The 144,179-nt window shown below is 44.3% G+C and overlaps 3 protein-coding genes, 1 non-coding gene and 1 pseudogene across 4 annotated transcripts; 2 read left to right on the plus strand and 3 right to left on the minus strand.

Annotated features, from left to right (window-relative positions):
• Positions 1–11,946: 11,946 nt before the first annotated feature.
• Positions 11,947–31,904, plus strand: GPRC5A (G protein-coupled receptor class C group 5 member A). The gene is made up of 4 exons (XM_027541381.1): positions 11,947–12,176; positions 25,814–26,742; positions 30,595–30,653; positions 30,954–31,904. The coding sequence occupies exons 2-4, from the start codon at positions 25,821–25,823 to the stop codon at positions 31,044–31,046; spliced, it is 1,074 nt and encodes a 357-aa protein (XP_027397182.1). The 5' UTR covers positions 11,947–12,176; positions 25,814–25,820; the 3' UTR covers positions 31,047–31,904.
• Positions 21,921–21,992, minus strand: TRNAD-GUC. Its single transcript has one exon. It is a non-coding gene; the product is annotated as a tRNA-Asp (tRNA).
• Positions 31,905–46,291: 14,387 nt separating the features above from the next.
• LOC113893428 lies at positions 46,292–54,025 on the plus strand (annotated as a pseudogene).
• A 973-nt stretch (positions 54,026–54,998) lies between these two features.
• On the minus strand, positions 54,999–62,671 carry GPRC5D (G protein-coupled receptor class C group 5 member D). Its single transcript, XM_027543538.1, has 4 exons — positions 62,281–62,671; positions 60,615–61,550; positions 56,534–56,588; positions 54,999–55,438 (listed from the first exon to the last, which is right to left on the minus strand). The coding sequence occupies exons 2-4, from the start codon at positions 61,507–61,509 to the stop codon at positions 55,354–55,356; spliced, it is 1,035 nt and encodes a 344-aa protein (XP_027399339.1). The 5' UTR covers positions 61,510–61,550; positions 62,281–62,671; the 3' UTR covers positions 54,999–55,353.
• Positions 62,672–79,415: 16,744 nt separating this feature from the next.
• HEBP1 (heme binding protein 1) lies at positions 79,416–116,896 on the minus strand. The gene is made up of 4 exons (XM_027541382.1): positions 116,705–116,896; positions 95,238–95,376; positions 92,429–92,609; positions 79,416–80,027 (listed from the first exon to the last, which is right to left on the minus strand). Exons 1-4 carry the CDS (start codon positions 116,780–116,782, stop codon positions 79,850–79,852), a joined length of 576 nt encoding a protein of 191 aa, XP_027397183.1. The 5' UTR covers positions 116,783–116,896; the 3' UTR covers positions 79,416–79,849.
• Between the last annotated feature and the right edge of the window lie 27,283 nt (positions 116,897–144,179).

The following is a 144,179-nucleotide window of genomic DNA, read 5'->3' on the forward strand; positions in this document are numbered from 1 at the left end:
AAGTGGAGGTGATGGAATTCCAGCTGAGCTATTTCAAATCCTGAAAGATGATGCTGTGAAAGTGCTGCACTCAATATGTCAGCAGATTTGGAAAACTCAGCAGTGGTCACAGGACTGGAAAAGGTCAATTTTCATTCCAATCCCAAAAGTAAGGCAATGCCAAAGAATGCTCAAACTACCACATAATTGCACTCATCTCACACGCTACTAAAGTAATGCTCAAAATTCTCCAAGCCAGGCTTCAACAGTACTGTGAACTGTGAACTTCCAGATGTTCAACCTGGATTTAGAAAAGGCAGAGGAACCAGAGATTAAATTGCCAACATCTGTTGGATCATCAAAAAAGCAAGAGAGTTCCAGAAAAACATCTACTTCTGCTTTATTGACTATGCCAAAGCCTTTGACTGCATGGATCACAACAAACTGGAAAATTCTTAAAGAGATGGGAATACCACACCACGTGACCTGCCTCCTAGGAAATCTGTATGCAGGTCAGGAAGCAACAGTTAGAACTGGACATGGAACAACAGACTGGTTCCAAATCAGGAAAGAAGTACATCAAGGCTGTATATTGTCACCCTGCTTATTTAATTTATATGCAGGTACATCAATGCACATGCCAGGCTGGATGAAGCACAAGCTAGAATCAAGATTTCTGGGAGAAATATCAATAACCTCAGATATGCAGATGACACCACCCTTATGGCAGAAAGCGAAGAAGAACTAAAAGTGATGAAAGTGAAAGTGGAGAGTGAAAAAGTTGGCTTAAAAGTCAAGATTCAGAAAACTAAGATCATGGCATCTGGTCCCATCACTTTATGGCAAATAGATGGGGAAACAATGGAAACAATCCAAGACTTTATTTTCTTGGGCTCCAAAATCACTGCAGATGGTGACTGCAGCCATGAAATTAAAAGATGCTTGCTCCTAGGAAGAAATGCTATGACCAACCTAGACAGCATATTACAAACCAGAGACATTACTTTGCCAACAAAGGTTTGGCAAGCTATGGTTTTTCCAGTAGTCATGTACAGATGTAAGTGTTGGACTATAAAGAAAGCTGAGTGCCAAAGAATTGATGCTTTTGAATTGTGGTGCTGGAGAAGACTCTTGAGAGTCCCTTGGATTGCAAGGAGACCCAACCAGTCCATCCTAAAGGAAATCAGCCCTGAATATTCACTGGAAGGACTGATGCTGAAGCTAAAACTCCAATACTTTGGCCACCTGATGTCAAGAACTGACTCATTTGAAAAGACCCTAATGCTGGGAAAGATTGAAAGCAGGAGGAGAAGGGGATGACAGAGGATAAATGGTTGGATGGCATCACTGACTCGATGGACATGAGTTTGAGTAAGCTCCGGGAGTTGGTGATGGACAGGGAAGCTTGGTGTGCTGCAGTCCACGGGGTCAGAAAGAGACACGATTGAGCGACTGAGCTGAAATGAACTGAATTAGAATAGGATGCTTGTGAGGCTTATAAGCTGATGGATGAGGAGGGTGCCCTGCCCTGAGAATTTACTGTGTTATAGTTTTATAATCAAAGGAAAAGTGGGGAGGGGGAAAAGAACTTCTTTGTCTTTCTTGAGTAGACATCATGCTTCCATCATCAGCTCCTCCTACAGGTTGGGCAGAGGAGTTTTCTTGTCCCTGGGTGGTCAATCTAGGTCCACAAATTATTGTGTTTTATGTGTTCAGAGAGTGTATCCTAGGGATCATTAATTTACTGAGCTCACTGGGCAGGATGTGGGTCTCATGCACCCATTGTTTTATTGTTTTGGGGGCATGTCTCATGCTTCTGTTGCCTGGTTTTGTTGCTAAGCAAGCCTGCTTTCTTGAGTAATCATTAACTTACAGGGGTCTCCCGTATTTTTCTACTCACAATCCCCTAGTGGGATTAACTATTTAATCACCTACTTTGTCCTTCACTCTGTCCCTATCAATACAGAGTCCAAGCTGGCTCTGACAGTAAGTCTACAGACAAAGTGTTGAGGCAAGGAATAACGACTTTATTTGGAAAGCTGGCAGACAGAGAAGATGGCAGACTAATGTCTGAAAATCACCATCTTGTTGGGGCCTGGATGCTAGGTTCTTTTATAGAACAGAATTGAGGAGGAGGTGAGGAATTAAAATAAAAAGGCCATTAATCTTGCAAATATCTCAGAGCAGGTTTCCTGAGGTGGGTCATTATGCATAGACAGTACCCTTTTCATGAATAAAAGCAATGGGAAATAAAGGTTAAAGTAAAAGAAACCAATTCTTCCCTGTAACAATGCTTGCCAAGGGAACAACCTTGCAAAAGAGGAACAGGTGACCCTGCACCTCATAACATGATTCAACATCTCAAAGGAAGGCACCTCCCATCTATCAAACTAAACCAAACCACGCACTGCCTTCCTTAACTGGCTGACGAATTCTTTTGTATTTACAATGGCAGACTCAGCTTTGGCGGAAGTTCTGTTTCCACTAGAGTGTCCCAGGGCTAAATGACCCATTAAACCGTATCTGTCTGGTATCTCTTGCCAGGAATGTGTTTATCAGCTTCTTCCTGGGAGGGAAAAAGGATCGAAAGAAGGCCTATAAAGCATCTAATGCTGGGCCTGGCATCACATGGTTCTCAACAGATGTCAGCTTAAAACAGAGAACAGAGACTACCTCGGTGGTCCAGTGGCTAAGACCCCGCGCTCCCAATGCAGGGGGCCTGGGTTCGATCCCTTGTTGGGGAATTAGATCCCACATGCTGCAACTAAGAGTTTGAATGCCACAATTAAAGACCCTGCAAAGAAGATCAAAGATCCTGTGTGTTGCAGACCCAGCACAGTCAAATAAATATTAGAAGAAAGAAAACAAACAAAACAGAAAACAAACAAAACAAAGAGTTCAGAACACAGGAAAAACGGGGAAGGATGTGGAATCAGTGGAGAGGGGAGGGGACAGGAAACCCAGGGCCGGGAGCATCCCCTTCTCTGTGTGTTCCAGGAACCCTTAAAGTTACAGGTGAGCTGCAGCTAGGAAATGAGGTCCCTGATGAATACTCAGGTATGCCTCTCAGAATGTATAGAAACACAGCAAGGGCACCGAATCCGAATCATGGAAAACAAGCGGAGAATGGAGGCGTTTGCTAAGAGATGCCAGCCTGGCCCCAGTGAAGTCAATTTGTCAGTTCTTTTCACCTGGGCAAGAGAGAGGAGGGGAGGAGCCACAGCTCCTGCCAAAGCTAAAAAAAGCAAGCTGTTTAAGGCCTCAGGGCAGGACCAGCTGCAAATGAACTTAGCAGGGCGAGGCCGCCAGGGCTCTCAGGGAAAACATGGCGGTGACCCGGCCCTGAGGTCCCTGGAGAGTCAGCCACACATGGGCCGAGGGGACCGAGGCAGGCGATTCCCTGAAAACGGCCTGACTGTGGAGTGCGGAGGGCCTGGGTGTGTGGACATGGCTCCACATTCTGAAGGTTGACCCATGTGCAGGCCACTTGCCTCTCCAAACCTCAGTCTGTTGTTCTCTTCCTACGTCGTGTCTGACTCTCTGCATCCCCGTAGACTACAGGCTTCTCTGTCCTTCACTGTTTCCTGGAGCTTTCTCAAATTCATGTCCATTGAGTCCATGATGCCATCCAACCATCTCATCCTCTGCTGTCCCCTTCTCCTCCTGCACTCTGTTTTTCCCAGCATCAGGGTCTTTTCCAGTGAGTCAGCTTTTTGCATCAGGTGGCCAAAGTATTGGAGCTTCAGCTTCAGCATCAGTCCTTCCAGTGAATAATCAGGGTTGATTTCCCTTGGGATTGACTGGTTTGGTCTCTTCAGTTTCCTCATCCATAAATTGAGGATAATAACATCTGCACTGGAGAGTTTCTGGAAACATAAAACATGAGACAGAAGACACAAGTGCTGCGGAAAGTGGACTCTGGATGCCAGGTGTCACAGTTGTGGAAAAGAAAGTGAACTGGTCGTCCGAGTCCGCTCGGGTTACCTTAACGAAACACGGCTGACGGGGAAGCTTAAATAACAGAGGTTTATTTTCTCATGCTTCTTGAGGCTGGAAGTCTGGATCAAAGTGCTGGCAAGGTCGTTTCATTCTGAGGTCGATCCACCATCTTGCTGTGTGCTCACATGACCTCTTTTTAAATTTTAATATTTATTTTTATTTATTTGACTGTGTTGGGTCTTAGTTGAAGCACATGCGATCTTCGATCTTCCCTGCGGCATGTGAGATCTTTAGTCGTGGCACGCAAACTCTAACTTCTGGTGTGTGGAATCTGGTTCTCTGGCCAGGGATCAAACTTGGGCCCCCTGCATTGGGAGCCCCTTGGCCTTTCTGAACTTCAATCCTCTTATTGATCAAGCTTATTTCCACCTAGAGCTGCTAATCACTGATATTGTATGCATCATGGGCCAGACATACTATGCTGTTTTCCTCAGCCCCAATTATTAACTAATAGTTCAACATTGCAAAGTGTGCATATATATCTAGACAGCATATTAAAAAGCAGAGACATCACTTTGCTTACAAAGGTCCATATGTCAAAGTTTTGGTTTTTCCGGTAGTCATGTATGGATATGAGAGTTGGACCATAAAGAGCGCCGAGTGCCAAAGAATTGAAGCTTTTGAACTGTGGTGCTGGAGAAGACTCTTGAGACCCTTGGACTGCAAAGAGATCAAACCAGTCAATCCTAAAGGAAATCAAGGCTGAGTATTTGTTGGAAGGACTGACGCCAAAGCTGAAGCTCCAATACTTTGGCCACCTGCTGTGAAGAGCCAACTCATTGGAAAAGACCCTGATGTTGGGAAAGATTGGAGGCAAAAAGAGAAGAGGGCAGCAGAGGATGAGATAGATGGATGGCATCGCTGACTCAATGGACGTGAATCTGGGCAAACTCTGGGAGATAATGAAGGATAGGGGAGCCTGGTGTGCTGCATTTTGTGGGGTTGCAAAGAGTCGGACAAGACTTAGTGCTTGAACAACAACAATATCACATACATACAGTATTAAAATGGAGGAGAGCCATATTTCTTTACAATGAGAAAATAAAATTTCCTAAAGTTTCAATCCAGAAATCTTCCTCAAGGGACCCAAGACGAGCCTTGGTTCTGGGAAACCGACTAGTCACCCCAGAAATACCTGGGGCCTTCATCTTTACCAAAATGAGGTCGGCTTGGTCTTCTCCCACTTTCCGTTAACTTCGTCTTCTTTTCTCAACGCTTACCTTTGTCGGTGCCTATTTACACTGTTCCCTCCCAAGGCCACGCCTGTTGTTTTCTTGAAAAGATGTTTCAAGCAGCGGTGGTTTGGGGTAGCACCAGGGAAATAAGGAAGTGGATGGCAGGCAGTGGTAGCCCCACAGCAGTCTTGTTTTGCTCTGTACTCGCCTCGGGCCAGGGCGGTTTAGAGGTGCCACAGGTGTGTGTCCCTGCTGGCGGAGTCCCCTGGGGTGTTGCCCAGTGCCAGCCCAGAGTCTTTCCACAGGAGTTTCGCTCTGCTTTAAGTCTGTGTTTTCCTTGGAATTAGCCACTGATTGAGCAGCATGTGGGAAATATGAGTGTTTGCGTAACTGGACATGAGGGAGAGACCTGACAAGGGCCAGATACCGAAGGACAATTTGGATAGCTTCACGGTTTTGCTTGTCTTTCATGCACAGACTCGGGAAGCTGCCTTCCTGTCTTCAGGGCTGGAAATCCATGAGTGAGTGCGTGCACATTACTGAATTGCCAATGCATCACACTAACTCCATGTGATGCTCCTGACAACACCATGAATTCAGTGAAATCAGCTCCCTTTGTTCAGATGAGGAAACAGATCCTGGAGCTGTTTATAAGATTCAGAGCAGATCTTCCCGACCCCAAGGGTCAAGTCATGGAAATTCATTCTAATGTGAGTCCCTCTGGTCACTGACTCCCTGCCCTGGGTTGAGCACAGCCAGAGAGAGAGACAGAGACAGAGAAAGGAGAGAGGGAGATCAGGGCAGATCCACTGGGCAGGCGTGAGGGAGCTGGAAGAGGAGACTGGCAGCTGTATTAGGTTTCTCGCCGCTGAACCAGTTTGGGCACTTAAGAGGGTTCTCCACTCCAGCTTTGGGGTCACTGGTGACACCTGTCTCATGTGGCAACTTCAGCTCATAACTTACCTTGGAATTAAGACCCTGAATATGAGCCCAATATTAAATCCAGTTCCAGAGAAGGTGGGCAAGTATGAGCTATAACCCCTGCATTTTTAATGGTTTGATCACAAGAGGCAAGGCTGGAGGTTGGCCAGCCCACTGACCACAAGCTCGGGTTCCCCAACAGGCTGCCTCCCGGGACCTTGAGTGTCGTGTCTCCTGAGTCACACGTGTTTACCCTCTGCACTCGCCACTTCTCCGCTTTGACCTCCTGGAGGTGGAAGGATGGAACCAAGGCCAGGTCAAGACAAAGGCCTGGGTCTCCTGCTGCGCCAGGTCGGCTCCTCTCAGCGTTTCACAGAACCTGCTGGATGATACACAGTCACCTTCATTCCAGAGTGTTTTCATTTCCCAGGGCTGCGTAACAAAGGATGCCAGACCAGAGCAACAGAAGTTTGTTCGGGAGGCTGGAAGTCTGAAGCCCAGGTGTGGGTGGGGCTGGTTCCTCCTGGAGCACTGAAGGAGAATCTTCTGGAGGCTCTCGTCCATCCTTGATGCTCCTTGGCAGGTGGCAGAGTAACTCCAGCCTCTGCCTTACCATGGCTCCTCCCTGTCTCTGCCTCGTCTGTACCTGTGTATCTCTCCATGTCCTCTTCCTTTTTTTTTTTTTTTTTTTTGCTCCAGGGCACAAGTGGGATCTTTGCTCCCTGGGCATGTGGGCTAAGTCTCTTCAGTCGTGTCCGACTCTTTGCGACCCCATGGACCACAGCCCGCCAGGCTTCTCTGTCCATGGGGATTCTCCAGGCAAGAATACTGGAGTGGGTTGCCATGCCCTCCTCCAGGGGATCTTCCCAACCCAGGAATCGAACTCATGTCTCTTATGTCTCCTGCATTGGCACGCCAATTCTTTACCACTAGAACCACCTGGGGAGCCCCCTTAGTTCCCCGATCAGCGATCAAACCTATGTCCCCTGCAGTGGAAGCATGGATTCTCAACCTCTGGGCCACCAGGAAAGTCCCCTTGTCCTCTTCTTATAAGGACCCTGGTCACTGCATTGAGGACCCCAGCGGAGGCTGCCCGTCCCTGCCCCCATCAGGTGAGCCGCCTGCTTCCTGCTGCAGCGCCTGTCTGCTTCTGGGATGAGTCTGGCCCTCCACTCGCCCTCTGGCCACTGTCTGCTTGTCTGGCTTCATCGCCTGCTGCCTACACTTGGTGCCCATGCTGCGTTGCTGGGCAGGGCTGTCACAACCTTTGTGCCTTTGCAGATTCTGTCCCTTTGGCCTGAAATATCCTCCCCCTCACTCATCCTCCTCCCTCTCCACCTGAAAAGCTTACTCATCCTTTAAGCCTTTCCCCTCCCCTACCTCCTGGGAGGGCTACTCTGCACGCTGTGGCCTTTTGTGCCCAGCCGTGGCCCTGTGTGTTTCTTCAGTATAGCATGTAACACAATGCACGCTTTGTGTTCCAAAACTGTATTTTTTTTCTCAATTTATTTATTTTTAATTGAAGGATAATTACAATATTGTGTTGGTTTCTGCCACACATCAACACATGACCCCTATGGGGTCAGCCATAGGTAGACCTATGTATGTCCCCTTCCTCTTGAGCCTCCCTCCCCATCCCACCCCTCTAGGTTGTCACAAAGCCTTGGTTTGAGTTCCCTGAGTCATACAGCAAATTCCCACTGGGCTATCTATTTTACATATGTTAGTATATAAGTTTCTACGCTACTCTCTACAATGCATACTTTTGTTTCGTTATATCCATCTCACCTGCAGGTGGAGCTCGTTCAAGGCAGTTTTCTTATGAATCCCCAGCATGTTATACAGATCATCCAGGGTGGCTAAATGGCTAAAAAAAAAAAAAAAAGTGGAGATTCCTTCCAGGGGTAGAGACTGAGTAGCATCTTTCTCAAACTTTTATTACATTCCCTGCGATGCTTGTGTAGTTGGCTCTCAGATGCTCCTTGTATGGTTTAGCAATTGGATGGAAAAGCCATGGTTAGCAGGAAGCTGGCAGGAGCTGAGGTTCAGTGATCTGTGCTGTTCCATGAGTGTAATTGACCCGAGGACACAGAATTCCCCTGGGTTCCCCCGACCCCACCCTGCCCCAACTCAGATACTTCTCCTCCTCCTCCTTCTTCTTTTGACCTTGCTGAGTGGCATGGGGGGATCTTAGTTCCCTGACCAGGATCAGGCCTATGCCCCCTGCAGTGGAAGTGAGGAGTCCTAACCGCTGGGCCTCCAAGGAATTCCTCACATGCTTCTTAAATGGGATTTAATGGAGGTCAGGGGCGGTGGGGTGGGGGGTTGGCAGGTGGCACCTTCCATCTTGCTGGTGAGGAAGGGTGGGCAGAGAAAAGGGCAGCCCCTGGGCTGAGGTTCTACAGCCCTGAACGCTGAGGGGGCCTTGGTGAGAGGGTCCGAGCACCAGGACGCTAGGGAGAGCTGCTTATGTGACCAGTTCTGTCCTGCAGTCAGGGGTGGGGTCCTGGCGGGGATGGTTGGCTGTGGGGGGGTGGTGGTGAGGGAGGGGTCAGACACAGCAGGGACTGTGTCCTTGGGCAAACCCAGGCCAGTTCTCATGGAAAGTGATCCCTGCCGGCCTTGGGGCTGAATGCAGGTCCTCTCCAACCTTGGGAACAAGCGTCCTTATTGTGAGTCTCTCTCTCCTCTCATTTCCAGTCACATGGGCTTCCCTTCTTGTCCCTCAACAATGCCACTGGTCACTCGAAGCTGGATAACACTCAGAGGAGCAGAACTCCATTTAGACTCCCTTTAGGCTTTTTCTCTCACTGATTTCTAAGGGCCTCAACCTTGCTCTCCTGACCATCAGCAAGTAAATTATTTCAGCTACTAGGTCCCTCCTTATCTTCTTTGGGGGCATTGCAAAATTAATCAGCTAGTGACCTCTCCTCAGGCTCCCCCACCTCCCACAGAGCTGGACCCGCAAGGATTCTGGGGCAGGGCAAGGTGCCCAGGGCTCAGCATTTAAGGAGGCGCCCACTCTCAGGGCTGAGTTAGTGCCACCTTAAATTTTGTGCCCTGAGTGCCTCACTGCAGTCCTGGATGGACGCTGGGCTGGCTATTGATAAGAGCTTTCCAGGTGGCACAGTGGTAGAGAATCTGCCTGCCAATGCAGGAGACTCAAGAGATGCATGTGGGTTTGATCCCTGGGTTGGGAAGATCCCCTGGAGGAGGAAATGGCGACCCACCCCAGTATTCTTGCCTGAAGAATCCCATGGACAGAAGAGCCTGGCGGTCTACAGTCCATGGGGCTGCAAAGAGACAAGACTTGAGTGACTGGGTACACATGAGAAGAGAAAAGGAGGCTAGAAGAGAGAGTGTTGTGATTTCCCTGGTGGTCCAGAGGCTAAGACCAGCACTCCCAATGCAGGGGGGCCAGGGTTTGATTTCTGGTCAGGGGACAAGATCCCACATGCTGCAACTAAGATCCAGTGCAGCCAAATAAATGAATAAATATGAAAAAAACAAGATACTGTGCATGTTAGTCGCTCAGTCATGTCCGACTCTTTGTGACCCAATGGACTATAGCCCGACAGGCTCCTCTGTCCATGGGATTTTTCAGGCAAGGATACTGGAGTGGGCTGCCATTTCCTTCTCTAGAGGATCTTCCCAACCCAGGGATTGAACTCGGGTCTCCTGCATTGCAGACAGACTCTTTACTGTCTGAGTCACTAGGGAAGATTCCAGAGAAATAAACACAAGACACTACTAGAAAAAAAAAAAAAAAGGAGAGCACTTAGAGGACTAGGTGGGAAATCTGCTGTAAACAGAAATGTGGAGACTGATGGGCACAGGTGACCAAAGGCAGCGCTTCCAAACAGGCATGTCCACAAGGCTCCCCTGGATGCAGCCCCGGGTCTGCCAGCCAGCCAGCCAGCCAGCCAGGAGCAACAGGAAAAAGAAAATGCACTCATGCTTTTCTCATAAGTTTTCCCAGAATTTCTTGTGGGAGTTGGGGATCGCAGGATGTTGGGGGTAGGGAATCCCCAAAGTTATGACCCACCTCTGCTTTTACCCCCTCTGTCAACTTGATATCTTTTTCTTGGTGTCATGAACCTCATCCTAACCTTGGTGATCCAGACCCCTAAAATGCTGGTGCCCGAAGAGCCCTTAGAGACGACCAGCCCAGGGCTTTTGAGTACTGGAACTGGGTCTGGTTCAATTTGGCCAGGACTGAAAGTATAATACATTGCACTTTTGAGAACATAGTTTGAAACAAGGCTGTAAAGCAGCTCATTAATATATTTTTTAAAAATGTCGATTACATGTTGAAATGACAATGTCTGGGATCTCCTGGGTTAAATGAAATACATCATGAAAATTAATTCCCCTCTTTTTATTTCTTTTAATGTGGCTGGCTGCTAGAAAGTTTAAATTATACCTGTGGCTGACCTTTGTGGCCTGAATGACATACACATGTGACAAGCATGAACCACTTCAACTTCCTCCTTTAACAGATGAGAAAACTGAGGTCCAGAGAGAAGACCTGGTTTAGCAGAGAGCACATGCTAAAAAGCGCTGTCGCTTCCGGTCCCTGACAATCACACACACACACACACACACACACACACACACACACAAGCACGTGTGCAGGGCTAGGAGCCCGGGAGAGGAGCCCGTGGACTTAGACCCTTGAGCTGCAGACCTCAAGGGAAGTCTTCCAAGATGCTGTACGTTGGCTGTGGTTTCTTGAGAGAGAAATAAAAACTTACAAAGCTGGAGTCACTGTCTCCAAAATACCAGCTTTAAAAAGTCTCTGGAGGGACTTCCCTGGGGGTTCAGTGGTTGAGACTTTGCCTTCCAGTGCAGCAGATGTGGGTTCAATTCCTGGCCCAGGAGCTAAGATCCCACATGCCTCCTGGCTGGAGAAAGAAAAAAGCAAAGCAGAAGCAATGTTGTAACAAATTCAATAAAAACTTAAAAACAAAACAAAACTCTGGAAAGTTGGGGTATGAGGAGATGTGAGGAAAAAGTTGGGGAGTCCTAGACCTTCCCTGTTCAGTTCACTTACATGCATAGTACCCCAGGTGTGCTGACCAGGTGTGCTAACTAACCAGCACCTTAAATGCACCCAGCCCTCCCTCTTGCATGGCAGTGGGGTAGAGCCTTGCTGGAGGCTGGCACCCAGGAGGCAGCCACTCAGGGATTGTTTGACAAGTCAATAAAAGCAGGTTTCAGTGGTGGAGGAGTGGGCAGCGGAGGGAGAGGGAACCAGACAGAAAGGCAAATTCTTTTATATCATAATTTTATCTGGCATCCATTCTCTTCCACCTGAGTTGTCAAGGCTCTAAGCGGGGGTTAGTGAGGAAATGAAGACGTAAGGACCTGTCCTCTCCCTCTGTCCGTCATCGGGCAGCACTGGTGGGTCTGGGGACAGTTCTGACCGGGGGAGTTGCCATGCGGGGCTGGATATTTTTCTTGGCCTCCATCCGCCTTGACTGCCACTGCGGAGCACCCAGGCGCTGGCCAGTTCTTCCTTTCCCCGGCCTGGCTTCCCAGGGTACCCAGGAATCACATGGGATGTTGCGAACTGTCCAGCCCGTGTCCTGGGCAGACTGGAGTGCCCAGTGGGAGGGCGGGGGTGGCTCTCTCCTGGAGGTGACAGCTGGCCAAACGGATAGGAAGCATCTGCTCTCTGGCCCCTTCCTTTACCCTATGCCCTGGGACGTCCCGACCAGGTGATGCACCGCACGCGGAGCGGAGTGGGTGCTCTGGCTCTCCCCTCCCACCACCACCACCACCGCCGCCACCACCCATTCCAAGGGTGACTGTGGCGCTGACGTCAGGCGGCTTTTGGCTCATGCTCTGGCCCGGGGACTTTATTTTCATAACAGCGCGCAGTGCCGTGGAACTGGAATAGGCGTGTCCTCTCCCCCTGACCCTCTCCCGCCCCTTGTCCCTCTGCTCACTCCCTCCTCCCTCTGCCGCCTTTATAACTGCTCGGCGCCGCGAGGGCGCGATCCCTGCCCACGGGCTCTCCCAGAACCTATAGGGGCTACAGTTCTCCCTCCGCGCGCGCGAAGCAGCGCCAAGTTCACGCGCCGAAGCCGAGGCATCGGGGTAAGTGAGGCGCACTGAGGCAGAGCGCGCTGGGTTCGGTGATTGAAATCCTCGGGGGTGGGGTTTGCGGAGTAGTGGGGAGGCAGGGGTTAGAAAGCTGAGGATGCAAGAGGAGAGAAACCCCGATAATGAACTGCAGCTGGGTCGGAGGGGGAAAAAAAAATCCCAGGAAAGGAATTCCTGTAGTTTAATTCAACTCAGATTCCCGCCCCCCCTTGAAGTTCCCAGACTAAGAGGCAGAGAGCAAAAAGATAATCAGGATAAATAGTTTCTGCTCAGATACACTGAACAAACTGAGTAGGTGGAATCCTGGCCCGGCAGGTGACAAGTTCTGGGCTCAGTCTAGGGAAAGAGAAAAGAGGGAGGAAGATCTTAGAGGAATGGCAGGGAACTGGCTGGGTGGGCAGGAAGGAGATGGTGACCCCTGCTAGTTTACCCAGATACTGAGAAATGTCCATTTATTTTGTCCTTTCACAAGTGTGCCCTTCTGAATTTTGCGAAGTAGATTCTAGAAGCCACCTCTTCTCGTGACATGAGCGTGGCCATCAACTCTGCAGCATTCTCCCATCTGCTGTCCCTTGAGTTACTCTGGACTCCTGGGTTGAACGTCCATTTGAGTATCCAGTAACAGCCCACCTTCAGGCACCAACCAGATGGGACTCAGCAATGACCCCCCAGCTGTCAGATATGGTCCCTTAAACCTCCCCGGGTGGAAGGAAGTTTTGGAAAGCCAGCTCAGGTTCAAGGAATTTGTAGGACTTTCCATTCCTGAGTTGTTTCCAGGCTGATGTTTGAACACGCCACACCTGCTGAAGGGTTTGATTGAATCAGCCAGGGCTGTGGACTCATTCCTGAAGGGAATACTTGAGTTACTTGTGGCCCCTGGGAGGGGCGAGGATGGGGGGTCACAGCTCTGTCCTCTGGTCTGTGTGCTGGTACTGGGAAGGTCAACAGCGGTGTCATCTGGGAGACAGGCTCCTCGAGGTGTGGAGAGGTAGATTGGTACTTCAAGGGCACATAGGAATGAGTGGAACTCAGAACGAGCTAACATTCTGGGAAGTGCCCCTTAGCCTTGAGCTAGGAAGCCCGACTTCTCATCCCAGCTCTGCCGGCTTGTAGCTGTGAAAAGGCTGAGCTGCACCTCCTAAGGGTTTCCTCCTAAGGGGTCTTAGGGTCCTCAGCTCCCTCCCAGGGCCAGGGCCAAGAGCCCCTCTCTATCTATATACGTCTCTTTGAGCATCCTCTTTGGAGTATCCTTTTTTGTATTCTACTCCTTAGTGAGAATTGAAGGTAACAGGGCATGAAGAAGAATTTTGACTATGGTTTTATTCTCATTCTCATTCTGGGGGTTTGTCTTCAGGTTCATTGTTTTTTTAAAAATCTACAGATTGAGCTGAGGAAATGGGCAGGAAATGACGTGTTGGTATAATAGGGCCCTTAAAAACAAAGAATGGAAGAATTATTTTGCTTGAGGAGTCTTCGAATTTTCTGAGTAGCTTGGTGTGTTAGTTCCTGCTTATATTCCTATGTTGATTGCCTTGTCAAAATATATGGTCTGTGCATTTCTTATTTTAGACTTTATTGTTATTATTATTTTTGTGGTCTAAAATATGCTGTTTTGTAAATGTTTCATGACCACTTCAATAGAAGAAATCATATAGAGAAGTTGGTAAATCAGATTCCTGGCCAAAAACATCCCACAGCCTGTTTTTGTAAATAAAGTTTTATTGGAACTCAGCCATGCTCATTTTGTCTATGTATCACCTATGGCTGCTTTTCGGCTACAAACAAAAGGACTGCAAAGCCTAAACTACTTACTGTTTGGCCCTTTACAGAAAAATATTTGCTGATCACAGATATAGAGGATCTGAATTATATTATTAATCATAGAGATCTAATGAAATATAAAGATAGAGCATGTTTTGATTAAAGTATCCATAGAATACTTAAAAAATTTACCTTATTGCTATTAATTTTTTCTATTTCATTTGCTGAGGAGTGATAAAGAAGTGTTAAAGTCTCCTGTAACTGTAATCAATTTCTTTTGATTTCTTTTTGTATTCCTGGCAGCGTTTGTGTTATATATTTTGGTGGTATATTATTCACTGCATACAAATTTATGATGGTTATATCTTCAATGTGGAACATTCTTAATTATTATAAAAAAGTTTTTAGGTCAGCATAATAGCTTTTTGTCTTAACTAAACTTTGTGTGATAATAATAACTCAATTCTCATTTTTCTTACCTTGAACAAGCTATTAACTTTGTACCTGATACATAATACTTGCTAAATAAACCTATCTGTTGTTGTTGCTTTTTTTGCACTTATTTTTCCTTTCCTTTCCACTTTTCTGAATCTTGTTGTTTTACATGGGTTTCTTATAGGTATAATATGGTTTGATTTAGTCTTTTCAAAATAAAAAACTTTGCATTTACATTTATTGTAATAATAGTTGCTTGCTATTGTCATCTAATTTTGGCCACATAGTCTGCTCTCTCCATCTTCTCCCACATTAGATAATCTATACTGTATTTTTAGATACACTGAGTGTATGGTAGTACCATTCTCAGGGTTTAGAAATACAGGTTTGTAAGGAGAGATAAGTTTCAGACCATAAATATATCACCTTTATATGTGGAAATGAAACAGTTGAAATAAGGTGTCTTTGAGGTGGTATACCAGAAGAGGACTTCATCTTATCCACCTATTTTCTCGATGCTTTTCACATCCTTAAATTCTGGGCATAAGACATTTAGTAGTTTCACTCAAAATCTTAAATCAAAAAAAGTGATTGCCTATATTTTATTTTACATTTCAGTAATTTCTCTAAAGTTCACATGCATTGTTTAGAATAGAAGAATATGATAATACCTCCAAAAAGTGAAGAAATTGGGATGAACACTGTTCTTATTTTGGGTTGGCCAAAAAAGTTCATTCAGGCTTTTCTGTAAGATCTTATGAAAAACCCAAATGAACTTTCTGGCCAACTCAGTGCTTGTTTGACTCTGCCTATGTGGGAATGATGATTTATTTTCTCCTAGTTACTACTCAGAAACTCAACTCAGTGATGTTACTCAGATGTTGTTCACACGCTGTTGCGACGATGCATCACGTTTATGTCATCAGAATCCAGATGGCTTACCGGGAAGAGGGGATCCTGGACATTTTGTTGTAGATACTTTCCATTTACAGCTAATCCTGCACCTGGTACAGAGAAACTTCCCTGGGACTCCACCCTCATCTTAGAACTCAGCCTGGACTAAAACCCACAGATTAGCACCACATATGCAGCTCCCCAAATCTTTCCTTTCCATTACTCACACTTACTAATGAATAACTTGCTTTGAGTTTTATTCACACTCTGCAAATCATTTGCTCAACAACCACTGTGCAGAGTACATAGTGAGGGGAATGCCAACGAATAGAAGATTTGCTCTATTTCCTTAAAAGTTTGCTATCTGATAGGTGAGTTAGCACTGATATTAATGTATACTGTATCAGGGGGCCCCAACCTCTGGCATCTAATGCCTGATCATCTGAGGTAGAACTGATGTAATAGTAATAGAAATAAAGTGTATAATAAATGTAATGAACTTGAATCATCCTGAAACCACCCCCCAACAGCACATTGGTCCATGGAAAAATTGTCTTCTGAGAAACCAGTCCCTGATGCCAAAAAGATTGGAGACCGCTGTAATATATGACATATTTATGGAAAGACTTGAGTGCTGAAAAATAGTTAATAACTACAATGAGATCACAGATTTAGAATGAGATGGGACTGATAACTAAAAAACCCTCAAGGTAGAGGTAAGTTTGGAGGCAAATTTCTAAGAAACATGGTACATGAATTGTGATTAGGGGGAGAAGGGTCCCTCTGGCAAGGAGAATAATGATGTGGTGAGGCAAAGAGCCACTTTGTTAGAGAAGGTCTTAGATGAGCCCCAGTTCCCTTCCAGAGAGAAAATGCTCTTGGAAGTTTTTCATGGATGTGGAGACGGGAGTTAGGAAGGCTGGAAAAAGTAGGTGGGAGGACTAGTTGGAGAAAAGCCTCGAAGCTCAAATTGAGGCTGAATCTGTTTTAATGGACAAAAAGGAAATGATATGCTTTTTTTTTTTTTTTTAAGGTGTTTTTGATGTGGACCATTTTTGAAGTCTTTATTGACTTTATTAAAATATTGCTTCGGTTTTATGTTTCAGTTTTTTGGCCGAGAGGCATGTGGGATCTTAGCTTCCCGACCAGGAGTTGAACCTGCACCCCCTGCATTGGGAGGGGGAATCCTAACCACTGTATCACTAGGGAAGCCCCCTGGCAGATCCTTTTTTGTTTTTAAACTCCTAAATCCAAAAGTCCATTTTCAGGTCTTCTCTTCTTTGCTGTCCATGGAGCATCTTACTCCATCAACCACTCTGAGAAGCTGCTCTTTGGCTCCTGGGAGACCAGCTGGGCTTATTTCTTGTACTAACGCTGGCAATCTCTTTTGAACAACCTCTGCTGATTCCTGCTTGGTTGAGACGGTGTTCCAGGGTTTTGTCCTCGGCCCTCTCGCTGCCATACATGCTCTCTGTATGATCTGGTATCCACAGCCTTCCAGTGCCTGCTGTGACCCCTCCGTGACCCTTCACTTGTGCTCACAGCCCAAACATCTCCTGAGCCTCAGACTCACATGTCTGAGCACAGGGAGGTCAGCAGAACCCGGTGTCGTGGAGCCTGGCTTTTATTTATTTTTTTGGTTGCACTGTATGACTTGTGGGATCTGAATTCCCTAACCAGGGATTGAACCCGGGCCATGGCAGTGAAAACCCAGAATACTAACCACTAGGCCACCAGGGAACTTCTAGGAGCCTGGTTTCTAAAAGTCAGTGATCTTGGGCAAGTTATTTAATGCCTCTGTACCTCTGTTTTCTGCATGTAGAAAGGGGGCATAATCTGGCATGAATACACCCACACTACTATATATGAGTCAGAAGATAACCAACAAAGACCTACTGTAGAGCACAGGGGAACTCTCCTCAGTACTCTGTGTAAACCCATATGAGAAAAGAGTCTAAAAAAGAATGAATACATGTATATGTATAACTGAGTCACTTTGCTGTACACCTGAAGCTAATGCAACACTGTACATCTAGTAGACTCCAATAAAATGAAAAGTGGGGCCATAGTAACAGGGCTGTTGTGAGGATTAAATGATGCCTCCCTGACCAGGGATCGAGGAATGGAATCCGTGCCTTCTGCAGCGGGAGCTGAGTCTTAACCACTGGACCTCCAGGGAAATCCCTCCAATTCATCTTAGATTCAACAGATCTAAACTGGGCATCTCTTCCCACAAGCCTGTATTTCGAAGCTCCATTGATTCTGCCTTCCTAAGAATCTCCTACCATTCCTTGCCCATCTCTCAGGCCTCATCTCCCTGGTTTCCTCTCTAAAGCCTTTTTTTTAAAAAACAAACCCCATTAGGGAGAGTGGGGTTTCACTGTTTTCCGTGTGCCCTCAAGATTCCCCAAACACTCTACAACCCTTATTTGTGTGTCAGTGTGACTCTGTTGGTCGTCCTGGGGCAGCGGTCACACTCTGGGTCTGAGGGTCCGAGTGATTTGTATACTTAACACGGCGCCTGACACAAAGTACACACTTAAGTGTTGATTGACAGGAAGATTGACCAATTACAGAGTTGCTTACTTTGGAGCCTTCTCAGATGTTGTTTAAATAGAGAGAGGCTTAAACAGACTTGTGGTTGCCAAAAGGGAAGTGGGGCTGGGGTAGGGATGAATTGGGAGTTTGGGGTTAGCAGATGCAAATTATTATATAGAGAGTGGATAAACAAGATGGTCCTATTGTGTAGCATAGGGTACTGTATTTAATATCCTGTAATAAACCATAATGGAAAATAATATGAAAAAGAATATAAATATGCATAACTGAATCAGTTTGCTGTACCCCTGAAACTAACACAACGTTAACTACACGTCAATGAAAAAAATAAAAATGAGAAAATAAATAGAGGCTGGAGTCAGGGAGAAAAGCTTCAGGGAGCATAATAGTGATTTAGGGATGAAACAAAAGATTAAATTCTAATTAAGACTATTCATAAAGGGATAATCTTCCTTTGTTACACTGAATATGTAAATTCATCTCTCTAAGAATCAGTCTTATCACCTACAAAATGGGCTGTAGGAATATTAAATGATAAAATAGATGTAAAACCATGTTAATGAGTGAATACACATGGAAACGTATAAACTCTCAGCATCGAGTCTGGCTCTTAAGGGGTCTCCACATGTGACAGTAGTTGTCATTTGTATTATTCATATTTATATTGTGACTATTGTTATTACTACTGATGGACTGTGGCAATTCCAGAATAGAGAGAAAATTAAAATGCTAGAAAATTGCCAATTTGCCAGGCTGGAATGTTGTGAAGACTTGGCTTGACTTAACAAACACCAGGCTGGGATGTTGTGAAGACTTGACTTGACTTAACAAACATTTGAGTTATTTTTTATCATTCCCCAGGCAGTTATCCTAAGAGGTCATTATTATCCTCTTCTTTTTATTGAAAGTTTTTTTTTTTTTTTTTGCTGTTTTTACTGGAGTATAGTTGATTTACAATGTTGTGTTTGTTTCAGGGGTACAGAAAAGGGAATCTGTTATATATATGCGTGCTAAGTTACTTCAGTTGTTACCCCATGGACTGTAGCCCACCAGGCTCCTCTGTCCATGGGATTCTCCAGGCAAGAATACTGGAATGGGTTGCCATTTCCTCCTCCAGGGGATCTTCCTGACCCAGGGACCGTATATATATATACATAGGGGCCTCCCAGATGATCCTGACCCAGGGACTAAACCTGCATCTCTTAAGTTTCCTGCTTTGGCAGGTGAGTTCTTTACCACTAGCAACACCCGGGAAGCCCCTGTATGTGCTGTGCCAAGTCGCTTCAGTCGTGTCCGACTCTTTGTGACCCTGTGGACTGTAGCCTGCCAGGCTCCTCTGTCCATGGAATTCTCCAGGCAAGAATACTGAGGTGGGTTGCCATTTCCTCCTCCAAGGGATCTTCCTAACGCAGGGATCAAACCCGAGTCTCCCGCATTGCAGGCGGAGTCTTCACCACCTGATGTCTTCTTCTTTTTAGATGATAGAATGAGATAAATCTTATATAAGGAGGAATGTAAGATCAGCTCTGGGCAAAATTCAGGGCCATGGATAATTCCTGCTCAGATAATCTGGGGAGGGTCGCATACAGCCAGCTAGGCAACCTACTAAGTCTGGATGTAAGTAACTCCAGACACCCTCCCCACCTCTCTGGGAAGAGAGGAGTCTCAGAGGTTGGAAAGGAGCACCTGAGAGACCCTTCACATGCTGACATTTGACCTTGCATCCCCGTCAACGCCTGTGTCGGTCAGGGCCACTCTAGGGTCAGTCCTGCTCCAGTGACTCTGCAGCTCTGTCTGGCAGGCAAGTGTTCCCCTGGTGTCCTGAGCCGGTACTCAGACCCTTCAACCTCACCTCCAGCCCTGGTCTGGAGTTTCGTTAGTAGTTTGGGGCAGAGATTCTTTTAATGACAGGAGATGGGGCAGGAAGCAGGATGAGGGGATGGGAGAAAGAGACTTGGGAATTGTCTACAAAGCTGGACATGGGCTCAGAATGCCTAGTTCAGCACCCAGCTGCCTTTCATAGAGGAGAGAACGGAGGCTCCAGGAGATGGTGTCCACAGAGAGAGGCAGCTGAAACCCCTCTGTCCTAAAGATCGGAGTCAGAGGCCTTGGAATAGAGCTCAGTGACTCCCTCCCTCCCTGCTTCCCTCTCGTCTCCCCCCCGCAACCCCCGCTTTGGTTCTTTTTCTTTTCCCTTTCTCTTTCCTCCATCTTTCGTTTTTTTAACCTTTCGGTCATGCACTGACTCATCTGAAAAGGGTTTAAGCCAGCACCAAGGGCTGTCGGGGTCTTGGCTGTGGGTGTTGGTGGATTACTAGATGGGCGTGGTTGGCTCAGCTGCTGTAATAAGTGAAGGGGGTCTCACCCTTATGACTCAAGGTCCTTGCTCGTGTCTGGGGCTATGCTGAAACCTCACCATCTCCCTCCATAGTGCAGGGTTTAGTCATCAGAGAATTGGGTGGGAGCGAATGACTGGATTCCAGTAAAACCTCTGCTTAGATCTGCTTACTCAGGATCCAAGCTACCCGGAGGCCCCTGGAATCACTTAGTAGCCCAGCTGTGGCCAGACTCCTACCTCAGACCCACCTAAGGAGGATGGGTGAAAGGGAGTTAGAGCTGGGGATGAACGCAATGGAGGCTTATGAGGAATCCCACCCCACCCCACTGTCTCAAGAGTAGCCCTGCTCCCCATCAGATTCTACTTCTATCCACACACTCACTCATCCATCCTGGTTAGGTGCTTGCCCTTCCCTGGTGGCTCTGCTGGTAAAGAATCCACCTACAATGCTGGAGACCCTGGTTCTATTCCTGGGTTGGGAAGATGCGCTGGAGAAGGAAACGGCTACCCACTCCAGTATTCTTGGGCTTCCCTTGTGGCTCAGCTGGTAAAGATCCACCTGCAATGTGGTTTGAGCCTTGGGTTGGGAAGATCCCCTGGAGAAGGGAAAGGGTACCCACTGCAATATTCTGGCCTGGAGAATTCCATGGACCATATAGTCCCTTGGGTTAAAAAGAGTCAAACACGACTGAGCAACTTTCACCTTCACTGAGTCAGGCGCGAGGCTAGTGGTCAGGGAGAGAATTTTAACAGCTCAATCCCTGCTTTAAGGACGCTTTGAATTTAGAAGATAAAGACTCACCAAGAGGCACTACAGGATTTTGTGATAAATGCAGGCGATGTGGAGGCTCTCTGGGAATTCAGGGGATGTATCTCTCATCAGGGGGCTTCCGCGGTGGCTCAGCTGTAAAGAATCTGCCTGCTAATGCAGGAGACACAATCCCTGGGTCAGCAAGATCCCCAGGAGTAGGAAATGGCAACCCACTCCACTATTCTTGCCTGGAGAATTCCGTGGACAGAGGAGCCTGGCAGGCTACAGTCTATGGGGTTGCAGAGAGTCGGACATGACTTAGTGAGTAAACAACAACAGCAATCTCTCATCAGACTAGGGCATCCAGGGAAACATCCTGGAAGAGGGGACCTCTAAGGTGAGGGATGTCAGGGAGAACGTCCCATGCAGATGGGGCGGCAGATTTGAATCGAGATAGTGGGGCTTGTTGGGAGGACAATGAGAAGCACACATATGGGGATGATGAGGAAGGCATGGTCAGCCATGAGGCTGAAGAGGTAGGCAGGGGCTGAAGATATACAGGCAATGGCTCGTCCCCCAGCCACAAAGAGAGTGACCCTGAGAGCCTAAGCCTGGGACTTCCCTGGTGGGCCAGTGACTAAGACTCCATGCTCGAAAAGCAGGGGGCCCGGGTTCAACCCGGGTCAGCGAACTAGATCCCACATACCACACCTAAAAGATTCTGTGTGCCCCAACTAAGACCTGGCACAGCCAAATAAATAAATAAAAATAAAAGTGATTGCAAGACTTAGACAAGTGAGTTGTATACAACCATGCTTGATCCATTGTGAGAATGAGTTAGGAGACCTTCCCTCCTCTTCAGAGCAGGTCCAAGAGTAAATTGTCTCTTTTTGTCCTCCTTTGGCCTTTGTAGAACACCTACTTTCTTGGTCGGACTCTAGGTCTCTCTGCCCACCCTTCCTTTTTTTTTGACTGTGCTGCAAAGCTTGCAAGACTTCAGTTCCCTGACCAGGGATTGAACCTGGGCCACAGCAGTGACAGCATGGAGTCCTAACCACTGGACCACCAGGGAAGTCCCATAGGTCTCTCTGCCCTTGACTCTGGGTACGAATGATGACTGCATGACCTCTAGTCTCATTTTTCTTTCTGCTCCAGCCCTCAGGTTCTTCTCCGAGGCTGTTGCTTTAGCTCCTGGAGGTTTCTATTCTCAAATGGTGGTACTGCTCTTTTCTTCCTCAAACCCTGCTTTCTAAAGGACGTCAGCTCCTCAGAACCCTGTCCCTTTCCCCAGCCCCGATCCTGGCGGCTCATCTGGGCCATTCCCTGCGTGACCCAGTGCCTTCTCAGTGCAAATCTGCTGTGAGTGAGTTTGTTCAGTTTTATTTCCCTCTGAGAAAATGTAAACTGCTAGGGACATTTCAGACCCGTTGCGCAATCGCTGTCATGTTGGGGAAAGGGTGGCGGAGGAGTGAGAGGTGAAATAGGAAGGATAGTTTCAAAAAATTAGTCACTCAGATAAAAAAAATTACGAAGAAGTTTTCATTTGAAAAGGTTTTCAAATATTCTTAATTTGAGAGAATTGAGAACCATGAACCTTAATTGGATATCCATTTGATATGAAAGAGTCATTGTTAATTTCTAAAGTTCGATTAACTTAAAAAGGAGTTTTGTCCTTTACAAATGTATGCTGAAGCAGCTATGTAGAGAATGATGCTTGAGATCTGGCTAAAAAACCTAGTGGGGCCTTCCCTGATGGTACAGTGGTTAAGACTCCTTGCTCCCAATGCAGGGGGCATGAGTTTGATCCTTGGTTGGGGAGTTAAGATCTCAGATGATGAGAGGTATAGCCAAAAAAAAAAAATCGTTAATTGCTGAGACCTATTCAAGGGCAAGTCTTATGGCCAGGCATAGATCGCAAAATGGTTTAGGTTAAAAATGTTTTCTCTATGTTACGAAAGTCATACCTGGTTCTCTTTCCTCGGGGACCCCCACCTTGCGTGCTCACAGTGTTGGATCCTGGTCTGTGGGTGCCAGGAGGCCCCAGTACACAAACCCTCCCTGTGCAGCTGCACAGAAGTGAGGGGGGCGGGGGGCAGGTGTCTCTGCTTGACCACCCCTCTGTGCAGCACCACAATGTTCCCTTAGTGGAAAACCTCATCAGTCTCTCAAGATTGAGGGTTCAGAGTAAACTGGTTCAGAGTCCTTTACAATTATCAGATAATTATGACAACAATGACTTGTCAGCCAACAGGACTGCCCTGAGGGGTGGGGAAGGAGCAGTGCCAGGGAGGGGCACAGAGGGTGAGAGAAATACCTTTCCAGCTGGCAACCGCCCTTATGATTAATCTGAGAGGAGTGAGGCGAGGAGGTGCTAAGGGAGGAGAAAGTGGAGCCTGGTCCCTTCCCCTGTGGATGCTGCCCTTGAACTAGACCAGGCCCTTCCTCTTCTGCATCCTCAGCATGGACAGGGGGGCCTGTCCCTCTCCCTGTCCTGTACCACCCATATCAGACTTTGGGGGGCCTTGTATTTCAGGGGTTGCCTGTATCTGAAGCTCATCTGCCTTTCTTTGTCCTTTTGCATCTCATTCTGTACTGCCTTGCGGAGGTAGAACATAACCCATTCTTTGCTCTGTGCCCTGCATGCGGTTGGGATGACCAGGGTGTTATATCCCTGGGTTGGAATCCAGGTGACAGACCCCTGGCCAGGGGAGTCCATGGGAAGGCTATGCAGCAGTGGCAGGTTAGATCTGTTTTTTCTACTATAGAAGAAACATGTCTGATGTGTGTTTCCCCTTTACCAGTTGATCATCTGGAAGAATGATGGACACACGGTGGTGCTGGTTGAATGAATGGCCGGGTTACAAAGTGAAGCTTAGAGGGACTTCCCTGGGGCTCAGTGGTTAAGACTCTGTGCTTCTAATGCAGGGGACATGGGGTCCACCCCTAATCAGGGAACTAAGATCTCACATAGCACCCCTGCAACATAGCAAAAAGACAAAAAATAAAATAAAATAAACAGCATACAACAAAACAAAAACTTTCTATTGTGTCATAGGAACGTAAAAACAGTTAAATAATTCAGAAAAAAAAATTATAGATCTGTTGAGAAGCTATTAGGCTCCTCTGTCCATGGGGTTTTCCAGGCAAGAATACTGAAGTGAGTTGCCATTCCCTTTTCCAGGGGAATTCTCCTGACCCAGGGATTGAACCTGGGTCTCCTGCATTGCAGGCAGGGTATTTTTTTTTTTTTTTTTTTTTAACCATCTGAGCCACCAAGGAAGCCCAAAAAGGAGCATTAGCTATTGGTAACATTTTCTGTTGGATCACCTCCTGTTTTCCAGGATGTTATTCTAGGATGTGTCATCCAGGATGTCCCTCCTTACGAGTAGCTTATTAAGAGTTCACTATGGGGACCTTCCTGGTGGTCCAGTGGTTAGAACCCCACACTTTCACTGCTGAGGGCATGGGTTCAATCCCTGGTTGGGGAACTAAGATCCCGCATGGCCATGCAGCATGGCCAACCCTATGACAGGCAAGACTGGTTCCATTTCTTTTGGGATCAGCAGTGCCATCCTTACAAATGTTAATTAGGGAGGGAAAATGATGTGTGGCAGCAGAGCTCAAGATGAGGGCTCAGTGGCTAAGAGGGGAGGGCTGACACTCTGCAGAGAAATCTATGGTTCAGATAACTCAGATAATACCTATGATTCTCTTGTCTGAGAGAGATTCGGAGGCTTACAGATAACATCTGTGGCTGGGCCTGAGGTAGAAAAAAACTGGAGACTGTTAATATGATTCAAAGGCTTGTGGGATTTTAGTTCTCTGACCAGGGATCGAACTCGGGCCCTGCCAGTGAGAGTGCGGAGTCCTAACCACTGAACCGACAAGGAATTCACAAAGTATTAACTTTATGGTTAGATAATTCCATGTTCACCAGTTCCTAAGAAAGCACTAGTCAAAAATATCAGGAACCCCGGCAAGTTCTTTGTGACGTTATTTCTTGAGATGTGGCTCAAATACTCCATTCAAAGTTTTGGGTTTCCTGGCTTCAGGGAAAATATGAATATAGTTAAATTGCGGGGAGGGAGGTACGAGGAGTCCCTTCCCTTCATCAGCCTTTAGAATTTGCCATGAGAGGTGGAGAACAGCTAGTAGCTTGATCTAACGTTGTAAATTCAGGGGTAAAACCCTGACTGCCTGTGCTAAGTAGCTTCAGTCATGTCCAACTCTTTGCCACTCGATGGACTGTAGCCCACCAGGTTCCTCTGTCCATGAGATTCTCCAGGCAAGAATACTGGATTGGGTTGCCATGTCCTTGAGCTTCCCTAATAGCTGATAAAGAATCCACCTGCATTGTGGGACACCTGGGTTCGATCCCTGGATTGGCAAAGGGAAAGGCTACCTCCTCCAGTATTCTGGCCTGGAGAATTCCATGGACTGTATAGTCCATGGGGTTGCAAAGAGTTGGACACAACTGAGCAACTTTCACTTCACCTGCCACTTCCTTCTCCAAAAAAACCTGACTAGAAAAGGCAATGGCACCCCACTCCAGCACTCTTGCCTGGAAAATCCCATGGACGGAGGAGCCTGGTGGGCTACAGTCCATGGGGTCGCTGAAGGTCGGACACGACTGAGCGACTTCACTTTCACTTTTCAGTTTCATGCATTGGAGAAGGAAATGGCAACCCACTCCAGTGTTCTTGCCTGGAGAATCCCAGGGACGGGGGAGCCTGGTGGGCTACCGTTTATGGGGTCGCACAGAGTCGGACACGACTGAAGTGACTTAGCAGCAGCAGCAGCAGATATACAAGATTGTTTCTGAATTGTTTCTGGTCCTCTGTGCCTGAGTTTATGGGAGAGATTCACCCCCAGCCCAACTTTGCTTTCTTGCAGGACCAGAATGTCCACAGTAGCCCCTGCTGGTTGCCGCTCAGACCTGGACTCCAGGTACTACAGACTCTGTGATAAGAAGGCAGCCTGGGGCATCGTCTTAGAGGCATTGGCTGGCGTGGGGGCTGTAGCCTCGGTGGCCTTCATGATCGCCCTGCTGGTCCTCATTTGCAAGGTGCAGGACTCCAATAAGCGAAAACTGCTCCCCACGCAGTTCCTCTTCCTCCTGGGTGTGCTGGGGATCTTCGGCCTCACCTTCGCCTTCATCATCACACTCGACGGCGGCACGGGGCCCACGCGGTTCTTCCTCTTCGGCGTCCTCTTCGCCCTCTGCTTCTCCTGCCTGCTGGTTCATGCCTTCAACCTGACGAAGCTGGTGCGAGGGAGGCAGCCACTGTCCATGCTGGTGATGCTGGGCCTGGCCCTGGGCTTCAGTCTGGTGCAGGACATCATTGCCATCGAGTACGTGGTTCTCACCATGAACAGGACCAACGTCAACATCTTCTCTGAGCTTTCTCCCCCACGGCGCAACGAGGACTTCGTCATGCTGCTCATCTACGTCCTCTTCCTCATGGCGCTGACCTTCCTCACGGCCTCTTTCAGCTTCCAGGGATCCTTTACTGCCTGGAAGAGACACGGGGCCCATATCTACCTCACCACGATCCTCTCCATTGCCATCTGGGTGGCGTGGATCACCCTGCTCTTGGTCCCTACCCTCAGCCCCCAGTGGGACGACACCATCCTCAGTTCAGCCTTGGTGGCCAATGGCTGGGTTTTCCTGTTGGCTTACATTGCACCCGAGTTTCACCTGCTCACGAGGCAACAGAACCCCATGGATTACCCTGTGGAGGACGCTTTCTGTCAGCCTCAGTTCATGAAGCAGAGCTATGGCGTGGTGAACAGAGCTTACTCTCAAGAGGGGATCATTCAAGGTACAGAACCTGGTTGGGTGCAGAATCCTTTGTGGGAAAAATGGGTAAAATAAAATAAAATCGTAAGATATTATTACTGTAGGGAACATGCAGGACATGCTCCTGATAAAACACAAGTTCTCCAAAACTCAGGTCTTGCTTAGAATCATCCAGCTGGTTAGAGACAAATAGAACTAGCAGCTGGCCTCAGGAGTCATTAGTATTTTTTTCTGGTTTTGATGTAGGTCATTTTTAAGTTTCCCTGGTGGCTCAGTGGTAGAGAATCCAGGAAATGTGGGTTCAACCCCTAGGTCAGGAAGATCCCCTAGAGAAGGAAATGGCAACCCACTCCAGTGTTCTTGCCTGGGAAATCCCATGGACAGAGGAGCCTGGCGGGCTACAGTCCCTGGGGTCACAAAGGTTCAGGCATGACTGAGCACACAGGCACAGACCATTTTTACAATCTTTACTGAATTTATTACAATATTGCTTCTGCTTTATGCTTTGGCTTTTTGCCTGCGAGGCATGTGGGATCTTAGCTCACCAACCAGGGATTGAACCCGTGCACCCCCTGCATTGGAAGGTGAAGTCTTAACTACTGGACCACGAGGAAGTCCCTATCTAGTACTTTCTATCCAATACCATGTAGGTTTCTCTGAAACAAGATGGAGCAAAGGAATGGACAAGGAATGTTTAGAGAAATTCCCAGAGACAAGTGGGTGAGATGATGGTGTCCTTTATAAAAGACAACTGGGCAACTTTTGTAGAAATGTGGAGACTTTGTGGATTTTAAAAAATATATATTTATTTAATTTTTGGCTGTGCTGGGTCTTCATTGCTGCGAGGGCATTTTCTCTAGTTTTGGCCAGTGGTGGCTACTCTCCAGTTGAGTGCAAGGCCTTGTCATTGCAGGGGCTTCTTTTGTGGCAGAGAACGGGCTCTAGGGCACTTGGGCTTCAGAAGTTGCAACACGGGGACTCAGCAGTCGTGGCTTCCAGGCTCCCATGCGCATTGACTCAATAGTTGTGGCACACGGGCTTAGTTGCTCCCAGGCATATGGGATCTTCCCAGATCAGGGGTGGAACCCACATCTCCTGCATTGGCAGGCAGATTCTTTACCACTGAGCCACCAGGGAAGCCCCTGCTTTTGTAGATTTGAGTGCACCAAGCCCAGCCATGCAGTGACCACAGAGCACAAAGCGGGGAGAAAACTCTTTTATCATAAACCAGCAGGAATCTCCATAAAGTTACTGAGGATTTTGATGTGGCCTGAAGAGCTACATTTTCTTGTCCATCTCTGGCCTGCAGGAGGGAATTTTGCTCTCGTCTGGAATGGTGAGCAGCCAGACTACACTAATAGCCAGGAATGCCTTCACTCATACGCCTCTGTGGAGAAGGCAATGGCAACCCACTCCAGTACTCTTGCCTGGAGAATCCCATGGACGGAGGGGTCTGGTGGGCTGTAGTCCATGGGGTCGCTAGGAGTCGGATACGACCGAGCGACTTCACTTTCACTTTTCAGTTTCATGCATTGGAGAAGGAAATGGCAACCCACTCCAGTGTTCTTGCCTGGAGAATCCCAGGGAAGGGGGAGCCTGGTAGGCTGCCATCTATGGGGTCACACAGAGTCGGACACGACTGAAGTGATGCAGCAGCATATGCCTCTGTGCATTGGTCTCTTGAGTTTATATCAGTCTCTGGGCCTAATCAGGGAAGGGGTGGGGGTTGGGAATAGGAGGGAGGGTCCTCCAAGGCCAGGTTCGTAGCCCCAGCTAATGAATTTCTCTGCCCTTGGAGCCTATGGTGCACAACCTGCTGGTATTATCTCTGTAGTCCTGGTCCCTCTCCTGTGCCCCGGGAAGTCTGAAGGGAGGGGGAGAGCCAGGGGGCAGGGCAGAGGGGATATTTTCCCACCCATCTCCTCCTGTCCATTCCCGATGCTTCAGTCTATCACCTCATGCCTGAATCCATGTTATGGGTCCTTAACTGGCCTTCCTTCCTTTAATCCTTTCCCTTCACTCCGTGGATCACTGACAGCTCCCTCTCCCTAAAATACTCTTCTGCCCACCCCTTTTCTGGCCTCCATGCCTCACTGGCTCCCCGGTATCCACTGCTTTTACCAAATCCTTGGTGGGCTTCCCAGGAGGCTCAGTGGTAAAGGATCTGCCTGGCAATGCAGGAGACATAAGAGATTCGGGTTCGAGGAGCCTGGCGGGCTACAGTCCCCAGGGTCACAAAGAGTCGGACACGACTGAGCGACTGAGCACACACTGCTGGTGAGGCTGTTTACAGCCAGAACCCCGCAATCCCCAGATCTGTGCTCTCAGCTCAAACAAACCAAGTGCCCTGCACTTTCCTGTCTGCCTGTCTGGGCTCGAAGATTATCTGTCCCTCCTTATTCTCTTTACTCAAAGAGAACATGTCCCTTCTTATTCTCTCCCTTTTCCAGCGTCCCTATTCCCCAGTCCTGCTCTGTCTTTTCTCCACCCATCTAGCTCTAGACCTTTGAGATGCTGTTATCAGAGTCTGTCTCATCTTGGAGTTATTTGCTGTCAGATATTAGCTGTTATTAGCTGTCAGATATTCTGGACTCTCCAGTGTCAGCCTTAGGGCAGGAATCATTCTGATTAATCCTATTTTCCAGAATATCTCACATACTTAGGTATTTGTTGAGTAAATTGAAGAGGTAAATTTGGTGGGAAATAAATGGCTTGCTTTAAATTGCATTGTATTTATGTATCTCTCTGCCCTGTGAAGAGTTGGACATGACTGAGCATGCACTCAAGCATGCATGGACAGTTTGGGGGATCTTAGTTCCCCAACCATGGGTCGAACATGGGCCACGGCAGTGAAAGTGTGGAGCCCTAACCACTGCACTGGAAGGGAATTCTGTAAATAGTTTCTGTGATGAATGTGTGTGTTTACTGGTCTGTTCCTGAGTTTAAATCCCTCTGATTCCGGACTTCCCTGGTCCTCCAGTGGTTGACCTTCACTGTAGGCAGCACAGGTTCAATCCCTGGTTAGATCCTCTATGCCCCTTGTCCATGAAAAAAAAAATCCCTCTGATTTCTCCCAAATAATAGAAAATGATTGCTCATAGACTCTATCCCTTCACAAAGAAAATCATGGAATTTCCACCCTTCCTTGTTGGGCAGATAAAGAAGTGGGTAAATCCTCAGTAAGATTCCCTCTAGACACACCTCTGGTCAGATCTGTGTCTGAAAACGCTAGCTTCAAATGTGCTTTTGAAGTGGCCTAGGACAAAGAGCCTCTGGAGGTTTTTTTTTTTTTTTTTTTAATTTATTTATTTTTAAATTGAAGGATAATTGCTTTACAGAATTTTGTTGTTTTTGGTCAAACATCAACATGAATCAGCCATGGGTGTGCATACGTTCCCCTGGAGGGTGTTTCGGAAGGCATTTCCCTAGTGATTATACGCGGCTAGTTGTTCATTTATTCAACCAATTTTGGGCTGACTCTGTGCCTGGTCCTAGGCTTGAGGACAGTTTCCTCTGGCACAAAATTGACCATTGAGGATTTCCTTGGTGGTCTGATGGTTAAGACTCTGCACCCCCAATGCAGGGGGCCCAGGTTCAATCCCTCATCAGGGAACTAAGATCCCAGGTACTGCAACTAAGACCTGGTGGAGCCAAATGAATAAATCAATATTAAAAGAATTAAAAAGAGAGTAAGAGAGCTCTTTAAAAATAGACGAACAACAAAACAAAGCAAAACCCCTGATCGTCTCCCAGGGAGACAGAGAATTAAATGGATATGCATCATGGTTTATACATGACTCACCTGGGGTGAGCACAGATTGGGGCACGAAGGAGGGGACCCTGACGTTTACCCACTCCTCTCCATCTGTTTCAGGTACTGAAGAGACGGGGAGCACGCTCTATGCGCCATACTCCACCCATTTCCAGCTACAGGTAAAGCAGCCCTTTCCCCTTTCTCGTTGGCAGTGTTAGCACCCCAGGAGCATCTGTCTTTAGGGAATAGATGATATTGCCACTCTGATGGCCTCTGGATGTCACCTAGAAAGGATGACGGGTCTACTTTTCCTGTAATCTGCCTCATGAGGTTAGGACAGGAGACCCGAGCACAGAGCAGGAGGGGGCTGAGAAGAAAGGGGAGGAGTGTTAGAATTCTGCCCGGGTTGGAGCAAGAGGTGCTGTGGAAATGGTCGGGAAGTGCAGTGAGTTGAACAAGATGAAATGCTTCCTTTTCAGAATCGAGATTCCCCAAAGGATTTCTCCATTCCTCGGGTCCAGACTCGGGTTAGCCCTTACAGTGACTACGAAGGAAGGAAAGATGTCAGTTAACATGACCCAATGGGTGAGATGAAGGAAGCACGTCAGCAGAACCAGCAGGGAGTCCACGAGATGAAGGCTGAGTCCTGAGTCTTCCCAGGAGCATCAGAGGAAGACCTCTCCTCCCACATCCTCTGTCCTGGGATTGATGGGGCTGCAGGGACCACAGTTCTCAGCAGCACTGTGGTGGTTCCTTGGTCCCATCCCAAGGCTACTTCTCTTGAGTGGGAGTCTCGGGCAACTCAGGGCAACTCTTACCATCCCTGCCATTTTACACGTGACTGAGGCTCTGGTCATCTGACCCACACGCTGACCTGTTCAACCTCCAAAGCCAGTTCTTCTGACTCTGGGCTGGCTTTGTGCCAATCGCTTGACTCAGAGCAGAATTGCACATCTGAGCAAAAACAGCAAAGGACCATCTCTCAGCCCACCCTACCCACATCTACACTGGAAGCCAACTTACCGGTACCTCCTTTCTTGCCCGGCTGGGACAGGCTTAAAAGTCACCTGAAATTTTCGCACCTCTGTGATGCCGCCTAACCAGGGTCCCCAGCGCCAGCTCTCCCAGACGTGCTGTTGGTTCTCAGACTTACCTCCCTGCTGTGCCTCACCAGGGGCCATCCCTCCAGACTGTGCCGGGGTGTACAAGCCCGAATTCTCTTTGCCAGGAGACCGTGTGCTGTTTTGCTCTGAGTTCCCATCCCCTTGCTCCCCAGCCTCTGTAAATAGACGTACCCTGTGTTCACCCGCTGCATTCTGGAAGTGGGTATTGTCCACACACGGGCAGGGGGTTGTTTCTTGTAAAATAAGTTATTCGCCATTCTTCCCTCCAGATGCAATAAAAGTGTGGCCACAGCCATGTGAGGGGTAGGCGCCTGACATTTGTCTTTATGTGGGATCTGAAGTTCAAAGTTCGGTCCCACTGGGTGTGGACTTGAACTTTCTCCACGTGTCTCTCCTCCTCCTTGTGTCTACAAGTGTGTGTTGCCCAGTTTTAGGGGTGAGTGACAAAGGTAAGGGGGAGCTGTGAAGGGTCAAGAGTCTGAGGTTTTGCTCCAAGTAAACAGAGGAGTGGCAACTTCAGAATGGAGTTTGGCAGCCAGGCTCAGACCGGGAGACCTCAAAGCCAGTGTCACATTTCATTTGAGGTTTAATTGTAGGAGGGGTTAAGTCCAGATCTCTAATTTAATAGAATTAGTTCATAATCTCTCATTTGCTTAATCCCAGAAACAGCTTTGTTGGGTAGGGCAGTATAAAATTGCTTTTGGGTAAAGAAGAAGACAGAAAAACTGAATGACATTTATAAGATTGATTGCTGAGTTAAGGATTTACCACCCAAGAGCCTGATGCTCTGCTGCTCATCACGAAGAAAACCCAGTGTGGGGAGAGGTGTGGTGAGGTTGGAGGGAATTAATGACGCGCTGAATTAGGGAAATGGACATTTCACAGAGATTTAGCTGATTGCTTCTCACATGACTTTGCACTAACGTCAGCCTCGTTTTGTATTGGAAAGGGGAGTTACAGGGACTTCTCTGGTGTTCCCTTGTGGCTCAGCTGGTAAAGAATCCTCCTGCAATGTGGAAGACCTGGGTGCAATCCCTGGATTGGGAAGATGCCCTGGAGAAGGGAAAGCCTACCTATGCCACTGTTCTGACCAGGAGAGTTCAATGCACGTCATAGTCCGTGGGGTCTCAAAGGGTCGGACGTGACTGAGTGACTTTCACTTCACTCTGGCAGTCCAGTCGTTAGGACTCCACACTTACCACTTGCCCCACAGTATGGCCAAATATATATTAATATATATATGTAATATATATAATGTGTGTGTGTGTGTTAGTTGCTTAGTCATGTCTGACTCTTTGTGACCCCATAGACTGTAGCCTGCCAGGCTCCTCTGTCCATGGGATTTCCCAGGCAAGAATACTGGGGTGAGTTGCCATTTCCTTCTCCTGATCTTCCTGACCCAGGGATTGAACCAGCATCTCTTATGTCTCCTGCATTGGCAGGCAGATTCTTTACCACTAGCGCCAGCTTCAATACACACACACACACACACACACATATATAATATATATGTACAACATGTAGGGCTTCCCTGGTGGCTCAGTTGATAAAGATCTGCCTGCAGTGCAGGAGACCTGGGTTCAATCCCTGGATTGGAAAGATCTCCTGGAGAAGGGAATGGCTGCCAACTTCACTATTTTTGCCTGGAGAATCCCATGGACAGAGGAACCTGGCGGGCTACTGCTCTCACTTGCCTCACTGCTGCTGCTGCTAAGTCGCTTCAGTCGTGTGCGACTCTGTGCAACCCCATGGACGGAACCCACCAGGCTCCCCCGTCCCTGGGATTCTCCAGGCAAGAACACTGGAGTGGGTTGCCATTTCCTTCTCCAATGCATGAAAGTGAAAAGGGAAAGTGAAATCGCTCAGTTGTGTCCAACTCCTATCGACCCCATGGACTGCAGCCTACCAGGATCCTCCGTCCATGGGGTTTTCCAGGCAAGAGTACTGGAGTGGGGTGCCATTGCCTTCTCCACTTGCCTCACAGTGTGGCCAAATATATATTAATATATATATATAATATACATATGTATATATATGTAATATCTATCTATCTACAAAATACTCTACCGCAAAACAGCAGAATACACATTCTCCTTAAGTATGCATAGACCATTCTCTGGGATGGATCACATCTTACACCACAAAACTAGTATTAACACGTTTTAGAAAACTGAAATCATAACAGGTATTTTTTCTGATCATAATAGGATGAAATAGCCAACCTCCCCACCCAAAGGAAAACAAAAGAAAAGGGGAATCACAAATGATGGTTTGGACCCTTCTAGATTATTCTAGTCTTCCCAAAGAGGCCATAACGCAGTGAGGTTTGTTGTGAGGAGAAAACAATATAATTTCATGTATATTATCTGTCACAGTGTGGGTACTCAAGAAATATATGTATTTCCTTCCCTCTTTTCAAAAATTTTTACTTATTTAGCTTTTTTCCTTTTTGGCTGTACTTTGAGGCATGTGGGACTTCCCTGACCAGGGTTGGAATCTGTGGCCCCTGCAGTGGGAGCTCGGAGTCTTAACCACTGGACCGACCACCAGGGGAGTCCTCCTCCACTCTTTTCTTTTCTTCTGAGTTTGTGGCCTGTCAATCCAGCAAAGGGAGCTGAGTGAGGGCGAAGCCACCAAACACTCCGGATTTGCTTCCTTTTTAAGGAAAACATGTGCCAGGCCTTTGTAGCCCCTCAGGGGTCATCCTTAAGTCAATCTCTTCAGAAACACAAGAGGACATGAATATGGCACTTGTCGCTAGAGACTGCTCTCTCTTCCAAGGGATAGTTTGGACCAGTAGACCATCCTATCTCTGAGTTCTTTTTCTTGCGGGTGGTGGAAGAATGTTCCCCATTCAGGCAGCAATTGTTGCCACCCCCACCCTCCCTTCCAGAGGCTAATCTGACTTCAGGTCTCTGTGTTCTGCACATAATTAAACTCTTTTATTAATAGGGCCACCCCAGGGGCTGGAGGTTTGGACATGTGAGAATCTGTGTGTGACTGGAGAAGAGGGTTTCAGAGCCCTTCCTCTAGGTCTGCATCGCCACCTGGGCTGAAATAGAATGGGCAAATTGAGCCCAGCCTGGTCCTTGAATGATGCCAATTGATTGATGGCTGGGACCCAAGACGGCATCTCCCAGGAACTAAACGGGTGGTAATGAAATGAAGCTCAGCCACCTTCGCCTCATCTATCACTGTCAGATGAAAAACAGACCGAGTCTCATCTCCGCCTCTCCCTTCAGGCTGAAGCTGTCGACAGCCGCCATACCCTCTGCTCCCACTGGATGGCGCTAAAGCCTCAGGCATCAGCCCTCAGGGACTCCGCAAACATGCACAGCTATTCTTCTACGAAGGGCACCGGGCAGGGCTGCAGCTATTCAGCAGACTTGAGGCAAACGTGCGTTCCATTTTAAAAGGCTTGACCGTGTGAGCTGTTTGCATCCTCCCTCCCACCGTCTTTAAAGAAGCCGCTCTCCATCTTCTTTGCCCGAGCTCCACTGCTCCGCGTCTCATTTTTGTGAAACTCTCCGAGGTATTACCAGCTCATTTGCAGACAACCTGGCATCTTTACAGATATTGGCCTCATGTGTTAGTCTCTCAGACTCTTTGCGACCCTATGGACTGTAGTCCACCAGGCTCTTCTGTCCATGGAATTCTCCAGGCAAGAATACTGGATTGTTTTGCCATTTCCTCCTCCAGGGGATCTTCCCCACCCAGGGATTGAACCTGGGTCTCCTGCATTTCTGGCAGATTCTTTACTGTCTGAGCTATCAGGGAAGCCCTTATTGGTCTCATAGGCTGTTACTAGTGTTGAAGAGTATTTATGCGGTGAGAACACTCGGTTTTGTCGGGAAATGTTTACCAAAACCAGGAGTACAGTCTGGCCCTGAAAATGCAGCAGTGAAACCCCTACCCGGTGCATTCTGGGATTTCCACCGTCATTTCTAGACTTATCATCATCACAGAGAACTGAATTGCACCCCTCTGACCTCCCTCTTCAGCCACTTTCCTCCTGTTGCTACCGGGTTTGCAGGTTTGCCACTGTCCCAGCCCCAGCCGGAAACATGGGGTTGTTTCAGAACTGGAGGCGGCAGCTTCAGACTGCTCTTTCTCAGGTGTTGATGGCTGAGAGCCCGAATCTGGGAACTCAGCCTCCAGTGTGTAGCCTGACACTTCTGGAAATTCGCTGGTTCTCCTCTGGTCACAGTCTCGCATCCCTTCCGTTGGGGCAGATAATGCTTGGTCCCCTTGGTGTCAGGGTTTCCAGGTATGCAGAGGAGTTTGTGTGGCAGAGGATTGGCATCTGACCCTGGTTTCTGCCACCTCCTGCTTGCCACCACTTCTTTGACTCTTCAGAGTGGGACACTCCAACGCCTAAAATGTTAGCATTTGAAAAGCTCACGGAGCTCCCTTAGTTGGTCTCCGAAGCCCTCATTTTACATATTTAAAGGATTTAAGTAGACCCAGGCCCAGATTTCTGGTTCTGTCTTCTTTCGAATGTCACACTTGTGTGGTCTGTGTTAGACACCTTTTTTTTTTTTTCCCCAAAGAGGGTGTTTGAAGAAAGACTCATATAAAAATGACCACAGTCAGTATGTATCTGCAGCTCTCCTCTCATCTTCCTTACCTGGGAAGTTTTCCTCTGCTGCTCCTGTTTTCTCCCCTGGGTGTGGAAGCTGTGGGGAGAGGGACTGGCTGAGGACCGACATTTTCTGTGTCACCCCAGGTCACTCATCCACGATCTCCTAGCCACATGAGTCTGGGGGAGGGGCTTCAGGGGGAGGCAGAGTTTCCCATCTTCCCATTGCTGTGAAAATTCTTCCACTTCCTTGCATCTCATCCTGAGTCAAAAACTCATGCATGGGGTTTTGCATGAGCCCTGGTGATCTAGTGGCTAAGACCCTGTGCTCTCAATGCAGGGAGTCTGGGTTTGATCCCTGGTCGGGAAACTAGGTCCCATATGCTGCAACGAAGCTCAAAGATCCTGTGTGCTGCAACTAAGACCCTCAGCAGCCCCAAAATAAATACCCCCCAACCCCAAAACCCATATCCAGCATTTTTTTGCTTCTTGTGTATTTACATCCCCCCTCGGCAATCTCTTACCTCTATGGGATTTCTTTTTCTGTTTAAAATTATTTATTCATTTGGCCCTGTTGGATCTTCATTGCAGTGTGCAGGCTTCTCATTGCAGTGGTTTCTCCTGTTGGGGAGCCTGGGCTTCAGGGCACGTGGGCTTCAGCAGTCATGGCTCCTGGTCTCTAGAGCATAGGCTCAGTAGCTGTAGTGCACAGGCTTAGTTGCTCCATGGGATGTGGGATCGAACCTGTGTCTCTTGCATTGGCAGGCAGATTCTTCACCGTTCAAGCCACTAGGGAAGCCCTCTTTTCCTTGTTTTAAAAAATTAAAGTATAATTGCCTTACAATATTATATTAGTTTCAGGTGTGCAACATAGTGATTCCATACTTTTGCACATTACAAATCGATCACTGCCCTATGTGGTTTCAGATGGCATATTTCAGAGGAAGTCCTTAGGAAAATGTGGCAAGGAACTGTTGTGTGTGTAGTGACCTGAGCTGTGTGTCCCAAGCACCAGATCCAACCAGGATCTTCAACGGAAAAGAAGAAACTCTAATGGAATTTCGTTACTACAGCTTAACACCAAACTGTCTGGTCTCAGCTGCTTTGAGTGAGGTTCCCTTGCATAATACGATCTATCAAAACTGCTGGATTTTTATCAACCTGATTAGAGCTCTGAGAAGCCCATGCAGCTATGCCCTGAGCTCTGGGATGTGGTGGTGGAGGTTAGCAGCATATCACGTGATTATGTAATGCCACTGCTTTTCTTTCTGCCGCTTCTGCTGCTGCTAAGTCGCTTCAGTCGTGTCCGACTCTGTGTGACCCCATAGACGGCAGCCCACCAGGCTCCCCGGTCCCTGGGATACTCCAGGCAAGTACACTGGAGTGGGTTGCCATTTCCTTCTCCAATGCATGAAAGTGAAAACTGAAAGTGAAGTTGCTCAGTCATGTCCGACCCTCAGCGACCCCATGAACTGCAGCCTTCCAGGCTCCTCTGTCCATGGGATTTTCCAGGCAGGAGTACTGGAGTGGGGTGCCATTGCCTTCTAACAAGGAATAATTCGAGATCAACAGTTCTTTTACCCACAAGGAATCAAAATAGAAACAGCATACATTGTTTCACCATATCTTTATGAACAAGCTATCTTCATGAAAAAGGGAAGGATAATGATCATAGAGTTAGGTCGACTCATAAGACAAATATTCAAGAAAAGGTCATTTATTAGCTGGAGGTCTCTAGTGGTTTCCCACAGGGCTCTGTTTTTGGATCTATTTGGATAACATTTTTACTGACCACTTAGATAAAAATAAAGCATATTTCTCAAATTTTGCACAAGATAAAACCTTAGGAAAGACTGAAATAATAAAACCAGAATACAAACATATTGCAATAGACTGGAACAAAGATCCCAGACCTAGAATTAAGTTTAATGTAAATATATTCATGCCTCCAAAAGAAATTGCATAAGTATAGCTTGGAAAGGCTTGGTTTGACAGTAGTTTTTATGGGAAAAAAAAAAAAAACTGGTAGTTTTAGGTGTTGACAGACTGATAAGGACAAGTGATGTGACTGAGCAGATAAAAAGCCAACTCAGTCAAAGGCAGCACTGATACCACTGTGAAGTCTGTGTCAAGGCAGGTGCTATTCCCACTGCACGGGGGGCAGGTTCTACCATGTCAGAACATCACATCAGTTCCTGTGGGTCTCACTGAATGGAGGAGCTTCTAAGGGAGGAGCTGTTTTTAGAACTACATGATCTACAGCACGGTTGATGGAACTGGAGATATTTCATCTGGAAAGAAGAAGACTCTGCAGTATGCATGACCGTCGTCACAGCTAATATTTACTGTGCTCTCCCTCGGTACCCGGAGAAGGCAATGGCACCCCACTCCAGTACTCTTGCCTGGAAAATCCCATGGATGGAGGAGCCTGGAAGGCTGCAGTCCATGGGGTCGCTGAGGGTCAGACACGACTGAGCGACTTCCCTTCCCTCCCTCGGTACCAGGTTCCACTTTAAGTGCCTTACTCGTGTCATATACTATTACTACTACATATGAGTTATGATGATTATTGCCCCCTGCCTTTACCTAGTTCAGTTCAGTTCAGTCACTCAGTCGTGTCCGACTCTTTGCAACCCCATGGACTGCAGCATGCCAGGCCTCCCTGTCCATCACCAACTCCCAGAGTTTACTCAAACTCATATCCATTGAGTCGGTGATGCCATCCAGCCATCTCATCCTCTGTCGTCCTCTTCTCAGCCTTCAATCTTTCCCAGCGTCAGGGTCTTTTCCAGTGAGTCAGTTCTTCACATCAGGTGGCCAAAGTATTGGAGTTTCAGCTTCAGCATCAGTCCTTCCAATGAATATTCAGGACTGATTTCCTTTAGGATGGACTGGCTGGATCTTCCTTTATCTAATATCTGTGGAAATGGAAGCACTAAGAGGTTAACTAATGCCCAACGTGACGCAGCTGCCAAGTGGGGGGCTGGGAGTCAAAGCCAGCCCCAGACTGCCTCAACTGTCTGTAACAATAACAGCACAGCGCATGGCTCCAGAGTTACAAATCTGAAGGAGGCAGATCCTTTAAGTTGTTGTTTAGTCCCTAAGTCATGTCTGACTCTTTTGCAACTCCATGGTCTGTAGCCCGCCAGGCTCCCCTGTCCATGGGATCCTCTAGGCAAGAACACTGGAGTGGGTTGCCATGCCCTCCTCCAGGGGAATCTTCCCGATCCAGGGATTGAACCAGTGTCTCTTGTGTCTCCTGCATTGGCAGGCGGGTTCTTTACTGCTGAGCCGCCAGGGCAGAAATCTGAAGGAGACAGACCCTGGAAGAGCTACCTGCAAAGTGGTGGGCCATCTCTTGCTGGAGGTGTTCAAGGTCAAGGGCGCTCTGCTGAGGATGATGTGGGTGAATTCTGTGTTCAGAGTGAGGCTGGACCAGGTAACCTCAAGGAGTCTCAGGACTCTGGACTCTCACTTGCCAAGCTGCCATTCTTAGGGTTGGATTCTAAGAACCGTGGAGGGGTTATCAGTTTTCCACACCATTTTCTTCCCCCACACCTGCACTTCCTTTGCCCTCAGGTGAAAATAAGAATGTCTTCATGGCTTGGATGCTCTCTTACCTTGTAGTAAGTGTAATTTATTGGCTGTCATGATCCACCCCTGGCAGGTAGCTGTATTTTGCAGAACCCTTCTTCCTAGCCTTGCTTTAGAATGGAAGGCGCCTTGTGAGTAGAGTGAATAGATCTCCCCCTCCCAAAATATTTCCATTCAAATCAGTGGCAAATCAGAAGGCTGTTGATTGAATAACTGACAAGGGATACCTGCTACCAACTGTCTCCTGCTGACCCGTCCCTGTGACCTTGGTTCCCACAATCTCACCCGTCCTTAGGGCTGTGTCACAACGCAATGTCATTACCTCATTTTCTTCAGCTTCCTAGACCCCTGCTTTTCCCAAGGTGTTCCATCAGCCAGAAATGCTTTCCAGTCTGAAAAACCGGAAGATGGTGAAGAGATTTGAGCATAGAATCTAGATACCTAGCTGAGATTAACCCCAGGTAGGTTTTCCCAAGTTGATTTGGTTTGGACCTAAAGCTTTGTGTGTGCTCCGTTGCTCAGTCAGGGCTGACTCTTTGCGACCCCATGGACTATACCTCTCCAGGCTCCTCTGTCCATAGAATACTCTAGGCAAGAATACTGGAGTGGGTTGCCATTTCCTCCTCCAGGGGATCTTCCCAACCCAGGGATTGAAACTGTGTCTCCTGTGTTTCCTGCATTGCAGGTAGATGCTATGCTATGCTAAGTTACTTCAGTCGTGTCCGACTCTGTGTACCCCATAGATGGCAGCCCACCAGGCTTCCCCATCCCTGGGATTCTCCAGGCAACCCACTGGAGTGGGTTGCCATTTCCTTCTCCAATGCATGAAAGTAAAAAGAGAAAGTGAAGTCGCTCAGTCGTGTCCAACTCTTAGCGACCCCATGGACTGCAGCCTACCAGGCTCCTCCATCCATGGGATTTTCCAGGCAAGAGTACTGGAGTGGGGTGCCACTGCCTTCTCCGTGCAGGTAGATTCTTTACCACTAACCCGTCGGGGACGCCACTAAAGCCTTAAGTAGGGCCTTCCAATCAGTTCACCTATTGGGACACTTGGGAGCTGATATAAATAATTGAAGACACATGGGGGTAAATGGATACATTGCAGAAAGAGCCAGTTTGGGCTCTGGTCTTCTCAAACTTGCCTGCTGCCCGTTGCTTAGCCCATCCTTGTCATCATCCCACTTTGTACCTCTCTCCTATCTCTGGTTCTGATCCTTCCACTTAGAATTCTTAATGTTTTTTATTTTTGTTGTTGTTGTTTTGGAGTGTGTGTGTGTATGGCCATGCCTCGACGAATGGGTGTCTTAGTTCCCTGACTAGGGATAGAACCTGTGGCCCCTGCATTGGAAGCTCAGAGTCTTAACCACTGGACCACCAGGGAAGTCCCTGTCTTTAATGTTTCAATCATTCACTTCTGAGATGAGTTTCTCTCTTAGTCCTACCCTGGAGGGAGCCCAGCTCTACAGGCCTCTCCCTGGAGGCTTCCCCCAGCTCTTCCCCTTCACATTTGCATCTCAGCTCCAATGTTGCTTCCTTAGTAAGGCCCCACCCTGCCAGTCTATTCAACGCTAGTGTCCCATTGCAGCTGATCTTCAGTCACCAGTCTGTTTGCTTCAGAGCACTTATCACTTGCAATTACATTTCTTTCTCATTTTACTTGTTTTTGTCCCGATATTCTGAAAGTTTTAGGAAGGCAGAGAATTCTTTTGTGTCCTCTTATAGCCCCAGGGCCTAGTTCAGTGCCTGCACACATATGAGAATTTGTTGTATGAACCAATAAACTTTCGGGGAGAAAGGTAATTTTTTTTGTTTGTTTATCCCAGGCTAATTAGGATTCTGGCTCCTCACTCAGGGGCTTCCCAGATGGCTCAGTGGTAAAGAACCTGCCAGCCAATGTAGGAGACATAAGAGACTCAGGTTCGATCCCTGGGTCGGGAAGATCCCCTGAAGAAGGGGGATCTTCAGTGTTCTTCCCTGGAGAATCCCAATGGACAGAGGAGCCTGGAGGGCTACAGTCCATGGGGTCGCAAAGAGTCGGACATGACTTAGCAGCTGAGTACGCACACACACATCACTTAGCGAGCACCGCTGTCAGAGTCCCTCTAGTCTGCTCTGGTGTCTTTCGGTGTCATTTATCTTTAAATAATTATGATGAATTTCAGTTGATCCACCATCAGATTTTTGGTTTTTTCCATACAAGAACAACACTTAACTCCAAAGTGATAAAAGCTATTCACAAACCTGAGCCTTGGAGGAGAGAAAGGAAATTCTTGACTTTGGGGGCTGAGTTCATTTCATCACATCCAAGTTTTATTTCCCTGAGGCTTTTCTTTGTCAAGCTTGGGAAAGTGCCATTTCCTAGGAGAACTACATAAGAACAAACTTCATATATGAGAAAAGCGAAAAGCAGCCCCGAAGGCAAAACTCAGAGAAGCATTTTAGACTGATCCCCCCTGAAGATCAATGGCAATCTTTTATTTTTCAAGTGCATTACTTCTCTAAACTGACTTGAACCAAATGGATGAACAAGGACATTTCAGACTGCATAAACCAAACGGGAAATAGATGAGAGTGCCAGCAAAGAGACTTGAAAGGATTTATCTTCCTACATTTCAAGGCAGCTGTTGCTTCCAGCAACAGTTTCTCTTGGGAAAACTGGTGAATGTGTCCTGGATTGGGACTGGGTGGCAGCAGGCGAGGGTCAGTGGGGACGTGGCAGGCGTGGGCTCGGGCTGGGCTGTGCATTACACTGGAGAAGGGCAGAGAAGAAGATGCAAAAGGAAGCTGAATGTTCCCAGGAACAGGACTGACTCATAAAATCTTTCCATTGATGATGCCATATCAAACCAATCACTTTCTGCTTTTTTGAGCCAAATTGGAAAAACCTGGACAGTCTTCGCTCCAAACAACAGCACAGAAGAAGGCTCCTCTTGTCTACAGAGCAGCACCTCCCAAACTCATGCTGTCTAAAGAGTCATATGAAGTGATGTGAAGTGTGAAAGTCGCTCAGTTTTGTCTGACTCTTTGCAACCCCATGGACTATACAGTCCATGGAATTCTTCAGGCCAAAATACTGGAGTGGGTAGCCTTTCCCTTCTCCAGGGGATCTTCCCAACCCAGGGATCAAGCCCAGGTCTCCCACATCACAGGTGGATTCTTTACCAGCTGAGCCACAAGGGAAGGAAGCTTGTTAAAAATGCAGATCCCAGGGCCCTCTCCTGGAAGGTCTGATGCAGTAGATTGGGGTTCAGGTATGAAAAATTATACTTGCAATAGGCATCCCAGCTGATTCTCCTGACTGGACAGGTTTGTTGTTGTTCAATCACTAACTCGTGTCTGATGCTTTATGACCTCATAGACTGCAGCATGCAAGTCTTTCCCAACTTTCACCATCTCTGGGAGTTTGCTCAAATTCATGTCCATTGAGTTGGTGATGCTATCTAACCATCTCACCCTCTGTCACCCTCTTCTCCTTTTGCCTTCAATGTTTCCCAGCATTAGGGTCTTTTCCAGCGAGTCAGCTCTTCACATCAGGTGGCCAAAGCATTGAAGCTTCAGCTTCAGCATCCATCCTTCCAATGAATATTCAGGGTTGATTTCCTTTAGAAATGACTGGTTTGATCTCCTTGTAGTCCAAGGGACTCTCAAGAATCTTCTCCAGCACCACACGTTTGGGGAAAGGCATCAGAGAGTTAGCCATCTTTGTCCACATTTCCTAATTCACCAATCTTCCAGGCAAACCCTACTTTTTGCCTTCCCTACCTTTGAACTCAATCCATAGGAAGCCTCTCAGTCTGTTCTCCTGTCTGGGAGCCATAGTGTGGTTCTGCAAACAAGACTCCAGTTCCCTCCCTGGAGGGATCTTGGTGGAGACCTCCCAGTGTTAAAGGTGAAACTGGACATGGAGACACAGGCATCAGGAGAGATGCCCCTTAGGGATGGAGCAGCCTTCTTCACGGCTAGGCATTCTGGGGCCCCTTCCTCCTGCCCGTCCCCTCCCCGCAACGATCACATCTCCTGCTTCATCACCCACCTCCACCTCTAAGCTCATTCTCCAACCTCCCTTTCTGTCTCCACTGCAACTTCACAGCCTTGTATTCATTCAGGTGCTTCCACTTCCAACTCAGTTGATTCAAAACCACTGATTTATTGTCCTCTCCACCTCCAGCTCTGTTTCTCCACCTGGACCCTCTACCTCGGGTTCCCTCTTTTGCAAACCGGAAGTGTGGTCCTCTGAGTTACCCAAGCCAGGATACTGGCTCCTCTGTCTTCCTCATTCCCTACATCAAAACTTAAGTATCTGTTTAAGGCTGTGGTTTGCAAGCCTGGTTTGCTGCCAAAGAGAATCATCTGGAAAGATTTTATAACATACACATGCCTGTGCTCCACTCCCAGAAATTCTGATTTAATTGGTCTGTGGTGAGGTCAGGCCATGGACAGCTTTTAGAACTTCCCAAGTGATTGTAACATGCAGCCAGGGTTCCCACTCTGCCTCTGTTCCACCCTTCCCCACGAGGCAGATCTGATCCATTCACAGGGCTGGGGCCAGGGTGGGGAGATCGAGGCTCTTAGCTCCAGCACAAAATTCAAGGGAGCGCCAAGACCCTCAGTCATCAAGATGGATTACAATATTTAAAAAAAAAAAAAAAAAAAACGAGTGCAGAAAGTCCATGATCCACAACCCATAGACGTTTTATAAAAACAGGCTGTCATGGTTTGTTTCACGACCCTGCTTTATTTCACAACAGCGACAATTATTTCCCATCAGGCTGCGGTCCCTGGGCTAGTGTGGCTGTCACGTCCCTCCCAGGGGTTTATGAGGGTTGACAAAGGCGTGTAAACAGACTGGGCAACTAAGAACTCTAGGTTTCTTTTTTTTTGACTGGAGAGGTTTTAACTTTTTCCACTGGGTTCAAAACATGGGCGGATTTGTTGATAAGCCTGTGCCAGGGGTACACATGAGTGCCTCCACCCCAGCTTCCAGCTTGACTTGGCACAGAGCTGCTGGTCGGCTGGCCACTCCTTTCAATGCCCTTCACACCACGTCCAGGTTCCTGCTTTCGGGATCTAAGCCCTGTGTGAGCCCAGGAAGCTCAGCTCTCCAACCTCAACTCCTATTGCTTTCCGCTTTGTGTGATTCAATAAAGAATGCCTTGCAGCTCTCCAACGTGCCTTGGCTTTCCTTGCAGCTATGCTATTACAGGTGGCTCAGTGGTAAAGAATCTGCCTGTGATGCAGGTTTGATCCCTGTGTGGGGAAGATCCCCTGGAGAAGGAAATGGCAACCCACTCCACTATTCTTGCCTAGGAAATCCCACGGACAGAGGAGCCTGGCGGGCTACAGTCCATGGGGTTACAACAGAGTTGAACTCGGCGACTAAACAGCAACAGCAACACCATTACTCGGCGGTGTTTTCTGCTCTGCAAATTTGGGACTTTGCAGCCAGACGCATAGTCGTTGATTTCTGCACTGCTCAGAGATACCTGGCTGAGACGGTGAGTGGGGTTGGAATTCAAGCTTGTTCCACTTACGGAGCCCCACACCCCATCGCTCCGTCCCCTCCCCCCACAGCATGCTTGGCGTGAGGCTGTATCCATGGGGCTGCCGTCATGTTTTCCCATTCATCCACCCAGTGTTAGTCGCTCAGTCGTGTCTGACTTTGCAGCCCCATGGACTGTAGCCCTCTAGGCTCCTCCGTCCATGGGATTTTCTGGGTAAGAATACTGGAGTGGGTTGCCATTTCCTTATCCATTTCCTGACCCAGGGATCGAACCTGGGTCTCCTGCATTGCAGGCAGACTCTTAACCGTCTGAGCCACCTGGGAAGCCCATTACTCACCCAGAATGGGCATGTTTTTCTAGCTTGGACAAAGACTCCCTGTTAGTGGCGGCTCTGAGTATCATTCCCCACATCTTTCCCCATGAATTCCGCCCTCCTTCCCTCCCATGTAAGACAGAGCTCAAGCTTTGACCTCCACTGGGAAGTCTTTCTTGCCCTCAATCTCTGAGACAGAGTGACTCTAAGTTACCACTTCATCTTCTGCATGTTCTTATGATGGCAGCTATCCCAGTGAAGTGTAATTATGTGGACAGCTGTAAAACCACACGCCTCCCCAGAAGTCTGGCCTGTATCGGTCAAGTTCAGGGTGGTTCTTCTTTAATCTAAGGATGCCTTTGAAGAATACTGGAATAACAAGTAGTAACGTCAAAACATTCAGGCCAGTACCTCCTTTGTTTTACTTCAAGGTACCAAACAATTGGCTGCATCAATCAGGCTGGGCACGGCTAGCTGAGATAACAAATTGGGGGCTTACAAGAAGAAAGCTCTATTTCTTATTCACCCGCATGTTCCTCATGGAACCCAGATGGATGGAGCAGTCACTGTTTGCAGCTCTGCTTGCCACTGTGGTGAAGGAAAAAAACTCTCGACAGTCTGGTACCAATAATGAATTGTTTCTTCCTGGAATCAGCTTTGGAAGTGACATAATCTCTGTTCCAACTTACTGGCCAGAATTAGTGTCATGGTCCCACCCAACCTCAAAAAGGACAAAAAGTATAAGCCTACCATGTTCCTGGAGGGCAGGAGAGCATGGAAACGTTTGGCAAACAGCACTGATGACTCCCAGAGTCGACGCTTTCCATAAAATTGACTGACTTTCTTATTTCTTAAATAGCCTTTTCTACCAGTTGTTTTGGCATTCAGAAAAATGCATTATCAACAGCAAGACCTGGCAATAACAACTACAGCTAAAACCCAAAGCACAGGTTTTTTGGGAAAATTTTCAGTGACATCTCTGCTCATAAATAAGGATTTTTTTGGAGTATGTATCTATTTTATTTTATAGTTCAGATTATATTGTAAAAAATAGCGGAATGTAGTGGCCCAAGTTCAGTTTTTGATGAGATTCTTAGTGTCTTAGTTACACAAATAAATTGCCTAACCCATCCAATAGATCAAATGAGATAGATAGTGGATGTGAAAACCTTCTGTAGATTGTAAAATGCTGAAATGTAAATTCTGTTTAAAAACATATTGTTGTTAGCCCAACGGACTAGCCATCCCAAAGACCTTTATGTTCTATTAATAAGATCTTTTCCTGCCACAGGTATTTTTTTCATTTCTTTTCTGTTGATTTTCATGGGCTTTTAAAATAAACCCTTAATAAGAACAGAACCGCAGAAAACATTCTTTCAGTATGAATCAGCTATATATTCAAAACAAAACTTGAAAAACTCAGTTTTTCCAGGAACAAATTACCCTGGGAATGACGCCACTGAATTAGATGTTAAGGAATTTAAAAATGAATTGCAGATGAAGTCTATACAAGTTTCTCCTAAATACATGTAAAGTCCACTTTCCCTCTGTAGCATATATTTTAAAAAGCCAGCCCCCCTCTGTATACATGGGTGGAAGAGATACACATCCTTAACATTTTCCCCAAAATCTTTAACTCTTAAAAAAACAATAATTAAGAGATGAATTTCACATTAAAAAGAAATTTTAATTTCTCCCTTTAATTTTAATAAGTGCTCCCTTAGTGCATTTATATCACAGAAAGAACATGTTAGAGTTCAAAAATGTCAGTTTTATAAATTGAAATATATACGCAATGCCACCTTTTGTCTCTTTTCTTTGCTTCTATTTTAAACCTTTTAAAATAAATATCCTTCTCTGTGTTTACAGCATAGACTCCTTTATCCTACAGTTTGTGGACAATTATAGATCTGTCTACTGATAGATCCTATCAGTTTTGTTTGTCTTGAATTCTGTGATGACACAGAACTTGTGTCTCCAGAATTTGTGACTATAATCATGTGAAAATCCTGTTGAAATGAAAAATTATGTCTAATCTCCAATGAAAGAACTTAAGTGTGAAAGTGTGAATCAATCTCAGATCAAATGTCAAACGTTTAGATGTGAAAGGGTTTCTCCAAGAACACAGAAAAGTCAATATCCTACTGTTAATTTTTACATTAAAAAAAAAAATCTGCTTAGAGGATTCTTTTCCAAACCAGACTTGATTTAACTACATCCTAAACATGGTTCCAGGCAAGAATACTGGAGTGGGTTGCCATTTCCTTCTCCAAAACGTGGTTCAAATTCTAATAGTTCCACTAGCTTTAGAAAAATCTAGAAAGATAGACAATAGTATTTCCAAAGTGTACTTGTAGTTCTTTGAGTGATGGATGAGATAAGTATTAAAAGTGTATCCTTTTCCTTGGCAAGATGGAGGGGATGACTTGGCTACTAGCATCATGCACTTTTTGGATCAGCATCTAGTCTTTCCATTGCTTGAATTTCTCTCTGTAAAGGAGATTAAATAATGAAAAAGAATTATCACAAGGTAAATAGGATCTTCTTAGTGATACCAATGTGGTAGGCTTTGCTACAGAAGTATAAAAATACTTTATTTCGAGGATATTCCTCATGCACTGGGAGAAACAAAGAACCACTACTGTTGCGCAACTGAAACAGCTTCAGGTAGAAGTGATCCAACTGTGAAGATGTTAGAAGATCTAGAAACTCCGGGGCAAATGCAGTCAGCCAGGGACAGTCAGATGCTGTTTCACTACTTGGCAGACAAGCATGGTTTTAGGCAAGAATATTTAGATACACTTTGCGTGCTAAGTCACTTCAGTCGTGTCTGACTCTTTGTGACCCTATGGACTGTAGCCCACCAGGCTCCTCTGTCCATGGGATTTCCCAGGCAAGAATACTAGAGAGGGTTGCCATGCCCTTCTCCAGGGGATCTTCTTGACCCAGGGATTGAACCCGGGCCTCCTGCATTGCAGGGAGATTCTTTACCATCAGAGCCACTAGGGAAGGTTTACAGGCATGCAAAATGCCAATATGAATGCAGAATTACTCTGGAGCAGCAGAATATCTTTCCTTCTTTAGACTGTTGGTTCCAGCAGTAGATAGAAATGCTTTGAATTCAGAACTTATGGTTGCAGAAGGAAGGGAGAAAGGACATGAGGAAGGGATAGTCAGGGAGTTTGGGATAGACGTGTACACTGCTATATTTAAAATGGATAACAAACAAGGACTGACTGTATAGCAAGGGAATTCTGCTCAATGCTATGTGGCAGCCTGGATGGGAAGGAGTTTGGGAGAGAATGGATACATATATATGTATGACCGAGTTCTATTTCTGCTTTATTGACTATGCCAAAGCTTTTGACTGTGTGGATCACATTAAACTGTGGAAAATTCTGAAAGAGATGGGAATACCAGACCACCTGACCTGCCTCTTGAGAAACCTGTATGCAGGTCAGGAAGCAACAGTTAGAACTGGACATGGAACAACAGACTGGTTCCAAATAGGAAAAGGAGTACGTCAAGGCTGTATATTGTCACCCTGCTTGTTTAACTTCTATGCAGAGTACATCATGGGAAACGCTGGACTGGAAGAAGCACAAGCTGGAATCAAGATTGCCAGGAGAAATATCAATAACCTCAGATATGCAGATGACACCACGCTTAGGGCAGAAAGTGAAGAGGAACTAAAAAGCCTCTTGATGAAAATGAAAGAGGAGAGTGAAAAAGTTGCCTTAAAGCTCAACATCCAGAAAACGAAGATCATGGCATCCAGTCCCATCACTTCATGGGAAATAGATGGGGAAACAGTGGAAACAGTGTCAGACTTTATTTTTCTGGGCTCCAAAATCAGGGCAGATGGTGATTGCAGCCATGAAATTAAAAGATGCTTACCTCCTTGGAAGAAAAGTTATGACCAACCTAGATAGCGTATTCAAAAGCAGACACATTACTTTGCCAACAAAGGTCCGTCTAGTCAAGGCTATGGTTTTTCCAGTGGTCATGTATGGATGTGAGAGTTGGACTGTGAAGAAAGCTGAGCACCGAAGAATTGATACTTTTGAACTGTGGTGTTGGAGAAGACTCTTGAAAGTCCCTTGGACTGCAAGGAGATCCAACCAGTCCATTCTAAAGGAGATCAGCCCTGGGTGTTCTTTGGAAGGCTGATGCTAAAGCTGAAACTCCAGTACTTTGGCCATCTCATGCAGAGTTGACTCATTGGAAAAGACTCTGATGCTGGGAGGGATTGGGGGCAGCAGGAGAAGGGGACGACAGAGGATGAGATGGCTGGATGGCATCACCGGCTCGATGGATGTGAGTTTGAGTGAATTTCGGTAGTTGGTGATGGACAGGGAGGCGTGGAGTGCTGCAATTCATGGGGTCGCAAAGAGTTGGACACGACTGAGGGACTGAACTGAACTGAACTGAGTGCCTTTCCTATTCATCTGATACTATCACAACATTGCCTGTTAATCTGCTATACTCCAATAGAAAATAAAAAGTTTTTAAAAAAAGAAATGCTTTGAGTTCACTCTAGGAAACACTGACTTCTGAAATCTTAACACAGAATTGGGATGCATCCATGGAAGACCTTACGCAGCTCAAAGGGACCATAGATAATAATTCCGTGCGTTCTCCACTTCAGTCTTTCAGCCACGAACATGGCTCATTCATTGGTCTCTGTTTTCTTCCATCACCCCAAAGGGTGCTGTGACATTATTGATCCCCTCCTTTACCAGCCACAGTTGCTGTTGTTTAGTTGCTCAATTGGGTCTGACTCTTTGTGACCCCATGGACTGCAAAATGCCAGGCTTCCCTGTCCTTCACTGTCTCCCAGAGTTTGTTCAGATTCATGTCCATTGAGTTGATGATGGCATCCAACCATCTCATCCTCTGTCGTCCCCTTCTCCTCCTGCCTTCAGTCTTTCCCAGCATCAAGGTCTTTTCTAATGAGTTGGCTCTTCGTATCAGATGGTCAAAGTATTAGAGCTTCAGATTCCGGAGAATTTGAATAAAATGGGCTGGATTTCATTAAAGAAAATTCACTCAAATCTCTGATCTGACAGTTTGACCATCCTAGCAACCCAATCCTTCTGATTTTCCTGAGACATTCTTTTTTTATAGATTACTTTTAAAATTTTTATTTATTTACTTTTGGCTGTGCTGAGTCTTCGTTGCTGGGAGGGCTTTCTCTGGTTGTGGTTAGTGGGGGTTACTCTCTAGTTGTGGCACACAAGTTAATCATTTCGATAGCTTATCTTGTTGTGGAACACAGGCTCCAGAGTGCGAGGGCTTCCATAGTCGCAGCAGGTGAACTCAGGAGTTGCGGCTCCCAGGCTCAAGAGCACAGGCTCAATAGTTGTGTCTCATGGGCTTAGTTGCTCCGAGGCTTGTGGGATCTTTCAGGATCAGGGATCAAACCTGTATCTCCTGCATTGGCAGATGGGTTCTTTAACTCTGAACCACCAGGGAAGCCTCCTGAGATATTCTTGAAGACAGTCCCTGAAAGGCCCTAATAGTTTTAAGTAAAGGTGCATGTTTATGCCTTGGAAGTTCTTTGAATAAATAAGTTCTGATATATGTTAAAATGTAAACTTAATTATAACTAATCTATCTTTGAAGATAGATAGGCAAACAAGATCTCCCACTGGAGGCCAGCAGTTTGAAAGTGGTCTGAGCCATTTTGTTGCTGTTCAGTCACTAGGTCATGTCTGACTAGAACATTTTAAACAACTCCAAGAGAAAGTCTTTCTTTATTCAGAGGTCAAGCATGACTTCTTAGAAGTTAAGGATATTCACTCCCATTCATTGTTAATTGAGAAGCATTCCTTCATATGCAAAATACAGAGGCTTTTGTATCCAAGAAGCAGAAAAAGATTTTCTAGTTTATTTCTCATGAATCGTGCACTTTTGAAATAGATGATTAGGCTTATTCTGAGGAAGAGGCTACAGAACGATCTTGTTTACCATCTGAATTTGAAGGAAAAAAAGACTTTCATTCTGCCACAAGTTGAGTAAGGCTTCATAGGAGACAGTCCTGTTGGCCTCATGTCTTCAGAGAGTTTCTGGGAAAAGGTAGATTTAGAACTGATTGTGGAAGGAGGAAAAGAAGGCTGGGAAGTCATGAACCTGGCCAATATGAAGTAGATATAATCCCAAGAAAAGGGAGCATTTGTTTAAAAGAAGAAAGAATAATGGCTATAGCGAATGAGGAAGCTTCATCAACGTTGTGGTGCTTGGGCTCCAGAGTACGTGGGCTCGGTAGTTGCAGCTCGCAGACTTAGTTGCTGCGCAGCATGTGGGGGCTTATTCCAGACCTGACCACAGGCTAAAATAAGGCATAAGACTTTTTTAAAGAGCCAGCTTAAAACTAAATATTAAAAAAAACTAAGATCATGGCATCCGGCCCCATTACTGCATGGCAAATGGAAGGGGAAAAGGTGGAAATAGTGACAGATTTCCTCTTCTTGGGCTCCAAAATCACTGCAGATGGTGACTGCAGCCATGAAATCACAAGATGATTACTTCTTGGCAGGAAAGCAATGACAAAACTAGACGGTGTGTTGAAATGCAGAGACATTACTCTGCCAACAAAGGTCTGTATAGTCAGGGCTATAGTCTTCCCAGTGGTCACATACTGTTGTGAGAGCTGGACCATAAAGAAGGCAGAATGCCAAAGAATTGATGCCTTCGAACTGTGGTGCTGGAGAAGACTCCTGAAAGTCCCTTGGTCAGCAAGGAGATCAAGCCAGTCAATCTGAAGGGAGATCAACCCTGAATATTCACTAGGAGGACTGATGCTGAAGCTGAAGCACCAGGATTTTGGTCATCTGATGTGAACAGACAACTTATTGGAAAAGTCCTGATGCTGGGAAAGATCGAGGGCATAAGGAGAAGAGTGCATCAGAGGATGAGATGGCTGAATGACATCACCAATGCAATGAAGATGAACTTGGGAAAACTCTGGGAGATGGTGAGGGACAGGGAGGCCTGCTGTGCTCCATCCAGTCCATGGGGTTGCAGAGTTGGATACAACTGGGTGACTGAACAACAACAACAACTTTTAAGCTTATGAGGAGTTCATGAAATTTAACGTGGAGGGAAATAAATCTCTGATGCTCTGGATCAGGAAAAAAAAAATTATCACGATGAAAAATATCAATTTTACCTGGGAAGATATTTCATTAGCTCCATGCTCTACTGAGCATATCAGCCATGCTCTACCAGGAAGGTGTTTTATAATGGAGTTTTTCACTGATACACTTTCTTTTGGTAAATAAATAAAATCAGAAGATGATCTAAACTATTTAAGAGAATAGACAGCTTTCACATTCAGTAAGTGAGTTTATTTGTTTATGGGTTTCGTCGATGGCTCAGCAGATAAAGAATCCCCCTGTAATGCAGGAGACACAGGAGATGTGGGTTTGGTCCCTGAGTCAGGAATATCCCCTGGAGGAGGAAATGAAAACCCACTCCAGTATTCTTGCTTGGGAAATCCCATGGACAGAGAAGCCTGGTGGACCATAGTCCATGGAGTCAAAAAGAGTGGGACACGACTTAGCGCACACACACACATATTTTATTTATTTGGCGGTGACAGGTCTTAGTTGCGGCACACAGGACATTTGTTGTGTCATGCAGGACCTTTCATTGTGCCTCATGGACTCTCTAGTTGTGGTGCCTCGGCTCTGGAGTGCACAGGCCCAGTAGCTGCAGCTCTGGCTTAGATGCTCCTTGGCATGTAGGGATCTTAGTTTCCCCACCAAGGATGGAAACTTGCTCCCACCCCCTGCATTGCAAGGCGGATTCCTAACCACTGGACCACCAGGGAAGTCTCAGTAAGTGTGTTTAGATCTTCAAATACTACTTGTTGAATTGATTAACTGACTGCAACATGCTAATCATAGACTTCCCAGGTGGTGCTAGTGGTAAAGAATCCACCTGCCAATGAAGGAGACACAAAAAATGTGGGTTCAATCCCCAATCCAGGAAGATCCCCTGGAGGAGGAAATGGCAACCCACTCCAGTATTCTTGCCTGGGAAATCTCATGGACAGAGGAGCTTGGCAGGCTAGAGCCCATGGGGCCACAAACAGTCGGACATGACTGAGCAACTAAGAACACAAGCTATTCATTAATAGTTTTATCTGTTCTTTTAAGTGGTTCCTCATGGATCCCAACTCAGAAGATGATTGGGGTGTTTAGCGTTATGTGAATTGCTACATAAACTCAAAAGAATTGATATTTTCATAAAGATATCCTATAATTTTCATAAAATTATATTTTCCTGGATTCATCTTTCTGGAGTTGGTCACTCATGGTGCATGTTATTGCTCCCTAGCTGCCCAGAGCATAATTCCCTGCCCACGGGTGTCTCACTGAGGAAGCAGACATATGCAGTCAAGTCTGTACCACATGACCACACCAAACACAGCTGAAGGGACCAGTGGTGATTACCGGGCCCAAGGGCAGCCAATCCACAGGGTGATTATAAATTAACAGGTGGGCCAATGCAAAAGAGCGCCCAATCAGAGACACTGGCGAGCAGCTGAGCCAATCAGAGTCTCTCTCAGGAATCTGAATTATGCCATACAGGGAGAAAGTGAGTCGGCTGGATAAGTAAACATACCACAAAAGGAAATAGTGAGGCAAGTGTCAAAGTGTTAGGAGAGGGGTGGTTGTGGGAATGGGGAGAAAGCAGGGTCCCCTCAACACCCGACAGTGTTCCATCTCTGTGAACCTGGCTGAGGGACTGTAGAGGGTTCCCAGACAGGGTTTTCTCTCTTTCCTGAAAGGTGTAACCTTACAATTCCATTCCTCAGACAGCCCGAAGGAGACACTTTGCAGCCTTACAACCCCCCAAATCTAACACACACATGGTCCAAATTTTGAGAAAATGAGGATAAGCCTCAGAGGCAATTTGGTAAAAAGAGGTTCAATTTTACCTTTACTAATTTTAGGGGAAACATCTTGGGAAACAGCATTAGTCATTCTATATGTCTTTAATGGGTTTACTGAAATTTGTCAGCTGACTCAAACACCTCTCACCTTTGAAACGAAACAAAACAAAATTATGTTGAAGGTGCTGTTGTCATCATTTTGGGGATAAAAACTAGGAGGATGGGTGACAATGCTGAAATCCTTTATGAGCATCAACTCGGGTGGCTCTTAGCTTGCTGTTACTGGTTCATCAAAGCAGGTCACTGGCCTCAGTCATGTCTATGCCATACTTGCTGTCATGGGAGTTCTTAAGCTGTGGGAGGAACCTGCCGGATTGCAAGCTCCTGAAATGTACCATTGTGGAGATCCTGAGGGTTCTGCTATGACATTTATTGCAAATTCTGAGTCAATCATATTTAGGGGCCCCTTTTAAAAAAATGGCTAGAGGAGTTATCCAATAGTAAGTTGCTACTGCCATCTGTACTTTGGCAAATCTGTACTTTGTCACATTAGCATGACTCAGTTCATCAAACTGAGGTCTTTTGGTCTCATTAGTAAGAGGCGCCAATTTGTCCTAGCATTGCTGGGGAAGAGAATCTTTCAGTTACATGAATGAAGAAAGAGACACGTAGTCATGGTAGGGTGGCCAGAAAGATTGTAATTATGCTTGAAGGGCAGTGTCCTGAGGAAGGGCTCCAGATGGATGGAGAGGACCAGGAGGCAGGGAAGGAAGGATGCTTTATTGGCAGATAGGCTTCCCACTTGCCCATGGGGACGACACTGGGAGGATCTTCTGGGTTTTCACGATTCATGTTTTCTGTGGACTTTATAATTGTGCATCTTGCTGGGGGCTTCCTTTAGCCCGTGGAATGAGATATTTCTGTGTGGCATCAACAATCTGCAATGGAAGAAATGCCATTAATAGCTTTCTCAGCCAACATAGGGGATGATACTCTGCAACACTATGCCCGAAATATTGTCATTTCACCATTATTTAATCCTTTGTTAATTAAACAAAAAAGAAAAAAAATGTTGAGTCTACCCACATCATTTTTTCTCTTAGCCCTTAGTAAGAATCTGTTTGCAAAATTACTGGAAGTTGAAAGTAACCCAAGAAGTTCTTGACGGGGAGAGTGAAGATTTTCTCATGGTGTAAATACCCTCAGGAGGCTTAATTACAGCAAATGATATAGCTATGTCCTGGCCTGTCATTCCAGGAAAAGGCAACGTTAGATAGCAGACCAAAGGGCTTAACCTAGTTACAGTTGCCTAGTTCAGTTCACTGAACGAGCAGTCTGGGCGTGGCTTTCTCTCTTGGATCTTAGTGGCTTCTGACCCCATAATACAAATGTGTCCCAAAGTGGTATTTTTGGCTGTTTGGCTTTGTCTGTCTTCAAGCCATCATGGCACCAATGTAGGTTACCTCTGGTTCTACTCAGCAGTGTCCCTGTTTTTGCAGGCATAAAACGGGTGCACCCACATGGGTGTCCAGATGATGCTGACAGACCCAGCCCAGTTCTTGGGGCGGCCCAGAGAGTGACTCAGAGAGGCAGCCAGCATGGTCCAGGAGATGCATTTAGACCACTGATGCTAAAAACAGTTCCTACACTCATGCATATTTCTAACCTCCCTCCCCCTTGTCCCCAAGGCAAAAAGCGGTGAGCTTGCTCCTCTTCACTCTCCACCTGAACCCTTCAAGCTGCCTTTTCTTTCAGGGACATTCACCTGCATCAGAATTTATTGTCAATGGCAGTGGCAGTTGAGGGTTGGGAATGGTTTGGGAAGAAGCAAAAGGCATGATTTAGCTTCATTGCACTGCCCTGGTATGGATTCAGTCTGGATGGCTCAGGCTCTGCATGTCTGGAGGAATGACCCTGCCCTATCTATCCTCTCTTGGGTCAGGAAAGCCACTGGAGAGGAAGCCTGACAGCTCGCCTGAGGAAGGTGGGCTTCCTCCATCCCTCCTTGGAGAATGCAGATGAGCACATTTACCTGCAGCTGAGTGGGGGCTACCATATGCAGTTAATGCTACATCCTCCTCAGCGCCATCACTGTCTCGGGCTGAAAGCCAAAGGAGGGAAGGTCTGGGTTAGTGTCAGAGGTTCACCTGGAAACAGCACCTGAGGAGGGTGGGGCTCAGTGGCTTGCAAAGAGGCTCCTTCCTTTAAAAATAAATTCTCCACTGAGGCTACTTTTTTTTTTTTTAATTTGTGATTTAAAAAAGAGCATTGTTAAAGCTTCGGAAGAAGGTTGCATACAGATCACAATTGTGTATGCAGGAAAAGTACCTCTGTGCTTAGTAATTGAAGGGGCTGAAGCCTCATCATCACTTTCTATGCTGAGCAAAAGCTGGTATTTGCGGTAAGGAAAATAATCTGAAGGGCTTGGGTTGGCAAGAGCACTTTTCTCCTGTTTTCCATCATTTGCTATTCATTGACTCCTTTTTTACATTGCATAGCCTCGTTTCTGTCTTAATACCTTCCAAAAAATCATACTAGATTTGTCTGTAGATATTTAAACAACGGATAGAAAAAATGCCCACAATAACCTGATTTTTTAAAATGCACATGGGTCTTGGTTTTAGTGAACTTGATAAAACAATATTCTAAGTAATCTAGAACAGATAAAGTAGGCACTACTAGAACAGGAGCTTTCCTTTCATAAAAAATGGTTCATGGCTGATATTCTAGATTTTTATTGCTTTTTTTGCCACATCCCAAGGCATGTGGGATCTTAGTTCTCTGACCACGGATTGAACCCCCACTCCCTGCAGTGGAAGCGTGGAGTCTTAACCACTGGACCACCAGGAAGTCCCCTGATGTTCTAGGTTTAGGATCTTTGCAAATGATGTCACACTAAAAATTCTCAGTTAAAAGAGCAATTGATTTAAAAAATTCAGTTGATGCGCAGTTTTTCAGGAACATGTTTATATCTCAGGGCACAGACTATTTATACCCATTTTCTTGGTGTTTTGTAGTAATATGCCTGATTGGATTTTTATTCTTCATCTAGATGTTTTTATATCTTTGAACTAAGTCCATACATCACTTTAGAGAGAATCTTTAAAGACTAATCTTTTGAAAGACTTCCAGGGAAATGAAAGCCTTAATCCCCTTTGCTGATTTATTTCAGCGTACCAACTCGTTGCATTTAATCTGAATGCTTCGCGCTTCCATTTGGGTCTATTTCTACCCTTCATCTTTAGCTGGAGACAGAAAACAGGACAACAGCCTCTTGGGGAGAAGTCGTCATATGTGTGAAATTCCTTGCCAATCCCCTCTTGTCTTACTCTTCTTTTAACTGATTAATTCTGGTCTCAGACCCCAGTGGTAAATCAAATAATTATGTGACTGCAATCACAGCTATAAATCAGAAGAGTCACATGACAAATGCATGCCTCACAGACTGGAACAAAATGTGTTTTGGTACAGAATTTAGAGAGAACTGAATGTCGGTGAGAAAGGCATCTAAAGCTTAAGAACTACCATCTCACTTTCATCTTCTTAACCTTCCCACATAGGTCTAATGTTATAACCCCTTCATCATCTTTGAGGTTTTCCACCAAACCTCTCCAGATCCCCACACTTGTCCTGAGTGGATCCCAGAGCTGGAATGGGTATTCTTGTCAGGGACTGACCGATGCTGAGAACAAAGGCCTGACTGTTCTTGCTGACCACACATCTGTCTACACAGCACTGCGATTGTTTCTTGAGCAGACAAAAACAAACACAGCTGTGAGTTGCTTTCCCACTGCCAGCTCTTGACCTACAGCAACACTTAGAATTTTTTACATTATTGTTATTACACTGTACTGCTCTCGTTCTTATCTATTTTGCATCTCTTTGTATGTTTTTTCCAAGCTAGGTGTCATTTTGTACATTCCTGAGTTTGAATCGTTCTTCTAATTTTTGACATCTAATTTTTCCAGGTAACCTCCATCCTGATTCCCTTCTCTAAGCTTAAGTTTCTGGTTATTCTGCCCAGTTTTGGATAGTAATCTACATGTTCTTTTCTACGCCACTGATGTTTCTTCCCACAAAATATCAAATTGCATTGACAATAACTATCTCTGGCAGAAATGGATTTTCTACCAATGCTCTAGTATAAAGACAGTTATAAGGAAACATTGCGCTTTCGAAAGCTCTTGTTTTCCATAGGACATTTCTTAGAACACTTTAAATACCTGCCTAATCTTTGGGGGTGTGGAAAATTGATCGTTACAAGTCCCAGTGTGTTTTGGGTATTATGAAACACTAAGAACTCTCTCTCTCTGATTTTGTTTCCTAGAGACATATGATGGAGAAGGCAATGGCACCCCACTCCAGTACTCTTGCCTGGAAAATCCCATGGATGGAGGAGCCTGGTAGGCTGCAGTCCATGGGGTTGCAAAGAGTTGGATATGACTGATCGACTTCACTTTCAGTTTTCACTTTCATGCATTGGAGAAGGAAATGGCAACCCACTCCAGTGTTCTTGCCTGGAGAATCCCAGGGGTGGGAGAGCCTTTTGGGCTGTCGTCTATGGGGTCGCACAGAGTCAGACACGACTGAATCGACTTAGCAGCAGCAGCAGCAGCAGCAGAGACATATGACAGCAGACAAAGCAGACATAGAAGTTTTATCTTATTTTTTGGTGAGAACTATGAGAAGTCATTTCAAGAAAGATTGACTCTGCAATTCTGCCATGAACCTCACATCATCAAAAGCAATGAAAAACTCATATAGAAAGGATGTGTAGTCTCAATTTCCGATTCATGGTCAACTGAACTGAACAGAATTAATGGATGCAGCTATCTGAACAGGAATTAATTTGAATGTGTAATTAGCCATAGATTACAGCTCAAAAAGTGTATGACTTAACAGGAAAGCTTCTATTAATTTTTTTGAGCATGGTGAACGTAATGTGCGCTATGCAATATGTAAAATAACATCCTCTTTGCACATTAGAAATACATTGTGAGAAATCAGATGCCTATTAAGACACAAAAATGGATGTAAAACTGTGATATTGGGTTATGAATAATGGGCCAGATGTTTCAGAAAGGAATTAATGAGTTTTGATGTATTTCTAGATCACTGATATTAGCCATTTATTCCCCCAGGTTATTGGAGTCCAAGTCACCTTGTTATCATGGATAATACATTTTATTCTTTAACAAATGTATAGTCAGGTGACTTGGTCTTACATAAGGATTCAAATCTGACCCAGAAATTATTATGAAAATGTCACATAAGCAAGTTCTTTTATTTCTACTAATGATTACACATCTGAGCCTCTGCTCAGAATTCTCACTTAATGGCACTTCCTGTCACTTTTTGTAAACCTTGAAGGCTCTCAGGAAGTGAATGGTTTGCAAAGTAGACATCCAGAAGTTATCGGGCTTTGTGACTCTAATGAGATGATGAGTCGTATGAATCGGTCTACTATGATGTTAGGGGAAGTTAGTTTTGAGACTTAAATTTTAAAACTGTCAGTCACTGCTGCCAGGGGTGACTTTTGCACTTGATGGGCAAAACATCTGGACTTAGCACGCTATGTCATGCAAGGGCACAACCACAGCCTGATTTGGGGCTGGTAAACTCCTTTTACAGTGGGTGCCTTTCTTTATCCAGTAACAATACTCAGAGCTACACCCTCTTTATTTAGGACCTCTGAGTCATTTCTGTCTTGGCCTCTCCTCATGAATCTCTGTATTCTGGATGAACTGATTTTTCAGAAAAGTTTAACGTTGACCCTGTCTGCCTCTCTAGGCTTGAGCTATTTAGTCACTTCCCTAGGTCTTCCCTGGTGGTCCAGTCAGTAAAGAGTCTGCCTGCAATGCGGAAGACCTGGGTTCAATCCCTGGGTTGAGAAAATCCCCTGGAGGAGGAAATGGCAACCCACTCCAATACTCTTGCCCGGACAATCCCATGGACAGAGGAGCCTGGTGGGCTACAGTCCATGGGGTCACATAGATTCAGACACAACTGCGCGACTAACACTAGATCCTGACCATTCCATTTTTGTTCCTTCCTGCTGTATCCTCTGGCCCTGTTTTTCCTCTTGCTTTGCTCACAGGAGAGCCTCCCCGAGTTCCCCAGAGAGTACCTCTTGAGAGCTCCTGGTTCTCTGCTCTGAAGCTGCGTTGGTAAGTCGGGAGGGGGCAGGCATTGCCTGGCAGGGGGCAATCCTGCTGACACGATCGGTAGAGAATGCACAGCTCCGGGACAATGTACAGCAGCAGGAAAACCCACGCGTTGGTGACCAGGGCGATGCAGATGACGGGGTCGTCCCACTGGGGCTGCCGCTGGAGCTGTGTGTTGCCCCTCATGAGCATGGAGATCCACACCACCCAGATGATGATGGAGACGAGGACGGTGACAAAGATCAACCTGCCGTGCTGCTTCCAGTTCTCACAAGGGCCGCAGAAGGTGGTCTTGGAGACAAAGAACGTGAGGGCCATCAGGAAGAGGACGTATACCAGGAGGACCACGAAGTCCACGTTGAGCTGATAGGGTGTCATGTGCACAAACATGCCACCCCTGGTCATGATGAGAGTCACGTACTCAATGGCGATGATGGTCTGCAACAGGCTGACACCAATTGCAATGCACAGAATTGTCGTCCAAGAGAAGGAGGCTCGACCCCGGACCAGCTTCACCAGGTTGGAGGCATGAGCCAAGAGGCACGAGAAGCAGAGAGCAAAGAGGACCCCAAAGAGAAAGTAGCGGATGGGGGCAGTCTGCTGATTCAGCTGGATGATGAAGGCAAAAGCAAGGCCAAAGAGCCCCAGCACACCCAGGAGGAAGAGGAACTGGGTGGGGAGGACATTCCAGTGGGCGCAGTCTTGGACCCTTCTCATGAGGAAGAGAAACGCCAGGAGCAGCACGACTGTAACCACTATGCCAACTGCTGCCAGGGACTCCAGAACAATGCCCCATGCTCCCTCAGTGTCACAGAGGAAGTAATAGTCCCCCGTGGACTCCTTGCAGTCCTCATACATGGTGACTTGTTGGTACCTCACTAGAACGATCTTCTTTTCCCCTGCAAAAAAAACCAGAATGAAACAACACGACTTTACGTTTACCCACAAGAACGTCTGTTGGGTAGTCCTGGACAGGACACTATAGTATCTCTGATTCCCAGATGAAGATGCCTGGACACGTTGAATGAAACAGCTCAGAACTATCCACCCCTCAGAACTATCCTAGCTCTGTCCTGCTAGGAAAGGAGAACCATCTTCACTTGAGGACTCTGGATCATTCATGAATTTCATGTCATAATTTCCACCAAGGCTTTTTGAAGCCTAAGGCAGAATTTTTTTCATAAAGATGGGCTGTGTGACAACGTGCGTATGGTTGCTGGACTCCAGTTGTAGCAGGCTCCAGAACAAGGGTTGTCAACATTAATGGACCATTTGATCATTCAAGACATGAAGTGCTCCTCAAAGGAGACAGGCTCTTCCCAGTCATTTTAATGACTGTTCCTTCTTTTAATTCAAGTCAATCCAACACATTGTGCTTAAATATCTGCTGTTAATTTGTCAAAGAATTTTACAAAGTGGTCTCTGCCCTCAATTAATTTTTTGGAGAGGTAGCACCAAACTCTGTCTTGAGTACGGTTGTCTAGAAAAAAAATCACACATATTCATTTGGAAACAAGTACCTAGCAGCTGAATACCCCTAGTTCCACTCCTCTCTGGTTATTCCCAAGCCAGCTGGCTTGAGTGACCCAGGCTGACAGCTGAGGGCATGGTCCCTTCATTCCCACTTACCTCCTCCGTGTCCACGCTGGAGGCTGAGGCTGTAGTGGCTGCAAGGTTGTAACTGCCAATGAGTAAGAAAGAGACAACCTCAGTGTCTTTAATCTCTCCCCAAATGGGCGGAAGGATGGAGGCACCCACTGGGGTTCCTACAGAACCTATAAAAAGAACCGGAAGGTCAGAAAGACACACCTATTCAAGTTTCCCAGCAGCCTGTCTACAGAGATTTCTTTGGTGAGAACAACTGTTTTTCATTTTACTGCTAACCAGAGGCACCTTGACCTTAGGGAGGTCCTGAAGGGGGTGTGGCTTTAGGAAAGACCGCCTCTTCCCCACAGGTGCAGATGTGATGGGGGGCTGCAAAAGGCCTTCCCTTGGCCACATGAGGACACGTCGTTCTTCTTCTGACCTACTCCTACCAAGAGCTTCTCAAGTGGCTCGGTGGTAAAGAATCTGCCTGCAATGCAGGAGACTCGGGTTCTATCCCTGGGTCAGGAAGATCCCCTGGAAAAGGAAATGGCAGTCCACTCCAGTGTTCTTGCCTGGAAAATTCCATGGACAGAGGAGACTGGCAGGATATAGTTCATGAGGTTGCAAGAGTTGGACATGACTTAGTGACTAAACTACCACCACTCCCTACAAAGCCATCTCCAGAGTATTTCCCACATCTTTATTTTGATCTTAAGATCCAAAGGAGCATCCTTTCCAAAGGAATCAAAGGTTGGCTGAGCCATAAAGGATTAGAAGGATCATGCACATTAAAAGGTCCACTGGTTGCCATCTCTGTGACTTCAGGGAAATGTGACTTTTCTACTCTGCCACCTTCCTCTCCTTTGGAGGTCCTTCCTCAAGCTTTGGCTGCGCATAAGGTGGGGGCTCTACCTGGACCAGCTCTTCCGGGATTGCCAAGGCCTTTGGTATAACTTCCCTCTCTCCTTGCTCCCCTCACCCTTATCAGAATGCACTCTTATTGGGTCTCATTCCATTGAGGCTTTCCCAGGGCCCAAGACAGAAGAATGTGCAATTAACAGTTTCAGCTCATATTGGTATAACATATTCTTTTTCTCTTGCGGTGATGTATAATACAGCATGCAGGACAGGGTCCAGGCTATCTGGCCACAGGCCACCCCTAATCCCCCCTTCAAATTTACTTACTCTTTGGTTCTTTTCCTGGATATTTGCATTAAAAAAAAAAGTTTGGAGGTTTTAGTTTCATTTTTTAAATTAATAATTTTTAAAATTTTAATTCAATTTAATCAAAAATTTTATTGGGGTATAGTTGATTTACAATGTTGGTTTTATGCGTATAGCAAAGTGAATCAATTATACATATACCTACATCGTCTCTTTCTTTGGATTCTTTTCCTGTATAGGCCAGTATAGAGTATTGAGTAGAGTTCCCTGTACTGTTCAGTAGGTTCCTACTACTTATCTATAATTAATTTTTAAAAGTTGAAAATATTGTTGATTTACAATGTTGTGTTATTTCATGTCTGAACCCCTTGACTGTGTATACATATACATATATATATATATATATATATATATAATTTTTCATATTCTTTTCCATTATGGTTTATTATGGGTTATTGAATATATGGATATTTGCTTCTAAAATATTATTTACTTATTCATTTTTTGGCATGTGGTATCTTAGTTCCTTGGCCAGGAATTGAACCTGCACCTCTGCAGTGGAAGCATGGAGTATTAACTGATGAACCACCAGGGAAGCTCCAACAGAGGACTTCTGAAGACCCTAATCAGTACTTTCTAGTGTGGTTTCAAGTCTCCCTATGATCCAGCCCCCCCTTCCACCATCCAACCATATTTCTTTCTCCTCTCCAGGCCTTGTTTTTCATTCAGGTCAGTTTTCTCCCTCCCATCTGCTCACCTTTTCTTAGAGGTTGTCCCTGTCCTGAACTGCCTTTTATTCTATTCCCATTTATCCTCTGTGCTCGATTCTCATTGATCCTGCTTCTTACCCAAGTACTTTCTCTGCCTCGGAGATCCAGTTCATCTTATCTCCTCTGTGAGCGTTCCTTCCTACCCTCATCACTCTGGCCCTCACTGATCACTCCCTCAGGGAACTTCACAGTCTGTACTGTCCAAAGTTATGGAAATAATATTTTCTGCCCATTTTATTTGCATTAATAAATGTATGAATAACTATAATAAATAAAATGAATTTAAATAATAACTAATAATAAAACAGAAACAGACTCACAGACTTAGTGAAGGAACTTATGGTTACCAGGGGAGAAGGATGAAGGAAGGGATAATCAGGGAGTTTGGGATCGACATCTGCTATATTTAAAATGGATAACCAACAAAGTCCTACTGTATAGCACAGGGAACTCTGCTCAGTGCTATGTGGCAGCCTGGATGGAAGGGGAGTTTAGTGAGAATGGATACATGTATAGTGTGGTTTCAAGTTTCCTTGTGATCTGGGCCATGTAGGGCTGGGTCCCTTTGCATTCCACCTGAAACTATCATAACATTAATGATATAGCTTGTTAATCAGCTATACCATGATACAAAATAAAAAGTTAAAAAATAATAAATAATAACAAAAACAATTGTCGTTGTTGTTCAGTTACTAAATCACGTGTGACTCTGCAATCCCATGGACTGCAGCATGCCAGGCTTCCCTGTCCTTCACCGTCTCCTGGAGTTTGTTCAAACTCAAGTCCGTTGAGTTGGTGATGCCATCCAACCATCTCATCCTCTATCATCCCCTTTTCCAGCCCTCGATCTTTCCCAACGTCAGGGTCTTTTCCAATAAAAACAGCACATTTATTAATTTCTTTTATTTGTAATTGATCCCGTTGGTTAGATTTATAGCTGCTTGGGGGTTAGGCTCCACATTTTATGTCCTCATAGCACCTGGCACTGCAGGGAGCACCTCCTAGGTGATGGATGAACTGATTAATGGAAGGATTCTAAGGATAGAATTCCAGGCCACATGAAGTTGCTTTTTAGTAGTGTGCTTTTCCAACCCATGCTTTTAAATGGAAGCCACCTGAGATAAGAATCTTAACAAACTCTGGACAAATTCATTCTGAAGTGGCATTCTATCATCTAGAATCTCCTTAACTTTAAAAAGCCGTGTTTTTCTCCCCCACTTTGAGAAAAGACTATTTTAGGGAGAAGCGTCCTCCCCTTTTCTCACTTTGGGCACAATCACAGTTTGTCTGAAGCTGTAAAAGCTTTTCTATAAAGTTTACATTAAGGGTAAAGGGATTTTCCAGATGCGGAAATATGACATCTGGGAGGATTCACCCAAAGCCACGTGTGAATGATGAAGTTGCTGTTAGACCAGCAGGAGAGGATTTCCCATTAATTCTTCCAAGATGACCATTTTGGTGACCTTTGGAGGAGAGACAGAGAGGGTCAACCCCTTTGGGCATTCCTCACTGTTGTGAGGTTAGAGTTCCTGGCATACTTGTCTTCTAAGGAGATTCCTCCTGACCCCCTGATGGCTTGAGGCAGGTGAATTAATGGGTTAATGACCACAAAGCCCTTTGAGCACCTTAGATAAAAGAACTGTCTCAAGTACTAATTATTGTTATTTTAAAATCTAGGGTAATAAAGTTAGCCCATCTTCTCTAGGCCCTAAGGAAAGAGGGCTCCCTTTGCCTACACGCATTCAAATTACTCACATCTCCTTCCTTTTGTCTTTTATGCTGTGACAACATCACACCAAACAGCTCAGGCTTTGATGAATCAAAGAATATTGATTACAAGTCCATTAAAAATGGAGATAAAACTGTCAAGAGGCCAAACGCCTTTTGCCAAACATCTTTTTGTGTTGTTTCCTTCTCCTAGAAACAAGCTGGAGGGAATGTTAGAGGTGACCTAATCTAACCCTTTCATTAATAATAATAAGGAAGCCACCATGACAATAGGAGGATTTTAACAACAGGGAGGCAGAGACCCAGAGAGATAAAGGGAGGTACCCAAGGGTGGGATGTTAGGGGAGACAGCCAGCATTGTCTGACTCCTGGTCCCATTCTTGCTGCTGTACCAGGTTACTTTCCTGATATGTTTCATATTGTGAGGACAAGCCCTAGGAGGAATAAGCCCTTAGATGTGGCAAATGGGTCAGGATCAGAAAGAAAGAAAAATATTGATTAGGAGAATGCATCATATACCCTTTATCCCAAAACAGCTATCATTGTTGTTCAGTCGCTCGGTAGTGTCCAACTGTTTGTGACCCCATGAACTGCAACATACCAGCCTTCCCTGTCCTTTACTATCTCCCGGAGTTTGCTCAAACCTATGTCCATTGAGTTGGTGATGCCATTCAACCATCTCATCCTCTGTCGTCGCCTTCTCCTCCTGCCTTCAATCTTACCCAGCATCAGGATCTTTTCCAATGAGTCAGCTCTTTGCGTCAGGAGGCCAAAATATTGGAACTTCAGCTGTCCCGGTAAACATGTGAGGACCAGCTATATGAGATGGGTTGATCTGGCTGGGAGGAACATCACTGATTCTTTTGCTCACTGGCCTTTCCAGGTCTGGCTTCAGGGGATTGCCACCAGTGTAGTTGTTTAGGGCACAATACACAGAGGGCTCCTGTGCTTACAGTCTAATGTCCTGCCATCATCATCTTCAAATTCTTGATAATTTAATCTTGAATTTGTGTTTTATTTATGTATTTTTAATGAAAAAGCTATTGGCTTAAAAAACTATTTTTTAAGAAATTTATTTATTGTATTTGAGATTTTAAATCCCCTATGTGGGCTTGAACTGGTGTCTCCTGCAGTGGAAAGGTGGAGTCTTAACCCTTGAACCACCAGGAAGTCCCTGAATTTGTTTTATGAGTGAAGTCAGATGGGACTTGGAGCCTCGGCTCATGCATGATCCTGCCTCCCATCTCTTTTGTGTCTCATCACCTGTCTGTCTCCCTGGGACAGGTTCTTGGCCACTCTCTCTCTGCCACCCCTTGGGGCCCCAGGGCCGTTTCCCCATTTCTGCCCCTGTCCCTAGACTCCCTCCACACTCCACCTGGGCTCACCTGTCTGACATGGGTTGGGGTAATAGACCCTTGGAAAGGGGGGATTGATTTATGTCCAGGCAAGATACTACATTTTCATTTTGCACTGGGTCATGCAAATTATGCTTTTGAACTGTGGTGTTGGAGAAGACTCTTGAGAGTCCCTTGGACTTCAAGGAGATCAAACCAGTCAATCCTAAAGGAAATCAGTCCAGAATATTCATTGGAAGGACTGATGCTGAAGCTGAAACTCCAGTACCTTGGCCCCTGATACAAAGAACTAACTCATTGGAAAAGACCCTGATGCTGGGAAAGATTGAAGGCAGGAGGAGAAGGGGATGATGGAGGATGAGATGGTTGAATGACATCACTGACTCAATGGATATGAGTTTGAACAGGCTCTGGGAGTTGGTGATGGACAGGGAAGCCTGGCATACTAGAGTCCATGGGGTTGTAAAGAGTCAGACACAACTGAGCAACTAAACTGACTGATGCAAATTATGTAACTAGCCCTGGTCATATCCTTCAATTTTCTGGCATATGATAGCTAACTTGATCAATTTCCTATCAGGATGTAAATATTGTAGAGTTTAATTGTATTTTATAATGTGAAGTTATTTTGTGAAGAATTGCAGTATTTTATTTGGGTCAGGATACTGTGAAAACTCTCAACCAAGCCTTATTTAGTTAATAAGGGTATTTGGGGGAGGGAAGTTATCTGACATTTTTCTCCAGTTTTTGCCTATTATAACATTTAAATTGAACGAATATGTTGTTGTTGAGTCACTAAGTTGTGTCCAACTCTTTGCAACCCCATGGACTGTAGCCTGCCAGGCTCCTCTGTCCGTGGACTGTCCCAGGCAACAGCACTGTAGTGGGTTGACATTTTCTTCTCCAGGGGATCTTCCCAACCCAGGGATCGAACCTGGGTCTCCTGCATTGGCAGGCGAATTCTTTACCACCGAGCCACCAGGGAAGCCCTAACTAATATAAATTGCTATTATAGTGGGTTGTTTTACCATTATTATAAGAAAGCAGATGATGAGAAAAATATAGAGTTATGTTCAAGTTCAATTTCTGGATCTGGAAGTGTAAACATGACAATACTGAAAAAAATGTTGATTAATAACAAAATTTATTTTATTTGAGCTGTATTCTGAAAAGTAGATGCAGGATCTTATAATGAAGATTATTTAAATGTGATTTTAAAAATATGCAAAACTTAACAGAAGTAAGACTCAACATATAATCTATAATGAAATTTTTATAAATGAAAACTTAAAATCTTCAAAATTAAAAACATATCCAGGGAAAAAACATGGTATCCTGTTACTAAATCCCACTCATATTTCCAAAGGTAAAATACGTGAATTTATCAGTGATTCCTAAGTTGTTATCTACTGTTAATGAAAGAAGCTTCTAATAATCTATTTAGCAATATACTGTGTGTGTGTGTGTGTGTGTGTTCAGTGGCTAATTTTGGGCTGACTCTTTGCAGACTCCATGGACTGTAGCCCACCAGGCTCTTCTGTCCATGAGGTTCTCCAGGCAAGAATACTGGAATGGATTGCCATTTTCTTCTCCAGGGGATCTGCCCAACCCAGAAATCAAACCTGTGTCTACAGCATTAGCAGGTAGATTCTTTATCATTGAACCCTCAGTTCAGTTCAGTCTCTCAGTCGTGTCCAACTCTTTGTGACTCCATGAACCGCAGCACGCCAGGCCTCCCTGTCCATCACCAACTCCCAGAGTCCACCTAAACCCATGTCCATTGAGTCAGTGATGCCATCCTACCATCTCATCCTCTGTCGTCTCCTTCTCCTCCTGCCCTCAATCTTTCCCAGCATCAGGGTCTTTTCCCATGAGTCAGTTCTTCTAATCAGGTGGCCAAAGTATTGGAGTTTCAGCTTCAACATCAGTCCTTCCAAGGAACACCCAGGACTGATCTCCTTTAGGATGGACTGGTTGGATCTCCTTGCAGTCCAAGGGACTCTCAAGAGTCTTCTCCAACATCACAGTTCAAAAGCATCAATTCTTCTGCGCTCATCTTTCTTTATAGTCCAACTCTCACATCCATACATGATCACTGGAAAAACTATAGCCTTGACTAGACGGACCTTTGTTGACAGTTATGTGTCTGCTTTTTAATATGCTGTCTAGGTTGGTCATAACTTTCCTTCCAAGGAGTAAGTGTCTTTTAATTTAATGGCTGCAATCACCATCTGCAGTGATTTTGGAGCCCAGAAAAATAAAGTCAGCCACTGTTTCCACTGTTTCCCCATCTATTTCCCATGAAGTGATGGGACCAGATGCCATGATCTTAGTTTTCTGAAGGTTGAGCTTTAAGCCAACTTTTTCACTCTCCTCTTTCATTTTTATCAAGAGGCTCTGTAGTTCTTCACTTTCTGCCACAAGGGTGGTATCATCTGCATATCTGGTTATTGATATTTCTCCTGGCAATCTTGATTCCAGCTTGTGCTTCATCCAGCCCAGCATTTCTCATGATGTACTCTGCATAGAAGTTAAATAAGCACGGTGACAATATACAGCCTTGACATATTCCTTTTCCTATTTGGAACCAGTCTGTTGTTCCATGTCCACTTCTAACTGTTGCTTCCTGACCTGCATACAGGTTTCTCAAGAGGCAGGTCAGGTGGTCTGGTATTCCCATCTCTTTCAGAATTTTCCACAGTTTATTGTGATGCACACAGTCAAAGGCTTTGGCATAGTCAATAAAGCAGAAATAGATGTTTTTCTGGAACTCTCTTGCTTTTTCGATGATCCAGCGGATTTTGGCAATTTGATCTCTGGTTCTTCTGCCCATTCTAAAACCAGCTTGAACATCAGGAAGTTCACAGTTAACATATTGCTGAAGCCTGGCTTGGAGAATTTTGAGCATTACTTTTTACTAGCGTGTGAGATGAGTGCAATTGTGCAATTTGAGCATTCTTTGGCATTGCCTTTCTTTGGGATTGGAATGAAAACTGACCTTTCCCAGTCCTGTGGCCACTGCTGAGTTTTCCAAATTTGCTGGCATATTGAGTGCAGCACTTTCACAGCATCATCTTTCAAGATTTGAAATAGTTCAACTTGAATTCCATCGCCTCCACTAGCTTTGTTTGTAGTGATGCTTCCTAAGGCCCACTTGAACCCTTAGGGGAGCCCAATAATATATTAGGTGGCAAAAAAGAAAAAAAAAAAAAAAACGGGACATACAGCTGCTAAAAATTCATTCTTTCAGGATATATGTTGTTGTATTAGACGCTCAGTTGTGCCCAGCTCTTTGTGACCCCATGGGATCACACCAGGATCCTCTGTCCATGGGATTTTCCAGGCAAAGATACTGGGGTGGTTTGCCATTTCATTCTCCAGGAGATCTTCCCAACCCAGGGATCGAACTTGTGTCTCCTGCAATGCAGGCAGATTCTTTACCAACTGAGCTACCAGGGAAGCCCCATGGAATAGTAGATATGATTTTTGAGGATAAAAATGATAAATCAGCTAACAATGAAAAATTATACCTCTTAGTATCCCATAACAGTTCATCAAATCTGTATTACTACAGAACATAGGAAGCAACTTTTTAACGCAATTACGGTATGATGTAGAGTCTGTGATTCAGCTTGATAAAAGCACTGTTGAAAATTGCCAGCACTTTTGGTGAGATTCAAAATGAGTGGAAAAAACAATTTTTATAGAGGATTTCTTGTGCTGTTTAATTTCACTCACACTGGATTAAGTATGATCTCTGAGATGGAAAAATATATTGTTAATTCAACTGTTTAAACTAGAAAAACTGTAAAGGAGTTATAAACTTAGACAACAAATGTGACCAAAAATATGGCAGAGTTGTAAAAAATGGTTGAAAATGGCTAACAACCCTGGTTTATTCATCATGAAGCTTTGCAACCTAAAGATATTTTACTTGAACCTCATGAGTTTCTTGAAATCAAATGAAATGCCAGTGAGCAAAACTTTTAGACATATTTTGTTCACATGTTGGAACTGACTATATCCACTTACTGCACACGGTAGAATTCCTGGTTGCCAGAAGGTACTAAGCTGAGCATAATATATAAACTCAGAAATAAGATGTCGATTTCTTGAGTTGAAAAACTATCTCACTTGGCCAATATTTACGTGATATTTGGATAATAAAAGTGCACTTTTAACTGCTTTTTTGAACATTCTTGAGTACAATTTTGGAAGAAAACCATGGTATATTTTAACATGTCAAACACATCTGAAGATTCCAAGAAATGTGGCAGTTTTAAAAGAGGGTTGTAATTCATCAAGAGATGGGGTCGAATTCCCCTCCACTTGAAGCTCTGGCTGGCCTTAGTGATTCTCTTGTAACCAATAAAACGGAGTGGAGGTGATGATATGCGATTTCTGCCAAGGCTAGGTCAAAATGTGCCTTCCAGCTTCAGTTTTGGTCCCTTGGACTACTCTGGATTCTTTCTTCTGAGACACAGCTTCCTTGTTCTGAGAAACACAAGAGACTACACGCAGGTTCTCTGGTCAACAACATCAGCTGACGCCAGCCTCCCAGCAATCATGGCCAAAGGACCAGACATGGGAATGGAAGTCTGCTGGGAAATGGATTCTCTTGTTTCAGCAGTTCAATCAAATCTTCGTTGAACAGAATTTATGTATTTGTCAAATGCAAGACATACTTGCTTTGTTATGAGTTTTCTACAAGTTCAAGTTTATTTCTAAAGAGTTCTAAAATAGCCTAGTTGAAGCCAAAGGCACGTATCCCTGAATGATCAGGTAATCTCAGAGGCACCAGCATTCCATCGAAAAGGATGTTCATTCCAAAGTCTTTAAATTTTCTTTATAATCGGAGTAATTCTAGCTGATGCATATTTTCAACATGATTGCAATATAGAGAGTGGAATGTTATAAAGTCAGTTTGAATGAAAAAGTCAGAGATATGCATTTTTACATCTTGCTTTTCTCTCATGGTCACAATCATAACTTTTTAGAGGAAAATATGAAGCTTGAAAGAAAAACGTGAATAAAAGATACTTGCTTTTCAAAACTGTAAATCAATAATTGAACAAGGAAGAGAATAAATGACTTCATTTAATTCTTACACTACATTATGTTTATCATGTAGATTAAGATCAAAGAAAAAATTTCCAGTGCTAAATAGTAAAGATTACTATATTACCAATGACAACAACCTGTTTGGGTGATTTTTTTTCAATTTTGGTTGGATTTAAAAAGAGGTCCAATAGTGTACCAGATGTACATGTTATTGTGTCCTCAGGTCGTCCGCTGGAATGAATTTTACACACAGGTAAGCACATCTGTTCACTCCATAACAATCATGTTTAAATTTTTGTTTGTGTTATTTGTTTAGAATTTTTATATTCTATATGAATAGCAATAAAATACTATGCAATGTTGTCTCTGTCATGCTTTTTTTAAGTAGACTTAAATTAAAAAAATTATTTATTTATTTATTTTGGCTAGGCTGTGTGGCTTGTGGGATTGAACCTGTGCCCTAGGCAGGCAGTGAAGGCATGGAGTCCTAACCACTGCGCAGTCAGGGAATTCCCAATAGACTTTTTTTTCAGAAGCAGTTTTAGTTTTACAGAAAAACTGAGTGTAACATACAGATTTCCCATTCTCCCCCTTTCTTTCTCCCTACCCTTGTTTCCCATAGTATTACCATCTTGAATTAGTGTGGTACATTTGTACTATTGATGAACTAATATTGATATATTATTATTTTCTAAAGGCTTCCCTGGTGGCTCAGATGGTAAAGAATCTGCCTGCAATGCAGGAGACCTGAGTTCGATTCCTGGGTTGGGACTATCCCATGGAAAGGGAAATGGCAACCCACTCCAGTATTCTTGCCTGGAGAATTCCTTGACAAAGGAGTGGACTCTTTAGCTTCTGAGCCACCAGGGAAGTCTCCTCTGTCCATGGAATTATTTTCTGAAGTCTATTGTTTATGATGTTCACATTTGTTCTTTATGTTGTAAATTCTATGGATTTTGACAAATGTATAATAACATATATCCATCATTACAGGGTCATATAGTATTTATTGTTCCACTACTCTAAAAATCACCTATACTCCATCTATTTACCCCTCCTTCTCTCCACGGCTGAGCTTTTACTTTACCATTGGTAGTAATGGAAAGTATTGCTTCATAAAACATGTGTTACGCATGTGTGAGTGCTTGTACTGGGTTGAAAGGTAAAATGTAATTCTGATTGTGGATTGGGGTAAGAACAAAGCTTGAAAAATACTAGCCTCATTAAATGAGTTCTTGCTTGCACTCTGACTTGAGTCTGGCTGTTTGCTATGAACTAGCTCTCTGCTGCTGCTGCTGCTGCTGCTGCCCTGGTCTTGGGCAATGTCTTGATCTCAGGATGATTTCTGGCTTTTTGACTACAGTGAGTTTGTGAATAGTGGTGCTGTTCAGAGAGTCCAGGAAAATGGAGGAAGGAAAAGATTTGGAGGGTTTAAAGAATCTGAACCAAAAGTCCCATTCTGGTTGTGTCATCTGAGAAATCTGAATTACTTATGTGAAAACGTCAAGCAAGTCGTTGGATCCATACATCTGGAGCTTATAGATTTATTTCTGCCTTTTTTGTACTTTTCAAAAATGTTTAACTTCCTGTCGGCATTGTAGATGTATACCAAGCTGGATGGCAAACAGGTGGGCTGGCTACCCCTCTCCATCCCTCATTTTCCAGCTTGCTTTCAGCTGTTGCATGAATTGGGAAACACATTCATTCATTTATTCATCCCACATTCATACACTGAGCTTTTTCTGGGAGCTGGAGGTACAGAAATGAATAGTATTATTCTGCTCAGTATTCTGTAATAACCTACTGGGAAAAAGAATTTGAAAAAGAATAGATACACATGTTTAGGTATGACCAAATTGCTTTGCTGCACACCAGAAACTAACACAAAGAGTAAATCAATTATGTTGTTGTCATTTAGTCGCTAGGATGTGCCTGACTCTTTTGCAACTCCATGGGGCACAGGTTTGTCTGTCCACAGGATTTCCCAGTCAACAATACTGGAGTGAGTTGCCATTTTCTTCTTCAGGGAATCTTCCCTACCCGCTTCGAAGGATCAGGATCCAACGGGTAGAACCCGCGTCTCCTGCACTGACAGGCAGATTCTTTACCATTGAGCCACCAGGGAAGCCCCACAAAAGGATAATATAACTCACACTGATGTATGTTATATAGGAAATCCTAACAGTTATCATCAAAAGGAAAAAATACTTTTCTATTTGTTTAATGTTTCTTTCTTTCTTCCTTCCTGTCTTTTTTTTTGGTCACACCATGTGACTTTTGGGACGTTCCCCAACCAGGGACAGAACCCAGGCCCTGGCAGTGAAAGCCCAGAGTCCTAACCACTAGGCCACCGGGAACTCCCATTTAAAGCTGTTTCTATATGAGCTGATGGACGTTCACTAAACTTATTGTGGTAATGATTTAATCACATATGGAAGTCAAATCATTATATTGTACACCTTAAAGTTATACAGTGCTGTATGTCAGTTATATCTCATTAAAACTGGAAGAAAAAGTCCCTATGTTGTAGACATTATTTAAGGAGGGATGATGGTCCTTTGTTAGTATTGGGGTAACAAGAACTTCTTTTATCTGACTTTTAATCAAGAGAGAGGATAGATAGGGCTGCTGATCTGACAGGTGGCAAATAGGTTGCTGCTGTTCTCTGCTGTCTCTAGAGTTAGAAGCTCATGGAATTTGTTCATCTACACTCCAGGCAGCGGCTTATGCCCTAGAGACACAGGGATCATAGCACTGCCACGTTGGCTGAGCCTCAGAATAAATGATACAGGGAGGAAGCAGCACCCACCTCCTACACTCGTCGAGTCACATTCTGCCTCATTACCTTTCTTGCCAGACAAGGGAAACAGACACTGAGAGTTCAGCGTATTTGGTCTTGGAGTTAAACTGCCTAAGTTCAAATTCTGGCTCTGTTGAGTATCATCTGTGTAGCCTAGAGCATGTTAATGAACCTCTCTGGGCTGCCCTAGTTTATCTGTAAATGCGGGTATTGCCTGTGACTCCCTCATAGGATTGTGGGGTCTAATAAAAAGGGAATGGGGAATGCTTAATAAATGTTAGCCATCAATAACTCTTATTTTTTAAAATTCAGCTGATCTACATTGATAAGACCGAGCGTCTATTGTACACATACCCTTGTGACTTAAAAAGTATTCACAACCTAAATGTTATGTTTTATTTGGCAGGAATTTTTAGGACTTCAAACCCAGGAGGCAGTAGCTCAAGTAACCCTGAGAGAACTGGTCTGGGGAGGCACAGCCAGGTTCACAAAAGTTTTACAACAAAGGGCTGGTAGTCTGAACAAAGGGCAGGTAGTCAAGAGATTATTGTGAATTAAAAGGAAAATAAGTTAAGGAATTTAGCACTGTTCTTTGTATGGGAAGATGCAAGAGTCTGGGCTCACTAAAATCATTTATTTGATATGCACCTCAGCTCTCTGGGGTCAGCATCCTGTGTTTTCACATCCTGAGTGTCCTCAGGGCTCACCGTAGGGGGAAGCTGCAGTCGGATGGCTACTAGATGGCAGGTATTCTTTTCCTTCCCGAGTTCCCCCAGGGCTCACTGGCTGATGACCATGACAGCCTTTGTGTACTGATATGGCAGGCAGTATTCCCTTTCTTGCCCTTACTCTACGGGGTGACTGGGGACTATAAATCATCAAGGAAGAGGGATGTAACTGGAGACGGTGTCACAGTGATCAGAGTTACAGCTCAGTTTTATTTAGAAAATAAAGGAAAATACATCCTCGAGGCATGAGGGCATGCCGATCCAAGAGGAGAGAGAGAGACCCCCGGCCCTTTGGCTCCTCTTTTTGTATGTTTTTTCTCCTCCCCCTGGGCCTTCCCTATGTAAACTGGGCTAGCCAGGAGAGCTGTTTGTTCTACCTGAGGTCCTCACTCTGAGGTCCTGGGACCTTCCCTGGTTCTATTTTTGAGGGCTTTTCCCTTCCTTGTCTCTTAGCCACCCCCATTCTGGACTCTGTCCTATTCTAACAGATTCAAAGACTCTTGAGCTGGGACTTGAAAGATGGGTAGAGGATAGATAGGGAGGTGGGGGGTAGATTCTAGGTGTGGGAGGCAAGGTAAGCAAAGTCACGGAGCATGAAAGTGGGGGACGTTGCAGGGGAACCAGCATTTATTCTGGTTCTGCTAGAGGGAAGGGAACCCAGGAGGAAGAGGCACGATGTGAGAAAAGGCTGTGTTTGAGCCAGCACATAAAATGACTTTTTGATGCAAGTCTGGGCTGCCCAGGTGGCGCTAGTTGGAAGAACCTGCCTGCCAATGCAGGAGATATAAAAGACAGGTTCGCTCTCTGGGTCAGGAAGATCCCCTGGAGGAGGGCATGGCAACCCACTCCAGTATTCTTCCCTGGAGATTCCCATTGACAGTGGAGACTGGCAGGCTACAATCCATGAGATCGCAGAGTCAGACATGACTGAAGCGACTGATAATTAACTCCTTGCCAAGAAAAGGTGATTCAGATTTTATTCCTTGTTTGATTATGAGAAGACTCTATGCAGCCCACACCTTCAGTCTACCCTGGCCATTTTCCACCTTACATGGATTGGTTTCTGATTCTGCATGTGTATTGCTTCAGTCTATCTTCTTATTCCTAGAGAATTATGGTTGCTATAGAAACCAAATACTTGGAAGGAAAACCTAGAGCTTGTCAAGGATATAAATTCGAAGGCAAAACCTATGGCATTCAATCAAATAAATACCCATCTGCGTGGCATGCTATGAAGCTTTAATTACAGTGCTCAAGATCAAAGTAACATTACTCAAGAGTGGAGAAGCCAAATGTAAATGGTCTTAACCTGAGCTCAGCCAAGCATTGCACAGTACAATCACCTGATGACCCCTAAGTATCTGTGTAAGCAGGAGAGTGTGGAATTATGTTGTGGTACACACAGGACAAAGTTTATTGGGTGTGATCACAAAACATACAAGGATAATTCTTTTTCTTGAGGGATGTTTTATTTTTCTAATCAATATTTTTTATTGAAGTATAGTTGATTTACAGAAATGTTAATTTCTGCTGTACAGCAAAGTTATTCATCTATACATATATATGTGTGTGTGTATGTGTTAGTGGCTCAGTTGTATCTGACTTTTTGCAACCCCGTGGACTACAGCCCACCAGGCTCCTTCATCCGTGGAATTCTCCAGGCAAGAACACTGGAATGGGTTGCCATTTCCTTCTCCAACATATATATGTATATATATGTAAATGTATACTTTAAAAAAATATTCATTTCCATTATGGTTTATCATAGGATATTGAATATAGTTCTGTGTTATCCATTAGGACCTTGTTGTTTATCCACTCTTCAGCTTGTATCTGTTAACCTCAAACTTCCCACTCCATGCCTCCCTCAACCTTCTCCTCCTTGGCAACTACCAGTCTGTTCTGTTAGTGATTGTTTCATAGATAAGCTCATTTGTGTCATATTTTATATGCCATATATAAGTGATACCATATGGTATTTGCCTCTTTTTCATTTACTTCACTTAGTATGATCATCTCTAGTTGTATCCATGTTGGTGCAAATGGCATTATTTCATTTTTTATGGCTGAGTAATGTTCCATTGTGTGTGTATGTATATATATATATATATATATATATACATACACACACACACACATCACATCTTTTTTTAAATACAAGATTTGGAGTTTTTAAAAAATAATTTTACTTATTTTTGGCTGTGCTGGTTCTTCACCGTTGTATAGGCTTTCTTCCTAGTTGTGGTGAGTGGGGGCTGTTCTCTAGTTGTGGTCCTTGGGCTTCTCATTGCAGTGGCTTCTCTTGTGGAGCACATGCTCTAGGATGTGAGGGCTTCAGCAGTTGCAGCACATGGGTTCAATAGTTGTGTCTTCTGGGCTTCAGAGCACTGGCTCAATAGTTACAGCTCACGGGCTTAGTTGCTCCACAGCAGGTGGGATCTTCCTGGACTGGGAATCAAACCCGTGTCTCCTGCACTGGCAGGAGGATTCTTTACTACTAAGCCACCAGGGAAGCCTTACCACATCTTGTTTATCCATTCATCTATTGATGGACATTTAGGCTGTTTCTGTATTTAGCTTTTGTAAACAGTGCTGCTACGAACATAGGGGCTTTTAAATTTTAGTTTTGTCTGGATATATGCCAAGGAGAGGGATTGCTGGATCATATGATAATTCTATTTTTAGCTTTCTGAGCAACCTCCTTACTGTTCTCCCTGGTGGGTGCACAAACTTACTTTCCCACCAACAGTGTAGGAGGGTTCCCTTTTCTCCACACCCTCTCCAGACTTTGTTATTTATAGACTTTTTACTGATGGCCATTCTGACCTGTGTGGTACCTCACTGTAGTTTTGACCTGCATTTCTCTAATAATTAGTGACATTGGACATCTTCACATGTGCCTATTGGCCATCTGTATTTCTTCTTTGGAGAAATGTCTATACGTCTTCCATCCATTTTTCGATTGGGTTGTTTGTTCTTTGTTGTTGAGTTACATGTAAGAATGTTAATGGCATGGGAAGGGGGTTTGTGGTGGAATGCAGAGCATCCTTGTATGTGCAGCTCCAGAGAGCCTGCAGCCTTCAGGCTGTGAACCCGAGCATTACCTCTAGAGCAGTTTGAATATTTGCTAATATCTCTTACTGTCTACTGTTTTACAACTTAATCATACAACAATCTAAATCTAAAATATTGGCCATATGTTCTACTCTAGGCCCTAGTAAGAAGAGGAGAGGGAAGAGCAAGGTCTTCTTATCAACCTCTATTTTGGAAAACATGCGGACAAGAAAGGGGGCTGAAGTTGGGAAAAAAGACTGCTTTACTAGTCCATAGGTTGACAATCAGCCACCTTGGTCTCTGTCCTATTTTTCACTATTTAATCCAGAATGAAGATAAACAATTAATATTTCCTCAGCTCCTGTCCCTGTCTTTTCTTAATTCACTGTTTGACATCCCATTACCTGTGTCCTCACCATGGGGCAGGAGACTGAAAGTCCTCCCTTCATCATCTGATGATGCTCCACTGTTTGGGGTTTTTGGGGATAGAATAGAAAGTGACTAAACAACAACAGGATTTGTTTCAGCTGTTTTAAGTCAAAGATCTTTATTTTTGGCTTCTTTTTAAAGAAAGCTCTTCTAAAAATTACATATGAAAGATCACGCGTAAATCACACTTCTTCGTGGATTAATAAAAATACAGTTTTCATGATTTGTAAAAATCTGTTTTTAGGGGATCCAGAGAGCTGGAAAAATGCTGCTGGGTTTTTCTGGCCTACCACTGAATTGTCTATAAGTCAATTAGAAGGACGCATGTGTATCGTGGGTACATTATTTCCCACCAAGAGAAACAGAGCCTCAGCATCTGGACCGTGCTTATCTCAGGAAATTGGCAGTGACTGGCTCTGAAGGGAAGTTGGTTCTGCTGGAGCGGCAAGGGGGCGCTGCTTCCTCCCAGGGGAAGTGGGCACAGATGCAGACCCCCGTGCAGCTTGGGGCACAGCCAGTGACTCATTCACTGCTCTTCACCAGCCAGACCTCGTTTCGACGTCCGTAGGGCTTCATGGGAGGGTCATACCCGGTGCAGAAGTAGAAGTCAGTCTGGTACTTGGCTGTGCTCTCCAGGGCGGACCGCAGCTGGGCAGCTTGGGCAGCGTAATCAGCTGCCTTAGCATAACCACCAAACTGCCTGGGGACACAGAGCAAGTTGTAGATTAAGAAAGGGCAGAGTCTTGGAGAGAGGGGATTTTTTCCCCAAAAAAGTCACTCATCACTCTTATTTACAACAAGCAGGCTCTAGTGGTAAAATTTCACCTCTGCCCCTTCCTACTGGGGTGGACTGACGCTCACTGAGCCTCAGAGCATCCTATGTAAAATTCGGGTGCATGCGTGCTAAGTCACTTTAGTCATGTCCAACTCTCTGCAACCCCATGGACTGTAGCCCGCCAGGCTCCTCTGTCCACGAGATTTCCCAGCAAGAATACTGGAGTGGTTGCTATTTCTTCCTCCAGGGGATCTTCCAGACCCAGGGATTGAACCTGAGTCTCTTATGTCTCCTGCATTGGCAAGCGTGTTCTTTACCACTAGTGCCACCTGAGAACCCAAAATTGGGGTATGTTTCCTTTTCCTTTCAATTAATTATGAACATTAACTACAATCACGGGTATAAAAAAACTAACGTGGAACCTGAAACACAGTACCATCGGCCCTCTGTATTGGTGGGTTCTGGGCCTGCAGACTCAATTAACGGAAGACTGAAAATATTTAGGGGAAAAAAAAAAACCTTCCAGAAAGTTTCAAAAAGCAAAACTTTCAATTTGCCACCTGCCACCAACTATTTGGTGGCTCAGTGGTAAAGAATCCCTGACTGAGCAACTTCACTTTCATGCATTGGAGAAGGAAATGGCAACCCACTCCAGTGTTCTTGCCTGGAGAATCCCAGGGACGGGGGAGCCTGGTGGGCTGCCATCTATGGGATCGCACAGAGTCAGACATGACTGAAGTGACTTAGCAGCAGCAATGCAAGAGACTCAGGAGACAAGGGTTTGATCCCTGGGCTGGGAAGATCCCCTGGAGGAGGAAGTGGCAATCCACTCCAGTATTCTTGCCTGGAGAATCCCATGGACAGAGGAGCCTGGTGGGCTACAGTCTGTCCGTAAGTTCACAAAGAGTCAGACACGACTGAGTGACTGAGCACAATGACACGTATCAACTATTTACATAGCATTTATAGTGATAGGTATTCTAAGTAATCTAGAGATGATTTAAAGTATACAGAAGGATTATATGCCATTTTATATAAGGGGCTCGAGCATCCTTGGATTTTGGTAATGGCGGGGTTCCTGGAACCAGTACTGTACTAAAGGCGAGCTTCCCTTCCCTTCCTGAAATTTCCCCGAGATGGGAGGCCAACTTTTCCCAAGGCAAAGTCTTCATTGTTTTCTCTAGCTCCCTCTGCTGCCCCAGCTGCCTCTCTGTCTCCAGCTGGGATGAGGGTGGGGGGGAGAGGTGGAGGGGATGGGGGAGGACCAGAGTTGTTAGGGTGGAGATGGAGCACTGGTTTCTCACACATCCCAGCTGGGACAAGTAGCAGCTTTGTTAAAATACAGAGCAGCCAAAGACAGGGACCCGAGGAAGCCCTGGGAGGGCTCCAAGGCAAGCTTGAAGCACGCACCAAGAAATCACTTGTAATAAATCCCTGCATACATGCATGCTAAGTTGCTCAGTCATGTCTGACTCTGCGACCTCATGGACTGTAGCCCACCAGGCTCCTCTGTCCATGAGATTCTCCAGGCAGGAATACTGAAATGGGCTGCCATATTCTCTCTAGGGGATCTTTCTGACACCCCTGTCTTTCATGTCTCTTGCATTGGCAGGTGGGTTCTTTACCACTAGCGCCACCTGGGAAGCCCAATAAATCCTTGTGTGTGTGTGTGATAGTTGCTCAGTCGTGTCTGGCTCTTTGTGACTCCATGGACTGTAGCCCACCAGGCTCCTCTGTCTACGGAATTCTCCAGGCAAGCATACTGAAGCGGGTTACCATTTCCTACTCCAGGCGATCTTCCCAACCCAGGGATCAAACCTGGGTTTCCTGCATTGTGGACAGATTCTCTGCCATCTGAGCTACCAGGGAAGACTCAACGAACCCCTTCTCCTGCTCAAATCAGGAAAGCCTTCATTTTCTAGTAAGTAAAGAGAATTTTCCTAAATCAGGCATTTCTCTTGATGGCAGAAGATGGAGACAGAGAAACAATAAAGCTCGTCTTTTCAAGACTATGACTCTCTCCTTACGTCATTGCCTCTGCTCCAAAAATTTATCCAGCGACCTCCCCTAAATATACCACTCTAAATCTGGGCTGCACTAAAATCTTTATTAGAGTCAAGGACATCCCCATTTCTACTGAGCTTTATGACTCAAAGGTCTGAATCCACACCAAGCCAAGATTCAGCCAAATGCATTATTTTTGGTGGGGTTCTCTGACTCATGCTTTGCTCTTTTATGAGTGGTTAGTCAGGCTTGCTAAGCATTCAGCACGTACATCACAGGGCTACTGATCTGCAAATACCCAGGATTTCATCTTGAAGGAACTGGCTATTTCAGTGTCTAGATAACAGCTATAGAACACAGGGCTGAGACCAATTTGGGAGATGTGATGGTTAGTTCTTCAAGTCTATGCAAGAGTGTAAGGCTGACGGAGAAAGGTGAGTTCTAGCTTCACCGAGGCTCTGGTGAGATAAAACTGGATGAGGAGACAGAGGGTGAATATTAAGGAGGTACTGGTTTGGCAATAAAAGCCCGTAAGATGTTTGGCTTATTTTCAAAGAATGTCTATAGATTGAGGACCACCTGTCTGCAACCAATCAAATGCTGAATGGGGCAGGGGGCAGGAATTTAGTGCCTCTGCGGCGCCCCCCTCACATATTGATACTGAGCTGTTTTCTGTGAAAATGGACAATGTTGGGTCTTTAAGCTACTGGTTTCTAGAAACATCCAAAGCAGTGGTTGGTCCACAACCTTCTTCATTCATCCGCTGGAGGCAAAATGGATAGTTGTGGGCCCACATCTTAGCTCTGCTATTGTCTGTCAGCTCCTGGTCTGGGGCAAGTGCTTTAACGTCTCTAGCCTTCTGGTCCTTCATCTGCTCAGTAGGGATGAGGGTGTCAATCTCGGAAAACTGTTGTGAAGATGACAGATGAGAAGACCCTGCAAATGACTCAGCCTCATGCCCATCACAGAGGAAACTCACAGCAAACAGCAGGTATTGTTGTCATTGGATTTTATAGTCCGCTCAGAACAGTTGTTCAATTCCCTGACTCCCAAGGTGAGGGACAGGATGGCAATTGAAAATAAGATCCAGAACCCAGGGCCTAATAATGAAGACCTGGCTCAAATGACAATCTCATTTTCTCATTGAGGCCTCCTCTCAAAATGTTTTTTATTGTCTAATAGCACTCCCCTTCCCCATTCTTCCCTTACCCTTCCTCCCTGTTTCTTTCTTCCTTCTCTCCTATCCTTTTCTTTATTCAGCACTTCTCACCTTCTAACATATTGAATACTCTATAATTTATTCTAACATGCTATATAAATTATTCATTGTTTACGGTCTGAGTTCTGTGGTAGGGAGACTCACGCCCCGTGAGGGCAGTGATCCTGGTCACTCTTTGTCCACGAGCATATTCTGACCTAACACATATATTAGACCCCTTGGCTAAATAAACAATTTTGTGATAAACAATCAAAGTTGCTGTCTTTACGCTGATGGGCCTAAAGATGAGGGCACTGAATCTGTTTGACTCCATATTCACTAACTCGTAGAATAAAATCTGGAGCACCTACTAAGGGCACAGTGGTGGGAATGCAAAGCAAGTGGACTGACTAGGGTCATGTTGAAGGTCATGCTAAGGACTCTGAGCCTGACCTTAGATACAAAGATGGACTCAGGAAGGGGTTTTAAAGTTAAGGGACTAGGGACTTCCCTGATGGTCCAGTGGTTAAGAATTGTGCTTCCACTGCAGGGGCACGGGTTCAATCCCTGGTCAGTGAACTAAACTCCTGCATGCCACAACACGTGGCACCCCCCCGCCCCATGCCATTATCAGACTGTAGTTTGAAGAGACCCCTCTGGAGGTGGTAGAGGGATGGGGAAGGGAGACATGGAGGCTAGGAACAGCCAAATGTGAGACAATGAAAGCCTGGACAAAGGCAAGTCTGGGAGGTGAGCTGGAGGGTAGGGAGGCCAGGGTGAGGGGTGGGGAGAAGGGAGGATTCTCGAGGGCTTCCAGTTAAGTCTCTGAATGGAAACATGCCGCCAAGCAGAAGAGGGATTCTGAAGAGTCCCTTTGGAGAGGAGGGGTGGGTGGGTTCACCATCTGGTTTGGGACATGTTGATATAAAGGTGTCTCTTACGAATGAACCACATTCATGCAACAGTCACTGTGCCCCTAAGCGCATGGAGGGCATTGCGAAATCTCAGCCTCTGGAAAGAACTGGAGTCAGAGAAACAACTGGGGAAAAAGACGGGTCCAGTAACAGACACCTGGGCGTCACCCGTGAGTGAGTGCTGGCTGTGGTCATGGCCAAGAGGCAGACGAGGCCAGGTGGTGAGCAAACAGGCGCGCTGTTCTCGGGAATCCTAATTCCCAGGTGGTGGGAGGAGGATGAGGACTCAGAAAAGGCCACTGAGAAGGAGCCATCTGAGTCCAGGGAGACCCAGCAGAGTGATGTGGAGAACGTCATCATTCAGGGATTCTTTCATTCATCACCAGAACAAAAACCCTTGACTGTTGTTATTTATTCTCAGGCCGACTGAGACGCTCATAACGAGGATGAAAATTTCCCTATTGCTTCATCAAGGAAACAAACAAAGCTGGGTGAGCTGCAGAAAGATCCATGTGTGTTCCCTGCCTTCAGTCTAACCATCCCTCCCAAACCTCCATCACAGAACCGCACGAATAAGCCAGGACACCAAACCCTTCCAGGCCCAGGGCCCCAAGATGTGAAGGAGGCCCAGCTCTGGCTGCCTCATCCTCAGAGCTCAGCTTCCACGCTGCACTTGGAAGAAAACCGTGTGGTGCCCCATTCTCCAAGGCCACAGGCATGTTTGCACCTGTTGCGGAATGCTCGTAAGCTCTTTGAGCTCCTCAAAAGAAAGAAATGAGAAGTCTGTACATTAGACTGTATACAAGTCTGTTAACAAGAGTAAGTCTCCATCTTCAAAGCTGCTCACCTCCAGGGCTGTCTTTTTTATCTTACTCAACGTCAGAGTTCAGTATTCCCGAGAATTTGGTTGCCATGGGAACTGAGAAAGAAAACACACACCCTGGATTCCAGAAATACAAAAGGAACTGACTAAAAGGTCCGGAAGAGTTGGGGTGGAGGGGGATGATGAAGGCGGGCTAGCAGATAGAAGCTCTGGTCCAAAGTTCAAAAAATGATCAAGTGTTATCTTTCAGGGAGTGCAATAAGGAAGAGAAATGGAATGACTCTGAGCCTGACCATTCGGTCTAGAACTTTTGCAATCTACAGGTCAGCACAGATTTGCGGAGAGTCTGCTATGCAGGAAGCTCCTGTGCTACGCAAAAGAAGCCTAAGACAAAGAGCTGATAATCCCATGTCAATGGGAAAGATGCATAACACCATATGGCATTCCACTTAATTGGATGGAACCAGGCTTAACAAGTTGAGCATCACTGAGCAGGAAACACACGCTTGACAACAGAGAGTTGTAAAGATGATGGGGAAGTCTTTCTGCCCTGGCAAGGTCCAACTGTACTGGTCAGGACAGAAACACAAAAATTATGCAGGGCAGGAGAAAAGATTAGGCTAGAGGTACATACGGAACACTCTCGGGGCAAAGAACAAGGAATGATTGGTTCCGACTTAGAACGTGAAGGGGAGGAGGCTAAGGAGGATGTGACATCAAGCTGTTATTGCTGGAGCATCTCTTGTGTTGCTGGCAATGAACAGGACCAAAATTCTTGCCTCACAGAGCTGCCAATGAACAGAGACTGAGGAGGGGCTGAGAGGCGCTGGGTGAGTGAGTGAAGGTCTGGTCATGGATGTTGTACATATGGGTTTAAGTGGGCTTTGGGAGGTGGGGATGGGATGCTCTGAGGCCAGGTGGAACCCTGGAGTGGGGCTGTGTTGTAGAGGACAGCATAAACCACGACAAGGCTCTTTACTCGGTAGGATTCACTGCTTGGTGGAACCTTTGGGGACCCAACCCAAAGCCTATCCCTCTCCCATCTGGTTTTACACTACCCCGGGCTCAGTCCCAACCTCGGGGTGTGCCTCAGGCAGAGGCAGGCGAGGCCCACAACCAGAGTCGAACAGAAGGGGGCGGAGTGCCATTGGTGGTCCTTAGCTTTAGGGCTGGAGGAGACAGAGGGGCAGGTCAGAAGGGGCAGAAGTGGAAGAGCTAGAAATGCTCAAGAGGCCTTGCAACAGTTCAGGCAAGAGATGATGAAGACCGTGGTCATAAGGATGGAGGGGCACGCACAGCAGGGGGTGACGAGGACCGGGCCAGCAACTGATGTGGAAGACGGAGGAGTCAGGATGGATCTGAACGGGATGGGAGGATGCAGGGGACCCCTAGGAAGGCAGAAGGCAGAAGGCAGAACTCAGAACACAGTGGGAGGGAATCTGAGTTCCACTAGGGCATGTGGATTTGGGGGCTTCCCAGGTGGCACTGGTGGTAAAGAACCTGGCTGCCAATGCAGGAGAAGTAAGAGACACAGGTTCGATCCCTGGGTGGAGAAGATCCCCTGGTGGAGAGCACGGCAACCCACTCCAGTGTTCTTGTCTGGAGAATCAACGGATAGAGGAGCCTGGTGTCAGAAGCGACTGAAGCAACTGAACACGGCACATATAGCACAGAGGAGGTCTACTTGGCGATACCTCCCAGGAAACCTGGGACAAAAGGCAGCAGTGCTAGCCCTGCTGATTTGGGTTCATCCACCTGGAAATGAATGACCGAAGCCCCTTGTAAGCACCAGTTGTAAAAGACCAGAGGAACAGCTGTTAACTCTTAATTCCTCACAGACGTCTATTCATTTAAAAAGCATTTGCTTTTTAACACATACTACTATTCAATGGACATCACAAAGTCACAAAACAGGAAGACTGAGTTGAGGATGCACTGTGTATCTGAAGGGTTTCCTGGGTGGCACCAGTGGTATAGAACCCGCCTGCCCGATGCAGGAGCGATCCCTCCCATGAGGAGGGCATGGCAATCCACTTCAGTATTCTTGCCTAGAGAACCCCATGGACAGAGGAGCCTGGCGGGCTATAGTTCACAGGGTTGCAAAGAATCTGACATGACTGAAGTGAGTTGGCACCCATGTGTATTTGAAACAGTACTTGTGCCTTCACTATGTCATTAACTGCCTTCCACAGAAAGGTACTTTTAAATGCACACTTGACTATGCAGTGACACCAAGTGGCAAGTGGAGGAATGATCAGATACTAAAAGCATCAAATATAAAGTCAAAGTGTTAGTTGCTCAGCCGTGTCCGACTCTGCGACCCCATGGACTGTAGCCTGCCAGGTTCCTCTGTCCATGGAATTTTCCAGGCAAAAATACTGCACTGGGGTGCCATTCCCTTCTTCAGGACATCTTCCCGACCCAGGGACTGAAATCCAAGAAAGCCTATCAGAGATAATAACAGGTTAAAAAAAAATTCACCAAGCTATGTTAGACACTCCCCTCTGTTTAGGATAAGAGAAAAGATCCTTTAAATTGCAGTAAAGGAAACTTCCACAGACCTGGCTTGAAAATTACCTTTTAAAGAGTCCCTTTTCACCATAGGGTAGCAGGGTTCCTTGGCAAAATGGCTAATTTCAGCTCTAGAGCAAGAAACGTTAAGATGTGCTTAAAATATCTTGTCCTACCAATAACCAAGGAAGCTAATGGAGATTACCAGGGTCATGTCAAAAGGACCAAGAAACCAATTTGAAGAGGCTCTCACTGGCCAAAGATGGGACAATTTGAGCATCAATGAGAATAATAACTGCAAAGAATTGAAACACATCAATTATGTGTGAATTCATATATTTATATTGATAATCAGAAAACAGAGATCAACACTATCTCCCCTTTAGAGGATGTTAAGAAAAGAAGTCATTATTCTGGAAACTGATAAAGAGAAGGCATCAAGCTAAAGAGAAGGTATCTGGCCTTTTCTCTGTGACTCTGTCTTAGGGAAACCAAACAGTAGATGAGGGAAGGTTCTCTTTACCAAAGTATTCTGGCTGATAAGGGGCTTCCCTGGTGGCTCAGTTGATAAGGAATCCACTTGCAATACAGAAAACTTGGGTTTGATCCCTGGGTTGGGAAGATCCCCTGGAGTAGAAATGGCAACCCACTCTAGTGTTCTCGCCTGGGAAATCCCATGGACAGAGGAGCCTGGAGGGATACAGTCCACGGGGTCACAAAGAGTCAGACATGACTGAGTGACTTAACACTTTCACTTTCCTTTCACTCTCAGGGCCTACCCTATATGTACTAGACAACGGTGAGAGTGAGCGCCTACCTAAATTTTGCATAACAGGCACCCTGCTTCCCCATCTTACTCCCTGCCCTGTGAAAAGAGAGTCCTGACAATCTGTAAATAGAGTTTGCTTTCTCTGCAGCCTATGCAGTGGAGGCTGGAAAGTTGGAATGAGGACTGCAGTGGGAGTTGGAGGTTCCAGTTCAGCTGTCCAGCTGCAGTGCACACATTGTCCTCTGGGGGCCTCTGCGTCACCCAGTCTAGGACTGCCCAGAGCAGTCAAGCTTACGTTCTCAGCATTAGTGTACGGAGGAGCCTGGTAGGCTGCAGTCCATGGGGTTGCAAAGAGTCAGACACGACTGAGCGACTTCAGTTTCACTTTTCACTTTCATGCATGGGAGAAGGAATTAGCAACCCACTCCAGTGTTCTTGCCTGGAGGATCCCAGGGACGGGGGAGCCTTGTGGGTTGCCGTCTATGGGGTCGCACAGAGTCGGACACGACTGAAGCGACTTAGCAGCAGCAGCAGCAGTGTTGAAAGCTGCACCCTTCTGGGTGCAGCTGGAGCAGGGCAGATAAAAAGTAACTAAGTTTGGAGACCTGAGGAGTGGACAAAAACTGTCTGGTGGGAGATTATTTGTATATTTTTCATGAGGTTGTTCTAGAGCAGAACCCTGGCGAAGCTCCTGGTCTCATTCGTCTGTCCATGGTTTCACACCTGTCACACAGGAGGATTTTAGCAAATGGGAAGTCACTGATTATCCCGAAGAGACCTGACCTCTTAGGAGAGGCTGAGGCCTGAAGAACAAAATTAGGAAAACACGTGCGCCTGTTGTTTTCTACAGTCAAGGGACCTGGACCCCACGTGAGGCCCTGGAAATAGGACTAGAACAACAGGATGCACATGTGCCCTGCTAAAAGTCCTCAGACCATGAATAACACTCCCTGCCCTTCTGGCATTCAAGGGGAATGTGGGGAATTCAAGGGGAATACCTGCTCCACAGGTATTCATGACCCCAAACTACAGACTGACCTAGATATTCTGATTCTCCCAGAATTCTGCTGTGGCTAATGCAGGTGTCCAGCTTCAGCTGGGGTTGGGAGAATATTCTCTACATCCAAATCAATTTGGCAACAGGCAAAGGCATTTATCTGGGCTTTCCAGGTGGCACAGTGGTGAAGAATCTGCCTGCTGATGCAGGAGACACAAGAGACATGGCTTTGATCCCTGGGTCAGGAAGATCCCCTGGAGAAGAAAATGGCAACCCACTCCAGTATTCTTGCCTGGGAAATTCCATGAACAGAGGAGCCTCGTGGGCTATAGTCCGTGGAGTTATAAAGAGTCAGACACAACTGAGCAACTGAGCACACACACAGCACGTAAAGGCGTTTACTTAGAAACAATGCAAATGTTTGTGTGCTGCAGGCTGAAGAAATTCTGAGAGAAACTGTTAGTACTCAGTATTTCTTACTTAATTCATCAATGAGTTTAGAAAGAGAAGTTAAGAAACAATCCCATTTACAATTGCATCAAAAAGAACAAAATACCCAGGAATAAATTTCAGCAAGGAAGTGAAAGATTTTTACACCCAAAACTATAAAGCATTAATGGAAAATCTGGAGAAGACAAAAATAAATTAAAAGATTCCAGGCTCATGGATTAGAACTAATATTGTTCAAGTGTCCATACAACTCAAAGCAATCTACAGATTAAATGCAATCCCTATAAAAATTCCAAGGGAATTTTTTTTAAACAGAAATGAATCTTAAAATTTGTATGGAACCACAAAAGACCTTGAATCTGGAAAAGGAAGAACAAAGATGAAGGCATAACATTTCCTGCTTTCAAGCTATATTACAAAGCTATCATAATCAAAACAGTATGATATTGACATAAAAACAGATGCATAGATCAATGGACCAGAATAGAACGCCCCAGAAGAAACCCATGCATATATGGCCAACTAATTTTTAACAAAAGAGCTGAGAATGTACAACGGGGAAAGGAGACTCTCTTCAATAAATGGTGTTGGGAAAACTGGACAGTCAAATACAAAATATTGAAATTGGACCACAATTTTTTTTTTTTTTAACTTTCGCCCACACTGTGTGGCGTGTGGAATCTTAGTTTCCCCACCAGGGGTCACACCCATGTTTCCTGCAATGGAAGCATTGAGACTTAACCAATGGACCACCAGGCAAGTCCCTGGACTACTATACACAAAAACCAACTCAAAGTGGATAAAAGACTTGAACATAAGACCTGAAACTGTAAAATTCCTAGAAGAAACCATAGAGGGTAGCCTCCTTGACACCAGTCTTGACAATGATTTTTTTTTTTTTTGTATTTGACACCAAAAACACAGGCAACAAAAGCAAAACTAAACAAGTGAGACGACATCAAACTAAAAAGCTTCTGCACAGCAAAGGAAAAAGGCAAACTGTTCAATGGGAGAGACTATTTGCAAATCATATATATGTAATGGGTTAATAGCCAATATATGTTAAAAACTCCTATTACTTGACTAAAAAACTCTAAACAATCTAATTAAAAAAATGGGCAGAGGATTTGAATAGATATTTTTCCAAAGAAGACATAGAAATGGGCAAAAGGTATATAATAAGGTGTTCATCATCACTAGTCAGCAGGGGAATGCAAATCAAAGCCACAATGAAATGTCACTTTACACTTGTTAGAATGGCTACTATGAAAAAGACAAGAAGTAACAAGTGTGGAGAAAAGGGAATCCTTGTGTAAAGCTGGTGGGAATGTAAACTGGTGCAGCCATTATGGAAAACAGTATGGAAGTTCCTCAAAAAAATTAGAAATAGAACCACATGATCGAGCAATTCCACTTCTGGGTATATATCTGAAGGAAATGAAACCACTAACTTGAAGAGACAGTGGCACTCCTATGTTCATAGGAGTGCCAATCTACCAACAGCCAAGATGTAGAAATAACCTGAGTCCACACACAGATGAATGGATAAAGATGTGGAATATACGTACAATGAAATATCATTCAGCCATAGAAAGAAGGAAATCTTGCCATCTGTGATGACATGGATTAACTTTGAAGGCATCATGCTAAATGAAATAGGACAGACAGAGATAGGGGAATACTGTATTATCTCACTTACATGTGGAATTTTAAAAAAAATCTGAACTCATAGATACACAGAACAGACTGGTGGTTGCCATAGGGTGGGGAGGTGAGGGGGTGGGAGATATGCGTCAAGGTGGTCAAAAGGTAGAAACATCCTGCTATAAGATGAATTAGCTCTGGGGATGTAATGTATAGCAAAGTGACTAGAGTTAACAACACTGTATGTTGCACTACATATTTGAAAGTTACTAAGAGAGTGGATCTTCGGAGACGGCAATGGCACCCCACTCCAGTACTCTTGCCTGGAAAATCCCATGGACGGGGGAGCCTGGTAGGCTGCAGTCCATGCGGTCACGAACAGTCAGACACGACTGAGTGACTTCACTTTCACTTTTCACTTTCATGCATTGGAGAAGGAAATGGCAATCCACTCCAGTGTTCTTGCCTGGAGAATCCCAGGGACAGGGGAGCCTGGTGGGCTTCCCATCTATGGGGTCGCACAGAGTCGGACACGACTGAAGTCACTTAGCAGCAGCAGCAGCAGCAGCATTCTGAAATTGGGCTTCCCACGTGAGACTAATGGTAAAGAATCCACCTGGCAATGCAGGAGATGTAAGAGACACAGGTTTTATTCCTGGGTCAGGAAGATTCCCTGGAGGGGGAGCCTGGTGGGCTGCTGTCTCTGGGGTCACACAGAGTTGGACATGACTGAAGTGACTTAGCAGCAGCAGCAAGAAAATGGATCTTAAGATTTCTCATCTCAGGAAAAAGATTTGGAATTTTGTCAAATGAAAGATGTTAACTTCCATTGGTAATCATTTCATAAATATGTAATCAAAGCATTATGCTGTACACTTTAATGCAACATTATATATCAATTACAGCTCAAAACTGGAAAAAAATAATTTAAATGCAAATGTTCATGGCAGATGATTCAAGAAGTGATTATGGAAATCACGTACTACCCTTGGATGCCCAAAGAATTGTCTTCTTACGTGGAATAGACAGTGATGCCTTCCCTGTCTTCGATCTTAATGCTGTCATCGCTGGGAGCTGGCGGGTCGCTTTGAAACTTGTTTGGAATCCGGAACCAGACTTTTAATTTCTTCTGTAGGTCCCCATCGTCACTGGGGAACACAGCAAAGGAAATAGGAACTGTCATCCCCATTCCGAGTCCTGAAAACACAGAACCCCACAGAGAGACATGGGTGTTAGAGACAGAACCTGCTGAGGCCCATGGATCATCTGCTGGTCTCATTCTTCTTTCAAGACAATATTTGTTGTTCTTGAAATTTATAATAGGCATTTAAGGCATTAGCATGTATCACCACATACATATAAAGTACCTCTTAATTGTACATACTAGAGGTAGGAAGGTAGTGATTCAAACTTGTCCAGAAAAAATTATTTAGCAATATATATCAAGACTATAAATATATCAGTACCCAATTACTTCCCAGGTGGTACAGTGGTAAAGAATCCACCTGCCAATGCAGGAGATGCATGTTTGACCCCTGGGTTGGGAAGATACCCTGGAGAAGGTACCTGGAGAAGATACCCCGGCAGCCCAATCCAATATTCTTGTCTGGGAAATCCCATGGACAGAGGATCCTGGTGGGCTACAGTCCATGGGGTCGCAAAAGAGTCAGACACAACTTAGCAACTAAATAACAACAGAGTACATCCTGTCTAATTGCTGATTTTATCTTTAAATTTTATTTAATTTTTCATTTTTGGCTGTGTTGGGTCTTCACCACTGTGCACGGGCTTTCTCTAGTTGCAGAGAGTCGGGGCTGCTCTCTAGTGGGGGCTACTTCTCTAGTTGCAGAGAGTCGGGGCTGTTCTCTAGAGGCGATGCTTGGGCTTCTCATTGCAGTGGCTTCTTTTGTGGCCGAGCCTGGGATCTGGGCACACGAGCTGCAGCAGCTGTGTGCATGGGCTTAGTTGCCCCACGGAACCCCACTTGCCTGCATTGGCAAGCGGATTCTTAACCACTATACTACCAGAGAAGTCATAATTGTTGATTTTAATGAAATAATCTAAAATATGAAAAAGGCTATTTAGGGAATAGGATTTTCCTTTCAGCAGAATTTATAATTGTTAAAAATTTAGATATGTTCAAAAGAGGAATATGTTTAAGTAAATTATAGGCACATGATGCAATATGATTTAGCTATGAATAGTCATGCTTAGGACTAGTTAGCTACAATGGAAAATAATTATGAAATAAGGAACAGAAACAGGATATATTGCACAAACCCTACGATTACATATTGTGTGTGAGTTGCTCAGTCATGCCCAACTCTTTTCAACTCCATGAACTGTAGCCCATCAGGTTCCTCTGTCTATGGAATTCTCCAGACAAGCATACTGGAGTGAGTTGCTATTTTCTACTCCAGGGGATCTTCCCGACCCAGGGATTGAACCTGGGTCTCCTGCATTGTGGGCAGATTCTTTACCATCTGAGCCACCAAGGAAGATACTATTATGATTACATTTTAAAAACCTATTATAAAGCCCTAAAAATACACTCAAATATGACAATGATTACATTAGAAAAGATGGACTGGGGTGCTGTTTTGTTATTTTCAAAAATGTTTGGTGAGTTTATAATTTTTACACATATTTTCTTCTGAGGAAAATTTATGCCAGTGCTAAGAAGGAAAAGACTTCTTCGTGACCTCCTACTGGTTGACTTATGTCCAAAGCCTGATTTCTTTGGTTCTAGCAAATATTACTAAGCTTGATACAAGCTTCTTTCTCATTTATCAACTTGAGATATATCCTAAATATTAAATATTTTTTTTTCATCTTGTATACTGAACCATTTTGGGTTTGTACTGATTCTAAAGTGCAGGCCAAGTTAGAGAACTTAAGAGTTAAATGAAAAGTTGCTCAGTCGTGTCCGACTCTTTGTGACCCCATGGACTATACAGTCCATGGAATTCTCCAGGCCAGAATACTTGAGTGGGTAGTCTTTTCCTTCTCCAGGGGATCTTCCCAACCCAGGGATTGAACCTAGTCTCCCAGATTGTGGGTGGATTCTTTACCAGCTGAGCCACAAGGGAAGCCCTTAAGTGTTAAAGTCCTATTTAAATATGGTTTACATACAAACAGGTATACTGAAACTTCAGGCCTCTCATTTTATCACAAAAACAGGGAGGCAGCCAGCATGGACTACCAAGTCTTATTATTAGACCAAGCCACGTGGCTTGCAGGATCTTAGCTCCCTGACCAGGGATCAGATCTTGGACCCCAGCAGTGAGAGCACTGAGTACTAACCACTGGACTGCCAGGGAATCCCCATGGACTGTCAAGTGTTTCAGAAGGGGACTAAGAACTCTCAGGCTCTTTATTTGCCAGAACACAGCCAGGGACCAGCCACACTCATCACTCACTGATCTTCAGAACCCCGTAGAATCTGAGCTACTAGGGGCTGACGAGATTTTTGGCCTGGGGGCAGAGGTCTCGAGGCAGAGGCGGGCTTTGTTCTGAGGCCTGGCTTACCGCGGACACACCTTTCCCAGTTTACCAATCCAGAGATAAGCACTTCAAGACGAAAAAATAACAAATGGACGAACAAACGAAGCCTGTGTCTCAGACCCGGGAGAGAAGCATGAACTCAGTGCTCCTGAACCGGCATGACATCAGTGGGTCTCCCCAGAGCCCCCCTGCCCACACAGAACAGCAAGGTCACAGGACACTGAAACAGGCATCTTGGGTCCCTTCCTGTGCTTTCCATCGATGACGTGAGACTGCAGCACTGGCCTGGGTGACCAGAGCCCATCCTCCAGGGACACTCACCCTTATCATTGGAGCCTCCCACATACTTCATGACTTTCGGCATTGCCTCCCTCAGAGCCTCATCCACAGGCTTATCTGTCACTTCCACTGTGGCAAACTTCCCGCCTTCACAGGCCCTCTCCTCGTAGAAGACATCTCCCTGGAGGCAGAGAAGGCACAGCACTGAAGAGGTGGAAGGTAGCAACCTGTGATGACTTTCAAAGTGTTAGTCACTTAACACAAAGAGTAGTGTCCGACTCTTTGTGACCCAGTGGACTGTAGCCTCTGTCCAGGGAATCCTCCAGACAAGAAAACTGGTGTGGGCAGCCATTTCTTTCTCCAGGGGATCTTCCTGACTCAGAGATCGATCCTAGGTCTCCCACATTGCAGGCAGATTCTTTACCATCTGAGCCACCAGGGAAGCCCCTACAAGCAGTGAAAGTCCAGCTACAAGAGGCACAGACTGCTAAGGAACTTGCCATAATGAGCCTAACTCTGGTGACAGTGGGAGAGACAGGCCGGAGTATGAAGGCCCATAAGAAATAGACTCTGAGAGTTCTTACAGACCTACAGACAGCAGAGAGGGGACTGGTGCCAAGGAGGAAGGATTTGGGAGGGAGTGACAGGGCAGCCGATTGCTCGGGGCACAGGGGTGTCGCTTAGTGAGACGGGCTGGGAAGAGGAGTCACGTCTGGGAGTAGTGTGAACTGAATTACTCTGATTCTTCTTGAATTACAGCCCTGCTACTAGATTGAGGCTAGTCTTGGGGCCTCAGAGTTTTGTGGGATTGGCGTTGTATTGGTTTGTTTCACCCTTTGCCATATTGTAAAGCAGTGCCTTCAAACTTAAAAAGAAAATCACAATCCAGAACAAGAAATATTTTTTACATCATGCCTTATCAAGAACATGAAACAACTTCATATAATCAACATTCTCAGAGAAATAATAGAAGATATTACATCCCAAACCACCCAGAACAGCCCCAGAATGCTGTAAAAACCGAATGGTCTGAGATCAAAGAGCTCTGGGAAATTAAAAATATAACAGAGGTGAAAAAATTCGGTAGAAAGGTTGGAAGATAAAATTGAAGTAAATATTTTAGAAAGTCAAGTAAAAAGGCAAAGATGAGGAAAATAGAAAAGGAAAAGGATCAAGCCAAGAGATCCAACATCTGAATAATGAGAGATCTAGGAAAAGAGAGGACTTCCCAGGTGGCTCAGGGGTAAAGAATCTGCCGACCAATGCAGGAGACACAGGAGATCAGGATTTAATCTCTGGGTTGGGATGATGCCTGGAGGAGGAAATGGCAACCCACTCCAGTTTTCTTGCCGGGATAATTCCATGAACAGAGGAGCCTGGCATGCAACAGTCCACGGGGTCACAAATAGTTGGATATGAATACGCATGCACACAGGAAAAGAGAACACAAAATGGCAAAGGAAACAAACAACTACAATGACAATCCCACAAAACTCTGAGGCCCCAAGATAAGCCTCAATCTAGTAGAAGGACTTCACATTTTTCACTTTCATGCATTGGAGGAGGAAATGGCAACCCACTCCAGAATTCTTGCCTGGAGAATCCCAGGGACGGGGGAGCCTGGTGGGCTGCCGTCTATGGGGTCGCACAGAGTCAGATACGACTGAAGCGACTTAGCAGCAGCAGCAACAGCAGTAGCAGGACTGCCTTTCAAGAAGAATCAGAGTAGTTCTGTTCACACTGTACTCCCAGTCATGACTCCTCTTCCCAGCCCGGCTCACTAAGCACATCCCCTGAGAAATCAGCCGAACTGCCATTTCCTCTTCAAAACTTCCTCCTTGGCAGTGATCTCCTCCTGCATTGAGTCTCTGTGCTAATGTCGTTACCTTTACCCTACAGACCCACACAGCTCTCCTCCAGGCCTCTTCCTCCTCCTTGCCCTCTGACGTCTCATTATGATACTGGGCTTCCCTGGTGGCTCAACTGGTAAAGAACGTGCCTGCCAATGCAGGAGACATAAGACATCGGTTCAACCCTTCGGTTGGGAAGATCCCCTGGAGAAGGGAATGGCAACCCACTCCAGTATTCTTGCCTGCAGAATCCCATGGATAGAAGAGCCTGGAGGGCTACAGTCCATGGGGATGCAAAGAGTTAGACATGACCGAGCACACACACACAAACATGATATAATTTTGCATTCCCGAACATACAGTAAAGCAGTGCTTTCAAACTTAAAAAAACCCCACAATCCAGAACAAGAAATACATTTTCACATCATGTCCTATCATGGACATACATGTCTGAAGCAAAGTTTCACAAAATAACACTTTACCCTTATGGATTGGATGCATGATGATACATGCCTTTTCTTTTTTAAATTGGACTATAGTCAATTTACAATGTTGTGTTAGTTTCAAGTGTACAGCAAAATGATTCAGACACACACACATATATATATATATCCTTTTTCGACACTGAAATCAGATTCATTATATTCTTTGCAGCCAAAGATGGAGAAACTCTATACGGTCAGCAAAAACAAGACCGGGAAATGATTGTGGCTCAGATCATGAACTCCTTATTGCCAAATTCAGACTGAAATTGAAGAAAGTGGAGAAAACCACTAGACCATTCAGGCATGACCTAAATCAAATCTCATGACTATACAGTGGAAATGAGAAATAGATATGGGACTAGATCTGATACATAGAGTGGCTGATGAACTATGGACTGAGGTTCATGACATTGTACAGGAGACAGGGATCAAGACCATCCCCGTGGAAAAGAAATGCAAAAAAGCAAAATGGCTGTCTGAGGAGGCCTTACAAATAGCTGTGAAAGGAAGGGAAGCGAAAAGCAAAGGAGAAAAGGAAAGATATAAGCATCTGAATGCAGAGTTCCAAAGAATAGCAAGGAGAGATAAGAAACCCTTTCTCAGCGATCAGTGCAAAGGAATAAAGGAAAACAATAGAATGGGAAAGACTAGAGATCTCTTCAAGAAAATTAGAGATACCAAGGGAACATTTCATGCAAAGATGGGCACCATAAAGAACAGAAATGGTAGGGACCTAACAGAAGCAGAATATATTAAGAAGAGGTGGCAAGAATACACAGAAGAACTGTACAAAAAAGATCTTCATGACCCAGATAACCATGATGGTGTGATCACTCACCTAGAGAGCCAGACATCCTGGAATGTGAAGTCAAGTGGGCCTTAGGAAGCATCACTATGAACAAAGCTAGTGGAGGTGATGGAATTCCAGTTGAGCTATTCCAAATCCTGAAAGATGATGCTGTGAAAGTGCTGCACTCAATATGCCAGCAAATTTGGAAAACTCAGCAGTGGCCACAGGAAAAGTCAGTTTTCATTCCAATCCCAAAGAAAGGCAATGCCAAAGAATGCTCAAACTACCACACAATTGCACTCATCTCACACGCTAGTAAAGTGATGCTTAAAATTCTCCAAGCCAGGCTTCAGCAATACGTGATCCGTGAACTTCCAGATGTTCAAGCTGGTTTTAGAAAAGGCAGAGGAACCAGAGATCAAACTGCCAACATCTGCTGGATCATCGAAAAAGCAAGAGAGTTCCAGAAAAACACCTATTTCTGCTTTACTGACTATGCCAAAGTCTTTGACTGTGTGCATCACAAGAAACTGGAAAATTCTGAAAGAGATGGGAATACCAGACCATCTGACCTGCCTCCTGAGAAATCTGTATGCAGGTCAGGAAGCAACAGTTAGAACTGGACATGGAACAACAGACCGGTTCCAAACAGGAAAAGGAGTGCGTCAAAGCTGTATATTGTCACCCTGCTTATTTAACTTATATGCAGAGTACATCATGAGAAACCCTGGGCTGGAGGAAGCACAAGCTGGAATCAAGATTGCTGGGAGAAACATCAATAACCTCAGATATGCAGATGACACCACCCTTATGGCAGAAAGTGAAGAAGAACTTAAGACCCTCTTGATGAAAGTGAAAGAGAGTGAAAAAGTTGGCTTAAAGCTCACCATTCAGAAAACTAAGATCATGGCATCTGGTCCCATCACTTCATGGGAAATAGATGGGGAAAGAGTGGCAACAGTGTCAGACTTTATTTTTCTGGGCTCCAAAATCATTGCAGATGGTGACTGCAGCCATGAAATTAAAAGACGCTTACTCCTTGGAAGGAAAGTTAGGACTAACCTAGACGGCATATTAAAAAGCAGAGACGTTACTTTGCCAACAAAGGTCCGTCTAGTCAAGGCTATGGTTTTTCCAGTGGTCATGTATGGATGTGAGAGTTGGACTATAAAGAAAGATGAGCGCAGAAGAATTGATGCTTTTGAACTGTGGTGTTGGAGAAGACTCTTGAGAGTCCCTTGGACTGCTAGGAGATCCAACCAGTCCATCCTAAAGGAGATCAGTCCTGCGTGTTCATTGGAAGGACTGATGTTGAAACTGAAACGCCAATGCTTTGTCTATCTGATGTGACTCATTCGAAAAGACCCTGATGCTGGGAAAGATTGAGGGCAGGAGGAGAAGGGGACGACAGAGGATGAGATGGTTGGATGGCATCACTGACTCGATGGACATGGGGTTGGGTGGATCCGGGAGTTGGTGATGGACAGGGAGGCCTGGCGTGCTGCGGTTCATGGGGTCGAAAAGAGTCAGACATGACTTAGTGACTGAACAACAAAAACATACAGCTGCTAAGTGTTTGAAACTAGGAACCAGAATTTAAAGCCCCAGACTCTGGTCAAGGGGCTTCCCTGATAGCTCAGTTGGTAAAGGATCTGCCTGCAATACAGGAGACCCCAGTACAATTCCTGGGTTGGGAAGATCCACTGGAGAAGGCAAAGGCTACCCACTCCAGTATTCGGGCCTAGAGAATTCCATGGATTGTATAGTCCATGGGGTCACAAAGAGTCAGACATGACTGAGTGACTTTCACTTAGTGGTCTAACACTTGTCACAAGGCTGTATGCTCCATGGGGGATGAAGTGAGTGTTTTTCAGCCTCTCTGTTTAGGTACAGAGGTAGGTATTTCTGACCGACATTTGTAGGCCCGTGTCAAACTCAGATCAAGGGCATCAAAAGTCATACAATGCAGTTCCTTCTCTTGCAAATGGAGAAACCAATGACCAGCTCTCTCCAGTAAGAGCTGCAAGTGTGCTTACAAATCCAGCAGTTCATTTGCCTCTTATTACAAGCAAGCAGTCCACTGAATAGTTGGACAAACAGGTCCGGAGCTCAGCCAGGGCCTGGTTCAGTTGGGATGCATCAGCAGAGGGGTAACCAAAGCTGTGAATGAGGTTGTGTTGCCCAGGGAACATATACTTGTGCTGCTGTGTGCTTAGTCGTGTCTGACTCTATACAACCCCAAGAACTGCAGTCCTCCAGGATCCTCTGTCCATGGGATTCTCCAGGCAAGAACACTGGAGTGGGTTGCCATGTGCTCCTCCAGATCTTCCTGACCCAAAGATCGAATCCAAGTCTCCCGAGTCTCCTGCATTGCAGGCAGATTCTTTGCCACCTGCACCACCTGGGAAGCCCCAGGGAAGTATACAGAGCATTCTATATAAATTTATCACGTTCATGAATCCCCCACCTAAAAGCTGGCATTCACCAAGCTCTTTCCTGTGATGGCTCAGGCACCACTGAGTGTCTACTTACCTTACCAGCAATGCTAGAGCACCTCCTCATTGGCCTTCTGCTATTTTTGTCAATGTCTTGGTCATTCCAAAAGAGCCTCTGTACCCGCCTCTCCCTCTGCCTGGGGGATTCCCTTCCTTTCTCTGCGTGATGAACTCCTACTCATCCAACAGGTCTCAACCTAAAAAGTCACTTCCTCAGAGAGGATCCCAGTTTAAAACAGGTGCCCCATGATATTTTGCCTTTTGTTCTTGGAGTTCTCATGGCAAGAATACTGGAGTGGTTCGCCTTTTACACCTCCAATGGACCGTGTTTTTTCAGAACTCTTCATTATGACCTGTCTGTCTTGGGTGGCCCTGTACAGCATGGCTCATAGCTTCACTGAGTTATGCAAGCCCCTTCGCCATAACAAGGCTCTGATCCCTGAAGGGGATTCATCTCACTGAAAAAGACCCTGATGCTGAGAAAGACTGAGGGCAAAAGCAGAAGGTGGCGACAGAGGATGAGATGGTTAGATAGCATCAATGACTCAATGGACATGAATCTGAGCAAACTCTGGGAGATGGTGAAGGACAGGGAAGCCTGGCATGCTGCAGGCTGTGGGGTCACAAAGAGTCCAACATGACTTGGCAACTGAGCAACACTGGAATATAATTACAATGGAAATTGTAATGGAATAATAACATGTTTAATTTCTACTGGCAACCATAAGCCCCATGGGGTCAGGGACTGTCTGCATTGTTTACCACTGTTATTATCTCTCAGCATCAAGGACCATGTCTTTAATATATAGCAGGATCTCTATAAGGATTTGTGGACAAGGAGGCTGTGGGGGGTGAAACCTGGCTTTACTCTAATGACAAGGAATTCAGCAACCATACATGGCTGGAGAGAGGAGCACTTAGCCTAATTGTATGTGTCTTGGAAGAAGGCTGCATCACACTGTCTGAAGGAGGTTCTCTAACAGGTACCCGCTGTTTTCACAGCATCCGTGTCTACAACTTCTCACCTGAACTGCTGGATCACTACGAAAATTCAGGTTTGAGAGATGGATATTGTCCAACTATTCTGGTTCTCCAGGGAGCTGAATTTAAATAGGTTCTCTCTATTTCTGCAGAAAATAAAGCACCTAATTTAACACTGTCAGCACATTTGATTCTTCAAATTTAACACCTTCAGTGCATTTCCTTGCTACATGGAACAAAATAATGACCCTTCCTGGCCCCACATTCAGCTAGCTCATGCTCCCAGTTACTAGATGAGGATTTCAGCCAGTGGCCACAAACACCAGTTTTCAACATTCAGTGGGAACCACAGTCAAGTCCCAGACAGAGATGTTGAAAGAATGCCTCTTGCTATGAGATCTGCAAGGTCCTTTGCAAGGCTGGTTTTTCCCCTTGCCACTTTGTCAGGGAATGTTTAACAGGAGGATTCCTACGTGCTGTTTCTCATAAATCCTCTGTTCCTTATCAGTTTCTGTTGTCAGAAACTAGTGGAACAGCAAGCTGCTCCCAGGACTGAGGTCATTATGTATGACAGGCCTGAATCTCCTTCAGTAAACACTCTCTTTACGACAAAACTGCTTAGTCTCGATCCCCTTTCTTGAGATATAGATTGTCTCCTGACCTTGTGACCATTATTAATCCCTTGTTCCCTTGGTAATGGTTGCTATATGTTTGGTTTTCTGATCTTTATCATTGTGGAAAGAAATTTCTTGAACAACGGCCTATATATACTCACAGAAAGATCATTAAAGCACCTTTGCTCCATCAGAGTTTGGGTCCCCGTGTCTTTCTTTCTTTCTTCCTTTCTCTCTCTCCCTCCCTCCAGCTCTCTTTCACTTTCTTATCGTCAACTCTGGACCACCAGGTTCTGGTCCATTGAAGGACCCCAACAAGAAGCGCCCAGAACAGGGACACTGGCATACGTGGCATTTCGGACAGAGTGACTCCAGGCTTACTGAGGTCAGGACCTATTGAGGTCGGTAAGTACTAAGACATGGGTCAAATGGCTAGAAAGCCCCATCATTTCTCTGCTTTACTTCACCATTTGTTTAAAGCTCACGGACTTTTGGTTCATGCCAATGAATAGAGGCTTGCTTTCAAACAGTGGTTAAATGTAATCCTTGGTTCCCTGATAGGGGCATTTTGATTTACAAATTTGGCACCAAGTCAAAGAAAATGTTGAACGAGTCACCAGGCAGGAAAAAAATATTCCAGTTGATTTCTGGCCCCTATGGGCTCAAATTAAAGCTATAATTCTGCCATTTCAAGGTAAATTCTAGCCTTCACGATATTTGACAACAGACAGAACACTAATTGCATGAATATGAATTAGATGATGAAACTTTACAAAAGGCCCAATTAGAACAACATAAAATATTTCAAAAGTTTCCTCCTAGCCCTGCCCCGGCTGCTCCAAATGCTCCTCCTCTGCCAGCAGGCACGAATCCAGAAGTCTTTCCTTTTTTAGAACCTAATGATTCTAATAACGACTCTCCTAAGACGTTTTTTGACACCAAAACTGGCAATGCTCGAGCTGGCACTCCCCAAAACCAAATTATTTTTGAAATGTTAACTGGCACTAGACAATTTGATACCATAGAAGCTCAAACACAGTGCCCTCCCTTATTGCATCAACAAAAACAGTAGCCTTTGAAGCTTGGGATCGAATTACTCCTCAAGGAGAACCTACAGGTAGCTACACTAAAATATTACAAGGACTTAATGAAAGTTACGCTGATTTTTTAGCTAGATTAGAAACTGCTATTTCCCGTACTGTAATCGGAGAAGAAACCAAAAAACAGCTAGAGAAATTACTTGCTTATGAAAATACAAATCAGAAATGTCAAAAAGCTATCTTTCCAATTCATGAGACTGGGACTATTAATGATTATTTGAAGGCTTGTTGCAATCTAAGATCAGGAACTCAAAAGATGCAAATGCTAGCTGAGACAATGGCTGCTACCTTTAGAAAGGAAAATGAAAGATGCTTTACATGTGGAGATAAATACCACTTAAAAAGGGACTGCCCTAAGAAGGCTAATAAAAAACCTACAAAAATTTGCCCTTGCTGCCATAGAGGAGTGCATTGGGCCAAAGATTGTAAATCTAAATTTGATATTGAAAGAAAACCTATTCCAGGAAACTACAGGCAGGGGACCCCCCAGGTCCCCTTCAACAAAAACCAGGGGCAAATTCTATCTTTTCCCTCAAACCCTCAACATCACTGCTGTTGATATACCAGCCTTAAATGACTTTTTCCTTTACCCTCAAGCAGTCCCTTCTAAAATACCTACCGGACTTTTTGGACCCCTGCCCCCACAAACCTTCAGCCTTTTACTTGGCCAGTCTAGTTTGACTTCTAAAAGAATTACTATTCACCCTGGAATAATTGATTCAGATTACAAAGGGCAGATTCAAATTATGATGTCATTGCAGATTCTATGAAAATTCAAAAAGGGGGACAAAATTGCTCAATTACTTCTTTTACCTTACATTTCTATTAACTCCTCTAAAAATATACAGACAGGCAGATTCGGCAGTGGAGATCAAAAACAATCCTTATGGACATCATTGGTATCTGAATATGCCCAATATGCCCAAAGATTTTCTGGTCTTCTCAAACACTGGATCTAATATTAATATTACTATTATTTCCAAACACTTATGGCCCAAATCCTGGCCTATACAAAAAATCTTTTGCCAAACTGCAGGAATTTCTCAAACCAAAGAACAAGAAATTTATCAAAATGTTCAAATCTACCCATATGAAGGACCAAAAGGCCAGCCTGCAACATTAAGATCTTATGTAATAGATGTACCCCTTAATCTAACAGAAAGAGACTTATGCAATGACAAACTCAGATATACATTCCACATTTTTCCTAAGGGCCACTGCTCATTTAACAAATAAAGCAATTATTAAAATAACTTGGAAGAATGAAGAACCTATTTGGACACAGCAATAGCCCCTTACGAAAGAAAAATTACAGTCTACTAAAGAACTTCAGTTCAGTTCAGTTCAGTTCAGTCACTCAGTCATGTCCGACTCTTTGCAACCCCATGAACTGCACCACGCCAGGCCTCCCTGTCCATCACCAACTCCCAGAGTTCACTCAAACTCATGTCTATCGAGTCGGTGATGCCATCCAGCCATCTTATCCTCTGTCACCCCCTTCTCCTCCTGCCCCCAATCCCTCCCAGCATCAGAGTCTTTTCTAATGAGTCAACTCTTCGCATGAGGTGGCCAAAGTATTGGAGTTTCAGCTTTAGCATCAGTCCTTCCAAAGAACACCCAGGACTGATCTCCTTTAGAATAGACTGGTTGGATCTCCCTGCAGTCCAGGGGACTCTCAAGAGTCTTCTCCAACACCACAGTTCAAAAGCATCAATTCTTCGGTGCTCAGCTTTCTTCACAGTCCAACTCTCACATCCATACATGACAACAGGAAAAACTATAGCCTTGACTAGATGGACCTTTGTTGGCAAAGTAATGTCTCTGCTTTTGAATATGCTATCTAGGTTGGTCCTAACTTTCCTTCCAAGGAGTAAGCGTCTTTTAATTTCATGGCTGCAATCACCATCTGCAGTGATTTAGGAGCCCAGAAAAATAAAGTCAGTCACTGTTTCCACTGTTTCCCCATCTATTTCCCATGAAGTGATGGGACCAGATGCCATGATCTTCATTTTCTGAATGTTGAGCTTTAAGCCAACTTTTTCACTCTCCTCTTTCACTTTCATCAAGAGGCTTTATAGTTCCTCTTCACTTTCTGCCATAAGGGTGGTGTCATCTGCGTATCTGAGGTGATTGATATTTCTCTCAGCAATATTGATTCCAGCTTGTGCTTCTTCCAGCCCAGGGTTTCTCATGATGTACTCTGCATAGAGGTTAAATAAGCAGGGTGACAATATACAACCTTGATGTACTCCTTTTCCTATTTGGAACCAGTCTGTTGTTCCATGTCCAGTTCTAACTGTTGCTTCCTGACCTGCATACAGGTTTCTCAAGAGGCAGGTCAGGTGGTCTGGTATTCCCATCTCTTTCAGAATTTTCCATAGTTTCTTGTGATCCACATAGTCAAAGGCTTTGGCATAGTCAATAAAGCAGAAATAGATGTTTTTCTGGAACTCTCTTGCTTTTTTGATGATCCAGTGGATGTTGGAAATTTGATCTCTGGTTCCTCTGCCTTTTATAAAACCAGCTTGAATATCTGGAAGTTCATGGTTCACGTATTGCTAAAGCCTGGCTTGGAGAATTTTGAACATTACTTTACTAGCGTGTGGGATGAGTGCGATTGTGTGGTAGTTTAAGCATTCTTTGGCATTGCCTTTCTTTGGGATTGGAATGAAACTGACTTTTCCAGTCCTGTGGCCACTGCTGAGTTTTCCAAATTTGCTGGCATATTGAGTACAGCACTTTCACAGCATCATCTTTCAGGATTTGAAATAGCTCCACTGGAATTCCATCACCTCCACTAGCTTTGTCGTAGTGATGCTTTCTAAGGCCTACTTGACTTCACATTCCAGGATGTCTGGCTCTAGGTTAGTGATCACACCATCATGATTATCTGGGTCATGAAGATCTTTTTTGTACAGTTCTTCTGTGTATTCTTGCCACCTCTTCTTAATATTTTCTGCTTCCGTTAGGTCCATACCATTTCTGTCCTTTATCGAGCCCATCTTTGCATGAAATGTTCCCTTGGTATCTCTAATTTTCTTGAAGAGATCTCTAGTCTTTCCTATTCTGTTGTTTTCGTCTATTTCTTTGCACTGATCGCTGAGGAAGGCTTTCTTATCTCTCCTTGCTATTCTTTGGAACTCTGCATTCAGCTGCTTATATCTTTCCTTTTCTCCTTTGCTTTTCATCACTTCTCTTCTTTTCACAGCTATTTGTAAGGCCTCCCCAGACAGCCATTTCGCTTTTTTGCATTTCTTTTCCATGGGGATGGTCTTGATCCCTGTCTCCTGTACAATGTCACGAACCTCCGTCCATAGTTCATCAAGCACTCTATCTATCAGATCTAGTCCGTTAAATCTCCTTCTCACTTCCACTGTATAATCATAAGGAATTTGATTTAGGTCATACCTGAATGGTCTAGTGCTTTTCCCTACTTTCTTCAATTTAAGTCTGAATTTGGCAATAAGGCGTTCATGATCTGAGCTACAGTCAGCTCCCAGTCTTGTTGTTGCTGACTGTATAGAGCTTCTCCATCTTTGGCTGCAAAGAATATAATCAATCAGATTTCAGTATTGGCCATCTGGTGATGTCCATGTATAGAGTCTTCTCTTGTGTTGTTGGACGAGGGTGTTTGTTATGACCAGTGCGTTCTCTTGGCAAAACTCTATTAGCCTTTGCCCTGCTTCATGCCATATTCCAAGGCCAAATTTGCCTGTTACTCCAGGTGTTTCTTGATTTCCTACTTTTGCATTCCAGTCCCGTATAATGAAAAGGACATCTTTTTTGGGTGTTAGTTCTAAAAGGTCTTGTAGGTCTTCATAGAACCGTTCAACTTCAGCTTCTTCAGCGTTACTGGTTATAGACACACAATTAGAATTAAAACATATTGAGGAATCTTGCTCTCCTTGGAATTCTCCTATTTTTGTTATAAAAAAGAACTCTAACAAATGGCATCTCTTAACAGACCTTAGAAAAGTTAATGCATCTATGAAACTTATGGGTGCATTACAACCAGGGATCCCATCACCTACTACTATTCCTCAAAATTGGCACATTATTATTACTGATTTACAAGATTGCCTTTTTAATATACCTTTACATCCTTTAGACTGGGAGAGATTCACTTTCTCTCTCCCTTATCCTAATCATATCAGGCCTCATAAAAGATTTCAATAGACTGTGTTACCTCAAGGTATGCTTAACAGTCCTACTATTTGTCAAAATTTTGTAGCCAAGACTTAACATCCAATGTGACAGCAATTCCCTCATTCATATATCATTAATAATATACTGTAACTACAAAAAGGAGAAATGATATTTTTGACACTGAATGGCCATGATATTCTTTAGACTCCAGAGAAAACTGATTAAAATAAAATCTTTTTTGAAATGCAAAACTGGTTCTTCTTACGTATGCAGTTAGGAAAAGGTTAAATACTGTTAAAATACTTTTTTGGAACTCCAATTCTGCCTGGGAAACAAAAACAGGCCTAAGAAAAAACCTGAAGTTAACTCTTATCATGTCCTTGGGATACACAGCCCACTCTACCTAGGACTCCAGCCATAAGCAAATTGGTGGAACTCAAAAAAAAAAAAAAAAAAATTTAAATTTCAAGCAGAAAACTATGCCTGTCTATCTAAAATTATCTATGTCTCACTATAAGTCTTTGTTTTTGGATAATATGAAATTAATGAGCTCCATTTAAATTTAAGTTCACGTGAACTGAAAAATATTCAATATTAAGAATAATGTTTATTTAAATATACATATAATTGTTTGCTAATCTAATTAAGACATGTCTTAAGTCATCAACATTATGTAATACTTTTATTATGCCTAGGTTTAAGGTAAACTAAATTTGTCAACAAAAAGGTAACTCTTTATATATATAAATATATAAATAAGATGAGAATTTTTAGATAAAAACTCTATTAAAAATAATTATATTTTAGAAATGATAAACTAAATGATAAAAGTTTATTAAATAGCTAGGTCATTTCCAAATAAAGTAAGATTTTAAAACATTAATTACTGAAGACTAACTTCCTTACAAAAAGTTTTTCTTACAGAAAAACTAGAGATTTTAAACTATTTATAAATATATATATTTATAATATATTCATCAATCTATAAAATGCTAACATACAAGACACTTGTTGCTAAAGAAAAGATATATGCTTTTAATAAAAAGATATAAGTAATGGCAAATAAAATGATAAATACAAAAATATAAAAAAGGTTTATGACAAATGAAAGAAAATTTTATGGAAAATGGATGTAACTCATTGCCCTTAACTTTCTTCCTCTTCCTTCTTACGTCTCAATTGATACAAATTCTTCTTTTATATGGGCCACACCTCTCAGAGGTGAAACTATACGACATTTAATAACCCACCTGATAGCTTACTTTCCAATAATGAGAACACCTAATTCTATAAAAACAGACAATGGCCCTGCCTATTTTCTAAACAATTCAAACAATTTTTACATTCATTCTCTATTAAACAGATTATAATCATTCCTTATAATCCACAAACACAAGACATAATTAAACAAATACATTACACACTAAAACTACAAATAAAAAATTAAATAAAGGGAATACACAAGAACACTTTTATCTTCCTTATCCAGAGGAGACTTTACTAGATTCCAACGCAATATATTCTTTAAGCCTGTAACTATTGTTAATATAGCTTTATTTCTGTTTCTGGTCTGTAAGATTCTTAAAATAACATCAACTTCAGTGCCTGTTTCACAATACAAAACAAAAACAACATAAAAATTATACCATTTGCCAAATAAGTTATTTGTTCCTAAGAGTATCAAAAGTGCAAAATATTCACCTTCTTTTCAGGTCTGTCTTAAAAGTATAATCATCTTCCTTAATACACTGAACAGAGAGATTCAACAGCTGCCAGGCTGCCTTTCTTTTCCGGGGACAAGGTCAGGTATTTGGATGTGAGCAGCATTCATATGTCAAGTTGTTCTGCATCAGCTTGTCAGTAATTTCACTTAGGAAAAATGTTTGAGTGTTTGCTCCTAATCCTTAGCCCCAAATAACACAAACCACTTAAAACACAGTCAGATCCCATTTCTTTTTATATCAGGAAAAATGTATGTACTCAGTGAGGAGGAAATCAACTCATTACTTCAAAACCACAGCCAAATACCAGTCCCCAAACAGATCTCTAGATGATTTTTTTTTGGACTGAAATATTTCCTAGGAATGTTTTCATCATTATCATTTCCTTTCTTCCTATAACTATTGTTAATACAGCTTTATTTAATTTTTTTAAACGTACCACAAAGAGATATTTTGACAAAAGCAGAAAAACATCTCGAGACATTGAAGGACACCTCCCTTCCTTTGCCCATTTGGTATCAAGATGGGTTAACTAATCAATGGAAATCTAAAACTAATCTTACAGGGAAAGGGTATGCTTCTATTTCTCCAGATGGATCCAACGAACTCACATGGCTTCCTCTTCAGAAGATTCAACGTAGGGGGGCCCCCAGCATTCAAACTAGAGACAAAACAACAAAAACCCCAAGAGGAAGAAATTCCAATACAAGCCATGGCGGCTTTAAAGTTTCCAAAAAATGCCGCACTTGACGTCATCAACCTCATGATCTCCCTACTTGGGGACAGATAAAAACTCTTACTAATCAAACTGAAAATCTGATTTCTCAACACGGAATGCCTCGGAATCCTGAAAATATTTTTGTCGCTATGCTTGCTTTTGCTTCCCCCGCTCAGGCTGACTTGATTGATCACACTTATTGGGCTTATATACCTAACCTCCCCTTTTATTATAGGTTATAGAATGGACAGATATAGGACCAATTGTATCCACTAATGACTCAACACATATGTCCCCTCCTTGGAGCTTGGAGGAGCCCTCTCATCCTGAGGAAGAAGGAAGACTAATTAACATTTCTCTAGGTTATGAAATCCTTCCTTTATGCATGGGCCCAATAAAATTATGTATTAATGTTAATCGACAAACATGGGCTTTTGTCCTGCCTCCAAAAAAGGAAATTCCACACATTGCTTGGACTGTTTACTGCCCTGTCCTTTTATAAAAACCATGTTAATACTACCAAAACTCTAGGAAAAGGACAAAAGTTAAAATGTAAGGGGTTTACTTATAAAAACTTTAAATATACTCCTGTTTATTGAGATAAATGTCAAGGTAAATCAGAGAAATTAATGTTTATGGCCAATTTCACCATTGTTGATTGGGGACACCATGGTATGTGGGTATCTAACTGCTCAGATGATATTAACAGCACCATGTGTGACTATGCTACTCAAGTAGCATAGAAGACTACCAACAGTTCAATGAAACACTTCCATGAAAAGGACTCCTTGGCTGGCTTGACGGCGAAATGACACCTTCTCACCCTCAAATCGTCCTCGATAAACAGATTGGGCCTAATCAATGGGACATCTGGAAACTTGCTGAGAGCACTGAAGAACCTGGGACTTAGACTGGACATTTCACAGGGACCAATCATAGTCATAATAATTATTTATTTCGCGATAATCAATCATATTTCATACAAGCCTGTATTCCACTACCTTTTGTTGTAGCTACAGGAAATTTACAATTCAATAAGACTTTACATTCTGTAACTTGTATAAATTGCAAATTATATACTTGTCTTAACTCTCCTGTTTCCTTAAGAAATGAATCCCTTTTGATTCTTCGATCTCGACATAGTCTGTGGTTACCAATAAATCTCCAGTGGCCCTGGGAAGCCTGGGAAGATCCCATGGCTGGACTTGCTTCCCGGTTACTTACGAAATTGCTCTGGCGATCTAAACGATTCATTGGATGGCTGATTTTTGGCATTTTGGGATTAACAGTTATTTGCACCACTGCTGCCGTCACTGGTGTTACTTTACAAACTTCAATTCAAACACATAATTTTATCCAAAATTGGACTAAAGATGCTCATACTATGTGGGCCACTCAGGTTCAGATAAATGAGGAAATTCAAGATGAAATACAGGAACTAAAAACAGCCATCAGATGGGTTTGGAGATCAATTAATAGATGTACAAAAACAGGTGATGCTAAAATGTGACTGGAATTCTACTCAATTTTGTGTTACTCCTGTTCAATTCAATAATAGTGCCTACAACTGGGAACAAATCAAATTTCATTTACAAAACATACATGATAATGCCTCTCTGAATGTACAATTATTAAAAAAAGAAATTTTTGAAACCTTTTCTAAAAATCTGCCCTCTTCCACTAATTTGAAAACTTTAGCTGAACAACTAGCTGATCAATTATCTGGGCTAGACCCACGAAGATGATTTCAAAGCATTACTCACAACATCGGTTCTAGAACTGTAATTTTGGTGACTGTCTTAACAATTATATATGTCGTTTACTGTTGCCTTCATGCAAAAATTGTTAAAACTAAACAAACTCTAATGGTCAGAACCCTTTTTACAAATATTATAAATAAATAAGGGGGAATTGTCAGGGAATGTTTAACAGGAGGATTCCTACATGCTGTTTCTCACGAGTCCTTTGTTTCTTTTTAAGTCGGAAAGCACGCTGCTCCCAGGACTGAGGTCATTGTGTGAGACAGGCCTGAATCTCCTTCAGTGAACATTCTCTTTACGACAAAACTGCTTAGTCGCGATCCCCTTTCTTGAGATATGGATTGTCTCCTGACCTTGTGACCATTATTAATCCCTTGTTCCCTTGGTAATGGTTGCTATATGTTTGGTTTTCTGATCTTTATCATTGTCAAAAGAAATTTCTTGTACGACAGCCTATATATACTCACAGAAAGATCATTAAAGTACCTTTGCTTCATCAGAGCTTGGGTCCCTGTGTCTTTCTTTCTTCCTCTGTCTCCCTCCCTCCGGCTCTCTCTCTTTCACTTTCTTATCATCGACTCCGGACCACCAGGTTCTGGTCCATTAAAGGACCCCAACACCACCTGATGTGGTGGGTACACACGCTGATTTTGGAAGACAGCTTTCTCATTATAAGGGAATAATAATAACAATAATGATGATCAAGCTGAGTACTATGTGTCCTGTATTGTTTTAAACATTTTATGTGGATCCATTCATTCAACCCTCCAACAACCCAGTGAAGTGTTCTCATCTTCATTTTCAGATGAAGCTGGAGCATACAAGGTTAAGCAACATGCCCAAGATACAGTGGCAAGAAGTGGAGCCAGGATTCCAAGCCAGGCAGTGGGGCCCTAACCAACGTGCACAGGCTGGAAACAAATCCCATAAAGATACCGGTTAGTAATATCAGTCCTGCACTGAGCACCCACAAGTCCCGCCCAAACCCACACAAAGAGGTGTAGGTCCTTCTCCCCCTCCAGGCAAGGCAGAAGGCACCTGATAAGGTCTGCAGCAGCCTGGGCCCCCAGCAGGTACCTGAAATCAGCCCTGAACATCTGGTTGAACCTAACCTCAAGCTACATGGGGCATACCATGTGCTCCATTCATTGACCCAGGACAGTGGACAACAGTTTCTGACTTAAGACTCTTTCCAAGGAGAGATCATTTAGAAAAAGATTATCTTCACAATAACACCCTGCAAGTGTATATATTTTTAAAAAGGCTTATAAGAGTCTTTGAATGTTTAATTCTCACACAAGGCACTGTCATTCTCATCTTACAGTTGAGGAATTTTAGGGTTCAGAGAGTTTGAGAGGTTAAGCAAAGTGAAGTGAAAGTTGCTCAGCTGTGTCCAGCTCTTTGCAACCCATTGACTATACAGTCCATGGAATTCTTCAGGCCAGAATACTAGAGTGGGTAGCCTTTCCCATCTCCAGGGGAACTTCCCAACCCAGAGATTGAACCCAGGTCTCCTGCAGTGCGGACAGATTCTTTACCAGCTGAGCCTGAGAGGTTAAGTAACTTACCCCAAATTACCTGTAAGAAAAGGAAAGTTAACAATCAAGTGCTAGGTACTCTGTTGCACAATTTATAATTGGGTCTCATTTAAATTTCAATACAATCTTATAAGATGTGAAGTATTTTTCCCCCCTCATCAGCATCAGAGGTTAAGCTACCCAGGACCATGAAGCTAGTGAGAGTGGAGTTGAGCTGAATTCTGACATAACAATATCACAACACTTGTAGGGTGTTTTAGTTTATAAATCATTTTCATGTTTCTCAAACAAATGTAAAATTTCCGTCAACTCTGGGAGTGGATGGAGGAGATATTTTCATACCCCTTCTAAGCTGCAGAAACTGAGGTTCATTCGGGTTAAATGATTTTCTTCGGCTTGATAATAACACCCTGTATGGCCCCATATTCTTTTTTTTTAATTTAAACTTTTTATTTTCTATTGGGGTGTAGCAGATTAACAACACTGTGATAGCTTCAGGTGAACGGGAAGGGACTCAGCCATACATATACATGTATCCATTCTCCCCCAAACTCCCCTCCACGCTGCCACATAACATTGAGCAGAGCTCCCTGTGCTATACAGTGGGTCCTCGTTGGTTATCCATTTTAAATATGGCTGTCTGTACATATCCATCAAGGACTAACTATTCCTCTTCCTCATCCTTCTTGCAGACAACCATGTTTGTTCTCTAAGTCTGTGAGTCTCTTTCTGTTTTTTAAGTGCATTTGTATCATTTCATTTTAGGTTCCACATATAAGGGATGTCATATGATATTTCTCCTTCTCTGTCTGACTTACTTCACTCAGGATGGTAATCTCTAGGTCCACCCACGTCGCTATAAATTGGCCCCATATTCTTACCAAATGTTGAGGAAAGATGCGTATCAGGGAGGTGCATTTATGCCTGGAGACAACAAATCCGTGGCAGGTGACTCTGTACTGATAAACGGCTATTAAGGAAAAAGACTTTTGAACAGAGGCACCTTGACTCGAGGGATTGATTTCACAGATACTAAAAAAGCTGAAAGGGGCTTCCCAGGTGGTGCTAGTGGTGAAGAAAACCAGCCTGCCAATGCAAGACATGTAAGATGCAGGTTCGAACCCTGGATAGGGAAGATCCTCTGGAGGAGGGCATGGCAACCCACTCCAGTATTCTTGTCTGGAGAATCCCATGGACAGAAGAGGCTGGTGGGTTACAGTCCACGGGGTTGCAGAGTCAGACACGACTGAACAACTTAGCAAAAGAGCTGAGAAGCCCACCAGGGAACAGTGAAGCAACCCAGAGGTTTGCAAGAACCCTACAGGGCTGTGGAGGGAGGGTGATCAGTTACCTGAGCTCAGATACCTGGGTCATGTGGTGAAACCCAGAAGCATGGTAACCTGGCCAGCAAGAGTTGGAGCCCCAGAGAAACTCCTGGTTCCAGAGACCTCATAGGGTGGAGAAGGAGAAGAGAAATACCCTGGTCTCTCCCTTCTTCCCATCCTCCTGTCTCCTTCTAGTGCTTTCTCCCAGGAGACCAAACCCTCAGCTTGCATTGCAAATAATCCTGTACCCCAAAGACAAAGTGAGCCCAATTCTATTACAGAAAGGAAAGATCTCTGCGAGGTTTAAGTAACAGGCGGATTCTTCAGTGTCAAGACCAACAAGGACCCTGGAGGTCACTGGGCTGAGTCCACAGATGGGTGTGCACACGGGCGACATCCCATCAGACACCTCCTCCTGCCCACCTGATCTGCAATGTTTACAAACATTTTAACAGTTAAAACTGACACAGTTGCCCTACTCCAACTACAGCCTCAGCCTAACACTCTATAATCCTTCCTCCCCTTTCCTGCTTTTTTTTTTAATCACAGTACTGATCACCAAACAATACATGAAATATTTGACATTTAATTGTTCATTAGTCACTAAAACAGAAGCTCCACGAGGACAGGGATTTTTTCCAGTTTTGTTCACTATTTTACCTCACTGCCTGTAAGAGCACCTGACCCTCACTTGGCACTTAACAGTTATTTGTTGAATGAATAAATGTTATATCTAGAGATTTCACACAAAAGTCTGCGTTGCTAGTTTTCCTTAAAAACCTGGCAACCCTGGTTCACATCAATGCGTGACGTGTGTGCCCAGTCACTCAGTCGTATCTGACTCTCCAGCCCCACTGACTGCAGCCCACGAGGCTCTTCTGTCCATGGGATTCTCTCCAGGCAACAATACTGGAGTGGGTTGTCATTTCCTCCTCCAGGGAATCTTCCTGACCCAGGGATGGAACCCACATCTCCCGCATCACCTGCGTTGGCAGGTGGATTCTTTACCACTGCATGACAACTGCCTGGAATCACTTTGTAGATGAGGACTTGAGTTCTCACTCCACGTAGCCTCAGCTTGCCTCAGTCTGTCATCCATTTTCATCATCAGATGCCTGGCTGCTTGTAGGCATCTGAAAAGGTCACCTTTGATAGATCTAAACTGCTCATTCTACATATGAGTAAGGAGACAGATATAGACAAAGGTACAGGCCTCTGGCTATTAGCTGCTTAAACAGTCCAGACTCTAGTTGAGGGTTTTGTGTGATGATCGTTGTAATGGGTACCTGGCCTTGGCCGCCCGGACAACACGGTTTTTTAACAAAAGCAGCACTGGGTGGGGAGCTGAGTTTCCAGCCAGGAGGAGCACAAAGTACCTGTCTGCAAGGAGCTTATCACCCAGTGGCAGATTCCTTGTTTTCCGGGAGCAGTCCAATCTGCCTGGGTGAGCACTGATGTCAATTTGGGGGAAAACTGCGATGATGCCTCACTCATCCTGTATTCTAGGCGCCCAGTTCTGGGAGTTCCATTGACCAACAAGACATTTCACAGCTCTGAGCCTGTCCACAGGCTCTTCTTGTTTCTGAGCATTCCTGCATACTCCCGAGGCCCAGCTGAGGGCACTTCCTCTGCGAGGGCCTCACCGTCACCCACTGGCAGAAATGGACTGCTCCTTGCCAGGTGCTCCTGGCCTTCCACAGTTACCACCACGCGGCGCGGATCTTGTTCTTCTAAACTCCGCTCTCCACCGAGGACGGTTTGGGAGCTTCTTCAGGATAAGCACTTTTTCAGTCCTTCCTGCAACCGAAGACCTCGCAGTACACGAATATTCAGAATGTTTGTAATATATAGATGGACCAGTGCATTCAACAGGCGCAGCCCATCTCGTTAAGCTGGGATTCTCCCCTCAAACCCATCCTGTCTCTCTGTCCCCCCCTCCTCCCAGCTGAGCCCTCTTTCCGGTCCTCAACAGCCCTGTGGGCCTACCTTGCTCCCTTTGCTCAGGACCTGCCAAGGCCAAGTCTCTACGCTCCCGAACAGCGAGTTCTTGATCATGCCCAACATGGTGTCGCCGTGCTGCTCAAGACGCGCGGGGAAACACGGGGTAGGGGGAAAGGGCTGGCGCAGCCGGCGCGAGCAGGGATCCCGGGCGAGCGCGGGAGGGTGGGGCGCGGAGGATGGGCGTGGCCCTTATAGATGTGGCGCACTGGGCTCCGCCCCTCAGAACGCGCTCGGGGTGGAGGGAGGGCGGGGCGCGACTAGTGGAAGTGGCCAAGATGGGCGGGGCGTCTCGGCCTCCGCCCCTCGGAACGCGCTCGGAGAGGCGGGACGCGGCGAAAGGGGCGGAGCAGGGACTGCGCTCCACCTCCGGCTCCACCTCCGCCCGGCTTTCCGCCGGTATCCCGCGGGGGAACCGGTTTCTGCCAGTCCTAGCCTCCAGTATTGACTGACTTTTTTGCCTGGATACTGATGCTTCCCAGGGCGGGACTTAGGTAGAGGTGGTGAACACCTTCCCCCCACACCCCCAATCTGTACCCCCTTCGCGTCCTCTCTCTGGTACTTGGGCTGCAGACCCTCCGGATTCCTCGCATGCTTTGCGGGGCCTCCACCCACCAGGCTCTGTACCCAGGAAGGTACTGTACCAGGTTCGCAGTCTTTGTAGCCCTCGCCCCTTGGGGCCCCCGACTGCCGCATCTCCACTGGTAGAGGTCCTAGTTTGCCCCCCACCGGTCCCCCTGCCCTTCCACCTTCCATCCAGACGATTGAAAACGCATATTAACTAGATTTCTACTTATCACTTTCTTTATCCAACCCATTTTAGTCACAGATTCTACTTTAATTTCCCAAATCACAGCTTTTCGGATTTACTTCTTCTATTCAAAACATTCTAACCAATTTTATTACCATTTATCGAGTGTCTGCTGTCCCTACCAAATATTTTACAAACATTACCTCTCCTCATCACACCACTAAACGTCTTTTATAGTCATTTTACAAAGGAGGAACCCGAAGTTCAACATAATTATGATTTTTGCATATTTGCCCACTGGTTACTCTGTCATCTGGGATTGTCAACCTAATTGTTTGCCTCCTCTATGCAGGCTTTTCTGAACCAAAACTGAGGAACCTCTTGCTGTGCCTGTATCTTGTAATGGAAGACCTTGAACCCGAGTGGGGCATTGGGAATCAATAACAGTGATACTAATGTTCTCCAGTTTTATGGTAACATATTAACTTTATTACCTGTGGATAAAAAGGCTTACTTTTTGACAAATATTTGTTGATTGCTATAAAATAAGTGGCCACTTAATTACTTTATATTTTCTTGACTTTTATAAGATGCCATTGATTATGAGGCATGTTATTTTACATCCCATTAACATAGAACACAAATGCTAACAAGTTAACTGTGATGTTCAGTTGATTTTACAGTATCCAGAGATACTAAAATGTGAAGTAGCGTGCAGCTTACAATTCATAAGAAATTGTATGTTGCTGTCAAGAGCCCCTGAGAGGGGCTGCTCATAGCCATGTCCTTTTGTTATAAATGAAGATCTTCAAGGGTAAAGATCTATTTTGCTTTAGCCTTTTCCTCACTCACCACAGCCAGGGGTTGCATAATGATTGTCAAATGATTAACAAAGCTGGTCTTGATATTAGAGCTGATCATCTATTTTAGTTACTAAACTAGGTACAGTGAAAAGGGGCCTAATTTTTCATGTGGTCATGTAGCAAAAACATTTAGGAATCAGAAGACATCTGTTCAGAAGATTGCAGGCCTCAGTTTTTTAAAAATATATTTATTTATTTTTGACTGTGCCGAGTCTTTGTTGCTGCATGGGCTTTTCTCTGGTTGCGTGCACAGGCTTCTCGTTGCTGTGGCTTGTCATGTTTCAGAGCTTGCTGGCTTCAGTAGTTGTGGCTCCTGAGATCTGGAGCACAGACTCAATAGTTGTGTCGTATGGGCATGTGGGATCCTCCCGGATCAGGGATCAAACCCATGTCTCTTGCACTGGCAGGTGAAATTCTTACCACCGAGCCACCAGGGAAGCCCCAGGCCTCAGTTTTGACATCTGCAAAGTTGGGGTTTTAATGTCAACTCACAGTGCTGCTGGGTGGATTAAAAGAGCCTTGTCAGGTACTTAAAAGCGCTGTGTACATTGTTAAGGGCTAGAGTCTCTTCCTACCAACTCTGTCCCGACCCCCCATCCCCTCTCCCCCCTCCCCGCCTCCCTCCCTGCCATCTCACCCTTCCTGCCAGCCAGCGAGTTGGTTTTGCTACCAAGAACTGAACCCAGCTACTTCAAGACTGTACCAAAGTTAGATTGTAGTCTTAATAAAACAGCCCTGGCTTGGCTTGCTTTTTGATTGACTTAAGTTGATCAGCCCCTTAGCTAAATGCCTGAGGGAAAAAAAGAGTCTCTCTTTGATGGAAAATATACTATCCGTAATCTCTACAGTTGTTACTTAAGCTACTGCTGCAATGACCATGCAAGTTAAAATCATGCCAAGTGATCTTAATATTTAATGGGAAAAATAACTGTTGCATGACCGTTAAAATGTGTTGGCAAAACATTCAAAATGCTTATTATCAGAAATGTATAGGGGAGCTGTAAAACCCTAATATTTAGTACAGTGTAATTTGAAACTTTAGAAACATTGAGAATTAATGTGTGTTATTTCATTGTTATAAAACACCAACAAAAATATCACACGTTAAAAATATTGGCATTTTACTTAAATACTGATGATGAATATACTAACAATATACTAATATTGATGATGAATACCACCAGTAGCATCAATGCAATGAAAACAGCCTCTCAACTGTGGCAGCTTTACTATGTGACAGTTATAACTTAGTTTCCCCTCCCCCCCAAGAGAAAAAGTTGCTTTGAATGTGCTGGTAAATCAAGTTTTTGAGCCATAAAAGCTGAGACTGAGAATTAGGCTCAGGACTGTCGTGTCCAGGGGAGAGATGTATGTTGGAGAAATAGATAGGAAAGACGTCAGCATTATTGGCTAGTCCCTGGCACCTTGGAAGTGATGAAATTGCCCCGTGGTGTATGTAGAACAAGAAAAGAGAGCCTAGGACAGGACACTGAGGGATACCAGTCTTCAAGGGGACAGGCGATGGGGGACAACTGTATAAGGAGGATGAGGGAACATGGGGACACGAGGGGGGGGCAATGCAGAGACCCAGTGAGCCAAGTCAGGAGAAGAGGATGTTCCTAGAGGAGTGATGGGCAGTGATGAACACTGCCAAGAATTCACAGAAAAAGGGTCTGGGAAGTGGCCACTGGATGTAGCAATAAGAATGCCTTTGACCTTGGCCAGAACAGTCATAGTGCAGGCTGCAGGGTGAAGACCCCAGGAGTGACTGGATGGTAAAAAAGTGGACACAACACAGTTAGGTTGTTAAAAGGAGAAGGAGAATACACAGCAGCTCGATGAAGAGATAGGGCCAAGATTTTTTTTTTTCTTTTTTTTTAACATGGGGAAATACTGAAGTGAGCTTTAATTTTGAAAGGAAGGAGCTGGGAAGAAGGAAGATGTTAAAGATTCAGGAGCAAGATAGTTGACTGACTGATGTTTCTGAGAAGTTAAAAACAAATGTGAGTCAGAACATGAGAGGTTAGATATATATTTCTTTCTTTTAAAAAATATTTATTTATTTGGCTGTGCTGGGTCTTAGTTGTGGCATGTGGGATCTAGTTCCCTGATTAACAATCAAACCTGAGCACCCTGCATTGGGAGTGTGGAGTCTCAGCCACTGGACCATGAGGCAAGTGCCTAGATATATTGTTCATCATAAAAAGAGGGAAAGAGAGACTGATCCTGAGTAGTGTACAGACTTCAGTAGGTTGGAAGTGGAAAGTTTGGGGAGCTCGTGTTGGAAGGCATTCATTTTCTCTGTGAAATTGGTTATGGTGATGATGAAACAGGTAGCAGTTAGAACAGATATGGACTGACTGTTCTTTCCATATCAGCAAAGCATAGGCAAATTAAATAATAACTGACAATAAGGCATCAGAATATTGTTGTTTATAATATTAAGCCTAGAATTTATTGCCAAGGTGATAGGGATCCATCTCACTAAGATTTTTACATTTTACATGGTTAAATAATTAGTATTCCTGCCTGACATTGGCAGAATGTCTTCTGATGTAACCAAGGCTCTTGGAGAGTGAGAATGTGAGACTTAAGGAGGAGGGAGCTCCCACCGTGTACCTGGTGTTGATTATGGACGCGGTCTAGCCTTCTGGAGACACCCACTCCCTGCTCATCACAGTAGCGGTGGTTTCACCTCTGCCTCCTCTTAGAGCCCAGCATACAATCAGCACTACACACATCAGTTCTCCAGGGAATCACCTCCTTTCATTTTTCCTTCCAAATTACAAGATGCAAGTCATCTCCTTTAATTCTCAATTCTTCTTAAGGTATGATTTGCTTAGTCTCAAATTCATTTCACATACTTTCGTTTATTTATTTTAAAAATTGAAGTATAGTTGATTTACAATGTTGTGTTAGTTTCAGGTATACAGCAGAGGGTTATACATGTATATATGTATCTGTTTTCATCTTCACATTCTTTTCTGTTATAGGTTATTATAAGATATTGAATATAGATTCCTGTGTTACTGACAGTAGATCCTTGTGTGTATGTGTTAATCCCAAACTCCTAATTTATCCCTCCCCACACCTCCCCCTTTGGTAAGTATAAATTTGTTTTCTAAGTCTGTGGGTCTGTTTCTGTTTTGTAAATAAGTTCTCACTTTTTAGATACAGATGCGTTACTTCACTTTCTCTGACTTAACTTCACTTAGTATAATCTCTAGGCTCATCCATGTTGCTGCAAATAGCAATTTTTCTCTTACGTTTTTCAAGTTTTCTTTTACAGCTGAGGAGCATTCCATTGTGTATATATATATTAATAGTGCATATTCTTTATCTGTTCATCTACTGATGGACACTTAGGTTGCTTCCATGCCTTGGCTTTTGTAAATAATGTTGCGATAAACATTGGGGTGCATGTATCTTTTCAAGTTAGAGTTTCCATCTTTTTTGGATATATGCCCTGGAGTGGGATTGCTGGATCACATAGTAGCTCCGTGTTTAGTTTTTTAAGGAACCTTCAAACTGTCCTCCATAGTGGCTGCACTAATTTACATTCCCACCAGCAGTGTAACAAGGTTCCCTTTTCTCCTCACTGTCACCAGCATTTATTAGTTATAGACTCTTTGATGATGGTAATTCTGACTGGTGTGAGGTAGTACCTCATTGTAGTTTTGATTTGCACTTCTCTAATAATTAACAATATTGAGCATCTTTTCGATGTGCCTATTGGCCATCTGTAACGTATGTTTATTTAATACCTATTATGTTCTCAGGTAGGCTCTGGGGTTCTAAACTGTAGCAGTGAGCAAAACAGACAAAAATCCTTACTTTCTTGGAGTTTGCATTTCAATAGGAGAGACAGGCAATAAATAAATACCCTGTTCTTGTTGTTATTGTTGTTTAGTCAGTAAGTCATGTCTGACTCTTTGCAACCCCATGGACTGTAACCCGCCAGGCTCCTCTGTCCGTGGAATTTTCCAGGAAAGAATACTGGAGTGGTTTGCCATTTCCTCCTCCTGGGGATCTTCCCGACTCAGGGATTGAACCTGTGTCTCCTGCTGTGGCAGGCAGATTCTTTAGTGCTGAGCCACCAGAGAAGCCCAAATAACTACACTAATAAATATAAAGTAGATCAAGGTCTGTGTGAGTGTGTGTAGACACTGGTGTGCCAGTGTGTACTACTTCAAATGGAGAGGTGACCTTTGAACCCAGACCTGAAGAAATGAGGGCATTATCAAGGAGATAACTGGGGGAGAAGTTTTGACATCACTGAGAAGAGCACGTGCAAAGGTCCTGTGGTGGGAGGGTATCCAGAACGTTGAGGAAAATGAAGAGGCCAGTGCGACTGGAGAAGGGGAGAAGGTATTGGCAAGAATAGCTCAGACTGGACCCTGGAGCCAAGCTGCCTAGGTTCAAGGCCCAGCTTCACTGCTTATGAGCTGAATGACTTTGGACAAGTTATTTGTCTTTTCTGTGCTTCAAGGTTATCATCTATAAAATGAGGATAACAATAATATCTTCCTTGTAGGCTTCTTCCTAGAGTGAATAATTACAAAGCACTCAGAACGGTGCCTGGCACATTGTGAGTTGAGGAAGATCTGTGTAGATCTGTGTCTTATGTTGGTTCATTTCTCCAGCGAGTTCTGGCAAATACAGATGGGGTGCAGGGCAGATCAGGTAGGACATGGTGGGTGTGAAAGGAGAACAAGCATGGAGTTGGTATTGCTAAGAGAGCTCTCTAGTATACATGCTGCAGAATCAAGTTCTCTAAAATGGAGCCGGGGTAGGGCAGCAAAGGAGACACAGATGCAAAGAACAGACTTCTGGACTCAGTGGGAAGAAAGGGTGGGATGATTTGAGAGAATAGTATTGAAACATACATATTACCATATGTAAAATAGATAACCAGTGTGAGTTTCAAGTATGGTGCAGGGAACCCAAAGCCTGTGCTCTGAGGCAATCTGGAGGGATGGGGTGGGGAGGGCTGTGGGAGGGGGGTTCAGGATGACGGGGACATATGTATGCCTGTGGCCGGTTTATACTGATGTATAGCAAAAGCCATCACAAATTGTAATTATCCTTCAAATGAAATATATAAATTTAAAAAAATAAAATGGAGCAAGAGGCCATCGAGGGAGTATGATTTATGTATGTCAGCCTGGATGGGAACCTGGCCTTTTGATCACTTATTTTCAATGCAGGCATCCAGAATATCTGCAGAATTTTCCAGAAGCTCAAGATACTTACCAATCCTTTCCCTAAAGCAACTGAGACAGTCTGCCCACTTATTAGACCTGTACCCCTAGAATGGCCTGCGACAGCCTATCCCTCAGGACAAATACTTCTTTTTTTATGTCAGACTGGCTTTGTGGCTTTTGCCTCAATCAGCCCCTGCGGCTTTCTTTTTCCCAGAACACTCTTTCAGTTTGACTCAAATCTGTGTTTCTTGAATTACAGTTCTTAAGGCCCCCCAAATAAATGTTCTTCTTATCTGCAGCTTTCTGTGGGTTTTGTTTTGGGGGTGAGGTTCACCTAGATCATTCATCATAAGGACTTTGGCTTTATTTTGAGCAAGTAGAGAAAACACTGGCGGGATGAAAAAGGTCTCCCTTGCTACTATGTTGTTGAACACAGGTGGTGGGGACAAGGGCTGATGCAGAGAGACCAGGCAGCTGGCCCTGGAGTTGATGCAGAGAGAGATACTGATGCTCACACAAAGGTGGGAGCTGTGGGATGGTGAGAAATGGTTTTGCTCTGGATGAACTTGAAGGAACAACTAACAGGATTTTGCTGGTGCACTGGGCTGTGAGATGTTGAGGAAGTGTTTAGCCTGAGCAGCTGGGAGAATGAAGAACCTTAAAAATCCAGCAGGGGGACTTCCCTAGTGGTTCAGAGGTTAAGAACCCACCTGTCAATGCAGGGGACATGGGTTCAGTTTCTGGTCCGGGAAGATTCCGTATGCCACAGAGCAACTAAGCCCATCAGTCAGTCAGTTCAGTAGCTCAGTCATGTCCGACTCTTTGCGACCCCATGGACTGCAGCACGCCAGGCTTCTCTGACCATCACCAACTCCTGGAGCTTGTTCAAACTCATGTCCATCAAGTCGGTGATACCATCCAACCATCTCATTCTCTGTCGTCCCCTTCTCCTCTTGCCTTCAATCTTTCCCAGCATCAGGGTCTTTTCCAGTGAGTTAGTTCTTTGCATCAGGTGGCCAAAGTATTGGAGTTTCAGCTTCAGCATCAGTCCTTCCAATGAATATTCAGGACTGATTTCCTTTAGGACTGACTGATTGATCTCCTTGCAGTCCAAGGGGCTCTCAAGAGTCTTCTCCAACACAATTCAGAAGCATCAATTCTTCGGCACCTGTGCACTGCAGCTAAGCCTGTGCACTGCAACCATTGAGCCCGTGCCCTCGAGTCTGTGCTCTGCAACAAGAGAAGCCACTGCAATGAGAAACTTGCACACTGCAACTAGAAAGCCCGTGTGCAGCAACAAAGACCCAGTGCAGCCAAAAATAAGTAAATAAGTTGGAAAAAAGCTAGCAGGTAGGACAGCAGTGGTGGGGGGAGGGGGGGTGGATCTTTATGGTCATTCCTCAGGACTGGGTGTTGATGCTGTCTGTCCATCTGCCTCTGTGAATTCTCCTTTGCTTCATATACTCACCTCCAGGTTCCAATTGTTCAAATGAGGACAAAGAGCCAGGAGTTTTTAGCTACAGTAAAGTCTAAATTCAGACTTAAAAATGACACATTTTTTCCAGCCTCCGCTCTCACATCAGCATCACATTTTGACAGTGTTCTGACCTCTGGTTCCCTAGAGTCATGGCTTCTCAAGCGATGTCCTTTCCCACCGCAATTTCTGCTTTACATTTGTTTGTCAGAGTTGCCCATGTGAGCAGTTTTCCCCAACAAAACCATCTGTACCAGAAGGGCATTCAAGCCTTTAAAGCAGCATACACACACACACACACACACACACACACACAACTACAGTGTCTGTAGTGAGTCTTTTCTGTATCTACCATTCCTGATAATGGTATTTAATTTTTAATTACTTTTTTTGTTGGACTATAATTGCTTTACAGTGTTGTATTAGTTTCTGCTGTACAACAAAGTGAATCAGCTATATATATATATATATATCTATATATATATATATATATATCTCTCCTGAAGCCTCCCTCCCACCTGCCCCATCCCACCCCTCTAGGTCATCACAGAGCACCGAGCTGAGCTCCCTGTGCTATACAGCTTCTTCCCACTGGCTAGCTATTTTACATGGTTATATATGTATATATATGTATATATGTATGTTATATATATATTGCTACTCTCCCAATTCATCCCACCCCCAGCTTCCCCCACTGTGCTCACATATTGGTTCTCTACATCTGCTTCTCTATTCCTGCCCTGCGAGTAGGTATTTTACAGTCAAATCTCAGCATTTAATCTCTTCTCTACATCAGTGGTCATAGCAAGAGCTCTTGGTCTTGTGTAGCTCAGCCCTGAGGTAATGACTGAGAAGGCCTATCCACAACACACCCACATTTTATGTGTTTGGCCCCTGATTTGGTGGTGCAGGTTTTGGGTTGGTCAAAAGGTCGTTTGGGTAAACCTGAATGAACTTTTTGGCCAAGTTAAAGCTTTTTTCCTGTCCTGAGCAGGCGTGGCCTAGGACTTTGGCTCTCTCGTGAACTCTGCCCGAGATCTCATCCTCACTCAGCAGTGAGATTTCAGAGTCTGGAGAGACCACAGCAGGGCCATGACCTGCTGCAGAAGGAGGTGACGTTTACATGGGAGGAAGTGAGGACCCAATAGTCAACAAAAATTGGTGAGCTTGACGTGCCAGGTGCTGGACTAGAATCACAATCTTGCATGTGTGTTCATGATGCTTCTCCATCATGGAATTTCATGCTTCTAAGGATTGGTGAGAATTTATGATCCCTGCTCATAGACCGAAAGAAACTTACAAGACATACCAACATTATATGGACTCTCTTTGGAGCTTGATTTAAACAAACTAAAGTTAAAATTTTTTTTTTCCAAATAACCCAGAAAATTGAACCCAGGAATTATTGTCTGTGTTGTTGGGTGTAAATGAATGTGTTTATAGTTAAAGGGTTCCTTTGATGAGGAGTAAGATACTTGGTGGTGGTGGTGGTTAGTCACTAAGTTGTGTCCAACTCTTTGTGACCCCATGGATTGTAGCCCGCCAGGCTCCTCTGTGGGATTTCCCAGGCAAGAATGCTGGAGTGGGTTGCCATTTCATTCTCCAAGGGATCTTCCCCACCCAGGGATCAAACCCACATCTCCTGCATCACAGGTGTATTCTTTATTTCCGCTGAGCCACCACGGAAACCTACTCACATGCTCTCAAGTATCTTTCCTCAAAGAGTAACAGTGCAGTGGAGAAACTGGACAATACCTCTCCTAGATCATAATTGACCACAATTAATATAACCAACATGGGACAGCATGCCTCTGGATCAATACCCTGAGAACAGAAAATCACCCCTGGGTCATTCATCCCAGCCATAGATTTATCACCTGAATCTAACCATAAAGACAACAGAAACCACATAGATACAAATTCTATGAAATTACTGACCTGTATTCTTTAAAAATGCCAGTATCTTAAAAGACAAGTGAAGCCTGAAGAATTGATCCAGGTTGAAGGAGACTAAGAGCTTCCCCAGTGGCTCAGTAGGTAAAGAATCTGCCTGTAAAGGCAGGAGATGCAAGAGACGCGGGTTTGATCCCTGGGTTGGGAAGATCCCCTGGAGAAGAAAATGGCACCCCACCCCAGTATTCTTGCCTGGAGAATCCCATGGACAGAGGAGGGGTACAGCCCAAAGGGTTGCTAAGAGTTGAACATGACCAAGTGACTATGCATGAAGTGTCTGCGATTGTGGACTAGACCTTGGTCTAGAAAAAAAAAAGCTATAAAGAAAGTACTGGAATAATCATTTGCATTGGAATGAGGACTGCAGATTAGATAGATGTACCAGCATTGGAGATCCCCATATTGATGACTGTATTGTGGTTGTGTAAGAGAACATTCTTGTTCTTAGGAAATATACACAGAGAATTTAAGGGGTAAAGAGGGCACGATCCGTGTAAACTGTGATGGAATGGTGCAGAGGTGAGTTATAGTATGTACACACACACACATAGCCTCTTTCTCTTCTAATATTTTAGTGTCCTCGTCCTAGTTAAGTATCCTCCACCTGTACTCATCTTCTCTGCACTCCTCAAGAAGGGAATCTTGTTCGAGATCAGATCCCTCTTCCTTTGCTTGGAATATTTGTCCGCTCAGGAGTTCACTTGGTTGGCTCCTCCTCCTCTCACCTCTTGGCTCACCTTTTCAGAAAGACTTTGCTTGATGGAACCTGAACTGTTCCATCTCCCACAAAGACCTTATTACTATCTAAACATATAGGATTCATTTCTATACTTCTTTTTTCTTTTGTCTGCCCCCTTTTACTAGAATGTACACAGCATGAGAAGAGGCACCTTGATCAGGACTCTGTTCCCCAGTAACTAGAATAGCGCCAGAAACCTAGGTTCTCCATATGCGCTTGTTGAATGAGTGAAGGTGGGCTGGGGTGAGAAAAGCTGGCAACATGAACATGATTATTGGAGAGACTGTGAGTATGTGTCCATGCGTGTGCTGATGTCTAGCATTCTCTCCTATACCAAGTACTTTTATTATTATTATTTAAATTAGTTTTTACTTTTTGGCTGTGCCACGAGGCATATGGGTTCTTAGTTCCTCAACCAGGAGTTGAACTCGGTACCCCCTGCATTGAAAGCTCAGAATCTTAACCACTGGATTGCCAGGGAAGTCCCCTAAGTACTTTTTTTTAGAAGAGATAAAGAAAAAATTGTGCATAGTTCGTATTTGAATCTTAAGGTTGATCACAATCAGCAGTTTTAGAGAAAAAGAGGAATCCAAAGAGAGGAACTCTATTGCCATGTCCATAACTTAATTGTAGTATCAGCTATTTCTTTCTGATGGCAGGGTCTATATTAAAATTGCAGTTAGAATGGAGAAAGGATCTGGTTCTTACTTATATCTGTCTGGATGGATTGTCCTTTTTTTGAGAAGTTTCCCTTCCATCTTCTGTTGAGAACAAGGGTATAATCTCCCCATTCTGAGGGATCAGTGCCTGGATCTCATCTTTGGCTCTCTTCCTTTTCATTTCTTTGTGATTCCTCTTGTATAATAATTTTGTGTGTGGGCCTGTGATGTGTGTGGGCCTATGATGGGGCTTTAGTTACAGTGTGCTCCTTGCATCTCCTGTATCACTTGGGAAGCCTGTTATCAATGCAGATTCTTTAGCCCCAAATCAGAATCTCTGGGAGGGGGCAACAGGGAAACTAACTTTTAAAATTTCATATATTTTTGGAGAAAACTACATATTTCAGACACTAAAAATGTTCTGAAGGATGTGTTGTAGAGTTTCCATCTGGCCCTTGTTTTCCAACCACTCACTTCCCTTTCTCAGAAGTATGTATTATTGTGTTTGTTTCATATATATTTTTTCTGAAGATTTTTTTTTGGTACATAGACAGTTAAATACATGCATTTATTTTTCTCCCTTCTCCTTATTACACAAATGATAGCCTACTATACTCATGGTTCCTGTTCATTGTTTTCTTTTCATTTGCCTGTATATCTTAGAAATTATGCCAAGTTTTGGGGGGAGCATTTTTCAGTTATCATTCCTGTTGTTAATTTCTGGTTTAATTCCATTATGATCTGAGAAATGCTTTTGTATGACTTTTAGTCTTTTAAATTTGCTAAGATGTGTCTTATGGCCCAGAATGTGTTCTTTTGAGGTGAGTGTTCCGTGTGGGCTTGAGAAGAATGTGTATTCCTGCTGTGGTTGGATGAAATAATCTATAAATGTTAACTGGACCAAGTGATTGATAATGCTGCTCACATCAGTTATATCCTTATTAATTTTCTGCCTGCTTGATCTGTCAGTTACTAATAGGAATATGTTGGTGTCTCCAATTACAACAGTCAAAAGCAATTTGTCTATTTCTCTATTCAGCTTGGACTTGAATGGCTTGAAGATTGGTATATCTTCTTGGAAAATTGACCCCTTTATCATTATGCAGTGCCCCCTCTTCATCTCTGAAGAATTTCCTTGATTATGATTCATGACAAAATGTTTGGTCTAAATTTTCATCACATCTATAGCAGTATTTTTTTTCTGGCATTTTTTAATTCCTTCTTTTTTTTTCCAGCTCCTCTGCTCCATTCCCCATCCCCCTTGTTATTTCTCTGAACAGCTGCTATGCTAGTTCCAATTTGATTACTCAGTTTTGAATGGATTTCCCACCCCCATAGAGTTGCATATATGAGAGGTGAGTGTATTTCTGTCATAGATGCCATAGAAAGAAGTTTCAGGATGGAGTGCTTAAAGGCCTTCTGATACTTCTGCACAATAAAACTTGAGAACCGTTGTTTATGATTTCCATGGAGCTCAAGAGAATTGGTGGGGTATGTGAACCCAGCTAAGCTAGAGCTACATTTCTTAGAATTTCCTTCCTTGTGTGGTTCCAGGTTGGAGTTGATGATAGAAGAATTTTGTGTTGGATCTTGAAAGGTGGAATGGAAGAAGCAGTCTTGTTTTCTCTAATTTAATTTTTATTGACGTATAGTTGGTTTACAACATTGTGCTGTTCTCTGTGTCTGTGAGTCTTTTTCTGTTTTGTAGGTAAGTTCTTTTGTGCCATATTTTAGATTCCACAAAGAGGTGATAACATATGGGATTTATCCTTTTCTTTCTGACTTACTTGACTTATATGATAACCTCTAGGTCCATCCATGTTGCAGAGAGAGAGAGAGAGAGAGAGAGACAGACAGACAGACAGACAGAGAGAGTTGCACACTATACAGTTATAGTGTATACACTGTAACAGTTACAGTGTATAACTCCACTATATACATTTGGACATTCTTTTCTTTTTTCACTATGGCTTATCACAGGATATTGAGTATAGTTCCCTGAGCTACACAGTGGGGCCCTGTTGTTTATCCACCCTACGTATGTATTAGTTTATGTCTGCTAATCCCAAACTTCTAGTTCTTCCCTCCTGCTTCCTTCTTCCCCTTGGCTGCCGCAGGGCTGTTCTCTATGTCTATGAGTCTTTTTCTGTTTTGTAGATAAGTTCATTTCTGCCATATTTTAGATTCCACATACAAGTGATATCGTATGGTATTTGTCATTTTCTTTCTGACGTACTTGACTTAGTATGATAACCTCTAGATCCATCCATGTTGCAGAAACAGCCATTTTTAAAATGCTCTCAAGGTCAGTGGAGGCCATCAGTTGCTATTGCAATTCAGACACATCATTACTGATCTGCTGGTTCATCTTGTTGGCCTCGAGCAGAAACCTGTAGCTCCTTCAGCTCCTTGGACCTTTTCCTTTGACTTCTCTGTGCTTTTGGGCAAAGGAGAAAATACAGCTCTGTGAGGAAAGATGACAGAGTCTGGAGAGTGAGAGCTGCCCTGGGACAAAACAGAGAATGAGCAGCTGTCCATACCGCGTTAAAAAAAGAGAAAGGCTTTGGTCCTCTTTATTGCTAGGGAATGAAAAGAATGTGCTTGCCAGATCAGTAGTGTATACCACGTGACAGAAACTGTGTTGTTCTGTTTCAACAATGGTATCACCTCTGGTATAGCACCTGTGATTGGGACAACTGTTACTTCAGTTTGTATCAGTTTGTAGTAGTAGCAGTTGTAGAGTTCCCCCGTGGCTCAAATGGTAAAGAATCTGCCTGCAATATCTGAGACACAGGTTCTATCCCTGGGTGGGAAGATCCCCTGGAGAAGGAAATGACAACCCACTCCAGTATTCTTGCCTGGAGAATCCCATGGACAGAGAAGCCTGGTGGGCTAAGTTCATGGGGTTGCAAAGAGCGACTAACACTGAGTAGTGAACCAGCAGCTGTCAAGAAAGGTAAATTAAACTGGGATATGATGGGGACTATCATCTTTGTCTCCTTTAATTCTTTGAAGGTGGTACTGATTTCTGTAATTCTTCCCAGTATATGGTATTTCTTCTGATCCACACTATCATGGGTAGAAGAGAAGGCAGGAAATTTCAGAGGCTTTCACTTCACCATTTCTACCTGAAAGGTTGTTGTTGAATCACACGAATACACTGGGATTCTTGGCCCCTGGAGGAGAAGAATTCAATCCGGGGCCAGAGACGAGGCTTGATCGCTCAGAGCTTTTGTGTAATAAAGTTTTATTAAAGTATAAAGGAGATAGAGAAAGCTTCTGACATAGGTATCAGAAGGGGGTAGAAAGAGTACCCGCTTGCTAGTGTTAACAATGAAGTTATATACTCTCTAATGAATCCAAAGAATGTCTGGAGGTTGTAAAGACCTCATCAGACCTACTCCCATAATTTACATTTTAAGGTAACACTGTCCTCAGGCAAGATACATCCTTGTAAAGACCAGGTCTACTCCCATAATTTACATTTTAAGATAACACTGTCCTCAGGCAAGATACATCCTTGTAAAGACCAGGTCTACTCCCATAATTAACATTTTAAGATAACAGAAGGTTTAATCCAAAGACTGTCCTTAGGCAGGATACATTATTGTTATATAATCCTAAGGAATGTGGAGAAAGAAAAAAAGTTTGTCCTTTCTTCCTCCTTGAGAATTCCAGACTCCTCTCTCCTTGGGGACCCCTAGACTCCCTATCAGCTTGCCTAGGAAATGACTCTCTCATACCCTAATGACTGTTACAGAACAGGCCAAAGGAATAAATCCGAGGGGTTTTCCTGTTTTTAAGTATTAATACATCCATCCTAAGGATGCACCCAGGGACTTGCCAACCACTGGCAGGTCTGTGCACCCATTGTATATCCACCATGAGATGAACTTGGGCTAGGACACCATTTCTCTCCTGGCTTTCTTTTTATTTCTTATCTTTTTTTAAAAATATCTCATTTATTTATTTGGTCACACCAGGTCTTAGTTGTGGCATATAGGATCTAGTTTCCCGACCAGGAGTGAAACCCAGGCCCCCTGCATTGGAAGCATGGAGTCTTAGCCACTGGACCACCGCAGAAGTCCCCCTATTTCTTTTCTTTTTTAAGAAGAAAGAAAAGAGAATTTTGTTCAAGCTACGTTGAAGATTATAACCTGGGAAACAGATTCTCAGAAGCTCTGAGAACTGCTCCATTGATCAGGAGTTAGAGATGCAGTTTTATACATTTTTGAGACAAATTATGTATCATATTGGCAGGTTAGCATTGTATCCATAGTTCAACCAACAAGGTTTTTTATTTTTCTTTTCAATTATGCATGTGCAGATAAGACTTTGGTCAGTGTAACCCACTGTACCCTTGTATGAGATGAAAAAGAAATATATTAATCATAGAATTACAATATTGCAATGCTGGCATCTGAAGAAAGGGGTTAACTTTTTCTCACAGATTTTTGTCCTCCTGTGTTGAGGAGATCTAGTTAATGTATAATGGAGGCGCACTTTGCACATTGGGAAAGGCCTGCCACAAAGGGGGCATGTCATTTGTCTTCCTTCCTTTTTCTTTCTGTTTTAGTTTGATTGTCCTGCCACAGAATATTTATGATTTTCTTCATCAGGTTTCATCAAGTACCAATTGCTAAAGGTCTAAGCCTGAATGTGTACTTCATCTCTTAGCCACAAATGCTATGTGTTTCCAGTTATAGCTTGGGAAATAGTCTAGGCTGTATCATCAATTTGTGTTTCATAGGTAGTGTTTATAAACTGCTAATGATCTCTATTAAAATTTCAGTATTAGAATATTTCAAATTTCTTGTACCTTCTCCATCTTCATAACTTCTTCAGCACCTGGAAATATTTAAAATTGTTTTAGTAAGATCCCCTGGTTCTTCAGGGTGAATTGTTTTTCCAAATTTAACATGTTTGGATATATGTTCAATACATGGGCTGGGTTGGGAAATATATTTTTATGACATTGTGTTCAGTCACTCAGTCGTGTCTGACTCTTTGTGGCCCCATGGACTAGAGCCTACCAGGCTCCTCTGTCCATGGGATTCTCCAGGCAAGAATACTGAAGCGGGTTGCCATGCCCTCCTCCAGGGGATTTTCCTGACCCAGAGATCAAACCCGACTCTTTTGTCTCCTGTACTGACAGGCGAGTTCTCTACTACTGGAGCATTGGGGAAGTCCCTGTCTAACATCCTTGAGTTCCATTGCCATACACGCCCCAGTTCCTGTTGCTGCATATTGGCCAGGTATTCAGATTCACAGACTGCATAAGCCATATGCTTCCAGAGGAGGAATTCCCCGCTTGGGTTCTGCTCATACTTGCCCCTAGTCATTGGTTTGAAGGCAAATGGGCAAGATGGAACCGGAGTTAGAGGAGAACAAGCAGCATTTTGTGAACTACCTGCCTCAGGTGTGGTCTGCTGGGGGATCTCCATTTGAATGGAGTCTGTACTGCTTTAGTAAAGGGGAGGGAGCAGCTTGGGCCAACCTGGAAGATTAAGAAGTATTGGGATTCAAGGTGGTTAGGCTCTTGCACCCAGATATCCCCATCTTAGGTCTCTGATTCTCACTATCATGTCCTTGATTTTGACATGAGACCTCTTTAGGCTATTCAATGTTCTTTGAGCTCTGCTAGCCCAGCAGTTTGGTATCCTTGGTGGCTCAGTGGTAAAGAATCTGCCTGCTAATATAGGAGACGCGGGTTCGATCTCTGGATCAGGAAGATCCCTTGGAGAAGGAAATGGCAACCCACTCCAATACTCTTGCCTTGGGTGATGGTCATTGTTCTGGAAAATTATCCTCCAGAGAACAGAAGAAGGGAGAATGAAGCAGGAAAGGAGGAAAAGATGACCTGAGAGCACCTCAGTGAGTAGATCCCCTCTGGAGAACTAGAGGGGTCTTCTCAACCCCATGGACTGTAGCCTACCAGGCTCCTCTGTCCATGGGATTTTCCAGGCAGTAGTATTGGAGTGGATTGCCATTTCCTTCTCCAGCGGATCTTCCCAACCCAGGGATCAAACCCAGGTGTCCCGCGCTGTAGACAGATGCTTTACTGTCTGAGCCACCAGGGAAGTCCCTTGGCTATTGGGAGCCCCTAAAAATTGTTTCAGTTTTGACCATTGGGAACTCCTTCAAACTGGCTCCTGTGGACTATTTGACATGATGCCAGTGAACTTTAAGAGCTTCCTTGTTTTCTAGTATGACTCGGTATTACAAGCTCATTCCTGCTCCAGATAGGAATTCATCCATTTTCCCAAGCAGGCCTGGTTCCTTTCCGTGGGAAATGGTATTTAGATAATACAGTCTGGCCACTAGGGGTCCCCATTGGGCTGGTCATTGCTTCTAGGTCGTTTGCCTGGGTAGCGCTAGAAACATATATATATATGAAAATATCTTCTAAGTTAATACTCATATTTCCAATTCAAACATATATATGTTATTTAAACATATATACCTTCTAAGTTAATACGGATATTTCCAATACAAATAAAGCATCACATTTTCAAAACCTAACTTTGATTTTAATTTGTGTTTCTTTACTCTTACTCATTAGCATCATTACTTAATTTGCTTTCGCTTATTCTATATCTGTATATAATAGTTTCAAGCACCATTAATGAATTACTTATTTGCTTTATCCTATTATATGTATATGGAGAAGGAAATGGCAACCCACTCCAGTGTTCTTGCCTGGAGAATCCCATGGAGAAGGGAGCCTGGTGGGCTGGTGTCTATGGTGTTGCACAGAGTTGGATACGACTGAAAAGACTTGGCAGCATTATATGTATATATGTGTGTTTAATAGTTTTATACTTTTATTATTAGCAATATAACCCCTGAATACAATTTAAGATAACTTTGCAATTCTGTTTTTCCTTTGGACTGTACCCTATAGGAAAGGTAGAAATTGCTGTATTTTGAAGTTATTGAATTAAATCACCTCTATGTAGTTAAGCCATCATCTTGATATATTTGATTTTTTGTTCTCAGCTTTCAAGGATTAATATTTTCTCATGTTGATTTAAATTTGGTTTTATGAGTACTAAACCATTTATATTGTTTCGAAGTTAAGAGCTATAAAACAAAGTATTTTCAGAGAAATTTAACTTCTAACCCTGTTTCCTCAAACCTCCTGCTTTCCTCCTAAAAGTAACCATTTCCCATGCCTGTGTGCTCAGTCTCTTCAGTGGTGTGTGACTCTTTGGCAATGGCACCCCACTCTAGTACTCTTGCCTGGAAAATCCCATGGATAGAGGAGCCTGGTAGGTTGTAGTCCATGGGGTCGCTAAGAGTCGGACACGACTGAGCGACTTCACTTTGACTTTTCACTTCCATGTATTAGAGAAGGAAATGGCAACCCACTCCGGTGTTCTTGCCTGGAGAGTCCTGGGGACGGGGGAGCCTGGTGGGCTGCCGTCTATGGGGTCGCACAGAGTCGGACACGACTGAAGCGACTTAGCAGCAGCAGCAGCATGGACTGTAGCCTGCAGGCTCCTCTGTCCATGGAATTCTCCAGGCCAGAATACTGGAGTGGGTTGCCATGCCTTCTTTCAGGGGATCTTCCAGACCCAGGGATCGAACCAGCATCTCTTACATCCTGCATTGGCTGGCAGGTTCTTTACTACTAGTGTCTCCTGGGAAGATCCCAACCATTTCCCATTGCATTTTAATTTATTATTCCATTTTTGAAAACATACATTGTCTCATTTTTCCTCCTTTTTTTTGGTAAAGGTAGAATACTATACCTTTTATCTTGCACCTTGCTTTTTTCACTTAGCTGTGTGTCATGGAATTTATTCCACAGTGGTACATAGGAAACATTTTTTTTTTCATAGCAGGATTATTCTCCATTGTATGAATTTATCCAGATACAAATGGAAGATAGCACCAAGAGATTTGGAACCAGTAACGAGAAGGATAGAATTATCACTTAGTGTAATGGGAAAGACAGCAAAAGGAACAGGTTTTGGGGGGAGTATCAAGAGTTTGTTTGAGGAGGCATTTTGTTTGAGATGCCTATTAGACATCCAAGGAGAGTTATTAGTAGACAGTTTTGGCCAGATGAGTCTGAAGTTCAAGGTGGACAAAGAGGCAATGGTTGCCTCAGAGCAGAGTAAGGAAGAGGCTGGAGGAAATGTAAACTTGTTTTCGCTGACCTATTTCTGCCAGCCAGTCTTCTGCTCTGGGCTCTAGCCAGCCCATCTGCCTCCACCTCTTTGAGCTACACTGTTCCCACCTCCCCAGAGGTCTCTTACTGTCCATGTCATTAGTTCCTGGAATTTATGTTCTCTTGAAGCTCTTCCCTGTTTGATTTTGGGGAAGGGAGCCAACAATCTATGCCAGGAACCAGAAATTCTATTTGAGTTTTAAAATTAAACAAGGGAGAGGAATATTTATTTTTTCAAGAGGAAAAAATACGGGAGGAACTGCAGTTTATTGCCTCTTTTCAAGTATCCTATGAAAACATCCCAAAGAGACTGAACCTGATTAGAGTCAGGTTCAGGAAAACAAAGGTTCAACAAAGCTGGGAACTACAAACTGAGAAAATAAAAAATTGACTCTTTTTGAAGAAATGTTATAATACAAGGCCTCTGAAGTTCTACTATGAGTAAACAAGTGTCATATGTCCTTAAGAGGTATTTCCCTAGGCTGTAGCATGCATGGGAAAGATTTCAGTTCATCAGTATTTGATAGACAAGTTACAATCAACCTTAAATATGATCACTGTGAAAATAATAGAAGGGGTAGATTATAAAATGAAACTAGGTGACATAATTTGAGGTCAATAAAATATAAAAAGATATTTTAAAATTTCAATGGAAATTAACATCTACATTTTATATAAGTTCTATTGATTGACTCTAGGTTCTTAGTATTTTTTCTTTTCTATTTCTGTCCTGGTAGCAACTTAAAATTTTTTTTTTACAAGTGTTACCTGCTTATTATCCAGTAATACAAGTGAATATGGAGTCAAAAGTGAGAGTTCTCTGATAAAACTCTCCTTTCATGAACTCAAGACAATATATCTCCCAGAGATAAACATTCTTGGCAATTGTGTATTTCTCTTTCCTGTCTTAGTCTGCTTAGGCTGCTCTAACAAAAATATCACAGATGGGGTAGCTTATAAACAACAGAAATTCGTTTCTCACAGATCCAGAGGTTGGAAAGTTCAAGATATAGCAGATGAACCTGCTTCCTGGTTCATAGATGGTCATCTATTTGCCATGTCCACAGGCAGCAGAGAGACGAAGGAGCTCTGTAATACTCTTTTAAAAAAGATGTTATTTATTTTCGGCTGTCTCAGGTCTTAGTTTCGGCACATTGGCTCTCTAGTTGTGGTTTGTGAGCTCAGTCGCCCCATGGCATGTGGGATCTTAGTTCCCTGACCAGGAATCGAACCTGTGTCCTCTGTACTGAAAGGTGGATTCTTAACCCCCTGGCCCACCAGGGAAGTCCCTGAAAGGCTCTTTTATAAGGGCACTAATCCTAAGACCTTTCAAGGTCTCACCTCTAAATACCATCACATTGGGGATTGTTTCAACATATGAATTTTTTGGGGGGGGACACAAATATTTAGTCCCTTGCACCTTTTTATACACATTAAACCATTTTTACATGCACACACATAAAATAGATCATTATACATTTATTTCTGAAATTTATCATGGGTATGTTCTCATGTTAGTACATTTAGATTTATGTCATTATTTTGAATAGCTGAAATTCATCTTGTGCACATATTAGTAAACTATATTTTTATTTAATTGAAATGACATACAAAAAGATCAAACTGAAATGAACCAAGCCTTCTTTTATTCTTTTTAAGATTTATTTTATACCTTCATTTAAAATTAAACATTGTAAACTGAAGTAGTACCTGGTTATGGATCCCAGTTGTATTTCTTCTTTTCTAAGTTGCCATTTTGTAACTTCTGTCCCTTCCCTAAAAGAGATCACAAATCCACTGATCTGTACTGTAAGGCTAAGGTGTGGAAAGCAATGCTTTTTGTAATGGAAGCAAATAGACTCTTGCATCCCTTATTTTTAAGACTGGGCAGTGGAGGGAAATATTTTCAACAGTTTTTCAGATAAGAAAACAGAGATGTAGGATTAAAATTAAGGTTAAAAAGAATTTGTTAGGGATTCTATGGGATAGGCAGAAAAACTTCACGCAAAAACCCTTTCTCTAAGGTGCTTTCTCTTATTTAAGGTTGGCCTAGTAAAGAAGAAAGGAGTTTCATTCTTAGACATGAGAACAAAACCTCAGGTCTTTGAGGTTAGCCCAGAAACAGAAACAAGGAGAGATTTCCGTGATGTCATAGGTCAAACTAGCTCCAGGTACATTCTCTTCTCTAGGTAATCCAATCTTGCTCTTCAATGGCCATTTTCAGCTTTTAGAATACATGTCTAAGGTCTTTAGAGATTTAAAGCCCAAGCAGTGAGAAAAAACATTTCTAAAGGGAAAGAGAAATTAATGCTATCAAAAACCTTCTCTCTAAGGAATATGAGGCTTGACTGCTGAAGGAGAAATTAATGTCAAAGGAAACTTCTTGCATTGGGGAACAGAACTTCATGTACTTATGAGAAAGAGGAAGGAGGGGGGAGAGAAAATATTTTTGATAGAAAGGAGGAAATAACTTCAAGCAAAATCTCTTAAGAGCCCTGATTCAGTATTTCAGGCCTCAGAAGGGTTACCATATGGAATGAGGATTAGGCCTTGTTTGCTGTGGCTTTGGGAGGGCAAATTAGATTGTGGGGTGGTGGTCATGGGTAACCATCATGACATAATCCAATAGTGGATTTCAGCTGCATAACCACCAGCTCTTAGGAGCTGATAATGTCCAAGCAGGGATGAAGTGACTGAGGATTACAGAAGCAATTCCTACTTGGTGGGGATTAGATTGCAGACCTCTGAGACCTTGCAACATTGATATCAGCGCTATTAAACACACACTTGAATCCCCTTCAGCTGGTCTGACACTGGACACGGTGGAGAGGTGGGTGTTGGGGGTGTGTGGCTCTGTTGTCATAGACTTTTGGTGAATGGGGTGGTGAGGACCTTAGGAAATATTTCTAGCAGAGCCTCATCAGTCCAAGCAGTCTGATTTAAAATATATTGCATGGGACTTGCCTGATGTCCAGTGGTTAAGATTCCACACTTCCACTTCAGGGGGCCCTGGTTCGATCCCTGGTTGGGGAACTAGGATCCCCCATGCTATGTGTCCAGAAAATACATGCAGTGAAGTGAAGTGAAAGTTGCTTAGTCGTGTCTGACTCTTTGTGACCCATGGACTATACAGTCCACGATCTCCAGGCCAGAATATTGGAGTGGGTAGCCTTTCCCTTCTCTAGGGGATCTTCCCAACCCAAGGATTGAACCCAGGTCTCCCGCATTGCAGGCTGATTCTTTACCAGCTGAGCCACCAGGGAAGCCCAAGAATACTGAAGTGGGTGGCCTATCCCTTCTCCAGCAGATCTTCCCAACCTAGGAATCAAACCAGGGTCTCCTGCATTGCAGGCGGATTCTTTACCAGCTGAGCTACTAGGGAAGTGCTTATATATAATATATATATATATATATATATATATATATATATATATATATATACACATATTGCAAAATTCCTGGGTGTGGGTGGAGGCAGGGTCAGAGAGCTACCCTAAGGAGAGAAACTGGAGCTGGCGGGGCAGTGCTACAGAGTGGCCCATGTGCTGGAGGAGATTTAAAGCACTTCCACCAAGAAACTTCAAAGCCTGGGATGTCCTGAGGCACAGACCCCCAACAGAAACCCCCTTTGTCCCTATCTGAAGGCTATTTGTCCTTTAGTCTGAAATTGCCATTCTAGATTTACATAGAAGGCATGAAATTAAAGTTAGTGGATGAATAGCATCTGAGGCAAATACATTGAGTGTGATTAAAATTAAAGAAGATTTTTATTATTCCATTTTAAACTAAATTTTTGGCCAATTATTTTCCTTTATACATAAGAACATGTAGTTTAGCATGTACTAGAAACTGGAAGAGATAGTGTGTTATCAATGAGATTAATATTTTAAAACCTGGGTAATGATGTCATAGAAGACAGATTTAAAATTAAATTGTTATTCCACTTGGAAGTTAGTCAGTGTTAGTGGCTCGGTCATGTCCAGCTCTCTGTGACCCCATGGACTGTATCCCGCCAGGTTCCTATGTCCATGGAATTCTCCAGGCAAGAATACTGGAGTGGGTCGTCATTCCCTTCTCCAGGGGCTCTTCCCAACTCAGGAATTTCACTTGGAAAGAATTATATAAGATAAAGCCAAAAGGCAATGAAGTGAAATTCTTCAATGTGTAACATTTCTGGCCCTAGTTTCAAGGTGAAAGAGAAACAAGGTACACAGATTTTTCTCAAAAGAGAAGTCAACTTTCAGTATTGAAGGCTGAAAAGAAATCTGTATTCTGAAAGAGCAAGTTAACATTATGTGAAATGTCTCTATCAGAAATCTACTTGTCTTAAAAGATTTTATTACTGAAGGAGAGAGTGGTTGTCTGTAAATAAAAATCTCTGCAACAAGACAGCAGAGTTTCACTACTTTAAGGTCAAGGTACTAAAGAGAAACATAAACATAAACATGTTTCACGGGAATGAGGAAGTATAAAAGAATAAAATCTTATCTCTTAGGGTGGTTGAATGAAAATGAAGTAAATGTGATGATAATAAGTACTCAGTTGTGTCTGACTCTTTGTGACCCTATGATCTATAGCCCACCAGACTCCTTTGTCCATGAAATTTTCCAGGCAAGAGTACTGGAGTGGGTTGCCATTTCCTACTCCAGGGGATCTTCCCAACCCAGGGATCAAACTTGCATCTCCTGTGTTGCAGGTGGATTCTTTACTGCTGAACCATCAGGGAAGCCCATAAGAAAATAGCTTCATGTAAATCTAAGAATCCTACTATAGCCCATGGAATTCTCCAGGCTAGAATACTGGAGTGGGAGTATTCTCCAGGGGATCTTCCCAACCTAGGGATCGAACCCAGGCCTCCCGCATTGCAGATGGATTCTTTACCTACTAAGCCACAAGGGAAGCCCAAGAATCCTACTAATAGTCTTTAAAGCTATTAAATACTGATGAGGCATAAACAACACCAAAACCCCTGAGGTCGTTAAGGAGACAGAGTGAAGAAGAAATATGTCTAATGTCATGGATGAGTAACCCCATGCCATACCTTCTCTCTAAATAATCCTCCTTGGTTTTATTTTTAGATTCTTCCCAAATTAGGGCAAGTGTCCTTTCTCAGTTCAACTATACGTTGATGCTTTTTGATCCTGAGATGGAAATTTCAGAGCCCCAGAGCTAGAGGCCATCAGAGGATTTCTGATCATTGTGACCTTTATGACTCCTGTCCTCTGCTTGATGTTGTTTCCTTAAAGTTCCCAGTGGTCCAGGGACTTCCCTGGTGGTCCGGTGGTTAAGAATTTACCATTAAAAACAAAAAAAAAAAAAAGGAAAGAAAAGAATTATCCTGCCAGTTCAGGGAAGGTCCCACATGCTGTGGAGCAGCCAAGCCTGCGCACCACAACTGCTGAACGCCACGTTCTCTCGAGCCTGTGCTTTGCAACAAGAGACGCCACTGCAATGAGAAGCCCAGGCACTGCACCTAGAGAAAGCCAGCTCACAGCAACGGACCCAGCACAGCCAAAAATGAAAAACAGATACATTTTAAAAATTAAAAAAGTTCCCCTCGGTCCTCCGCCCAGACTCAGTGTCTTTGTCCATAAGGACATGGAGGCGAGAGGGCAGTTGAGTGTCTGCAGGTGTGACCTGGTGACATGTCCAAGGACTTGGATTGTTTTTTACTCCACGTGGTAGAGCAGATACTGTGGGTTCATGGAGATGTGCCACGACATCCTCTACTTCATTTGGGTCACCAAAGGGCAAGTTTAGTCCTGTCCTTTTAGAAACATGAAAACATACAGCTCGGTGTTTTCTGGAAAGAGCAGCTTTTAACGGTATAAGAAAATCATGACACTTGGGTTTGCTGTTCAGCCTGGCTTCTGGGAAGAAGTTTTAAGCACACCTTGCTTAAGTACAATAATTAGAAAAGTGTTAATGTTAGTAGCTCAGTCATGTCCAAGTCTTTGCGACCCCTTGGACTGTTAGCCCACCAGGCTCCTCTGTCCATGGGATTTCCCAGGCAAGAATATTAGAGTGGGTAGCCATTTCCTTCTCCAAGTGATCTTCCCGACCCAGGGATCGAATCTGGGTCTCCTGCATTACAGGCAGATTCTTTACCGTCTGAGCTAACAGGGAAGCCCAAAGTGAAAGTGTTAGTTAAGAATGATAATTAGGAATAGTTTCTTAATCTCATCTGCTTCCCTTGAGAAGAAAGAATCACTGTATGGCTGGATTATGGTCCTTGGCTCCACACTGAGGTATCTGTACCTCTTATGTGCTCAGTCGCTTAGTTGTGTCCTACTCTGTGCAACCCCATGGACTGTGGCCCACCAGGTTCCTCTGTCCATGGGATTCTCGGCAAGAATACTGGAGTGGGTTTCATTTCCTCCTCCAGGGGATCTTCCCCACCCAGGGATTGAACCTGTGTCTCTGGCGTCTCCTGCATTGACAGGTGAATTCTTTACCACTGAGCCACCTAAGAAACCCTATCTGTACCTCCTACATTGATTGTTAAAAATTGGACTAGAGAAGGAGAAAGTAGTTTGGGGAAGAATCTTTCTAAGAACAGCAAGAAGAGAAAATAATACTGGGGAAACCGATTGTATTTAATATAAGAGAACAAAACTTAACATCTATCAAACCAAGACACACAAAAAGATTATTTGAGGTTATTGAAGGTTTTGGGGGCCAGTAAATTCATACCCATGTTCCCTGCAGAGTTCTGATTCAAGGGAGAAGAGACCAAAGAGATGGGCAGATGGAGATTAAAATATCAGCTTCACTGTGGAAAGAAAGCTAAACTGAATGACACAGCTTAGATCTGTGGCCAAAAGGGCTTGCACATTCTTTCTTTGAATTTGAGAGGCTTGCTTAGTCTGGCATAGCAGGAAAACTGCAGGTTCCTTAAGCCACAGACAGCAGAGAGGAGAACAAAAATGCACTCTCACAAAGCAGGCAGATCTCTCCTAGTCTTCCCTTCCTTGGTTTCTCTGCAGCATTTCACCCCCAATCACTGCCTCCCACCAAATTCCCTTGGCCATCCTTTGATCTCACTGGCTACTCCCACTGGTTTCCTGGCTGGTTCAACCTGTTTTCTATGAACTATGATGCTGAAATGCTGCAGGGCCCACTGTCTCCTCCCTTCGCTTCCACTCCTCTCTGCTTTATACTCACTTGTTTAGTGACCTCATTCAATAACAAGCTATATGCTAATGCCTCCCAAATTTACATCCTCCCTTAGGTATGCGTGCTAAGTAGCTTCAGTCCTGTCCGACTGTTTGTGACCCATGAACTATAGTCCACCAGGCTCCTCTGTCCGTGGGGATTCTCCAGGCAAGAATAATGGAGTGGGTTGCCATGCCCTCCTCCAGGCGATCTTTCCCACCCAGGGATTGAACCTGCGTCTCTTTGGTCTCCTGCACTGGTAGGCGGGTTCTTTACCACTCGCGCCACCTGTGAAGCCCGAGGGCGTCTCTCTGAACTCCAGATCCTTATATCAGCTGCCTAGTCCCCATTTCCACTTGCACGTCTGATTGGATGTCCAGTTTAGCACATCCCAGCACAAACCTCTGACCTTCCCTTTCCAGCCTGCTTCTCCTCTGATCCCCTTTTCCAGTTGCTCAGGCCAAAGCTCCAAAGCCTCCTTGGTTCCTC

This window comes from Bos indicus x Bos taurus, chromosome 5, assembly GCF_003369695.1.
Source record: "Bos indicus x Bos taurus breed Angus x Brahman F1 hybrid chromosome 5, Bos_hybrid_MaternalHap_v2.0, whole genome shotgun sequence".
Lineage (NCBI taxonomy): Eukaryota > Metazoa > Chordata > Mammalia > Artiodactyla > Bovidae > Bos > Bos indicus x Bos taurus.

Excerpts from the sequence above, each read along its gene's own strand:
- GPRC5A (XM_027541381.1), top strand. The coding sequence starts at position 25,821 with ATGTCCACAGTAGCCCCTGCTGGTTGCCGCTCAGACCTGGACTCCAGG. Across the intron at positions 26,743-30,594 it reads TCAAGAGGGGATCATTCAAG|GTACTGAAGAGACGGGGAGC; the intron begins GTACAGAACCTG and ends CATCTGTTTCAG. Across the intron at positions 30,654-30,953 it reads CCACCCATTTCCAGCTACAG|AATCGAGATTCCCCAAAGGA; the intron begins GTAAAGCAGCCC and ends CTTCCTTTTCAG.
- GPRC5D (XM_027543538.1), bottom strand. The coding sequence starts at position 61,509 with ATGTATGAGGACTGCAAGGAGTCCACGGGGGACTATTACTTCCTCTGT. Across the intron at positions 56,589-60,614 it reads GAACCAGGAGCTCTCAAGAG|CCCGAGACAGTGATGGCGCT; the intron begins GTACTCTCTGGG and ends TTTGGCTTTCAG. Across the intron at positions 55,439-56,533 it reads TTAACTGCATATGGTAGCCC|TCTTCCATTGCAGATTGTTG; the intron begins CCACTCAGCTGC and ends ATTAATGGCATT.
- HEBP1 (XM_027541382.1), bottom strand. The coding sequence starts at position 116,782 with ATGTTGGGCATGATCAAGAACTCGCTGTTCGGGAGCGTAGAGACTTGG. Across the intron at positions 92,610-95,237 it reads GGGAGGCTCCAATGATAAGG|GACTCGGAATGGGGATGACA; the intron begins GTGAGTGTCCCT and ends CTGTGTTTTCAG. Across the intron at positions 80,028-92,428 it reads GGCATCACTGTCTATTCCAC|GCAGTTTGGTGGTTATGCTA; the intron begins GTAAGAAGACAA and ends CTGTGTCCCCAG.